Source organism: Ahaetulla prasina, chromosome 8, assembly GCF_028640845.1.
Source record: "Ahaetulla prasina isolate Xishuangbanna chromosome 8, ASM2864084v1, whole genome shotgun sequence".
NCBI lineage: Eukaryota > Metazoa > Chordata > Lepidosauria > Squamata > Colubridae > Ahaetulla > Ahaetulla prasina.
Window position 1 is genome coordinate 37,970,331 of NC_080546.1, and position 144,179 is coordinate 38,114,509.

The 144,179-nt window shown below is 37.0% G+C and overlaps 1 protein-coding gene across 2 annotated transcripts; it reads left to right on the forward strand.

The window, feature by feature from the left end:
• The first annotated feature begins 5,825 nt into the window (after window positions 1-5,825).
• SLC7A11 (solute carrier family 7 member 11) lies at window positions 5,826-78,329 on the forward strand. 2 transcript variants are annotated; one of them, XM_058192981.1, is made up of 12 exons: window positions 5,826-6,401; window positions 9,468-9,594; window positions 12,970-13,085; window positions 25,042-25,167; window positions 27,322-27,421; window positions 34,032-34,076; window positions 67,226-67,349; window positions 67,510-67,613; window positions 68,204-68,300; window positions 70,006-70,155; window positions 73,730-73,907; window positions 77,706-78,329. In XM_058192981.1, the coding sequence occupies exons 1-12, from the start codon at window positions 6,131-6,133 to the stop codon at window positions 77,771-77,773; spliced, it is 1,506 nt and encodes a 501-aa protein (XP_058048964.1). In that variant the 5' UTR covers window positions 5,826-6,130; the 3' UTR covers window positions 77,774-78,329. The 2 variants fall into 2 exon arrangements, with proteins under 2 accessions (XP_058048964.1, XP_058048965.1); XM_058192982.1 differs by having other exon boundaries at window positions 25,045-25,167.
• Window positions 78,330-144,179: the final 65,850 nt, after the last annotated feature.

The window sequence follows — 144,179 nt, forward strand, 5'->3', positions numbered from 1 at the left end:
GTTCCTGAATGTTTGGATATAGTCCAATACTATAGAAGTTTGAAAGCATTTTAATCAGGAGAGAGAGAGAGAGAGAGAGAGAGAGAGAGAGAGAGAGAGAGAGAGATGTGTATTCACAGTGCCATCCTAAACAGGAAAACATATTTTTTTAAAAAAATAATTATTATTTTTAATAAATTTGGTTTCTTTTGTACTTTTGTTACGTTCCTTGTTGGTTTTTATAGTTGTTTGTTTTCTTGTCTTTCTCTTTTTGTTTTCTTCTTCTTTTGTACTCCTTTATGTAAAACTTAAAATAAAAAGTAAAACAATTTTCTCATGTATACATCATGCGAAAGAAATCATAAACTTCTCACATCTAAGTTTCATTTTGGATTCTGTGTTTGAAATGCAGATTTAAATCAGTGTAGTTGTTACCTGAAAGTTTTCTTCCAAACCCTGATTCATCTCGCATAAATAATATGCCATTAGAAAAATTTTGATTATCTGAATAGACTTATATCCCTTGCTCTAAATAGGACAGAGGTATCACTAAAATTGCAAAGTGGTATTGTGCTACCAAGTTCCAAATCTTATTTATGCATAGCTTTCATAAATACAACAAAGAAGAATCTGAGGGTGAAAAGGGTGCATAGAATAGAAACAGATTTTCTGTTAGGAACAAATGTGTAAAATACAGAACAAGTTCAAAGCCCACCTTGGGCATAATGCTAATTCACTGGTTGACTAAGTACTCAGTTACTATTTCTCAATGAAATTTGCCTCTTGAGTTTATTGTCAGAGTAAAATAGGGGATTCTCAAAATGACAAGATGATTTTTAAAAATCTACTCCAATTGTTTGGAACGAAAGCAAAATTTAAAGTTTTGGAAACCAGCAGTACCCTATTTGTTTGCCATGAATTGTTTAGCCACTCTTCTGGCTAACATTTCTGGCTTACTATGCTGGGAAAACTTGGCTACTATTTAAACAATACTGTCATGAAAAGTATTATAAAACAACTTTCAGTCATGAAAAGTATTATAAAACAACTTTCCTTAAATTTTAATTCTCCCCTGAAAATAAAAATGTATTCTCCCTAAAACCTACAGTTCAGCTGCTCTGAATTTTAATTTGTTTTAATTTGAGCTTTTTTACATAATATAAAAGCTGTAGAAATTCTTATAAATCACTAAGAATGATTACATTCTTGTATTGGTACGCCAATTAATTATGAGCTCTTAAATTACCACATTTATAGAATTTGTCTCATTGGACCAAGCGTACTCATTTACTGTAGCTGATTCTGCACACTTCAATCTAGGAAACACCTTATAAGCTTTTAATGAGATAGTTTTTCAGATAGTTGAGTTTTTTTTTAAAGGCCAATATTAAATCTATTGATCCAAGCATGTTAAAATTGGACAGCCACATATTATGTGCCAGTTAAATGTCTGATAATGTATTTCAGGACACATTATTTTGCAAGAAACTCCACCTATTTTTGCTATCACTTATCAGAAGGTTCTATCTCCAGTTTTGAACAATGATGAATATTCTCATAAATTCATATTGAAAGATTAATATTCCCCTTCATATTTTAGTAAAAATGTTTAAGCTAAAATATAAGGAAAATATATTCATTTTTAAAAATACGAATCTGTAAGAATATTTAATATTTGTCATTCATTGGGAGTTAAGCCTTACTGGAAGGATTTTTATAAGTGATATTGTCGCATTTGTATCATTTATTCTCAAGGGGTTTTTATGTTTAATTTTTAAACATAAATAGGTGCATTAAATTTATATTGATATAATATATTGATTATCAATATATTGATTTATATTGATATATTGACCATCAATTGTGTTGTAAATGTCGTACCTTGATGAACGTATCTTTTCTTTTATGTACACTGAGAGCATATGCACCAAGACAAATTCCTTGTGTGTCCAATCACACTTGGCCAATAAAAAAATAAATTCTATTCTAAACTCTATTTCCCCTTTTTTGTTTTTTAGACAACTATTTGAATTTTCATTGACTTTATTTAAATTGTGGTGGTTTTCCTGAGCTACTTTCACTACGTAAAAAATAATTTCACACTTAAAAAAAAAGTAACTGAGAAAGAGAAAAAGGCAAAAAGTGAATATAATTCTGAATCCTTTGAAGAAATCTACTGGGTCTATGAATAGTGGAGATTATTTGAAAAAAAACCCTGAAATATAGTTGATTTATACTTTTTCTATCATAGTTTAATGCTTGTAGTTTTTCTGCAAAGTTACATCATAACTGGAATAACAACTTGCATATCATTCTTTCCACATCAGCTTTTACTTTCCATTGCTTTTTCTCATGTATGAAATACAGGTTTTTGGCTTTCATTCATACCTCTTGATATTTCCCCTTTTTTGTTTTTTAGACAACTATTTGAATTTTCATTGACTTTATTTAAATTGTGGTGGTTTTCCTGAGCTACTTTCACTACGTAAAAAATAATTTCACACTTAAAAAAAAAGTAACTGAGAAAGAGAAAAAGGCAAAAAGTGAATATAATTCTGAATCCTTTGAAGAAATCTACTGGGTCTATGAATAGTGGAGATTATTTGAAAAAAAAACCTGAAATATAGTTGATTTATACTTTTTCTATCATAGTTTAATGCTTGTAGTTTTTCTGCAAAGTTACATCATAACTGGTATAACAACTTGCATATCATTCTTTCCACATCAGCTTTTACTTTCCATTGCTTTTTCTCATGTATGAAATACAGGTTTTTGGCTTTCATTCATACCTCTTGATATTTCCTTTTTGGGGGAAAAAAGTCTCTTACAAATTTTCTTAAACCAAGCTACTCCATAAATTGGATTTTGTTTGGGGTTGGTCACTTTTGCTATTCTGCCAATTCTTATTTGACCTTTCCCAAATGAATAGAATCTAGCCAAATTTTATAGTGGCAGTCATTTCATTTTTCACGGAACCATATATGTAAGACAGCATGGACATAGTCATGATAGTTTTTCAGACAGTGATTTTGACATAAATTAGCTAAATTAAAATTCCTACAAAGAAATCCTAGAACTACTTCTGGTAGGAACAGTTATGGAAGATAGGTGATGAAATCTGACTTCAGTTATATAAGTAGTATTTTGCCAATAACAATAATCACATAATCCCAGAATAAGCATCAAACCCAGGCATATCAGTTTGGCAGATTAAAGAAAAGTGAATTTAACCTTTAATGCAAAAACTCTTTTCCACTAACTCTATCTAACACAGTCCCCAATATATAAAATGCTCATTATGTCCATCCAGTTTCCCCCCTATACCATTCCCTGAGTGGTATAGTCTACCAAAGTAAAAATACATTTCCTTATAGCTGATAACTAAGACTAATTAAACTATTTGCTTAATTAATGAAGTCTTATAATAATCATATCAAGTCTGTCATTTATCCCCCCCCCCCATATTAAGATAGTTTCATAAAAGGAGAAGTACTGAGAAAGAACTTTTGTCAACACTCAGTAGGAAAAGTATTTGCCTTTTCTTTAATTATTAATACATAATGTTCCAGGCTGATCCTGACAGGCAAGTTAAGTATTTAAAAGGAAGAGGCAGTGAATGCTCCTAAACAGGATTAGCATGGGCAGCACCAGTCCAAAGCACAGCATATCTGCAAAATCTCTGATTTTATTTCACAGGTTTTATTCTGATTTAGGATTACTGTGCAAAAGAAATTCTCCTTTGTCCCTCAGAGAACCCCATCATATTCTTTTATGCTCTAGATGAATATTTTATGGGAATGATTGTTTTCAATACAATATCTGTTTAAGGATTCATTTACATAACTTTTCCCTACTTTGTTTATTCTAGGCTAGAAATAGGTAATTGGCAATTTGTGGGGTGGGAAAGAAAACTTGAGTCAGTAGGACTCACTCTAAACTTGGAGGAGGCTGTAAACTTAATAATGTCAATGAAAATTTCATTGCTAATTTAAAGCATTCATATCATTGTGTCATATTGAACTGTGTAACAGACTTTCTCAGTTTGTTACTTTCTGATATGTTGAAATAATTTCCAGGGTCTTTCAACAGAGCTTGTTGTCAGCCCTGAAGCCATTTTGAGCTGAAACCATTTTGAGAGCATCTTCAGGGCTGCCACATCAAGGACGGTTGGAGCTGTGAGAACGTAAGGGGGGAGATAGAGATAGCTGGGGATGTGTAGCCAAAACAACATTCTTTCCCCTGGGAGCCAGGGACGCTTTACCAGGTGTTGGAGAGGAATGGACCAAAGCCTGCCAGGATGGTGACTGCAATCTGGTTGCACCATGTGACGGATGTGTGACCTGGAGGAAAGAACTTTGGGATTTGATTTGGGTGGGGAAAACCTCGCGTCCTTCAGAGTCAGGTTTTCCCCAGATGTGCCAATATGACATGCCTAATAAATCTATACTTTGAGAAATATGCCTGCCTTGGAGTTTTGATTCCGTTGGGTATGTTAACTGGAACACTCACACTTGTCTTACATTACCTGGGAATTTAGTGTTACAGTCAAAACATGGCAGAATGGCATTTTGATGTAGAAGACATCAGGGGCCGGGATAGCTCAGGCAATAGAGAAGCCTGTTATTAGAACACAGAGCCTGCAATTACTGCAGGTTCGAGCCCAGCCCAAGGTTGACTCAGCCTTCCACCCTTTATAAGGTAGGTAAAATGAGGACCCAGGGGCAATAAGTTGACTTTGTAAAAAAAAATATACAAATAGAATGAGACTATTGCCTTATACATTGTAAGCCGCCCTGAGTCTTCGGAGAAGGGCGGGGTATAAATGTAAACAAACAAACAAAAAAAAGACTGCACTGCATCATTCAAAATTAAGTTGTATGAAATCTATGGCATTTTTGATATCAGTGAGTTGCAATTCTCAGCATGGTTGATGGTGACAATTTATATAGTTCGATGACAACTACTGTAGAGGCCATAGCACTCTATCTCTGAAATACTGAATTGGGCAATCATTACAGATTTTTTTCATTTTATCAGACACTCAAACACATTAGACAGAGTTCCTGATCATGTAGAAAAACTTGTAGCATTTCTTTTATAAGATCTACCCCTGTCACAGATATCAGAGTCAGAATTTTCCAGCATGATCTTGCCACCTTTTAATGTACTTAGGATTTATAAGGTGCGTGAAAAACATACAAGGCAGGAAACAAAAGCAAATGTAATTTTTTTAAAAAAAGATTGCAACAACATGACAATGACCTTTGTTGAGTTCTGTAATATATTGGAAGCTTTGGCTTCCAATAAACTTATTGCTTTGGTTGAAGGAATGTTTTCATTGTGGAGTAATAAAGTGAACAGCAACAATCAAACTGTCTGGATTGTCTGAGTTGATAGGCAACCCAAAGAAGAAGAGGTGGGCATGGATTTTCCCCCCTATAAATGTATAAAATCTTTAAGGAAAAAATTCACGATCTATACAAAACAAATAAAAACTTAGAATCTTTTTTATAATGTAGGAAAAGCTAGCTACATTAGTAATAAGATGACACACCTTATAATTGATTTGCTTCTTCCCACTTGTTAGCTTCAGGACTTTGTTCTTGGAAACAGATGTTTTTTCACATTAGGATTGTGTTTAAATATTTGGAAATATGCCAGTAATACAATCTTTTAACTAAGATTTGGTTAGCCCTGGGGCGTGTGTGTTCGTATTTACTGCAAGAGTTTGAGTTGTGCAACATCCTGCTATTCTGAAAAAAAGACTGAAAAAGTGCTGAGTAATGCTTGAACTAGCTTGTATGGCTGATGCAAACCTGTGGAATTTGCATCATCATTCAGCAAAGCTAACTTGGTATGACAAGGAAGCTTAAACACAATACCATACTGAAGTGGAGCTGGCTTCCAATGACAGAACAGCACCAAAGTAGCTGAGAGAAAAAGCAGGTGTTTTTCAGTAGCGGTTTGATATCACTGAAAAGTTAAAAGACACCCGAGGAGCTTTATACCTGTTGGCACAAGCAGGTTTAAAAGCTAGAGACAGTAAGGGAGCATGTGCAATAGCTTTTAGTTAGGAAAAGACAAAGAGAAGAAAAAAGAAAGAGAAGGTTTTTGTTTTAATCTTTGTAAATTGTGTGAGCTGCTCTAAAGCATGTTTAGGAAGTCTCCGGTCTCGTCATGTTCCAATGGAAGATACCCCCAGGGACAATCTAAGTTGTCTTCAACATATGACATCAAGGTAGACCCAGGAGACAAAGTGGTGCTGAAGAAGAAAATAACTTTGCTAAGAGGAATATCCATTATAACTGGCACTATAATTGGAGCTGGAATCTTCATCTCTCCAAAAGGAATTCTCCAGAACACCGGCACAGTGGGAATGTCCTTGATTGTCTGGACTGTCTGTGGCATTCTTTCACTCTTTGGTAAGTTTTGAAAGTTTTTAATTGATCTTTGGGGTGGCAAGCTGTATTGGTGAGTCTCTCTCTCTCTCTCTCTCTCTCTCTCTCTCTCTCTCTCTCTCTCTCTCTCTCTCTCTCTCTCTCATATCTATTTATCTCTTCATCCATCTATCTATCCACACTGATACACACAAAGCCTGAAGATCAAAAGTTTGGTTAATTTGCCATTTGTACTGAATGGATTTAATATTTTGCTTTTAAAATAGACAGGGCTCCCAATAATAGATAAAGAAAGGAATTTCCTAAATCATAAAAGCTGTTATTTGTGTTGTTTCTATACAAACTCTAAAATCAAGTTGCAGCTGGCTTGCAATGTGTTCCAGCTGGAAAGGATCTTCTCAGTCTTGAGAACCTGCACAAATAAGATATACCTAGCTCATTATCTGTTGTATAAAGATAATTATTAATGGAGTAAATTTTAGCTGAATTATTTGCTGTTCTCCAACATATAACAATATAGACTTAAATTACTTTTTAAAAATTAAATGACACTAAAGTTTTGGAATTGTAGATACTGAACTGGAGTTTCTTACTTCTAATCCTAACTGACAGGGAAGATTATTTGGTAAAAGTAAAATACCTAGTGGATGCTCAGAAACAGTCTTGTAATGTGTGCAAACATTATTGTAATGTTGACAACTGCTGTGACTCTTAAAGTTCTAGAGTATTTAAATTTAAACTTTAGTAGTATGCATTTTCATTATTGAGCAATGTAAATTTCTTCTCAGCAGTTCTATATATGAGTGTGATTTTGAGGAGCAGCATTAACAATCTGCCTGACAATTTTTCAATGTACAAAATGGCATTGCTTAAAGATTTGGGATTTCTCTAAATGTTAATAATTATATTGGGAGCACAATATATCATTGATATTAGAATTATATGTCTTTCTTAAACTGTCTAAACAATGCATTCATTGATCGCCTTAATCAGCTAAGAAGGGGATAATCCATATGACTAGAGTAATTATAGTCCATACTACTTTTTTTTAGCATTAGGAACAGTAGATAAACTAGACTGAGTATCAAATATCCAGCCAAGAAGTGGAATGAATGTTGCTCTCTGTCAATATATTTTGCATGTTAAAGAGCAGAGGTGAGGCTTAATACACCCTTGATAAACAAGTTGCTTTACCCAGTATACAAACTGGGTCAGAAGTAAAATGCAGAAACGGCACATCAAGAATAATTGATGGTTGCTTTCTTCAATCCAGTTCTTTCTGGATTTCACACTTTCAGAATTCTTAGATATGGTTATCAAACATTCTAGTAGTTGAGGATATGGAAAGCAGTTAGGCTGAAGAAGCTAATGTTGATTCCCTTGGAGTTCTTATAAATTCCAGATGTCTTAGTCTATAATGGCCAGGTAGTGTGACTGATTCAGGTAGGAACAATATAAACAGTATAGTCCACAATTTTTGCAACACCCATATTGGTTAACTAACATGGATAATCCAAAGATTATCCATAAAATACATACATATTCTGAGCTTCTTACAATGATATTGTTTCACTTGTGCTGCTTGTTTTTATTATGGAATGATTAAAGGAACATAAATAATTCCTATTCCTATTCCTATTCAATGCACAAATATTTTCTGATAAATTCACTGAGAATGATACTCTATGTAAAATGACAAATATTTATCAGAAAAATGTTTTTACATTGTTCCTTCTATGGAAATATTTTGTATCCTCTGTTGAAAAGAAATGAAGGACAATTAAATTATTAAGAATTTTAAAGTAGAGTTTGAAATGTGCAGAGTTTAATAGTTTAGAACATGTAAGTAACATAGTGTAAGCCGCCCTGAGTCTTCGGAGAAGGGCGGGATATAAATGCAAATAAAAATAAAAATAAAAATGTATAACTGGTTGTATGAACAATGTAACTTTTTGCCTTGGGTAACAATGGAGTTTTTACACTGAGGATCAATAATCAGGGATAATTTTATACTGTCTAGAAATAAGTGTCTAATACATCAAATGGGCATTTAAATGTTTGACTACAATTCCACTGGAAAACTCACAGTATTGTATGGTGATATCAAAAGACATGCATAATTTCTAAGTTTTATGATATGGCATAATTATAATAATGAATTGGTCCCATAGCAGAAAATCTTCTATGACACTTAAAAAATCATTGCATTGACAAAATTGACATTTGTAAGTTCAAAAAATACATAATGTATGGCTTGGATTGGCACACATACTATGCAGATGCATTATGACATCCTAGGTTCTTGGGAAGAACCTGATGCCTATGAAGGTCAGTGCTGCTAAGGAACTAGCAGCTATGACTTCACATTGTTGTGAACTGATAACAATAATTTGCTATTTGCAATGATTGATATAACACGTATTGAAAAAGGGAAAATCTTCTGAGAAGGCTTGATAGATGGTCAATGATGTGCAATCCAGTCTAAATATCTAGGTGACTGTGAAACCAACCATAATAATTTTAAAAATCAGTGTGCCTACACCAAGCCATCCTGGGTTCTTTGAAAAATAAGATAATTCTATCTTAAGGCTACCCAACTCTGAAATTCTTGGAGAGAAAGTTCAATTGAAAACTCATGTAGTATATCTCATGTCTTTTCTTCTATTGTAGAAAAGAAAAACAGTAGCTCAACTTCATACTGACTTGTATTTTTATCACTTTGGTATAATCTGCTACAATCATATCCCTACATTTGCTTCCAATATGATCCATGATAAGATCCTATTTTAATCCTTATTTTTCAGACTTTCATTTATAATACTATGGTTTTTCTCAATGGCAGAAGATTAGTTTATTTAAAAAGAAAAATTTCCCTATATGCTTACCTGAACTGACCTTCTGTTAATGATTGATAGGTTTCTGGAGGAAAAGGAAAGGTAAATATTTGTCATTTTATTACATGAGTATTTCAGACACCACTGAAATATAAATCTGCTTATTGATAACAAATGAACATTTATCTTCTGATTATGAACATTTTTGATAAACCTTGCCAAAACAATAGCTTAAAATTAACACTATTTTTTATAGGTGCTCTCTGCTATGCAGAATTAGGCACAAGTATTAAGAAATCTGGTGGGCATTACACATATATCCTTGAAGCTTTTGGTCCACTTCCTGCCTTCGTAAGAGTTTGGGTAGAACTACTCATCATACGGTAAGTAAACATAACTTTTGGTTTGTTGTCATTTTACTCCTTATGTGCTTTGAAAATCAAAGAACAATTATAAATACGATAACAGTTGACACAATCTGTTGGTTTTTCTTTCTTAACTTTTCCTTTGCATGCTTGCTTTCTAAGATTTTATATGAGTATCTGATGTACTTTTATAAACAGATATAAGCTATAGAAAATTTAGTTTATTATGATTAGGTTACCAGATTGTACACACGCATACATGATAAATATTCACATATATAATACTCCCAGCCTAAACTCACAAACATAGTATACTTAAATTAGAAAAGCTGCTTTGTATCTAGAGACAACAATATATTTGTCCTCTGTGGTCTTATAAGCCACATAATATATACAAAAGTTTGTGAGATGTAGGTATAGATATAAATGATGTAGCTTTTCCTGTAGCATGCAGAAAGAAAAAGGATTATATATTGATGATATTGTGAGTGGGGCAATAAAAAATTTGCATTTATAAAATATACAATAATAGGACGAGTGTAAAGATTCAGTCTATCATTCCAAAACAGTGCATGCAATATGGAGTTCCATGTATATTATACTCCAAAAAGAACTATTGAAGACAAAACAGAGCTAAAGTAAAAACCCATCTATACTTTGGCACTGCTGCAGTAGTGGGCTACTGCTGGTGTGGACCAGTTTGGGCGAACCAGTAGTTCTAATCAGGGCTGGCCCCATCCACCTGCCCTGGCGTTATCACATCCTATATAACTGCCAGTTTTTCGATGCCATGCACATGCGTGGAAATAGCGTGCACTCACATTTTCTGTTCCAGGCAAACCAGTTGTTACAACTGGCAGCAGCCCACCCCTGCACTGCTGTATTAAATAAGTAACATGCTGGCAGTCATGTTAAGAACAGTCAATTCTATTCAGAACCTAATGATTTGGAACCAGTAACATATCCAATGAATGATCAGTTCATGTTCTTAATTTGTTGTCTAATTATTGGCTGTGCCACTCTCTAAACCAAAGCCAACAGTGTTCCCATAGCAATTCCATACACTTGGAGCCCAGTTTTCAAAAACTAGGAAGCTGGCAATACAAAGGGGCCCCAAGCCCAAAAGGGTTAAATTCAAGTTTAGCCAATATTCAATGAAAGCAATTCAGAATATTAACTTTACTTTCAGAAGACTTATTTAGACTCACAAAATAACATTGACAACACAATTAGAAATATGAAAGATTGTCTTAGACATTTTAGTTTCAATTGATTTGATTAATTTCAAGTACTATACATTTGGCTGTGGTCCAAGTTAAGCTACATAGCAATTTGTAGTTATTTATATATTTAACATAAGGCCTCTCCACAGGTTTTTATTTTTATATAGTTTACATTAATGTTCTGATTTTTCTGATAAAAATAATTTGGAAAGGTAAGCTATAGACTTCTGGAGATTGAATACGGGTAGTCCATAACCTAGAACCAGGCATTTGGCAAGCATTCAAAATTACAATAGTACCAACAAAAGGGACTTATAATTGGTTCTCACACTTATGACTGTCGCAGCATCCCCATGGTCACATGATCAAAATTTGGGTGCCTGGCAATTTCAGCATTTTTGTCTGAGCTGATCACCATTTACAACCTTCCTAATCAGCTTCTGACAAGCAAAGTAAATGAGGGAAGCTGAATTCACTTACCGATCATGTGATTCACTTGGCAATGAGAACGGTTCGCCTAACAACCCTGGCAAAAAATTAGGCATGACTCGCTCAACAACTGCCTTACTTAACAACAGAAATTCCAGTCCAGTTCAGGACTACCAAAAACCAGTTGATAGAATCTTGTAGGTGGACAAATCAGCATTGGTCTTATTATTGGGAAGAATTATATTGGCAGAAATGAATAGATCATTTTGAGCTGCAGATATTTTAAAATGACTTCTTGTTCTCTGGAAATTACTTATAGCATGGGGGTTTCTTTTGTGTATTGGCATGCAATCTGTCATTCCTGGTGCTTTAGGTGTGGTGGAGACACTAATTTACTACCATTGTTGAAGTAATAAAGTTTCATCTGACATTGCAGATGGTTTTGTTTGTGGAATGGAAAAAGGTATTCTGTTATATTTTTGAGGCAGAAGCAGAAGGTGACTTGACATGTTACCTGAAGAAGAGTTGCTTGTCTGGATCCTTCTTGAATTTATTGAAAAAAATACCTGTAAAGACTTTTTAATTGTAAAATACTTATGGTTTACTGTGTTCTGCTTTTTTTTAATGCAGCATACAAATGTTAAATTGCTAATCAGTTTATGTGTAGAAAGTTCAGTCCCTTGATTCATTTACTTAGTGACAGGTTCACATTCTGAAAGGATTTCATTTCTGTGAAACTAAAATGCTTTCTTACTTCCTCTTTCAAGCTTTACTGTAGAACAGGGGTCTTCAACCTTGGCAACCTTAAGCCTGGAGACTTCAACTCCCAGAATTCCCCAGCCAGCAAAGCTTTGGGGAATTATGGGAGTTGAAGTCCGCCAGATTTAAAGTTACCAAGGTTGGAGAACCCTGCTCGAGATATCTCTTTTCTAGAACCCTCCTTGAGATTTCGCTTATTGCTACAAATACCCAATGTAATTCAGCAAACAACGAAGAATTTAATTTTTAACATGACCACAGTCATTTAAAATGCTAAGTCATCATGAATGTTTTGATATCTTGACTTCCTGGAAAATTTCTGGGAGTACTGAATGAATAAGCACTGATCCAAATCTGGGACTTAAAACAAATAATGGGAAATCATTTTTAAAATATTACAGGTAGTGTGAAGAAAAATGCTTGTTCAAACCAATAACTATCATAGGATAATTTTCTCCTCCGCCAAAAGAACAATATACATAAAATATATTTCTAACTACTGTTGTAAATAAATTAGTACTGTTCATATAAAGTAAGGATAAATTTAATAGCAGGTCTCAGCTTAATTTTCTAAAGATCCAACCAGAATACCTGCTAATCAGTAATAAGACTCAGAGATTGCAAAATCAAAAACATTAACCTTGTTAACTACTAAAAGTAGTAATAATTCTCAATGACAGCAGATAAGACCAGTGTGAGTTAACTTTTAATTGTTCTAACTTGTCTTGCTGTTTTGATATTTCATTTAAAAAAAACTTTAAAAGGAGTACTGTACAAGGTTTAATTTTTCTGTTTTTAAAGTTGCAATTTTACTTGTGGTAATAGTTCTGCTATCAAGTTATTATTTAGGATCCATTATGGATATAAATGCATGCTGGAAATTTGATATCCATATTGTTTGATACATAATTATATTTAATATAGGCACAAGATAGTGGTTTTGGGATTCCTTAGAAAAATAATATATTTCTTTTTCTTCCAGCCCTGCTGCCACAGCAGTAATCTCTCTGGCATTTGGACAATATATATTGGAACCATTTTTTATACAATGTGAAATCCCTGACCTCGCCATTAAACTCATTACAGCTGTAGGAATCAGTAAGTATTGAATTTTGATAAAAAAGGGATTAGGCAGATCATTAAAACCAATTCTTTATTGAATGGTGGGATATGGAAATCAAGTGAGTTGCAGAGAGTCTATCCAACTTGACAATTTGAATTAGGTTGAAAAATTGGTTTGATTTGGGGTATCCAAATTAATTTGGAAAATATCTTTCTGTACATGCTCAGAAGCAACTAAATAATATGATTCAAAGGCATTCAATACAACTATTTGTTTTGATTTTCCAGTTTGATTCATAAAGTTAATTCAATCAGATCACCTTGGAATCAAATAGCTGAAGCAAACTTTATTCAGTGCTAGTCAACTTAATGTTTCATATTATGGAAGTTACCGTAATTGTATTATATTAGAAGCAAATTAAAATTGGAACTCTAATAGAATGGATTGATATGTGGTAACTTCTATTGGATTTTTATAGCTTGAATTGAATGTTGATGTATTAGGCTTGTTTTAAAAATAGAAAACAAGACACAACTATAAAAGGAAGGAATTCAAGTGGATTTATTAGACCAAGTTTACAGAAGATATGTTGTTATTTTTGGTAACCCTCAAGGGACTTTTGCTGATTAGGATGGAGGAAGAGGTTTTAAAAATTTGCTTGTAGAGAATGAAGTGAGATATGGGATGAAGGGATTGTTTGTTGTATTTAAAGATCTGGTAACACATTGTTAAAATTGTTTATACTTGCTAGGACAAAGGACAAAGTTTTCTTTTTTTTCACCTTTACCTTTTCTTTTACCTTTCCTCATTATAGTTTGTACTAGTTTTATATCTACATATAGTTTTTAATAATATTATAAAATGAATATTAATAATATCAGAATAGTCATTGGAGATTATTTAGAACAATAAATAATTTGCTTTATATTAATGAATTGCTTAAAATTAAGCAATATATGAGTAACTCTATGTGCGTTAAATATATATTGCTTAAAATTAAGCAATATATGAGTAACTCTATGTGGGTGCATGTTCAAAGGGAAAGACGGCTGTTATAAGCCAACACCCAAGTACACTCTGCAATAAGGAGAAGTGGGAAAGCCATTCTCCTTTTGAAGTTCAGTTTTTCAACAGTAAACGTACCCATTGGATTAGATATTTCAGTGAGATATCTAATCAGATAACATATTACAAATTAAAGAATTAATTAAAAAATAACGAATTGAAGTTATAATATAAGGAAAAATCTGGAACCTGTAATAGAATTCTCAGAATTTTAAGATGTTGAAAATTGCAAAGTTGTGAAGTATGTAAGTGAAGCTTCAATTGTTAAGTATTGGAATTTAATTTTTAATCGTGTAGTGTTTTAGTACTTGGTTATCAGGTAGCTAGACCATCTCTGCCATTCTGAATACTGTGGTATCTCTGCTTTCAGAGGCACATATATTGGGCATTTGGGAGACAGACTTTTCTTGCTTTGCTCCAGGCTATGAAATGTATTCCTTCAGAGATTGTATTCCCACCTCAGAAGACAGATAAGGTGCATCATTTTGGCAGACCACTAAATGTTAATGATTGAATATTTTACCTTGCCTTGAGTGTTCCTTAAGAAAAAAGTAATTACATGGAAACACATTCAATCATGGAACTGGATAGTCGTCTATAACTGAAATTACAGAAAACAGAAATATTAATGTGTTCAGATCCAATGATGAGATGTTGGCAATGGATTTTTTGCTATTAAAATGGAAAAATACTGATGGCTAGGTATTAAAATAAAACAAAAACATTTCTAGCTAGGGTGTTAGCCCTGCTTTACCTAAATTAACCCTGAAAAGAAAACACAAATGAAACACTTACTCATTAGGTCTCATTAACTTATCCACTTTTTCCTTAAGGCCAGTTTTCTAATTCTAGTCACTCATTTACTCTGTTTTGAAACTACTAAATTTAATTTAATCTTGGCTTCCATCACACAAAAAAAGCAATTGAGAAGATGGCTTTGAGTTCTACAAAAGTTCTTGAAGAGCAGGATCCAGGCTATATACTTTATAGCCATGGTGTATATAGTCTGCACTTAGTAATCTCCCCTTTATCATATTTTATTCATATTTTCCTATAAATTTGAAGGAATGTTAAACATTTTGTAACATTTGTTTTTCGGTGCTTAATTAATTCTAATACTTTCTAGCAAATACATTTATGATTTGAGAATAGAGAACATTTATTATAGACCACACGTTCTTACCTCGATTTAATGCATCTCAGTATTAAAAATCAACTTTTCTGGGTAATGATATCTCTGACCTAAATACCCTATCTTTCTGGTTTAAATCAGAAATATATTCAAAAATATGGATAATTACTGGATGATAGCAGAAGAATATAAAAGATACTAATTCTTTGTGGTCATGTGGAGATTTGTTTTACAGACCAGATATAGTGGCCTAGGGTAGATGCAAGTCGACGGTGCAGGATGGTGAGGGTGGCAGAAAATATTATTTGTAGTTCACTTCCTTCTATCCAGGACATAGCATATAAGTGATGCTTGAATAGGGTCCACAGTATTGTTTGGGACACTACACATCCTCTTCACAACCAGGTTTCCTTTTTACCTTCTGGGAGGAGGCTTCATGGTATCAGAAGCAGAACGTTCAATCACAGTTTTGTTCCTCTTTTTCATCAACTTTGTGAACTTTGTGAACTTTGTGAACTCTCAAGTTTCCTCTTTCTGATATCTATATCTATATCTATATCTATATCTATATCTATATCTATATCTATATCTATATCTATATCTATATCTATATCTATCTATCTATCTATCTATCTATCTATCTATCTATCTATCTATCTATCTATCTATCAATATTGCGCGCACACACACACACACACACACACACATATATATATTGCACATATGTGCTAGTCAATACAAGACCAAACAACTGCAATACAATACAATACAAGACTCAACAACTGCCTTGACCTCATCTTCTGCAACAATTCAAACTCAATTTACGGACTACAAATTAAAGAACCTTTTTCCAACAGTGACCACTGCATGATTGATTTTCATCTCAATATACGTCCATACTTAAATCATCATAACAACAGTACTCCCAACTACAACTTCAAAAAAGCCAATTACGACCTTATAAACAACGATCTTTCATTTGTGGACTGGCAAAATCTGTTTGCAACCTGCATAACCGCTGAAGACCACTATAGAGTCTTCCTACTTGAAATCAATAAGTCATTAAACTATACGTACCACAAATGACTACCATGACCAAGAAAAACAAACTACCCATATCAATAAAAAAGCTTCAATCAAAAAAAAAAATCCCTCTGGAAAAGAAACAAAAAAGGCTATGATACAAATTTCAAAAACCGCTACAGAAACATATGCAACCAAATAAAAACTGAATGCACAAATTACCACACCAAGCAAGAAGAGAACCTTCTGCGCACAAATTCCAATCGTGCCTTTTATAATTTTGTCAACAATAAACTTAAAGACTCAAGATCCATCCCACCACTAAAAGATTCTAACAACAAAGAATGCAATGACGAAACAGTCAAAGCAAACCTCTTCAACATTTTCTTTGGCTCAGTTTTTGTTAATTCCGATAACACATATCCGACATTCCACAAATGAACCAGCAATGACTATGATGATTTAACTCATATAGACTTCACAGAAGACAACGTTGGAAAAGCCCTTCACAACTTAAAACCATCGCTTTCTATTGGACCCGATGGACTATGTGCATACTTCTTAAAAAAACTTTCCATTAATAGAGCAGAACCCCTAAGTATTATCTTTGATAAAGCTTTCACTACCAGTTCTCTTCCCAAACTTTGGTCACTAGCCACAGTCATCCCTATCTTCAAAAAAGGAGACCCCAGCTTAGTCGAAAATTACAGACCGATCTCCCTTTGCTGCGTCACTTGCAAAGTCATGGAATCTATCATCAACCAATCCATTACCTCACACTTAGAAACTAACAACAAACAATTTGGTTTCAGGAAAAAATTATCATGTAACTTACAACTTCTCCACTGCAAAAACATATGGACTTCAAATCTTGATCAAGGCAAATCAATAGATGCAATCTACATAGACTTCTGCAAAGCTTTTGACTCAGTAGTACACGATAAACTTCTCCTAAAACTAACATCCTATGGCATCTCAGGACCCCTCCACAAATGGATATCTGCTTTTCTGTCTAACAGACAACAAGTGGTCAAAATTGGCAATGCTTTATCAAATCCTGTTCCTGTCAAGAGTGGCGTTCCTCAAGGCAGCGTCCTTGGACCAACACTCTTTATACTATACATTAATGATCTTTGTGACCACATCTCAAGTAATTGTGTTCTCTTTGCTGATGATGTCAAACTATTTAACACCACAGACAATACTTCTATCATTCAAAACGACCTTGATCATCTATCCGCTTGGCAGCTAAAATTGGCAGCTCCAAATTTCAACCAGCAAATGCTCAGTCTTACATATAGGAAAAAGAACCCAAAACTAAATACATACTAGATGGACATTACCTTACAGACGACCCCATCCCGTTAAAGACCTTGGAGTTTTCATGTCAAATGATCTAAGTGCCAAAGCCCACTGCAACTACATAGCAAAAAAGCTCTAAGAGTTGTAAACCTAATTTTGTAGCTTCTTTTCCAAAACACCACACTACTAACCAGAGCATATAAAACATTTGCTAGACCAATTCTAGAATACAGCTCACCTGTTTGGAACCCTCACCACATCTCTGACATCAATACAATTGAACGTGTCCAGAAATATTTTACAAGAAGTGTTCTCCATTCCTCTGTAATCAATAAAATACCCTATCCCACCAGACTTGAAATCCTAGGCTTAGATAACTTGGAACTCCATCGCCTTGGACATGACCTAAGCTTAACTCACAGAATCATATATTGTAATGTCCTTCCTGTTAAAGACTACTTCAGCTTTAATTGCAATAATACTAGAGCAACTAATAGATTTAAACTTAATGTCAACCGCTTTAATCTAGATTGCAGAAAATATGACTTCTGTAACAGAATCATCAGTGCTTGGAATACTTTACCTGACTCTGTGGTCTCTTCCCATAATCCTAAAAGTTTTATCCAAAAACTTTCTACTATTGACCTCACCCCATTCCTAAGAGGACCATAAGGGGTGTGCATAAGCGCACAAACGTGCCTACCGTTCCTGTCCTATTGTTTTTTTCCCTTTTCTTCTTCCTATATATATGCTTATACCTCCTTATATTTACTCATATATGTGTTTATATACTATATAATCTTTTGTATGATACCTACATATTGTTGTGACAAATAAATAAATAATAAAATAATAAATAAATAGTCGTTCGCGATTCTAGGGGGTGGTGCTCATCTCCGTTTCAAAGCCAAAGAGCCAGCACTGTCTGAAGATGTCTCCGTGGCCATGTGGCTGGCATGAGTCAATGCCAAAGGAGCATGGAACACTGTTACTTCCCACCAAAGGTGGTCCCTATTTTTCTACTTGCATTTTTTTTATGTGCTTTCGAACTGCTAGGTTGGCAGAAGCTGGGACAAGTAATGGGAGCTCACTAAGCCACCACACACACACACACACACACACACACACACACACACGTGTGTGTGTGTGTGGATGTGTGTCTATATATGTAGCATGTGTATGTATGGGTATGGGTAGATATATACTTTCTTTTGAGAACAGGCAACAGAATTTCATTTTTGATGACAATAAAGGTTGTCTTGTCTTGTCCTGCCCTGCCCTGCCCTCTCTTAGTAAAGCTTTCATCTCAATTCACTTGGGATCTGGACATAAAAGCTACTGGTCTCTATTCTATGACAAATTCCACTTCTTTGTTCCAAGAATATTGTAAAGTGAGTTATTTGGAGACTTGCTTTGATTGAGACAAGAAGAAATAGTGGTTTGATTGTCATTAAACGATCTCCATGGACAGCAGAAATGCAGCTAAGAGCCTTTACTATTGTGAAACATTTAGGTTATTTTGGGGAAAACTTTATGCCTCTTTTAATTAATAAAGAATTTAGCACTCTCTTTTATAAGGATCCTGCAAATGATCATTTTACTAGGGAAAAGGTGGCCTTTTCACTTGCAGAAAGAGATGCAGTCATGAAGCTTTAATAACGGTATGCCACTTTAGGCATATATCATGTGGTTTGTGAGCACAGCTGAGGTTAATGAAGCACTTTAGAACTGCTGCACAGCAAAAACGTATAGGAAAGTGCTATAAAATATTAACCTGTATGTGTTTTATAAATTTTGCAACATATTGAATGACAATAACAACAAAACCTCTGGCCATATATACCATCGAATATTTCTGATTATAACAAAGCTAACGAAAATATGCAAGATACGTTGCATCACTCAGATCAATTTATTTGGGATATACTTTATATAGGATCCATACGTGTGTCCATTGGTCTCTGCCTGATTTTTTTATTCTTAGAGGGCCTAGTGACTAAGAGAATTAGGAATCTGATGTAACAAGAAAACAATAAATGTGTTTTATTTATTTAATTTAGTACTTTATTTATTTAATAAATTTATTTATTTATTTATTTATTTATTTATTTATTTATTTATTTATTTATTTATTTATTTATTTATTTATTTATTTTAGTACCATCCCACTACTAAAAAAATTCTAACGGTAAAGAATGTAATGATGGAACAGTTAAAGCAAACCTTTTTAACACATTTTTTGGCTCAGTCTTTGTTAACAGTAATGGCTCTTACCTGACTTTCCCCAATCGTACCAACAATGAGTACAACAATGAGTACAACAAACTAACACATATAGACTTCACAGAAGATAAAGTTGAAAAAGCTCTTCACAAACTGAAACCATCTCTATCTATTGGGCCTGATGGAATATGTGCACACTTCTTAAAAAAACTTTCCACTAATATAGCAGAACTCCTAAGCATAATCTTTGAAAAAACTTTCACGACCAGTTCCCTTCCTAAACTTTGGTCACTAGCCACAGTCATCCCTGTCTTCAAAAAAGGAGACCCCAGCCTAGTTGAAAATTACAGACCAATCTCTCTATGCGGTGTCACCTGCAAAGTCATGGAATCAACATCAACCAATCCATTACCCTCCACCTAGAAACAAACAACCTACTCTCTAATAAACAATTTGGTTTCAGAAAAAAATTATCATGTAATTTACAACTTCTTCACTGCAGAAACATATGGACTATAAATCTTGATCAAGGCAAAGCAATTGATGCAATCTACATAGACTTCTGTAAAGCTTTTGACTCAGTAGTACACAATAAACTTCTCCTAAAACTAACATCCTATGGCATCTCAGGACCCCTCCACAAATGGATATCTGCTTTTCTGTCTAACAGACAACAAGTGGTCAAAATTGGCAATGCTTTATCAAATCCTGTTCCTGTCAAGAGTGGCGTTCCTCAAGGCAGCGTCCTTGGACCAACACTCTTTATACTATACATTAATGATCTCTGTGACCACATCTCAAGTAATTGTGTTCTCTTTGCTGATGATGTCAAACTATTTAACACCACCAACAACACAACTACCCTTCAAAAAGACCTTGACTTTGTATCCGAATGGTCTAAAACTTGGCAACTCCAAATCTCAACTAGCAAATGTTCAGTCTTACATATTGGAAAAAAGAACCAAAACACTAAGTACAGGCTTGATGGACATTACCTTACAGATGACCCTCACCCTGTTAAAGATCTTGGAGTTTTAATATCAAATGATCTAAGTACCAAAGCCTGCAACTACATCATAAAAAAGGCTCTAAGAGTTGTAAACCTAATCTTACATAGCTTCTTTTCCAAAAACACTACACTACTAACCAGAGCATATAAAACATTTGCTAGACCAATTCTTGAATACAGTTCGCCTGTTTGGAACCCATACCACATCTCTGACATCAATACAATTGAACGTGTCCAGAAATATTTTACAAGAAGAATTTTCCACTCCTCCGAATACAACAAAATACCTTATGCCACCAGACTTGAAATCCTGGGTTTAGAAAATTTAGAACTCCGCCGCCTTTGACAGGACCTGTGTTTAACTCATAGAATCATCTATTGCAATGTTCTTCCTGTTGAAGACTACTTCAGCTTCAATCACAACAATACAAGAGCAAACAATAGATTTGTACTTAATTTTAACCGCTTCAATCTTGATTGCGGAAAATATGACTTCTGCAACGGAGTTGTTAATGCTTGGAACACACTACCTGACTCTGTGGTCTCTTCTCAAAATCCCAAAATCTTTAACCAAAAACTATCTACTATTGACCTCACCCCATTCCTAAGAGGTCTGTAAGGGGCGTGCATAAGAGCACAAATGTGCCTACCGTCCCTGTCCTATTGTTCCTCTTCATTATATCCAATTAATATAGTTATTATATACTTATGCTCATATATATGCTTATATATTATACAGTTATTTCATGTTAATGCTTATATATACTGTTATGACAAAAATAAAAAAATAAAATAATAAATATGTATGTTAAAAGGTACACACACTTTCTACAACTGCTTAACACTCCCTGCCACCTCTCTTCTTCAAGCTATACCATGAAAATTTCCAAATAATTAACTCAATGGTGGGTTTCAAAACTTTTTACTACCAGTTCTGTAGGTGTGGCTTGGTAAGCATGGCATGGCTTGGTGGGCATGGCAGGAGAAGGATACTATAAAATCTCCATTTCCACCCCACTCCGGGGGAAGGTTACTTCAAAATCCCTAATTCCTCCAGATCAGCTGGGACTTGGGAGGCAGAGAATAGATGGGGGTGGGGCCAGTCAGAATTTTTACTACCAGTTCTCCAAACTACTTAAAATTTTCGCTACCAATTTTCCAGAACTGGTCAGAACCTGCTGAAACCCACCTCTATTAACCACTATAGAATAGGGAAGTGGAGCCTTCTTTCAGAGTGAAAGATGGAAATTCCCTGGAATCATTCCAACCACCAATCTAAAGTCATTCTTCCTTGGAGAGATTTATCATTCTTTATCATTACCTATTTGATCAAAAGACAAGATGTATAATTTGGTATCATCAGCCTATTAATGATAACACTCCTTCCCCGCCAGCAATGCCCTTCTTCAACAGCTTCATGACAATGTGAAACAGGAGTAGATGGAAAAAAGATTACTGAGGGACTCCACAGATTAGAGGGATCCAGATATAGTAGAGATCTCCTCTTTCTCTACCACTGATTGGAATCAATCTTTCAGGAATAAGAACTGAAGAAAAATAATAATGTTCCTGATATCAGCCTTTTAGAGGTAGTTTTGAAGGATGCTGTGTTCCATGTCAAAACCCTCTGAGATGCTAAAGAAGACCATGAGGATTGCACTCTGCCAATTCTGATCCCTCAAAAGGTCATTAACAAGCATCACCAATGTAGTTTCCATACTACAGGTAGTCCTCAACTTACAACAGTTCACTTAGTGACCATTCAAAGTTACAATGGCACTGAAACAGTGACTTATGACTGTTTTTCACACTTCTGACCATTGCAGCATTCCCATGGTCACGTGATCAAAATCCAGATGCTTGGCAACTGACTTGTATTTATGATGGTTGCAATGTATCGGGGTCACGTGATCACTTTTGCAAACTTCTGATAAGCAAAGTTAATGGGAAAGCCAGGTTCACTTGACAACTATGTTACTAATTTAACAACTGCAGTGATTCACTTAACAATTGTGGCAAGCGAGATCATAAACTCACTTAACAAATTTCTTGCTTAACAACATAAATTTTGGGCTCACTTGTGGTCGTAAGTTGAGGACAGATGTATAGCCCAGGTTTAATCCTGTCTTCCAAAGACCCAGCCTGTTTCTTCTAGAGTTCTTATAAAATTACCACTTTCTGTGCAACCTTTCCAAAATAATTATCAAGGCAATTGGATCAAGCAAAAGTTTCTTGAGCTGGAGCACAGCTTTCTGCAAAAGAAATATTGTGGACCAGGGGTAAAATGCTACACCGGTTTGCACCAGTTTGGGTGAACCGGTAGTAATAAAAACTACCAGTTCAGGTGAAACGGTAGTAAAAAAAAGCTACTGGTTCCTCTGAAATAGTATTTCCAATGATCAGCTGTGCTGCTTGAAATCCTGCTTTCTAGTGAATATAAATCACGTGGAACAGCTGTTCTCCCCTTCACTGTTCTACTTACCTTCAAAAGGCTCTTTTTTCTGCATGAAGCGTGCGTTTGTGCGCACTGTGCATGCGTGGGCAGTGCACCGGTAGCAAACCGGAGAGGATTTCACCACTGCTCTGGACTCAAACCCAAGTCAATTTATTGCTTGGATCTATTTCCTTCTACCCTATGAGAGACTTTAATCAAACATAAAGAGCAGGGGTCCAATTCAGAAATGACAGGTCTAACAATGCAGAGAGTTTTATCCACTTCTTCGAGACTCACAAATGATACTAGATTATTTAATAAATTGAAATAAGTGGATTGAGACAGAAGAATAGAGGACTGGACAGAGAGTGTCCATAGCTTAGAGAAGCATTTTGCTTGACACCATCAACTGATACAGAGACAAAGTAATCAAGTGGCAAATGTGAGCCTTACTTACTACTTATTAAGCCTATGTAGTGTACATTGAAATCTTTGTAATGATAATAAAAGACAAACTGCAATTGTTTTTTCATTTGGTTATTTACCGTTAGGAATTATTTTGAGGCACCTTCTTTCATTGATTCCAGCAAATTTGATAAGAAAATAACACCTTAAAGTTATTCAAGGAAATAACTTTGTATAAACATACTCAATAAAGTTGTATTCTTCTCATTGTATTTTAAGCACTCCTCGAACTCCACAACATGATTTGGGAATTAAAAAGTGAGCATTGCTCAAACAAAAAGTTATTGCATAAAATGCGTGCATATTTGAATAAATGATATTTGATTATATGTTTAAGGGCTTAGGATGTTGACTATTGTTATTTATATCTATTACTGATTTTATTTGTTTTTTGTCTGTGAGGAATCCTAATAAGGAATTCTTGGTATACTCAATATTCTTGGTTTTATTTTTTTGAGAAATTGGTATAAAACTTTGTAGCTATTCCTCTTTCATGTGATTGCTTACAGAGAGGCCAGACACGCGACTGTACTATTGTAATAGTATAATTCAAATAACTGGTTCTCCTTGAAAGAGTTAGGAGAGCTTTTATATTATCCATTTTCCATTTCTTCACAAAAAACAGACAAACCTTCAGACAGTTGTTTAGGAGTGTGTAGAGATGTAGCATGAATTTATAATTTTGTAAAGTCCACAGCTGAAGAACTATTGTATATAGTAATCCTAAACATTACATACCAAAGTTTAATTAAACCAAATAGGAAATGAATCTGAACGGGAATGTAAAACCAAGGGGGATTCTTGGTGCTCTCTGAACCTGCTTCTTTTCTTGCAGATGTTTCATTACCCAAAGTAGGTAACATCATCAGTTGTAGTCATTGCTTAGTTTGGGTAATGAAATGTCTGCAAAAAAATAAGCACGCTAAGAGAGCACCAAGGACTTCTCATCTGAGCTACAAATATTTTTCTTTATAAGTAAAGAAAGTCAAGTCAAGTCTGGTTTAAATTTTGAGTTACAGCAACCCATCTATTATCAAAACTAGTTCTACAATGAGGACCAAGCTTAATTATGTTTACTGGAAGGCTAACAGAACACCATGGTTGATACTTTGGAAGATGGAGGAGATTTTTAGTTGATGATACTTAAAGTTTTTTTAAAAGTGTTTTTTTAATAAGCTATAAGAAGGCTGCTCATTAAAGGTTAGCAAGGGTAATGTGAGTTGTTCTGCTAATGCCCGGGATGTATGGTGGGAGGGATTCTGCCTAAAGGAGCTTTTATGGTGCTTTTGGATGGATGAGAAATACTTCCTTTTAACTTTTCTTTTTCTTTTTCTCCAGCAGTTGTAATGGTCCTGAATAGTATGAGTGTCAGCTGGAGTGCCCGCCTTCAGATTTTCCTAACCTTTTGCAAGCTTGTAGCAATTCTGATAATTATAGTCCCTGGAGTTATGCAGCTAATTAGAGGTATGAACTGAAAAGTAAATGCTATTTTATGTGCTTTCATCTCCCTCCTTCCCATTCTTGCCCCTACCAAAGATTGCTTATGCCAGCAAAAATCTTTTAATTAGTCTCTGCTTGTTCAATTTAAGTTCCATACTGTCAGGTAAATAACTGGAAGTAAAACTTACATTGCAGCATCTGGCTATGAGATCATACTAAGTCTCCATCTATCATTTTTAAATGTTGGGCCAAAATATTGTTTCTTGCAGCAAAATCAAAAACAAGCAAATAGGGTCTCAAAAATTCTTGTAATGATAGAAGATCCAAGCTTCTGTACTATCTATTTTATATAGAACAGTGTAGTGTATTTGTAATACAACTTTATAGCTTTTCTCTTTACTGGAAACATCTTGTATAAAGCACCACTCCCACTAATTGGTGTTCACTCTTAAAATGTTTCTTAGGTAGAGTGTTTAAAGTTCTTTAAGCAGATAAGTGAGTTCTATTCCTTTGGACTGCTGTTGGCTACTGTAATATTATGCTTGTAGCAGATGCTGGTCATAATGTAAAATCTCTAATGGTGTGGATTTACTACAAAAATAATATTTTATTACCATTATTCCAAAACTGTTTCTTCATTATGAAAACATTTTTCATCATGATCTAATTTAGCTATATGATAAGGATTTTGGTTCCTGACTTCCCCTTTCTCTTTCTGTATGTGTGAAGGGGAATCAAGTACAGTTTGGAATAAGTCACAGTTTCTGTTAGATTCCAACATAAGAATTGTAATTTGTCTAAGCTATAGCCAATTAATGAACCAGGATCTGAAATTAGGTGATGACTAAATGTTCAAACCATATTTTTTCATAGTCAGATGTTTAGACACAAGAACAGTTCCCCCACTCCCCAACGCCACCACTCTGCTAAACTAATAATTCCCTCAACACTGTTAAACTATTCACATTAAGCTGCATTACTATTACTATTAGTCTTCTCATTATTCCTGTTACCCATCTCCTCCCACTTACGACTGCATGACTGTAACTTTGTTGCTTGCATCTTTATGATTTATATTGATATTGTTTCCTAGTATGATTTGATTGCTTATTGTATCCTATGACAATCACTAAGTGTTGTACCTTATGATTCTTGACGAATGTATCTTGTCTTTTTATGTACACTGAGAGCATATGCACCAAAGACAAATTCCTTGTGTGTCCAATCACACTTGGCCAGTAAAGAATTCTATTCTATTCTATTCTATTCTATTCTATTCTATTCTATTGTATTCTATTCTATTCTATTCTATTCTATTCTATTCTATTCTATTCTATTCTATTCTATTCTATTCTATTCCACTCCACTCCACTCTACTCATAGTGGAAAGCTGACTAGGAATAAAATATTTAAATTTACTTGCTCCAGATTTTAAAAAAAACCCACAGAAAAGCAAAGAAATAAGTGCCAAAATATTATAGCATGGTTTGTACATTATGTCTATATGTGCACACACCCCTACACTTTAAAATAGACAGTGATGAGTTGCGTGCCTGTGTTCTTGAATTTTAAAAAATGGCATTTTCAAGGATGGCCCCACAGTAAAATTGGAAAATCTTAAAGGGATACAATTAAGAGTAACTTCCTAACTGGTAAGTTTATCAGAAGTAAAAAAAAGTTAATGTTTTATTTTCAGCAGCAACTGTTGCATTGTTCAAGAACTTCTCAAGATGTTGATACAAAAATTGGGCTGCAATTCGTAAACCACACATTGCAATAAATTCTCCAAAATGTTACAAAAATGGCATGGGGAAATTTATTTTCATATATATATATATATATATATATATATATATATATATATATATATATACACACACATACATATACATATATATATATATATAGGCTATTGTTTCAGTTTTTTCTGAAATTTAAATTAATCTAAAAATGCAGATTGTGCTCTGTATGCATTCATAATGGAAAATGTTATCAGTGATATTACACCTGGCATGTAGGAACAAATATTTTTGGATTTATATAAAGGATTGGGGTAGATAAAACCGAACTGGAAAAAATTACTGTATATGGATTTATCTCTGGGTTGTTGATGTTGGTAACATTTTAACCTTAATAAAATTGAAATCAACTTTGGTATGTTTTTTTTTTCTTTCCCAGGAGAAACTGAGCACTTTAAAGATGCATTTTTTGGAAATGCAGCCAGTGTCAAAGGATTGCCTCTAGCTTTTTATTCTGGAATGTATGCTTACTCTGGTTGGTAAGTTATACTGCTGATTTACTGAATGGCTTTTGATTAAGAACCTTCTTGCCAAATAAATTCTAACCCACAGAGACATTGCCTGAAGTTCTCCTTTAGTGCCTCTTTGAAGCTAAACATGGGGTGGAAAGAGATCCTGTTCTAGTGAAACTTTTCATATGTGAACTCCAAAACAGGGAGTTTCAGAGGCAGATTCCAGAGTTATCTGCAATTTCAGGGTGCCCAAGAAAAGGTCCAGGACAACTGTCACTATATATGACAGTGTGTAATTTCCTTGATTCCATAGGAGGAACCAAGGGAAAAAGTGCTATCAGGGTTTCAGTACAATAGATAAGATTATACTGGTTTCATTTGAGTAGTTTTGCTACTCTGAATTCTCAATTCTACCAGGTCATAAGGTGGCTTCTTTGGTTTGAGTTTATAGAGTGCTATGAGAATCCTTTCAATAGTAAATGCCTTTGTTTATTTTTAATAATAATAATAACAGAGTTGGAAGGGACCTTGGAGTTCTTCTATTCCAACCCCCTGCCCAGGCAGGAAACCCTACACCACTTCAGACAAATGGTTATCCAAAATCTTCTTAAAAATTTCCAGTGTTGGAGCATTCACAACTTCTCAATCAAGTTCTTTTGATTTAGGCAAGACATCATATATAGCTTACTTTAATATATAAGTCCATCCAAACTTCAACATGGTATGCAATAGAATTCCTGTGACATAGCAGATTAGAGGGGTGTTTGGTGGTCTCTGAGCTTGCTTGTTTTCTAGCAGATGTTTCATTACCCTAACTAGGTAATATCATCAGTGCTAGTAAGGAGTGCTGTTTGTCATCAGTTTATATTCTGGTGACTTACCTATCTGTGTGAAGATGTGTGTGTGAGAGAGATTTAGGGATTGTTTGGTTGTGCTGTTTACAAATGGCTCTTTGGCAGTTTCTTGATTGGGATATTGCTTACTTGATTGTTGGTCTGAAGTTGACCAACTTCAGACCAACAATCAAGTAAGCAATACCCCAGTCAAGAAACTGCCGAAGAGCCATTTGTAAACAGCACAACCAAACAATCCCTAAGAATCCCCCCATCCCATTCTCACACCAACAGGCAAGTCACCAAAATATAAACTGATGTCTGCAAGAGAATAAGCAAAGTCAGAGAGCACCAAGGACTCCTCATTTCAACCCTGAGCTACAAATATTCTCCTTTATTGATAGCAGACTAGAGTTTAGTAATTCTTGCTATTTCAAGAATACTTGCAGCTTTTGGTTTGTTTGCTAGAATTATATTCTGTCTTTTGTTCAGGAGCTTAAGATAGCACATAGAAAACTACCTCCTCCTATTTTTCATCACAGAATTTTGTGAGGTATTTGGGACTATCTGCCTTGGTAAACCTACCCAAAGTCCCCAATGGGCTTCCACTTATATTGTGAGATGATATTTTGATGTAATATAAAACAGGTCCACATTGGAGCTTTACTTCCAATTTTGTAGTTGGTCCTATACCATAAATCTGGTTATGCTTCTCCTCCTATATCACGTTTATTCCAAGCACATATTAAGACAAACTATTCAAGTAATATGAGGCCTTTGAACTATGGTGCTGGAGAAGACTCCTGAGAGTCCCTTGGATTGCAAGGCGAACAAACAAGTCAGTCCTAGAGAAGATCAACCCTGACTGCTCCTTAGAAGGTCAGATCCTGAAGATGAAACTTGTTAAGTTCGGGAAGTAACGAGGCTGGAGACCAGGGTAGTGACAACAGCTCTTTAATATATGGTGAACCCAGCAACCTGGCTGGGGAAAAACAACCCTTTATATACTGTTTAACCGGCGGCTTCAACCAATCAGCAACGTGCTTGTTTCCCGCCTAAATATTTAAAGATACATAACACTCCTCCCCTCCCAGAAAACACTTTACCACTATTTACATATTATTTACATGTTATTTTTCGACGTAGTCACGCAAATAACCTGGGCGTCTCCTAATTCTTTCGGACCTGCGCGGTTCAGTCCTGGGTGGTGTTTTGAGCTGGTCGGAGGGGCTTTTTTCTCCTCCCAGCTCTTTCTCTAGGCCATCGGGCCCTGGATTACTGGCAGTTCCCTTTTCTTGGCCCTCCGGCCATGGATTACTTTTGGAGTTTTCCCTGTTGTCTCCTTCGGGAACTTGATGGCGTCGCTGGACCTCCGGGACCTCAGCTAAGTCTTGCGCCTCCCCCGGGTTATGGTCAGCTGTGGGTTCAAATAAGGAATTGTCATGATCTGTCTCATTTAGCTCGGGTTGTTCAGCTATTCGTTTCCTTATCTGATCTATGTGGCGCCTCCATACTCGGTTGTCTTGTAGCTCGACCAAGTATGACTTTGGACCGGTTGCTTTTATGATTTGCCCTGCGAGCCAACTTGGGCCGTCCCCATAGTTGCGGGCCCACACTCGGTCACCTATGCCCATTTCCCTCGTTTTTTCTAGTTCCCCCTTGTAACTCTCTGGTGTGTAATGGGGATTCAAACGGTCCAGTGGCACCGGAGTTTCCGTCCCATCAATAATTCGGCTGGGCTTCTGCCTGTCGCAGTGCTTGGGGTTCTGTGCTGAACGGCCAGAAAGAAATCTATCTTTGTTTGCCAGTCACCTGGCTTGAGCCTGGACAATGCCTCCTTAGCGCTCCGTACGGAACGCTCTGCAAGGCCATTCGACGCAGGGTGAAAAGGCGCAGAGAGGGCATGTCGGATGCCCTCCTCTGCCAAGTATTCCTCAAACTGGGCTGCCGTGAATTGCGGGCCGTTGTCGGACACCAGAGTGTCAGGCAACCCGTGGGTTGCGAATAGGTGGCGCAGGGCTGCGATTACTGCCTCGGCCGTGGTGGATTTCATGAGTATGATCTCCAGCCATTTAGAGAATGCATCGACAACCACGAGGAAGGTTTGGCCGTGGAAAGGGCCAGCAAAATCAATGTGGATTCTTGACCAGGGCCCTTGGGGCTTTTCCCATTCCCTGACTGGGGCCGTTGGGGGTAGAGGTCTGGACTCTTGGCAAGCCTGACATTTCCCTACCCTCTCAGCAATCTCTGAGTCCATGAGTGGCCACCACACATAGCTTCTTGCTAGCCCCTTCATCCTTACGATCCCTGGATGACCCTCGTGGAGGAGGTCTAATACCTTTCCCCTCAATTTATCCGGAATTACCACACGATCACCCCATAACAGGCACCCCCCTTGAGCCGAGAGCTCATCATGTTTTTTTACAAATTCCTTAAACCGTTCGCCCGGCGCAGCGGGCCACCCTCTTTGTACCCAACCGAGTACAGTCCTTAACATAATGTCCCGGTATGATGCCCGAGCCACTTCCTTAGATGTGACTGGGCCAGAGTCCAAAGAGTCAATAAGGAGGATGGGCGTCCCCGGAGTGGGGTCTTCGATCGCCCCTGGTAGTGGGCATCTGCTTAACGCGTCCGCATGCCCCACTTCTTTTCCTGGTCGATGCTGCAGCTTGTAAGAGTAAGCGGCTAAGAAAATAGTCCATCGAGTCAAATGTGGCGAAAGTGCCACAGGCGTTGGGCGGTCGCCAGCCAGTATTCCTAATAGCGGTCTGTGGTCAGTCACAATTTCAAAGTCTCGCCCAAACAGATATTCGTGAAACTTTTTTACCCCTGACACAATTGCTAGCGCTTCCTTATCTAACTGGCTATAGTTCCTCTCTGTGGAGGACATCGTTCTGGAGTAGAATGCTATAGGGGCTTCTGTGCCGTTTGGGAGTCTGTGGCTGAGCACTGCCCCCACCCCGTAGGGAGATGCATCGCAAACCAGCACTAAGGGCAATGCGCTATGGTACTGGATGAGCAGGCTATCGCTCGAGAGCAGGTTTTTTACCGCTTCGAAAGCCCTACTTTCCGACTTTCCCCAAGACCAAACAGTATTTTTCCCTAGAAGTTTATGCAGCGGTTCAGCAACGGTCGCTTTGTTTTTTAAAAAAACCGCGTAAAAATTCACTAGCCCCAGGAATGCCTGTAGCTCAGTTTTGTTTTTGGGCGCTGGGGCCTTTCTGATTGCCTTGACCTTGCTCTCAGTGGGGTGAATTCCTTTCTTGTCTATTCGGTAGCCCAAGAATTCGACAGACTCTACCCCTATCTGGCATTTGTTCACTTTAACCTTCAGTCCGGCTGACCGGAAAATGCCCAGAACTTTTCTTAAACGCTCCCCCAATTCCTCTACGTTTTCTGCTGATATTAAGACATCATCGAAGTAGGGAACTACCCCTGGGAGCCCTTGCAGAAGTCGTTCCATTAAGTTTTGGAACAGCCCCGGTGCCACACTCACCCCAAATTGTAATCTGGTACACTTGAATGCACCCCTGTGGGTTACAATCGTTTGGGCTTCAGCTGTGTTGGCGTCTACGGGCAGTTGTTGGTAGGCTTGGGCCAAGTCTAACTTTGCAAAGACCTGCCCTTGCCCCAAAGAGTGCAGCAGGTGTTGCACCACGGGAACTGGGTAAGCGCTTTTCTGTAAGGCTTTGTTTAGCGTCGCCTTGTAGTCAGCGCATATTCTAATGGACCCATCTGGTTTTATTGGGGTGACGATTGGCGTCTCCCACTTTGCGTGGTCGACTGGCACCAAAATCCCCTGATTTATGAGCTTATCTAGCTCCTTGTCAATTTTCGGTTTCAGGGCAAAAGGGACTCTCCTTGCCTTTAACCTAATGGGGGCTACCTGGGGGTCTAAGTTGAAGGAAATAGGGGTCCCCTTGTACTTGCCCAGGCAGTCCTTGAAGACATCTTCGAACTCAGTCATGAGTATGTCTTTCAGGTTACAGTCACTTCTGTAGATGCCAGTTACTCCCATGCCCAGTGCACGAAACCAGTCTAGTCCTAGCAAACTAGGCAGGGTCCCTTCGACGATCGTGATGGGTAGGGTCTTCTTGTGTGGTCCGTACTCGACTCGGACGGAGGTGGTCCCTCGAACAGGGATGCGATTCCCTTGGTAGTCGTGGACTCGTAGCCGTTGTGTTTGCAGGTGGCGCTTCGCGACTGACGGCAGTGACTTCGCCAAAGTGTCCCAGGACATGATGGTGATCGCTGACCCGGTGTCCACTTCGAGTCGGCACCGGACTCCTTCTATTTTGGGTTTGGTGAAGATCTTCTTCTCCACTCGGGTTGAGGCGCGGCCTATGACCACCGTTGTTTGGTTTGAATCCGCGCCTTTTTTGTTTGAGCCAATCGCGGGTCGCCTTGCCGATCCCGCGCTCTGATTGGCCGATTTGAATTTTCAGCGGGAAGGTTGGGGAGCTCGACAGACTTGAGCTAGGTGCCCTTTCTTCTCGCACCGCCGACATATTGCGTCCTTAAACTTGCAGCGTTGGCGCTGGTGTCGACCCCCGCAACTTCCGCATTCGTCCGGGTTCTCTTGGCCCCGTTTCTCAGTTCGGCAGACCCCTTCCTCATCCTCACCGTCAGATTCGGTTTGAATCTCTTCTTGGTGCACCGGGGTTGACTTTGTGCTCGCCTTTGGTGTGATAGGCTTTTGCAGTGTCTCCGCCGCTTGGGTGGACATTTCATGCGCTCTGGCTTCGTCCAGGGCGTTTGCCAGCGTCAGATTGCTCTTTGATAGCAGCCGCCTCCGCAAACGCATGTCTCGGACCCCCCTGATGAGTTGCTCCAGCAGCACCTCGTCCAGGTCTCGGTACCCGCAGTCTTTGGAGGCTTTCCGTAGGGCGGCCATGTAGTCGCCGATGGATTCGCCCTCTAACTGTCGGCGCTCTCCAAATTCAAAACGCCGCACGTATTTGGACGGCGTTGGCGCGAAATGGTTTTTTAGGAGGGTTTGCAGAGTTTGCCACGATACCGATTGTAACGGCGTTGGCTCTGCCAGGGCTTCCGCGATGTCGATGACCTCGGGACCGCAGTGGCTCAAGAAGTATGCCCTTTTGCGGTTGTCTGGAACTCCTTGCAGTTCGTTAGCTTCTAGAAAGCTTTCGAAACGGGTCATATACGTTCCCCATTTCTCTTTAGCCGGGTCAAACGGTGCGGGCGGAGTGTAACTGGCCATCTCCGCTTTTCTGCCCTGTGTTTGCTGGGTTCGGTTCTTTCGTGCTTCAGCTCGGTTCTGGTGCTCTTTAGCCTCGAGATCCCACCCTCGTCGCCAGTGTTAAGTTCGGGAAGTAACGAGGCTGGAGACCAGGGTAGTGACAACAGCTCTTTAATATATGGTGAACCCAGCAACCTGGCTGGGGAAAAACAACCCTTTATATACTGTTTAACCGGCGGCTTCAACCAATCAGCAACGTGCTTGTTTCCCGCCTAAATATTTAAAGATACATAACAAAACTGGAGTACTTTGGCCACTTAATGAGAAGGAAGGACTCACTGGAGAAGTGCCTAATGCTGGGAAAGATTGAAGGAAAAAGAAGAGGACAACAGAGAATGAAGTGGCTGGATGGAGTCACTGAAGCAGTAGGTGTGAGCTTAAATGGACTCCAGAGGATGATAGAGAACAGAAGGCCTGGAGGAACATTGTCCATGGGGTTGCGATGGGTTGTACATGACTTTGCAACTAACAACAATAACAATTCAAGTAATATATAGAAATAGTTCTAAAAATGATGGTGTTAACAGCAATTTTGTTTTTATAGGTTTTACCTCAATTTTGTTACTGAAGAAGTAGAAAATCCTGAAAGGTATGTACCCACTCTTCTTAACTTTTAGCAAAATTCTTAAACTTTTTAAATTTATATTGCTAGTTAAAAAGTAGGAAAATATTGTGTTTAAGATTATCTTTCATGATGGTCAGATTGTTTTTGTTTTGCAGAGTCCAAACATGTTGCTTCAAACTTTGCTATTTTTGATTTGACTTGTCCTGAGTTAATAAGCAAGTAGATCTGTAATCTTCCTTTCAGTAATACGAGATCATTTCAGTGCCAAGGCCCTAAGGGAGCGTTAACATTCTTAATGAAGATTTTATAACAGATGTTATATTGGATATAAGTCAGCCAAGTTGTTTTGTGATTTCATCCTACTAAGACCCAATTTAAATAAGGAAGGACCCTGTGGACAACATTCATGTAAACCGTTGATGCTTTAAATGGCAGCATACAATTAAACTATTTATGTGCAGGTTTAATATGTTAACAATCTGAGTCCTATGAGGATGTTTTGCTAGACTTTTAGCATTGTTTGTAAATTTTCCATTGGATACATAAGAATTTTTTTCAGTAAGGACTCCCTTTTTATGACTCTATAATCCTTTAATTTGGGGTAGAGTTGGGATATAGCGAATATATATATGCCTCCATCTACCATGGATGTCTGGTATTTAAATCTAATTGGGATTATCTAAAGATTCTAGAATTGTGATGGAACTTTACTACCAGTGCAATGTAATAATGTTGTTATGTATTCTGGAATAGATATACAGTAAATTCAAGTTTGGCAACTTGCAATTGCAGAGCTACAGCCTGTCCTCTCTCCCCCCTTCTTGCAACCCCTGAAGTTCAACACATTTGGTATAATGGTTGAAAATCAGCAAAATGTTTTCATATAACTTTTAAGTGGGCCAACATGAATATTTAAGATCCCTAAATGTATTTTACCTGGTTCAAAACTGTAGGAAAATCCTTCTCCCATTACCTCAAAATTGGAAAAGAAACAGAAAAAGATAATCCCACCCATGTATCAATTTTAATTATTGTCTCATCCTTCAGAAATATTAACTGATCCCAGAAAGTTGAAGTCTTTTGATGTAGGCTGAAATATTATATAGTTGAATGGAGATCTAAGAGCAGCAGGGGATACTTTTGTCGGGAAAACTTAAGATTTACAAAAGACTACAAAATAATACACAGCATAGCTTTGAAAACTAAATGATAGAAAGTTCTAAAACTCTTCATTTTCCAAGATAATGAAAAAAGTCTGAAACAAGGAGAAAGATGGAAAATATGCCCAGTATGTTTAAGTGCAATCTGTATAAACTAGCACACTGAAATGAACCATGGAGGAAATCTGTACACAGGCAAATTTGTCTTATTAGACACAGAAAAGATAGCAGATTGCATTTTGCTTATTTTCTTTGGGAATGTTGTTGCCATCTGTTTTGCACAGATATGTAATTTTCAAGCTCATTTGAATTGGTTCCAAAGAATGTTTCAAACTGTGGTTATTCAGTCCTAAACAGTAGACTACTTGTATAGTGTCCACTACCACTTCCAGATTTTATCTATTCTGTCATAAGTGCATGGTGACTCAATACAGATATAGACGTCTATGTAGAAAGTGGGGAAGCCCCGTCTTTCTCTGAAATCCTTTTGTTTGGAAAAATGAATACTTGCAAAAATCTGACCAAAGGATTCAGAGAAAAGGACAAAGAAAAGGACAGAGAAAGGGAAGATAATTAGAAACTGTTTTTTCTTGCCACAGAAAGTGAGGCCAAAATTAACAGATAAAACTTGCAGCTAATTTTATTTCATTTAAAGAAAAAGAAAAATCCTTTGACAGTAAGATCTTATAACAGTAGAATAATTTACATACAGAATTTATGGTTGTTCCATCACTAAAGGCTTTGAAACCAAACTATCATTTCCGAGAGTGATTAAATTGATTTTTTTGCACAATGCAGAGAATTGGACTGGATGATGCTTACATTGCCCAACAACTTCACAATTGTATAATTCTATGAATTATGTATACATATCAAATAAAAAGTGCATGCTATGCATTTCTTGGAAGAAAGGTGAAAAAATGTATTCATCTTTTGGACTTTTTAGCCCGATATTTTAGACTTTGGAGCCCAAGTTTGCAAATTGTTTGGAAATAAATTAAAACAAAGATGAAGTGTGGAAAATAAGAAACTTAACAACATTAACATATTTTACACATCATTAACATCTGTACTGATATAGCGTGGCCTATTGGTGAAGACCTCACCCTTCACCTGGAAGGTTGAGAGTTCAATCTTAGGTAGCGGCAGATATTTTTTTCCTAGGGCACAAAGAAAAAATATCTGCTGTGAACTCTGTGTGGTGTCAGGAAGGGCATCTGATCAGTAAATTCTCAGCTGCTAGCTGCTTTGGCATCCAAGAAGTAGACATTGTTTCAGAGGCAAGAAAGGTTGAAGTGTTTGGAAAAAACTTTCACCTTAAAGCACCGTAAGATCAAATAATATCTTTTTATAGACTTTACAATTTTGGGGATCATGCTTATCATTTTGAATAGCTACATAACCTCACTGTGAAGAGATATATAAATTAACCAACTAAGCAGTCAAAGAAGACTTTGGGCCAGATGATTAGTTTATTGTATTATTGTACTCTAGCTTGCTTTGCTGTGGGCCTTTTATTTAAAAATGCCAGAGTTGATGTTCAAGTTCAAAATTACTGCAGAGTTTCTTTCACAATGGATTTTCCACCTAGAATCATTACAATTGCCATGAATGACATCAGTTCTGTAATTGTTCGAGATGTAAAATTGGTAATACATTGTGACAAACTATACAGCATATGCTAAACACTGCTAAACATAGAAGTAAATAAAGATTTTGTCTGTCTATGTTTTGCCAAAATGAATGCTTGCTCCAAAATTAGTCATGTACTTCATGATCCAGAAGAATGGCAGTTCGTATTCCTGTTACTAGTTCATGCCCAAACAGTAATAATTACCTTTAATAAGGTAAATTATACCTTATACGTCTTGTTGAGCACATTTGGGATGAGTTTGACCCTGTGGCTCCCGAGGACGTGGACAGGCTGTTGGGGAGGCTTCACGGCACGACATGTTTACTGGACCCGTGTCCTTCCTGGCTGGTACTGGCCACTCAGGCGGTGACACGAGGCTGGCTCCAGAGGATTATCAACGCTTCTTTGTTGGATGGGGTTTTCCCTGCCGCCTTGAAAGAGGCGGTGGTGAGACCCCTCCTTAAGAAGCCCTCTTTGGACCCAGCTATTTTGGGTAATTATCGTCCAGTCTCCAACCTTCGCTTTGTTGCGAAGGTTGTAGAGAGTGCTGTGGCACGACAGCTGCCCCAACACCTGGATGAAGATGTCTATCTAGACCCGTTCCAGTCCGGCTTCCGACCCGGATACAGCACGGAGACAGCTTTGGTCGCATTGGTGGATGATCTCTGGAGGGCCAGGGACAGGGGATATTCCTCTGCCCTGGTCCTATTAGACCTCTCAGCGGCGTTCGATACCATCGATCATGGTATCCTGCTGCGCGGTTGGGGATTGGGAGTGGGACGCCCCTTATATCGGTGTTTCCCCTCCTCTCTCTCTGACCGGCCCCAGACGGTGTTGACAGGGGGGCAGAGGTCGACCGCGAGGGGCCTCACTTGTGGGGTCCCGCAGGGGTCGATTCTCTCGCCCCTGCTGTTCAACATCTACATGGAACCGTTGGGTGAGATCATCAGTGGTTTCGCGGTGAGATACCAGCAGTGCGCTGGCGACACCCAGCTGTACTTTTCCACCCCAGACCACCCCAATGAAGTTGGCAAAGTGCAGTCCCGGTGTTTGGAAGCTTTAGGGGTTTGGATGGGGAAAAACAGGCACAAGCTTAATCCCTCCAAGACGGAGTGGCTGTGGATGCCGGCACCCCGATTCAGTCAGCTGCAGTCGCGGCTGGCTGTTGGAGGCGAGTTACTGGCCCCAAAGGATAGGGTGCGCAACTTGGGTGTCCTCCTGGATGATCGGCTGTCGTTTGAAGACCATTTGACGGCCGTCTCCAGGAGGCCTTCCACCAGGTTCGCCTGGTTCGGCAGTTCGCCTTCCTTGATCGGGATGCCTTATGCACAGTCACTCATGCGCTCGTTACCTCGCTTGGATTACTGTAATGCTCTCTACATGGGGTTCCCTTGAAGTGCGCCGGAGGCTTCAGTTAGTCAGAATGCAGCTGCGGGTTATAGAGGGAGCTACGTAGCTCCCATGTAACACCGCTCCTGCGCAGACTGCACTGGCTGCCTGTGGCCTTCCGGTGCACTTTAAGGTGTTGGTTATGACCTTTAAATCGCTCCATGGCTTGGGACCTGGGTACTTACGGGACCGCCTGCTGTTACCACACGCCTCCCACCGACCCGTCGCTCCCATAGAGGGACTTCTCAGGGTGCCGTCCGCCAAACAATGTCGGCTGGCGGCCCCAGGAAGGGCCTTCTCTGTGGGGGCTCCCACACTCTGGAACGAACTTCCCCCGGGTTTACGCCAAATACCCGACCTTCGGACATTTCGCCGCGAACTCAAGACTCATCTTTTTATCCGCGCAGGGCTGGCTTAAATTGGGATTTTAATATTTAAATTTATTAATTTTAAACGGGGTTTTCTTAGTATGGTAAATTTTAATCATTGGGCTAATTTAAAATAAGTTTTTTAAATCGTATTTTAAACTTGTATATTGTATTGTCGGTTTTATTATGCCTGTACACCGCCCTGAGTCCTTCGGGAGAAGGGCGGTATAAAAATCAAATAAAATAAATAAATAAATAAATAAAATAAATAATAATATTACAATGACTATGCTGGAAAATAATTATATGGCCAAGACTAATAATTGCACCTGAATAAATAAATCTCTGTAACAGAAGGCATATATTGAATTAGAGTTAAGTCATTCAGCTAAGCTGAATCCTTTAAAGATTGATTTATGTAACATCTTTTCAAGCCCCTACCCCCATCCCAGACTACAATAGTCTTTTTTCCCTCCTTTGGTTTGGAGCAAACACTGATATTATTGCTCATCTGGTAAAGGATAATTAAGCAACCATTTAATTAGAAACAAGATGATGGAAAAGAATAAGGTAGTATAAGAACAATTTAATTAAATAAACTGTAGAACAATAATTGATAGCCAGTTTGATCTAGCAGTTAAAGGCATCAGGCTAGAGACTTTGAGATTATGGGTTCTGGTCAGTGGTGGGTTTCAAATTTTTTTTACTACTGGTTTTGTGGGTGTGGCTTGGTGGGCGTGGCATGGCTTGGTGGGCATGGCTTGGTGGGTGTGGCAGGGGAAGGATACTGTAAAATCCTTTTACAGTATCCTTTAGGGTTTTTTTTTAGGATTTTAGTTTGAGTTTAGTTTTTTTTAGGATTTTAGTTTGAGGAGAACTTTGTCGTGGTACATGACAAACTTCTCCTCAAACTAAAATCCTACAGCATCTCTGGACCCCTCCACAATTGGATAACAGCGTTCCTGTCAAACAGACAACAAGTGGTCAAAATAGGCAGTGCCCTATCAAATCCTGTTCCTGTCAATAGCAGCGTTCCCCAAGGCAGTGTTCTTGGACCAACACTCTTCATATTATACATTAATGATCTCTGCGACCATATTAAAAATAATTGTGTTCTCTTCGCTGACGATGTCAAACTATTTAACACTACCAACAATACAGCTATCCTTCAAAAAGACCTTGACTTTGTGTCAGAATGGTCTAAAACCTGGCAACTCCAAATCTCAACCTGCAAATGCTCTGTCTTACACATTGGAAAAAAAGGATCTAAACACTAAATACAAACTCGGTGGACATTATCTTACAGATGACCCCCACCCTGTCAAAGACCTTGGAGTCTTCATATCCAATGACCTAAGTGCCAAAGCCCACTGAAACTACATCGCAAAAAAGGCATTAAGAGTTGTTAACCTAATCTTCCGTAGCTTCTTCTCCAGAAACACTACACTACTAACCAGAGCTTACAAAACATTTGCTAGACCAATTCTTGAATGCAGCTCGCCTGTCTGGAACCCATACCACATTTCAGACATCAATACAATTGAACGTGTCCAGAAATATTTTACAAGAAGAGTTCTCCACTCCTCTGAATGCAACAAAATACCTTATGCCACCAGATTTGAAATCCTGGTTTAGAAAACTTAGAACTCTGCCGCCTCCGACAGGACCTGTGTTTAACTCATAGAATCATCTATTGCAATGTCCTTCCTGTTGAAGACTATTACTTCAATCACAACAATACAAGAGCAAACAATAGATTTAAACTTAATGTTAACCGCTTCAATCTTGATTGCAGAAAATATGACTTCAGTAACAGAGTTGTTAATGCTTGGAATACACTACCTGACTCTGTGGTCTCTTCCCAAAATCCCCAAAACTTCAATCAAAAACTGTCTACTATTGACCTCACCCCATTCCTAAGAGGTCTATAAGGGGCATGCATAAGAGCACAAATGTGCCTACCGTTCCTGTCCTACTGTTTCCTTCATTATATCCAGTTTATATAGTTATTACATGCTTATACTCAGATATATGCTTATATGTTATATAGTTGCTTCATGCTTATACTTATGCATGCTGTTATGACAAATAAAAAAAATAAAAAATAAAATCTCCATTCCCACCCGACTCTAGGAGAAGGATACTTTAAAATCTCCATTCCCTCCCCAATCCAGGGAAGGTTACTGGAAAATTCCCATTCCTTTCCGATCAACTGGAACTCGGGAGGTAGAAAATAGAGGCCAGGTAAGGCCAGTCACATGTGGTAATTTACCGGTTCTTTGAACTACTCAAAATTTCCACTATCAGTTCGCCAGAACTGGTAAGAACCTGCTGAAACCCACCTCTGGTTCTGGTCCAGCCTTAGGCAGGAAGAAGATACTGGCTGACTTTGAGTCAGTCATTCTCTCTTAACCCTCATTTCTCATTAGTCAAGACCTCACCTGGAAAAACAACACGTCCAAACCAACACATCCCTGAGTAAAACAACTCAGTTGTGATTGTACTACCTATATATAAATTATCAAGCGATATAATTAGGACATGAAATCCCAACCCAGTAAAACATCTATCTTCTATATATTTTAAAGCATTTTTTAAAAAAGATCTAGGTAAATTAAAATGTGATGTTAGGCTATAAATAGGAACATCTGAACAAATTGATTTAGATATTTGGTATCAGGAATGGCTTCTAAAGTTTTTGGCTCCAAATAAAAAACATGCAAATGAATGAAAACAACAACACTTTGAGGGCAACATTGTTTAACAGTCAGAATGACCAGAAACATAGATTTTGCTATGCTAGGAGCTCTGTTAAAGAAATATAGAGCAGAATTCTTTATTTACATATGAAATGGACCCTTCAGAAGTTTGGAAATGGTCTGTATCTGCTTGTTAAATAAGTTTGAGGCCGTTCTATCAATTTATCATTGTTTAAAAAGTTACAGTGTGAAAGTAATGTATTATTGAGATGTATAGTATTTGTAAGCCTGCTCTTGGGTTGATAAATCATGTCTAGTGCCTGTAGAAATCCAAAGAATGAATTGCTTTGTTATAACCTTGAGGGGTCTTAGATTAGTCAGTTTGTCTATTAGACTTACTGCAGTGTACTTCTCACTCCATTTATTCCTTCTGTTCTTGAAAGCCGGGATGCTGCAGATTTGTTGCCAGGGTTTCATGTCATTAGTCATTTCAGAAAAGCAAAATATCAGACTAGCCCCCCTAATCTTCTGCATTTTTTTAAAAAAAAAGGTTTAAATAATCTGACTGTCATATTTAATTAATATACTGCCTGCTTCCTATTTATATTAATTAATGCCCAAAAGTCTTAACATCTGAAGTCAATGAGAAATGGAAACACAAAGCAAAATAATGAATATATTTCCGGTTTTAAGAATATTGAAAAATATATTAATTTAATTCATATATTAACTTAACACATAGCAAATTCCAACTCTTTCAAAAAAATTTGAATGCCAAAATTTGCTGGCTGAGGGACTCTGGGAGTTGAAGTCCACAATTCTTTAAGGGGCCAAGGTTGGAGACCCCTGCTCTAATGCATCTAGTTAAACCACTAGCTCTCATGATGCTTTAAAGAGTAATCCAAATATACCTAATTTTATTAATTAATTAGTTATCAAATTTATATGGCTGCGCATCTCACACTAGGTGACTCTGGGTAGCACACAATAAAGAAACAATTAAAACAATATAAAAACCAGATAAATCAGTTAAGTGACATGAATAAAAACAAGATTGCAAAAGGGTTAAATTAAGAAATTAGGTTTGCCTCCTGGGTCCCATCAGATGAAACATTTTAGCAGATGGCACCTAGAGCATGATTCTCCTGCTGAACCTGAGATGGATAGATTTAATTGGACAGTGGTGATCCCTCAGAAAATTCATACCGTAAGGCTTTAAAAACCAAAAAAAGCGCAGGAACAAACTGATAACCAATACAGCTCAGGAGCAGAGGTGGAATGTGTGTCATTCTAGAAGTGCATATAATTTCCAGTGCTGCTGCGTTTTGCACCAACTGAAGCTGGTCCAGAAAGATACGGCTGATGATATATATATATATATTTGTTTACATTTATACCCCGCCCTTCTCCGAAGACTCAGGGCGGCTTACAGTGTATAAGGCAATAGTCTCATTCTATTTGTATATTTTTACAAAGTCAACTTATTGCCCCCCCAACAATCTGGGTCCTCATTTTACCTACCTTATAAAGGATGGAAGGCTGAGTCAACCTTGGGCCGGGCTTGAACCTGCAGTAATTGCAGGCTTTGTGTTCTTAATAACAGGCTTTACCAGCCTGAGCTATTCCGGCCCCTATTGAAAGCTGTCAAGATGTGACCAATGCTTTTCTGTACCAGTCCTGAATCTTGATAGAAAGGGGTATAGATCAGTGGTCCCCAATCCCAGACCACAGTCCATACTTGAGCCCAGAGGTACTATTCAGCCAGTTTGGACCGGTTCACCCAAACCGGTAGCGGAAATCGTGGGTGCCCACCCACCTGCCCCAGCTCTATGCTATCCTATTTAGGTACTTTTTTGAGGCCAGGCGCATGTGTAGAAGGTATGCGTGCCAGCAAAGGACATGCATGGAAAGTCAGGTGCATGAGTTGATGGGGCACGTGTGAGCGAAGTGAGCGCGCCCGCACACATGCTCACGTTTGTGAACTGATAATGAAAGGAAATGAATATCATCCCTGCTTGAGCCCTTTGCATGAGCAGCGGGAAGCATGCACACTCCATTTGTGCAAGCAGTAAGTGCGCCTGCCCACCACAAATGGAGCTGTGGGGCATGTGTGCTTGCCCGCTGCTCTCATGGAACTATCCCCTCTTCTTCCTGGCTAATCTGCAAAGGTTGGGAAATATGCTTTATCCAGGGTCTCTGAAACTGCAGCATGTCCACATTTTTCACCGTCTTCCTTAAAAAAGTGAAATTGGACACCGGACAAAAATTGTCAAGTATGGTGGTATCCAGTGATGGCTTCTTGAGGAGTGGGTGAAACAATACCTTCCAAAGATGTAATGAGATAACCTCCTTTCTCAAGGATTTAACATTGCTAGAACCTATTCATATTTCATCCCTTAGACAGCCTTAGCCCAAGCCTTAGTCAACTAGAAGGTGCATGGGTCTAAAGAGCAAGTGGTCAAGCTCACAATCATGTCCACTTTCCCAGGTTCAACAAGTTCAAACCATTCCCCCAGATAATAGGGCAAGAGTATTCCAGGCATATCAATAGGACTTGGACCAAGGAGGCATGAAATTCGGAATGAATTTCAGCAACTTTGTTTAATAGATATTCTGAAAATTCCTTTGTGCAGGCCAAAAGGGCATGGATCACTTGGAACAAGATCATGAGATGGCAGCCCATGCATGTAATAAAGGCAAAAAAATATTGATGGTTTTGTTCTAACTTTCTTCACTTGTATTGAATAGTCTTGATATATATTTGTACTTACAAAAGAGAACATGTTGGCGTGTTCAGTGCTTTATGTAACAACATTTACATGACAGTATAAATTATAACAATAGGCCTTGAGAAAGTTGGTTCACTTTTATTATTGTTATTTTTTAATTTGTTTGTTTTGGAATATGAGTTGTGCGACTGTGGCTTCTTTGGAAGGTAATGCCTGCTGTGAAGAAACATTCCTTCACAGAGATAGAGTGTCAACCTTGCTTTAGACAAGATAAAATGTTTTGCTTTTGGCAACATCATGAGGAGAAATAAGTGATGTTTTTAATAGTCCAATAAGGTTTTTGAAAAATCAGGACTATGGGTTATTAGTAGTGAGGACGAAAATATTTCAGATGGCAAAATATATAGTACTAACATTATTGTAAATAAATTGTTTATAAATGTATAATATTAATACATGATTAGTCAAGACAATGCTTAGCACACACATTTGTGCACACATACAAAACCCCACAGAATAACAGTTCTGAGATACGATCTGATCTATACTTTGGTTTTGGTAATTAAAGTTTTAAGTTTGTGTTAAGTAAATGTACAAGAAAATTTGTACTTCTTTGTCATTGTCCACGGTCATTCATTAAAGCTAATTGCTTGGAGCAATAAAACCTTCTTCAACCTAAAAGATAGTTAACCTGTTTTTTAAAATTATAAAATCCATAAAAACAGCAACAAAACTAACATACAAACACAAAAATTGAACAAGAAAAAGAAACCAACAAAGATATATAAAGGCAAACTTCTTTCAACTTTGATCACACAAAATTACTATTTAAGAAGCAGGATTATATATTATTTTCAAACACATAATAGTTTTATTAAAAGGACAAATTTGATAAAAGGCCATTTCCTTGCTTGGTGTCATATGCTATCCATGAATTACTGGTATAGGCTTTCAAAGCCGGTATTTGATGAGCCAGTGTTAAGCTTCAGAATGTAATGACTGTGATCTAGAAAACAGATTTCCTGGTATTTTGCCAGTAACTGTGGCTGGCATTTTTAGAGGCAGTTTGAAAATGCAAGCCACAGTTTCTGGTAAAACATCAGGAAATGTACTACACAAACCATAGTCACTAAACCCTGAAGCTCAACGCTGTCTGTCTATCCATGAATTGTCATAAAACCATATTTTTGTCATTTTATTCCTTAGCAAGACAGAAGTGTCCTACATTAAGAAACACTTTGACTATGTTGGATTTTCTTTTTGTATTATTCAGCTTCATTTAAAAAAACACATTAAGCCACTGTACAAAATAAGTGGTGCAGATATAATAGGCTTTTATTGTGATTTTTTTTATCTTGATGTAATCAACAGTGGCATATCTTAATCCTAGAAATGCACTCTAAAGCTCTCATGTTCATGTAAATGTAAAAGGTGCCTATTTACCTTATTATCACTTTGAAAGGCATGACTTTCATTTTTCCTTTTCACTTCTATTTCATATAAACTATGATTTTGAAATAATGAGTTCAAATTCCATATGACTAGATTTTTTTAATGATGGAGAGAGAGAGAGAGAAAGAGAGAGAGAGAGAGAGAGAGAACAATCACCACTATTTTTGCATTCATTTCTTTGTTTGATATTCATCACAGTACATCCTGCCAATATTAAACATCTTAGTTTATGTATTATAATCCAATACAAGTTACTGTAGCCTTATAAGGAGTAGATGGCATAGTAACATTTTCATGCTAGAATTGAAATGTAATTGAAAAGTTAGTATACATGAAACTAAACACAATATCAGGATAATGATGATTTAATAACTGACCAGCTGCTGTAATGTTGTAATGCTGTAAGGCTGTAATACTGAAATGATGATGCAATGAGAATGAGTCAGCAGCGTTATTTAACTTGTCACTTTAAGAAGCTGTATATATAAAAGAGGCCCTGTCAAGGCATTCTCTGTGTGTGTGTGTGCTTCTGTGCTGTAGTTGATGATTGATTGCCTGACTTTGCCTAGTATGTGTATCTATATATTCCTTGTATATAAACCACTATTTGAAAGACAAACCTGTTTACTGTATTTTGCTCCTGGATCAGGGGTGGGTTCTATTAACTTTACTTCACAACGGGGCCACACACGCGGCACTTGCTTTGCTCGCACATATGCTTGCAGTTCTGCTCATGCGCAGAAGCTTCCTGATGATGTCTGGGACAGTGGGCAGAGCCTCCTGCTGGTTTTACTACCGGTTCTTGCAAACCAGTCCGAACCGGGGGAAACCCACCACTGTCCTGGATTGTCTCAAAATAGTCACACTGTGCACATTCTGACACACAATGATTCTGGTGACATGAAATACAAAGATTTGGCTCCAGATTAAGCTGTTTTTTATTTCCAGTAAAATAATTATATTGTAATTTCAGTACAATATAAGTGTGACTAAACATGAGGGAAATTTTCATGAAATTTCATCATTAGTTTCTTCATGAACCCATATATATTACAGAAATTTTCTTTGTCCTGTTTAATAGTCAAAGCAGATTATAGTAATCTATACTAATTATCTGCTTCGGTATTAGTTAGAAAGCTTTATCTTTAGAATAGTATCATCTATGATACTATTCCATCTGCAGGCTAGCATCTAAATTTTAATCTCTTAGAATTTGAGATAATTATTTTAAAATTGACTACAGTATTATTTTCAGAATTACCTGAAGTAGGTTTTTTATATATATTTTTATAAAATATTTTATATTTTATTTTTCAACATCATTTAACATAACATTTAGAATAGGCAATCTTATCTCAAATATATATCTGTTTAGGATTAATTACATCATTTTTTAAATAAAAGAAAAGCATGGTATAATTTTTAGCTCAGTATTCCTTCACGTAATCAGCCAAATATAATTTGTGGGATAGGCATAAGTATGATCCAAACAGATTTATTTGAATCAAGGAATTGTTCTATAAAAGGAGTAAGCAGGTGGTTTTAAGGATGATGCTGTCAATTGAAAAACTGTTGGGAAAACAACAAAATTAGATGGTCAGGAAATCTGTCTAGGGTATGGAGAAGACATTGGGCAATAAACAGGAAAGAAATTCCATAGATATTATCTTTATTTTCTTTGGGAAAACAGAAGATAAGAGGAAGAAGGAAATGTCAGCCAAAATGTCAGAGTTGTATAGCTCTGGGGCAACAGAAGCTAATCATTAATGCTAGCCTTACTATTTAAGCAAATTGAGGTGCTTATTTCAGGCAGCAAATATGAAACTGGCTTCTAAGTGCTAGAGAGCAGATTGAGAGCCACAAAACCTATGGGTGCTCCTTATCTTAGTATACAGGTTCCCTAGCTGACACAACATTACAGTTGTACAGTACATCACTATTGTAGTTGATATCATATTACTGTCAAAGGAAGATTCAGATGCAACACCAGAAGAAAACATAACCTTGTTCTTCCCTGCAGGTATCAAAATATCTTGAGGCAGACTTGTTAACCACAAGTTTCAGAGAGTCTACCTCTCAGAGTACCATTCTGTATAAACCATAGGATGTGTAAGACAGCACAGCAATTCAATGTTGCAATGCTTTTATGCAACCGCTCTGGAAACAATCATTGCACTTGTTTAGGGTTTTGGTATGTCGTAATGTTGACATTATACTGGACATGGCTAGTTATGGCTGTGCAGGCTGCAGATTTTCAAGATTACTGATTTTTGAGACAGAAACATAGGCTGCAAATGAGAGTCTAAAGTTAATTCAACCATTATGATTAAGTTAATTAAGGTTAAGCCTGATGTGATTTGGGACAGGAATTTTTCACAACTTTTACAATGGGACCTGTTATTTAAGCCTGTGATATGGTAATCTCATAGATATAATCAAGCAATATCATGTCTATAACCTGTTACAGGTGTTCTAGTTATGGACTGTCTAGGATTGGACTAAATTACTTGCAATATCTCTTCCAAATGTACTAGAATGATTCCATCTCTGCCTTACTTAGCGCAATGCAAGATGTGCACTTATGCTTGCACATGAAAGCAATTTGCACTAGAGTGCACTGTTAAGGGCAGAGTAGATCCTGAGTGACAAAAGTTTATATATCTTCAGCACATGGTCTGACATCAGGCAATCCAAGACAAATAGCTTTATTCAAGTAACCTCCTATCTTTTTTTCCCAATAAGGGAAAAGTAAGTAAGTTCCTGCTAAGGACTTCTAGAAAAGGTGTAGTCTCAGTAAGGGCTGTACAAATCTTTTGATGAACACAATGTGTCATAACCAGACAAACAGCTACAGGGTATCTTTGAGTGCCAATGCTATTGCATCTGTGATTGCAAAAATCAAATTAAAGCCCAGAGAATGTTGCTTCATAAATGACAACATATTGCTGGCTTCAAGGAATTATCTGTACTCCTGTCATTACACAGTAAGAATTAACCCAATTATGCTGGCTTGGAATTATTGCCAAATTGCTGGCATGCCAGGGTTACAAGATGCAGGGATGGGAAAGGTAAGGAAGCTTTGCTGCCAAGATGACTGAGTTTCAGTGTATGTATTAATTATTTTAAGAATTGCCCTCTTCTTATATCACTTCAAACTGTGAACAACAGTGTTTGAAAAACACTGGACAAACTTTGACTATTTAAAATATAAGGCCCTGTGAGTTGGGAAGGGAAGAGAAAAGAAGGGAAGGGAAAAGAAGGAATCTTAAAAATTCATGGTGAAACTTAAGCAGACATGCAAGATACTAATGAAATTTGACCAGCTTGAGGGCACAGCAAGGAAACACTGATTGGTTGTCATTTCCCTATGCTTACTTGTAAGTCAGAAAGAACAATAGCTGATGGCAGGCAATTCTCTGAGCTGTAAACCTATAAACGTGTAGATAATATCTTGATGGCATAACAGATCTGCAGGCTAGTCAACACAGTGTAAATTAATCCTAGATCAAAGCAAAGAGCCTGGTCATCTGGAACAGGTCTCTGTTATGCTAACATGATTCTGTTCAGACTGATATATTTAGAGGCATTTAATTTCCATAGTTTTGAAATGAAGGATCACAGTTCTTTCCAACAATCTATGATCAGGTCATTACAGTGATTACACAAATACAACTGTATTGAAATAAGAACTTTTATTGGGTATGCAAAGCATCAAGAGCAGACAGATCTGTTGGCAACTCTTTCAATTTGCTTCTAAGTGAGTATTTATTTATACAGCTATTTGTAGGCTGCTATAATTTGGGCTCAAGGCAATACATGATGGTAAAAATGCAGTAATAATCAATTAAGCAGAGAAAAATATTTCAGAAACCTATTATACTGCTGTCTACCTAATTGGGCTCTCTTCATCAAATATTCTAGAATAGAATAGAATAGAATAGAATAGAATAGAACAGAACAGAACAGAACAGAACAGAACAGAATAGAATAGAATAGAATATATTTTTTTATTGTTCAAGTGTGTTTGGATACATAAGGAATTTGTCTTGGAGCATATCCTTTTAGTGTACATAAAAGAAAAGATATGTTCATCAAGAATTCTACGGTACAACACTTAATGATAGTCATAGAGTACAAATAAGCAATCAGGAAACAATATCAATATAAATCGTAAGGGTACAAGCAACAAAATTACAGTCACAAGTGGAAGGAGATGGGTGATGGAAACAATGAGAAGATTAATAGTAGTGCAGATTTAGTAAATAATTTGACAATGTTGAGGGAATTATTTGTTTAGAAGCATGATGGCATTCGGGAAGAAACTGTTCTTAGGTCTGGTTGTTCTGGTGTGCAGTCCTCTTTAGCGTCGTTTTGAGGGTAGGAGTTGAAACAGTTTATGTCCAGGATGTGAGGGGTCTGTAAATATCTGATTTGTGCAGTATATAGGCCCCCTTTTTGATTCGTGCAGTATACAGGCCCTCAATGGAAGGCAGGTTAGTAGCAACTGTTTTTTCTGCAGTTCTAATTATCTTCTAAATTCTGTGTTTGTTTTTTTGGGTTGCAGAACCAAATCAGACAGTTATAGAGGTGCAGATGACAGACTCAATAATTCCTCTATAGAACTGTATCAGCATCTCCTTGGGCAGTTTGAACTTTCTGAGTTGGTGCAGAAAGAACATTCTTTGTTGTGCTTTTTTGATGATGTTTTTGATGTTAGGTGTCCATTTTAGATCTTGTGATGTGGTAGAACCTAGACATTTAAAGGTCTCTACTATTGATACTGTGTCATCTAGTATTGTAAGAGGTGGAAGTATGGAAGGGTTTCTCCTAAAGCCTACCACCATTACTACGGTTTTGAGTGTGTTCAGTTCCAGATTGTTCTGGTCACACCCCAAGGCTAGTTGTTCAACCTCCCATCTGTATGCAGATTCATCATTGTCTCGAATGAGGCCGATCACTGTTGTGTCATCTGCGAACTTCAGTATCTTAACAGATTGATCATTAGAGATGCAGTCATTGGTATACAGAGAGAAGAGAAGTGGGGAGAGCACACAGCCTTGGGAGAGCACACAGCCTTGGAGGCCCCCTGTGCTAATTGTACAGGTATCTGATGTGATTCTGCTTAGCTTCACCTGCTGCTTCCTGTTTGTTAGGAAGCTTGTGATCCACTTACAAGTCTGTTCCGGTACCTGTAGCTGGTTTAGCTTAGTTGGAAGAGTGTCTGGAATGATGGTATTGAATGCTGAATTAAAGTCTACAAAGAGGACCCTTGCGTAGGTCTTTGGAGATTCAAGATGTTGTAGGATGTAGTGCAGAGCCATATTAACAGCATCATCAGTTGATCTACTTGCTCGGTATGTAAATTGCAAGGAGTCTAACAATGGATCTGTGATGGTTTTCAAGTGGGACAGCACTAGCCTTTCAAAGGTTTTCATGACTACAGATGTTAGAGCAACTGGAAAGAGCACAGAGCCTTCCTGAACATTAATAGGGTGGGGGCCACTCTAACTTGAGGACATAAGCTGTTCCAGACTGAGAAGCTTGCTGCAAAAGAAGCCATATCCTAAGCAGGCCTGTCTGCCAGGGAATGGGGATTAGCATAGTTCCATGCTGTTTAACATATAATGGATGGTAGATTCTCTTTGGAATGGATTGTACTATGAATGTAGCAAAGAGTCAAGATAGTATAATACACTTTAAAGGTAAAGTGCCTCTTGCACTGAGTGCAGAAGTCTATTGGCAGCAAGTGCCATTCCTACAATTTACAGTAGGAGTTACTTTGCTTCATTCATAGTACAATCAGTAGGTGGACAATTACATTCCATGACATCTGTAGCTTCCAGAGTATCTTCAAGAGTAGTCCTATACATAGTGTAGTGCAACTAAGAGATGACAAAAGCATGAGCCATTGTTTACATCAAAAATTTATCTACAAGGAATAGATCTCAATGGGTTCCAAAAATTACTGACAGGCTAGCTTGTTTCAAAGTGAGATTATCCTCTATTTGATATATATAGCTTTTTTATATGATACCAAAATTTCTTATGCTATGAAATTTATATTTTCTTTTATTTCCCCTATATATTCCCACAAGAGTGACTGTAAATTCACTATTTAGTTCTAATTATAAGAGGCTTGCAATATGATATTAAACTTCATGCTTCGATTTCTGCAATACATTGCTAATAACATCAGAACATTGTTAATTCTTGCTCATAAATTAGATCGTTATAATTTAATCATCTAAATTCATATGAGAATTTAAATCCTTTTACTATTCCCTCCATTTTTTTTTTTTGACTGTAGCAGTTCAGGTTTATTTATTTTTAGGTCTTGGAATATGGTTGCTTGAAAACATATCTTGCAATATTTATTGTATAAAAACTAGAAGTGATAATTATTATTTTTCATACCTCTTTAACAAATCTTGGAAAGTTATCATATTTCCCCCCTCAATATGAATTTATTTTAATTTCCTGTGATCATGCAGATACTGAAGTTAAAATCTTGATTTTGTAAGTTCATAACTAGGGAAAAATACCATGCAAATACTATTGTGCCATAAGGAAGGCTGAACGCCAAAGAATTGAGGCCTTTGAACTATGGTGCTGGAGAAGACTCCTGCGAGTCCCTTGGACTGCAAGGCGATCAAACTGGTCAGTCCTAGAGGAGATCAACCCTGGGTGTGCTTTAGAAGGCCAGATCCTGAAGATGAGACTCAAATACTTTGGTCACCTAATAAGAAGGAAGGACTCACTGGAGAAGAGCCTAATGGTGGGAACGATTGAGGGCAAAAGAAGAAGGGGATGACAGAGAACGAGCTGGCTGGCTAGAGTCACTGAAGCAGTCGGTGTGAGCTTAAATGGACTCCAGGGGATGGTAGAGGATAGGAAGGCCTGGAGGAACATAGTCCATGGGGTCGCAATGGGTTGAACGTGACTTCGCGACTAACAACAACAAAAGGCTATTGTTATATTGAAACAACAACATTTTATTCTAATGTCATCTATTTTAATGTTCCCTTATCTTGCTATGCAAAGTACTATAATTCAAATAAATTCAGGCTACTCCAATCTTGACTATGTATCTATACTTCATATCATTAAGATAAGTGTCACAATATTTAAAGATTTTGAGGGTCATCTTACTTTGAAATTTGCTTTTAATTATGATACGATATAATTAAAAAAGTTCTAGCTGCATAATGCAGCCATAGCATTATAATTGGTTTTCTTAAGCATATATTACCTTAGAAACTGATACCAAAATGTTTGTTTTATATTGTAAACTTGAAGCCAGATGATGTGCTTTTAGGGGTTTTGATATTAGACAAATGATAATATATTCCCTTAGGACATGTTGCCTAAAGATGTATGTGCAGAGATATTTTTTTTTTACTAATACAGAATTCCAGGAACCTTGGCAATTGAATCAGCAATTGGTAGAAATGTTTTGGATCAAACTATAATTTTATAATCCTGACTTGGCCATCTACTTTTATTTTCCCCCATCTTGTTTTCTGGAAGATTGTTAGACTGCAGAACGAAGCCAAGAGGAAAATGTTTGATTCTTCTAGAAGGCAGAATTAATGATTAAAAATTAATAACACTGGATTTCAGTCATTATAAATCTTAAGTCTTGTTTAATAACTAGAAAAAGTGGATTTAAATTTTTCCTTTTGGCTCCATTTTTAATGAAGAAAAGCCAATATTGCTTTTTTTGACTGTCACCTTCAAAAGTTAAAACTATCTTATTAAACACCCTGTTTTCCCCAGAATAAGACATCCCGTGATAATAAGCCCAATTGGGCTTTTGAACGCATGGCAGTAAGGCCAAGCGCTTATTTCAGGGTTCAAAAAAATATAAGATAGGGTCTTATTTTTGGGGAAACACAGTATTTTTTTAACCAGGTGCAAAATTAATCTTGCAAGAATCATGCAGGCTTCTTCCAAAAGAAACAAAAGGAATTAATTTATGTCTTCCTATTTCACACTGTTCCAAGACATGCATGAGATTTGGTGAAAAGAGAGTGTCTCTTGAAATGAATGGAATAATAGTATGAAAAGGCAATAAACATCTATCATTGATGCTAAAGAAGATGAGAAATATTATTCCTTTTCATAAAGCTGTTATATAAAGCTTAATAATAACTCAATATTAACATTTCTAAAATGAAAGCTGCAGGATTTTCTTTTCTATTCATTGGAATTTCAAATATGCACAAAAATGGTCAGAAGCATCAGAAAATAATTTAAGAAGTGCACAATAAGTGAAAGATGGCAGCATGCATAGTTTCTATATAAAAGATGAAATATAAATCTAATAAATAAATACATATTAGTATTCCATTTAATTTGGTTTGGAAAAGGTGAAAGGAGAAGGACACTATTTAATGCTAAATATAATATTATTTAGTCTGGAACCATCTGAATGGTTCCAGACTAAAATATTTTTTGTAGGAAAGCTAGCAGATATTAAAAAGGTTTTTCTTATACATATATTCATTTCATAAATACATTCTTAGCTACCGTGATACAACAGCAGTTTAAGAGCAAATGTTCTTTGCATGTACTCAAAAAGTCCATTACACATTTAATTATTTAATTGAATAATCAAGTGACAGCTATAATCTAAAAATTGCAGATGGCAGCTGTTGGACCTTGAATGCAAGTGCAAAAATGCAATGTTTCTTTTAAGATTATACTTATAACAGTGTATGTGCATATTTAAAGCTTTAATTGAATCAGAGATATTTTAATCAAATGCAAATTTAACTGAATGAACAATTAATCAGGTAAATTACAATGATCATCTGAGTTGGCAACTCCAGTAAAAGTATAATTTGGATGAATTTAGATAATATCCAGATAGGAACACACTGGTGCCTCTGAAACAAGCTTCAAACAAACAAGATAAAGACTGATTTCAATAAAGGAGAATATTTATAGCTCAGAATTGAAATGAGGAATCCTTGGTGCTCTCTGAGCTTGCTTGTTTTCTTGCTGACACTTCATTACCCTAACCAGGTAACATCATCAGTGCTAGTAAGGAGTGTTATTTGCTGTCAGATTATATTCTGGTGGCTTGCCTGTCTGTGTGGGTGGAGGTTGTTTTAGGGATTCTTTGGTTAGGCTGTTTACTGATGGCTCTTTGACAGTTTCTTAATTGGGGTATTGCTTACTTGATTGTTGGTCTGAAGTTAGCCTTGGAGTTAATCTATGCTGATATGAGTGCTTATTACTGGTGGAGAGGTGCTGGAGTATTTTTCTCTTTTGGGTTGGTTGAGTGTCTCTTTTGCATAGTTTATAGATGTTGTTAATGTCAATGTGTCTATTGATAGCTGATTTGTCAGAGTATCAGGCTTCTAGAAATTCCCTTGCATTTTTGGACTTGGCATGGTCTAGGATTGTCACATTTTCCCAATTGAAACTATGGTTAAATCTGTCTATATGTTGTGAAATTAAAGAATTTTCATCATGCTTTCTGACTGCCAGTTGGTGTTCATGGATGTGTTCTGCCAGTCTTCTGCCTATTTGTCCTACATAGTAGTTGTTGCAAGTCTTACATTGTATGTTATAGATGACTCCTGTTTTTAATTCTGGGGTTGCTGGGTCTTTTGGTTTGCTTAAGCCAGGGTTGTCAAACTTGCAGTCTGTGGAATGATGCGTCACATGCTGGATACGCCCGGTTTAGCGAAGGGGAAAAAGTTGTGATACGACATGGGATGCCGCTGTGATGATGCATGTTTGACACTTAGCTAGATGCTAAGATTGATGATGGTACTAATTTGGGTAACAAAATGTCTGTAAAAAAACAACCAAGCTCAGAGAGCACCAAGGACCTTTCATACAACATATGAGTCATACATAGCTTTAAGTGAAAATTCCTTTTCACATTATTTTTTTAATTATTTGGATGTCCTGTTTAAATTGTAACAAAAAAAAAAAAAGACATGGATTTGCTTTTTCTTAGTTGTGCTTATGAAAATGATTGCTTGAGTCTTTAAAAGGATGATAAAAATTTCATGTAATTTCTTGGAGGACAATATAGAGATGCAACTTGAAATTCCTCTGGTGATAGTTTTTTGCTGTGTGGAAGCATAGCATAATGGAAACGTGATTTGTCTTTTTGTCATTGTATTGTAATTGTATGACAAGAGCACTAGAAATTTACCAGCTGATAAAATTGGATCAGCAATATTAACTTCTGGCCATTGCTGGAAAATTTAAATAATATTGATTCAGTTTATTCTGGATTTGTTTTATTTCGATTTGAGAGAATGTTTTAATTATTTTTAATGGGTAATCAGATAAAACTTAAAATTAAAATTAGGGAATAAAAACATTGTATTTAATGGTTAAAAAGCTACTACTTTTTTTGTTAGCATTTGGAGGTAAGAATATGCAGTAACAACAGTTAATATTGTGATAATTAGCAATATGTGTGGTTCTCAGTGGGTTGACTTTGGGTTGGCTTCCCCAAATTCTCATTCTATTTGTGGATAGAGAATTTGGGGGAGAGAAACACTCAATGTTGTTATTTCCTTCCCTGAAAGAGAACATCTTCTCAAATGTTGAATGTTATCTTTTTCTATAAAAGGCAATAAAGACAGTTACATTGGCAACTCCCCATCTATTTGTATCCTGTGCAATGTCTGAGGTTGCATATCATTCAGGCACTTTATATTTTATACAGCAGCTGCTACACAATAATACAAACAGATAACTGGAAGCTAATGAGATCTAACTTAATGAACAGCCACATTGAGGAATTGTTTGATCCTCTCAATTACGAAGAGTTCCAGAACATATTTAAAATATGTTAATCTCTTCTTAAACTAACATTAACATTTATTACAATATTCATTTTTTCCTAAACAAATAAAAAAGATCTTCAACACCAACGGAAAGTTTTACAATGATTATACAAGATGAAGGAAAAAGTAGCTATATAATTGTGATTAATATAAACTAAAAATTAGGAGGAAAAAACCCCTAATTAATAAAAAAGATTCATATAATAAATATAGAGAACAACATAGTACTAACTGAAGCCTAACATTAAATCTAGGAAACATACTGCAGCATCATTTCATTTATAGGCATAGGGACTTTTCAAAAAGAAACAAATTCATATCCTAGATCCATTACTTAAAATAAATTCATTTCTAGTTACTTACATTTATCCTGTTTGTCATATTAAGGAATATGGGTTTGATGCAGCAAAGTTCTTTATGAAATGAAAAATTGCATGTTTAGCAATATCATCCAAAATCACAAGATTCGTAACTATAATATTTCCTCCCAGAATTCTATTGATTTATGTAGTATTTTGAAATCCAAATAAGGCTATTAATGGACAACATTATTAAAACATTATATGCCATCCTAAAAAAGAACTTAATTTTTATCAATGTGTAAATGCTCTCTGAAAGGATTTGATAAACTCAGAATAATATTATTGGATGAATTACTTCCATGTCTGTTTTATATTCCTTAATACCTGGATCCACTGATTTCCAAAACTAGATATTCCAATTCTTCATTCCACAATTCAATGTATAGTTAATACTGTGATTTTACTTTTTACTTATAAAATTGGACTGTGGATTTCTATTTAAGAATGACATTTGATAAAAATCCTAAAATTGAAGGCATGCTGGACGTTTGTTTATTTATTTGTTAAATTTATATGCCATCCATCTTACCCATCTAGGAGCTTCTAGGCAGCTTAATTGATTAAGACAATAATATGAAGTACTAAAACAATAAATAGTAACATTAAAAGTGGTTTAAAATTGACAAAGATGGGAAGGGAGTTAGTGAGATGCACGCATGGAAGAGAGCATCTTAGTTTAGTTTGTAAACTATTTCAAGAATGACTCAGAATTACATTTCCAAAATGATTGGTTGCTATCTCTGGGCCATATTGCATGTTTCAATTATATATATTCAAAGCTGATATTGCAAATAAGTCAGATTTGAGATACAGTCCCCCAAAAACTTAATTAAAACTTAATTGATTTGGAATGTTTATGCCTTGTGTAATCCAAGCATTCCAATGAAATGTCTTCACTGTTTTTACATTTGTGTATTTGTGTTATGCTTCAGTATCAATTTATCAGGTGATATGGCATTAAAAGATAATTGCTAATCTATTAATAACCAAACGTGCTTTGCAACTTTCAAAGCTGGAAATGAAAATCTCTTATTAGTACACCTGGGTCCTCACATTTTTCAAGACTTAGACATGTTACACACTTGTTTCAACAAATGGGCCCAAAAGGAGGAATAATAATAAGGAATCTAATAAAAATGTTAAAATAAAAATCTAGTGATACAGCTGAAAATTTGTAGACTGAAGTTATCATCATTGTAAAGTAACCTCAATTTGGCCAAAGTTATTCTAGAGGCTTTAGCCAGCTATAAAAATTTTCTCATTAACATACCTATGTGTGTAAAGCATCTAATTGGAATTTACATTGGATTTCCTCTTATAATATGGTATTAATCTTGAGGAAATGTTCATTTTGATAATTTTAATTGTGCCCCAAATACTTAATGGAAGGTATAGACATACACATATATCTACTGAAATTTCACCTGTGTGTTTAAACATATTTAATTCAACATACTTGGTATATTCTAGAAAAGGATAAACCTAGGTACTTTATAAAGTCCTTGTCAACTTTGAATCAAACCTGGCAGAAGCCATTTTTCTATTCCTCAGTTGCCACACAGAGGAGGGAGGGGGAAGGAGGATGAAATACGTTGCTAAACAAAACACATAACTTTCTCGTGGGAACCAAAGTCATCTCTACAGGTGGTGGATAGAGATGGGGAGGAGTGCCTGGATTAAGCTAATTGGCAAATGTGACCTGTGACTTTTGGGGAGGGAGTTATTTTCTATTTTAATTATACCGAACCACAGGAAACATTTAGAGTTGATTTTCCATTTGACCGAGCTGATATGATGTACCTAATAAAGAAGTTCTTAGAGGAAGAACACCAAACCTCATGCATGAAGAAAAATATTTGAGTCAAGGCAGAAATGTAACGTTAGCAAACATCTCAGACTTGACCTTCCCTAGTTTTCTTCAAGGTAAAAGAAGGGAGAGGGAGACACATTCAAACCTGCAAGATTACTTGTTACTGTAATCTTTTAATAAAAAAGTATGCTAGCATTTATAAACTTGGCTTCCCAGCCTGGATCTAACTCAAAAGCCTGATAATGCTTTGTTTCTGTTAATTTTCATTTTGGTGTTTCTGTCATTGGTTTCTTTCTTAGATTTTGTCAAGATATTAAAGGAACTTAACAATGAAAATAAACACTTTTATATGCTGATGATATTGTGGCTAATATTGATTGCATAATTATGCAATGTCATTATTAAAATTTATTGAGGTTATATGGTTTATACAGTATTAATATTAGCTGGAATGGGCCTAATTTGTTACCTTTGAGATCGATTACATCTATAGATAACTCTAAGATAGTAGGATTTACAATATGCACAGACTGTCATGATCCCAATTAACGAACCCAAACAAATCAGAACTCAGAGGTTATTGTTTTCCTTCAATTCTTAATCTTCTTGTTGACTTTAGGGTTTCTGCAGTTAGTTGTTTACAGTATTGATGACAGTGCAAAATAGTACATATTGTTTGTATATTTTTCCATGTTTCAATTATCTTAAAATGCAGGATATTTTGCAAACACTGGTGAGAGGTGATTCTTGATGAGTCTTAAAGTATTATCTCCTAATGACAAGTGGCAGATGTTTATGCTATATAACAGACTTGGAAAATTTATTATTAATGTATTGGTTGTTTCCCTGATTTTATCTTGCAATGCTTTGAAACAATACTAGTGGGTTTGTGTTTGTTTCAGTTACAGTTACAGTTGAGTCATCATATATGAATCGCAAACTCAGGAGAAGAAGTTCAACTTGCAACTAATCTTAAAAAACCCACGCTAATTCTGTCTTTAATACTTTATAGCAACTCCTACACATGAGCACGCGGTGACTCAGTGGCAAAGATGCTGAGCTGGTCGATTGAAAGGTTGGCAGTTCAGTGGTTCAAATCCCTAGTGCCAAGTAATGGGGTGAGCTCCCGTTACTTGTCCCAGCTTCTGCCAACCTAGCAGTTCGAAAGTACATAAAAAATGCAAGTAGAAAAATAGGGACCGCCTTTAGTGGGAAGGTAACAGTGCTCCGTGCGCCTTTGGCATTTAGTCATGCTGGCCACATGACCATGGAGACGTCTTCGTACAGCACTGGCTCTTCGGCTTTGAAACGGAGATGAGCATTGCCCTCTAGAGTCTGGAACGACTAGCACATATGTGCAAAGGAAACCTTTACCTTTACACATGAGCAACAGCTCTTGTGTATCTCTGTAAGAGAAGCAACTACGCAAATAAGTTTCTAAATTGTGCAGTCCTTATCTATTAACATTTGTTGAGCTGCAGGGGATCCCTGGCAGATATTTAGCATGGATATCAGGGAACATTCTATGGAGGTAGTCCTCGACTTGCAACAGTTTATTTAGTGACCGTTAAAAGTTACAATGGCACTGAAAAAAGTGATTTATGACTGTTTTTCACACTTATGACCATTGCGGCATCCTCATGGTCACATGATCAAAATCCAGACCCTTGGCAACTGACTCATATTTATGATAGTTGCAATGTCCCAAAATCATGTGATCCAACCTTCTGACCAGCAAAGTCAATGGGAAAACCAGATTCACTTAGCAACCGTATTAGTCACTTAACAACTGCAGTGATTCACTTAACAACTGTAGCAAGCAAGGTCATAAAATGGAGCAAAGCTCAACAAATATTTCACTTAACAACAGAAATTTTGGGCTCAAGTCAAGGACTCCTTGTATATGACACAAAGGGTGAGGCTAGAGGTTCTGTCCATGAAAATGTATTATATAGGGCCATGATGATTTCTCAATATATTTCTCATATGAAAAATATATATGTAATGCTTATACGAACATAATTGTGGCATATACAACAGTGGCCAAAATTGTGGAAACCTTTGGGAAAAGTGTATTTTCTAAAACTAGCTAATAATACCACTTTTTTTGGAGTAGTACCATTAAAATTATATATAAATGGAAAGATAATTTAATCAAGAATGTAATGCAATAACTTTTATGAAGGATTTGCTACAGTGTTTCCCCAAAAATAAGACTCTGTCTTATATTTTTTTGAACCCTGAAATAAGCGCTTGGCCTTACTGCCATGAGCTCAAAAGCCCGATTGGGCTTATTATCAGGGGATGTCTTATTTGTGAGAAACAGGGTATTAGAATAGCAGTTAAAGTATAAAGAAGAAAAGTGAAACACATAGAAAAAACGAGATATACAAAAATTATCACCATGTCAGTTAGTAGTTGGGTAACCTTTAGCATGAATTACAGCCTTACAACGTCTTCCCATGGAGTGAACCAAATCTTTTAGTTCTGCAGCTGTAACAATGTGAAGCCAAGATTGAATGATTGCTTCTATTAACTGGGGTTTATTGCTGGGTCGCTTCTGACTAACAAGTTTCTTTAATCAGCTCCATAGATTTTCAATTGGTTAAGGTCTGTGCTATTCCCAGGCCATTCCAGCAGCGGAGTATGATTAACTTGAAACTCCAAAGAAAAATGGTGTTATTAGCCATCAAATCTTAAAAATACACTTTTTCCAAAAGGTTTCCACGATTTTGGCCACTACTGTATATCTAAATAATAAGAAAAAAATGTGCAAATGAGGAAATTATTACAGAAAAGAGACCTACATTAAGTAGAAAATAATTGCAAATCACATTGAAAGCAGTGGACTAAATAACAGTTAACTTTTCTTGACTTGGAGTTTCAGTTTGATAATCCTAACTTTTCAGTCTTTCCACCTTTTATAAAGAGAATTCCATATATCTTTCTTCAACTTTAGAATTTTTTTTATTTCTCACCTTTCTTCTCATCAGCTTTTTTTTTACAGTTTAGAAAATCTGTCCAATTTTTAATATTAATAAAATACAGGTCTCTTTCTTACTATATATTTTTGAGTTTTTCCATTTTCAAGCATGACTTTATGAATAATTAATTTAGGAGTCATTCAATAGAAAAGGGTTTCTCAGTTTCAATAGCCATATCAATACATGAACTTTTATATGTGCCAATTAATGTATAGCAAAAAATCTAATTTACTGCCTAAGAGAATGAAATTGTGTTTCTGTTTCAAAGTGTTAGATGGCAAAAGCAAAAGGAATGAACTGTGGGCTTACGTGCTGCACAGTGATAGCAGAAAACCTAACTTTTCGGTTAAAAATGGATATGGATTGAATAGCTTATTGCTGGAATCATTAAACCAGATATTTCATATGGTGTTTTTTTCCCCTCTATGTGAACTCTTGGCACTGCAAGCCATCAACTAACAACTAACACTTGCTGGTGTTACATGCTAATGGATTTCAGTTCCCTAAGGGGCCAATTGTACTGGGGGGATGACAGAAAAAGCTCTTATTCTGCTGCAGGCTTCTAGGATCATGGAGAGTTCTAAGCTTTCAGCAACGTAATGAATGGTATCTGCTAGTTTTTATTATTATGATTACTATTATAGTCTGTCACATAGGCAGCCAGATGTTCAGACCGGAGTTAGCATTTTTATCCACCTATCAAGTCCTTCCAAACGACCTGGAATAGGCAGATATGGATATTTGATGATATTAAAGGTATTGTCTTAGGTGTTTAGAGTAAAGCTGCCTTTTGCAATTGACTGGTGCTGTTTTTGTCAATGCCTGTGTACAAGTGATGCTGCAGTTGTTTTGGAATTGCACCCAAGATGCTTATTGCTATTGTTACTACCTTTGCTTTCTATTGTCACACTTCTATTTCTATTTGCAGGTCCCAAAGATGCTTTTACAAGAGGCAATGGACTGTCTTGTTTTCCTTTGAAGACATTTCGCTTCTCATGAAAGAAGCTTCTTCAGCTCTGAATGGATTCATACTCCTTGCAGACAGATGGCATTTGCATTCTTTTAGAGACTTGTTGAGGCCACCTGGAGGTTTATCTGTGTCTTGAGGGTTACTTGAATTAGTGCAAATGGCTGTGGAGCTTTCTCCAAACAGTTGAAAGGACTGTGTTGTAGACTGAAGATAGATAATGTCCTTAATGACTTGCTAAAAGATTGCAGATGACTAGCTGTCTGCAAGGAGTATACATCCTTCCATTCCCCACCATCCAGTCAGAGCTGAAGAAGCTTCTTGGATGAGAAGCAAAATGTCTTCAAAGAAAAACAAGAAAGACCAGTTGCCTCTTGAAAAAGCAACTTTGGGACAACCATGTCCTGGATGACTGAGAATCTCTATAGACATCTATTTGCAGATCTCTGTATTTTGTCTTCCAGCACTTTCTTTTCTATTCTGCCATCTCCAAGTACTGTCACCTCTACTATCCAGACTTCTTTTGTCTTTCATATCGATAATTGTTAAATCTGAGGTATTATGTGGCAGATACCTGTCAGTTTGAATTCTAAAGTCTCAGAGTAATTTAGCTTATTTATTTTCTATATTTTATGGTCCCACCAATTCTTGCTTGCAGGCAAATGGTATTTCTTGCATTGTTACTACTTAGTTGTGCTGTGGTTTGTAGTCGGTCTGTGCAGTGTTTTTGCAGCAGCTAACCAGGCAGTGGTCCACTGTTTCTTCAGCATCTTTGCAGAGGCAGCACTTGCTGCCTATCACTGTCTCCTCAATTCTGGCTTTCTTTGAATTTGTTCTTAAGGCTTGGCCTCATGTAGCTTTGTATGTGTTTGAATATACACCTCTGTTTCTTTCTACAGTTTTCCTGCTCTTAGCCATTGCCAGACCTTATTATTTTCTGCTTTGCCTGTTTTTTTTAAATTTAATGTACTGGCCAAATAATACTTTGTCTTTCCTTTGTCTGTTTTCTATTCTCTGTTTTTCATGTAGGCCAGTATTCAGTAAACCTTCCTGGTATATTAGCTTCAGTGCATTGCCTTTACTACCCATCAGATATTCTTCCAATTCCCTTGTTACTTTTGCATCTCTCTGATATACTTGCAATATTCTATGCCCACCCATGGTATTTTCCTTGGCAAGTAGAGTCTGTCAACTTTACTATGCAGATGAAGGCATGATCCATTGTCATTTTTTTTCTGGTTTTAATTCTGCTTTCTATCCTAGTAGTGTATCTAATGACAGGAATTGCCCAAGTATTAATTGCCTTGATCATATTTCCTGCGCTGAGTTTGAACTTTTAGATCGTCTTTACTGTCTTGATGATGCATTCATTTCTAACCTTTTTCTTGACTTCAACATGCTTGATATTGTCAGCTTAAAGGATACCTATATATTTGTAGCGATCTTCATCTAGACTCTCAAAGTTATTTCCAAAGGGCATTTTGATTCCTACAGTTTTTCACTATTTTTCCTGTTTGATAGTGACACATTTGTCCAGTCCAAATTTCATTTATGATATCTTCGCTGTACATATGACAGTGTAGAGCAACAATTTATTTTTATCATCATTATTTTTATTGTCCTCAAAGGGACATGCAGCTTAACATAGTATGACAGTATTCACATATAGGCTTAAGCCTATACATATAGGCTTAAGCATGTTTTCTCACTGGTTGACTTATATATTCACATTTGGTTTTTTAAAAGAGTACATTAATTTATATACAAGAGATGCCTTGGATTTTTTAAAATACTATCAAGGGAGAGCACAGGGCCTGTGATAATGAAGCTAAAAGGATAGCCTTAGTAAACTTTAGGTGGCTATTGCTATCAAGTGATCAGTAGACATGTGTCTTGAAGATGGACAAATTTAGTGATAGCATATGGTCAGAAAAAGTATTTACATAACTGTGAAAACTAAACCCCCATTTTCCTTTAAATGTCTTTGGGCTCTATCTCAGTGTAGCATTTATCTGCAGTGTTACTTTGGAAATAGGATATCTGATGACCAGCTTGATGTCTGTTAATATCTGGGTTGTGTTAGGCCTTTTAAAGTGGAAATGGTGCCACTCATTTCCAAAGCCTTAGTAAATTTACTGGATGAGAGTGATGATAAATAGCAATCCCAAAGGTGCTTTTTCAAGAGGCAACTGGAGTTTCTGGTTTTTCTTTGAAAACGTTTCACTTCTCATCCAAGAAGCTTCTTCAGCTGAAGAAGAGAGCTGTAGAAGCTTCTTGGATGAGAAGCGAAACGTCTTCAAAGAAAAACCAGAAACTGCAGTTGCCTCTTGAAAAAAGCACCGTTGGGACAACAATGACCCTCATGACTGAGACTCTCCATAGATAAATAGCAATGTTATTAAGTACTAAACTGGAAGAATTTTGGTCATGGGATTGATTTAGAGGTATGGCAAAAATTGTGGACACAAAATTATAAAATGACAATGTCTACTGCATATAAAGAAAATTTGTATAAGATGTTTTACAGATGGCACCTACCCCGACAAGAATTGCTAGAATGTTTAAGGACAAATCCAAAAAACGCTGGAAGTGGCATCAGATACCTGGTTCATATTGCCATATGTGGTGAACATGCATGGAAGCTAAGAGATACTGGACTAAAATACCACATGGTTGGAAAAAATGATCAAAAAACACATAGACTTTAAACCATAAATTTTTCTACTGGGGATTATACCTGAAACATATAGCAGAGAAGTGAAATATTTGATTGTGAATGTTGTAACAACAGCTAGGATTGTGTTTGCTAAAAATTGGAAAAGTGAGAAATTACCTATGCAAGATGAAATTATTCGAAAAATAGTGGAATGTGCAGAAATGAGTAAATTGACATTTGAAATTAGAGAACAGGAAAATAAACAATACTATAAGATATGGGATTTATTTTATCAATGGTTAGAAGGGAAGATACAATAAAAAAGATTTGAGAAAGGTTGTTATAAGGGAAATTTGGAATTAAATTGATTTAAGAGAATGCATGAATAATGTAATAAGAAAAGATTGGCATAATGTAAGATTAGATAAATTTATGACATGTATATGTTGAAATTGCACAAAAGATTTGTAATCTGTCCACCAACACACTGTATTTGGATTGAAGATGTTTTTATGTTTGTTTGTTGTAAAAAAAAAAGTACTAAACTGGCAGCATATTCTTTTTTCTTTGTTCTTGCTACTGCTTCCCAATATCCAGGAAAAAGGTGATTCTTGAATCTGAACTGTCTTGAATTTTAACTAATGGAGTAAAAAGATATTCTATGGCCATTTTTCTCTTGTCTTTTTTCAACTGAAATATTTCAAGATATTGTATTGGATTTGTTGTCATATCTCCAAAGAGTATTTTCCCGGCAAGTGAATATTTGCTACTCATCCAAAAAGCCTACACCTGAAAATGATTGAATAATCTTGTTATGATTGTTCAAATCTCTGAGGAAACCCTATCTACCCTTTCCACTCTCACTACCTCATTCTATCTACCCATGCTATATAGGGTACAAAAGCTATGCTATGTATCATATCTTTAGCTGTTTATCCTTATTCACCTGCTGCTGGATTTAGCTAAAATTTTATTATGGCAAGTTAGATGAAGAAGGGAAAAATTACCAGTTAGGGCAAATAAGGAGGTCTAACATTTGCTTTTTCTGTTCTCTCAATCAGATTGTAATTTAACAATTCTAATCGGTGTAATTATGCCATTATTAAAGGATAGTCCTGTGGTGTGAATTGTAATAATTAAGTTTTAATTACAGGATTTGGTAGGGTGACTCTCTACAACCAGGTGTGTGCGAAATATAAAACCCAACATGTATTATGAAGCAAGACAACACTGACTGAGAATTTGGTGAATTGCAAGATCAGACTAAAGAAATGATCTAATAGTTGATTGATATCACCTGGTTTTTAAAATGTCATTGTCACTTTTCTGAGCCATTAAAACTGGGCATGTTATGTCTAAAAATGTTTCTTTAAATATATCATTTAGCCTTTTTTCAAAAATTTCATATATGAAATTAATTTATTGATTTCAAAAATAAGAGGCTAGGATTCCATTTGTTTGGAAACATTCCCAGTTACATTCCCGTTTATTTCTTAATAGGTAACCTGTGAAATACTGATGGTCACAAAAGAACGTGTCAAATTGTAATATCTTATTTGAATAGGTTATATTCAGATTTGTGGTGACAATCTATCTTGGATTATTTAGATTTCCACCCATCACTATTTTGCCTAAGAAAAACCAGTGGTCCACTTTGACCTCAAAATATATGTTAAGTTACAATTTGATGATCATTTTCCAGAATGGCTCAGAATATAGTGTATCCCACTGACTCAAACAAATTCTATGCAACTGTAAATTAGAAAGTAGTGGGGATAAATTCAGCTTTCAGCATTTCTGTTTGAACGGTAAATGCCTTGGCTAATAAAGCTTGCTTCCAATGTTGGCCTAAAATAGTTCTTTTTTTTAGTGTAAGCAATGGATGCATCATTATTCAGATTTTGCAAACAGGGATGGGACAGAACTTGCCTACTGTTTGCAATCTACCCTGGTTAGCAAGAGATAAGTTACTCTGACCTGAGGTATAATATTGTAAGCAATCAGGTTTCATGTAACAAGATTTATGTTATGTATAAAATTAGTAGTCACAATGAAAACAATATAGCATGAATCAAATATATTTCCTAACCAAGTAGATTTAATTTTATGTACAGATGGATAATGCTCAATTTCTTTCTGTTTTTCAGAAATGTGCCACTCGCCATTTGCTCATCAATGGTTATTGTCACACTTGGCTACGTCTTAACTAATGTGGCCTATTTTACAACTCTCAGCCCTGAGGATATGCTAATCTCCAAGGCAGTGGCAGTGGTAAGTCGTGGTAAAAATGCATATAGGACATTAGGGAGCATTATAATACATTGAAAATAAATCCTTTGACTATAAGGGAAGAACTGAATTTATAGGATCTATATTTTAATATTAAAGAATATATATATTAGTAATTTCTGGTTTTGTTTTTTTTTGTTAGACTTTTTCCGAACGTCTACTGGGAAATTTTTCCTTAGCTGTTCCTATTTTTGTTGCACTTTCTTGCTTTGGATCTATGAATGGTGGTATATTTGCAGTTTCAAGGTAAGTTATTCTTTTGCTAATCAAAGTAAAATAAAAGTGAATGGAACATAGAAGTATACTGTGTATCCATATATGCACATGCATACTAGAATTATTTCTTCATATGTAAATATCACTGATAGTCTAATAATTGAATAAATACAGAGAGAATATTGTACTTTTCCTTTAGGTTTAGCTGGCACTGAACAGCCGAATAGTAAAATGAGTGAAAGCAATAGAAAAATGTACATTATTGCACAAAATCTATTTTAAATAGATTTATTATTATTATTGTTCTCATTACCTGGTACAATTTCACTGATATATGTATAAATTATCTGCAAAAGTAAAATAAAGCAGTGCTCAACTATTCCTGTTTTTGAATGCTGACAAAGATGTAGGTTCAAAATAGGTTTTAGAAGTTTTTTTCCATGAGCTTCTAAATGTGCTTTCTAAAATTCTTTAATTCAGCTTCTGATGCTTGCATTGCATAGAAACAAATAGTACTATTGAGGATAACTTTGAATGTATTCTGCATCTCTGGTGAACTGCTTCAATTAATCTTGGTAATGAGCATCTTTAAAAGCTGTCCAAATTTATTTTCCCATCAGGATGTTCTACGTTGCATCCCGTGAGGGTCACCTTCCAGAAATTCTCTCCATGATTCATGTTCGCAAGCACACTCCTCTACCAGCTGTCATTGTTTTGGTAAATCATATAAACAAATGGCTTTTTATCAACACTGTATAACATGGTCCTGCTCGGAAGCATTCAAATGTAACTTAAACACTACTTGAAATGTGGTTATTTATTTCTGTTTCACTATGTTTGGAGGGGTGGAACATAAATAATGAGATGATGTATTCAAGAACTTTCTGCTAGTTGCCCTTAACTCTCATAGGCTAGCACTTAAATCAAGTGCTGTATTTTATTTGAAGGTTGAATGAGAGTGATTAATTAAACTCTCAATGGAATGATTCTTCCTAGATCTGAGGAAGACCAGTGAAATTCTAAAGACAGGCTATATGCTAATGTGCTGCTTTGAAGATCTGAAGTTACATTCTAAATATTTAGAAGAAAAATGTAAACAGCAGTGATAGATAAACAGCATTATCCCTCCTCTCATGGTGCTAATTCTAGGTAATTTATATACAGATGTATATAACTGCCTTTTTTATATCACTAATCTGCAATGATGAAATGAGGTGGCACGTTGGATAAAGGACCATAATTTTATTGATGACAATGAAAATGTATTACAGAGCCTGCAATTGGATAAAGTGGAGGAATACACACTGCTTTCTCACTGTCACAGCTATCAAATCCAATGAACAATACAAAAATCCTGTCAAGCTGGATAGCTTTAACCTTTAACTAATACAATAGTTTTGGTCAATTTAATAAGCACTTATAAGTATAAGTTAATCAGGTTGCAGCACAAATATCTTCTTTCATGACTGTATATAGAGAGAGTGAATTGACTGAAGAGAATAGGGTTGGATGCTCTTATACCCAGTGTATGGCATCTCATTGCAGAAACAGCATAATATTAGAAAATTAATTATTCATTGCTAGGCAGTGGAGAGAGATCAGAAATGGACATGGGTACAAGCTCACATCCAGGTGTATATTGTGGTGGGGTGATTAGGCCAGTAAACATTACTGCTCTTTACATCAGTAGTCTGTGCCTCACCAGTCATTTTAGTCTGATTTACTCCCTATTAGAAAGTGGCAAACAAGACCTATCTACTGAATAATTTGGCAACTTTTCACTAATAACATCGGTCAAATTTACTGAGGTTTGGACACTGAGGTTTGGGCAGGAGATGAGACATGACAAACATAGAATCTTGCAATCTTAATCTGGCATCAATTTTATTTTGTGAATTCTGAGTACTTGGATTGGGTGCTGGACAGTATGAGCTTCAACATGTATGGGCTGCATTCATACTCAGCCAGTCTCCTTTGGGATGATAGGATCAAGTTCAGTGAGATTGCTAATGCTCTTCTCTTCGCAAAGCCATCTCTGGATCCTGTCATTTCGGATACCAATCTTCTAGTGCAGGGGTCTCCAACCTTGGTCCCTTTAAGACTTGTGGACTTCAACTCTCAGAGTTTCTCAGCCAGCTTTGCTGGCTGAGGGACTCTGGGAGTTGAAGTCCACAAGTCTTAAAGGGACCAAGGTTGGAGATCCCTGGTCTAGTGTACAATATTCTTCTGTGGAAAAGATTTTGGAGACAATGTTAGAACTCCAATTACAAGTGTCTCAAAGAAGTGTATTAACTGATTATTTTTTCCAGTAAAAGGCGGGAGGGGGAGAAAATTCAATGTGGTTTATGGTGTATCCACTGCAATGTAATAAGCAACAATTTGTGCACCAATGAAGCTTTTTTATTTTTAAATTATTTTTCAGCATCCTCTCACTATGATCATGCTCTTTACCAGTGATCTCTACAGCCTCTTGAACTTCCTCAGTTTTGCAAGATGGCTTTTTATAGGATTGGCAGTTGCCGGGATGATCTATCTCAGATATAAACGTCCTGATATGCCTCGTCCTTTCAAGGTAACCATGGTTGTTATTATTATTATTATTATTATTATTATTATTATTATTATTATTATTATTATTATTATTATTATTATTATTATTAATTCGATTTTTATACCGCCCTTCTCCCGAAGGACTCAGGGCGGTGTACAGCCAAGGTAAAACAAGAAGTACAATATACAATAAAAATACAGATTAAAAAACTTATTATATAGTGGCCTAAAAACTTTAAAATATATAAAACTAAAAAACCCCTTAAAATTAATAATAGAAATTTAAAACCAATAAAATTTAAGCCAGCCCCGCGCGAATAAATAGATGTGTTTTCAGTTCGCGGCGGAAGGTCCTAAGGTCAGGTATTTGGCGTAAACCCGGGGGAAGTTCGTTCCAGAGGGTGGGAGCCCCCACAGAGAAGGATCTTCCCCTGGGGGCCGCCAGCTGACATTGCTTGGCGGATGGCACCCTGAGAAGTCCCTCTCTGTGAGAGCGTACGGGTCAGTGGGAGGCATGAGGTAACAGCAGGCGGTCCCGTAAGTACCCAGGCCCTAAGCCATGGAGCGCTTTAAAGGTAGTAACCAAAACCTTAAAGTGGACCCGAAAGGCCACAGGTAGCCAGTGCAGTCTGCGCAGGAGCGGTGTTACACGGGAGCTACGCGAAGCTCCCTCTATCACCTGCGCAGCTGCATTCTGGACTAACTGAAGCCTCCGGGTGCACCTCAAGGGGAGCCCCATGTAGAGAGCATTACAATAATCCAAGCGAGAGGTAACGAGTGCATGAGTGACTGTGCACAAGGCATCCCGATCAAGGAAGGGGCGCAACTGCCGAACCAGGCGAACCTGGTGGAAGGCCCTCCTGGAGACGGCCGTCAAATGATCTTCAAATGACAGCCGTTCATCCAGGAGAACACCTAAATTGCGCACCCTATCCTTTGGGGCCAATAACTGGTTACATGACTGTTTTCCATAAACAGGTTTTGTTCAAACCAAGCCGTGTATTTAAAAAGAGATCACCTAATGAAAATATCCTCTTTTTTGGTTGCTCATACATTCATATGAATTTATCTGTTCTCTGAAAATATATACTGAGGCCTTGCTTAGGAAGAGCCCCAAACAAGATGGTATTATGTCACCAATCCAACAGCACGGTATTTTCTTATCTTCAACAGTGTCCAACACAATTATGTTAGTAATCCAGCTTGGGAGCCCAACAGGTTTGGTGGCAAATGTAGCCACATTCTTCAGCATCAAACTGAGGAACTCATGAGGAATTGTTAAAAAATATTGACAGTTCTTCAGTCATTATGTCATATGGCAGTTGCCTGAATTGGTTCTGCTTCTTTTAGGGATTATGTATCATAGTTACACGTTAAATGATTTCAGTGTTAGTTAAAGAACACAGCTTGCAGTCCTTCCAATCATAGAACATATTTTGCTCAATATTACTTGATACAGTAATCTTGATCATTGTTTTATATTGCTCCATGATACAAAAATTATTTCCCCCTTAATTTAATTTTAGTTTTATTTTCAATAGTTCATTGGGATTTTATTGTTAATGGTCTAGTGGTTACAGCACCAGATTGGAAGTTAAAAGAATATAAATCCTGCCATAGGCATGAAAGCCAGCTAGATTACTTTGGGCCACTCAGTCTCTGTCAGTCCAACTCATCTTAGAGGTGGTTGTTGTAAAGAAAATAGGAGGAAGAAATATTAGGTATGTTTTCGGTCTTGAGTTATTTATAAACAATAAAACTAAATACAAAAATAAAAAATAAGCTAAAAAAAATAAAAAAGCTAAAATAAAATCTAAAAAAAAATGGTTTTGTTTTGCCAATAAAGAGCATTATATCATTCTTGAAAACTGAAGTGTTTAATTACATATTGTATGTTTTCCTTTATTTTAAAATAGATTCCAGGTTTTTTAAAATTTTAAAATATTTTTGATTTCTGTGAATAAAGAAGTATGGAGTATTATAAGCACACCTTGCTATCAGAACTTGTTATTCATTTCTAAAATGCCATTTAACCTGGCAGTCTTTAGCCTGATTATTTATTGATTTGGGGGAGCTGGGAAGTTAATCAATATATAGTGAGGAGTTTTAAATCATAGACCATAACCTGAAAATTTCGTTTCATTGTAAAACTGATTCAAATAGACAATTCTAAAATATTACATTCTGATTGTCATTGCTTGTGCATTATCATTTAAAATGATGGTAAACTAGCAAAGCAAAAAAAAAAAAATGCTGGGGAAAACATTATACAAGCCTTTCAAGGTACAGTTTGCACAGATTTGTGAGAATATCTGATTGGCCTTACTGTATGGGACTAAGCATTTTGTTTTTCACAGTGCAGATGCCTTTGTGGTGTTTGCGAGCAAGACACAGATGCAACCGCTCTTCCACTGTTGTTTTTATCATACTGTTGAACTTGTGGGTTCAGGTGTAGAGATAACACAGAGTCTCAAAACTAATAGCCATTGACAGAACTGGTCTTCATAAATTAATGCAATTTTCTATTTTTTTTATTTATTTAACCAATTTCTAAGGCTGCTCACTCATAAATGACTGTGAGTGACTTACATTCATTCAAAACAACATTAAAAGAGAACTGCACCATGAAGAAAAAACCAAAATATAAAATACATAAAAATTGTTACAATTACATAGCAATCAGTGATGCCACACGTTGCCTACCCCAGTTTAGACACCTTGGTCTGAAATGCCTTTCAGAAAGCAAGGTCAAAGGCACATGGATTTCAGGGCAAATACTGTTTCAAAAGGCAGGTGCAACTACAAAGAATACTTTCAGTCACATGAGATGACATTGCTTTAATCAATGGGATTCAGAACATACCAACTCAGACAGGTCTTAAATAGACAATTGAAAAGAGAAGGTCTTGCAAATACCCAGATCTTATATCATGGAAGGCTGTATGGATGACTACCAGTACCTTGAATTGTATTCAGCGGTTGATGGCCAGCATAACTTTGAAAATATTTGTTTACATAGACACACCATTTACTGGTTTAAAGATATCCTTCCAATTTTTAACCACATCAACCATTTTATTCCACTGAGAAAAGTGACAATGGTATAGAACTTGTTATTAATTAAACCACCGCTGGGATGCATGTTGAATAAAAATGCGTTTAGTTTCCTTTTCTTTTAATAGTCACTTGCATTTTTTTAAATTTACATTTATATCCCGCCCTTTTCCGAAGACTCAGGGCGGCTTACAGTGTATAAGGCAATAGTCTCATTCTATTTGTATATTTACAAAGTCAACTTATTGCCCCCCCAACAATCTGGGTCCTCATTTTACCTACCTTATAAAGGATGGAAGGCTGAGTCAACCTTGGGCCGGGCTTGAACCTGCAGTAATTGCAGGCTACTGTGTTCTAATAACAGGCTCCTTACAGCCTGAGCTATCCACGGCCCTTTGCATTGCATTGGTCTTCCTGAATATCCACGTTTTTTCAAAGTTATAGAGTGTCACTATATTTTAATTGTCATGGAATGTTGAATACTATTGATATTTAATAGCTAAATTTAGATTATAATAGTAATTGTTTGGAATGTTTTCCAGGTGCCGCTGTTTATTCCTGCTCTGTTTTCCTTCACTTGTCTCTTCATGGTTGCACTGTCACTTTATGCTGATCCGGTTAATACTGGCATTGGTTTTGCAATTACAATGACAGGAGTCCCCGCCTACTACCTCTTTATTATATGGGACAAGAAGCCAACATGGTTTAGGCGATTTTTAGGTGAGTGAATTTTGAGCAAAACTGATTTTTTTGTATTTTTATTTATGTATTTATTTATTTATAACATTTATAAGCCACCTATCTTACCTTTTATAAAAAGAATAACTTTACAGCAGAGAATTTAATTTTTTCCTACTTTAGTATTCTCATATCACACAAGTCATCATCTTTTTTAATCTAATGTACTGGATAAGTTGTTGCACTGGTTTAATTAGAGAGTAGGTTTTATTAATAGATCTCATCACACAATTTATAATTTGGAACACAACTGCATTTCCCTTTCGAATTCTCTTTCCATAAAAAAAAGTGGCTCTCTAGTTGTCTGTCCTGTGCTCATAAAACCATCTTCATCTGTGTCTATCAAATGAAATATGCTGGCTGGTAATTCCTAAAATTTGTTGAGAAAGGAGACAATTCATTTGGTAGGTATATGTTCCTGTAAGCATGCAATGGATTTTTTTCTTCTGTACTTTCTCAACGATAGTGCCTTTTTCCAAGTATATTAGAGATTATAATATGACAACTGAATAATTGTATGGAAATGTCTTTGAGTGTATAGCAGTGCATTATTTTTATATGAATTGTAGAAAAGAAACCAGACATTTCCTCACATTTATGACTTTATCTCATCAAACTCACAATTCCTTTTCTGCTGTTAATAATATAATTGATTTTTGAATGAATATCAGTGGTTTTTATTATTGGCCACTAGGAATAAATCTAAAAATAACTTCAGTCTTACTGGAATTCATCAGGTACAGATTATAGTTAATATTATATCTTATACAGCTCAAAACTCACTATTGGGAGTTAGTCCAATGTGATTTTATGCAGTGCACCAGATTGACCTTGGTTGCCAAAGAGTGATAGGAAGGAGGGGTGTCAAACTCAGGGGTGTCAAACTCAAGGCCCACAGGCCACAACCAGTGTGCGGGGTACTTAAATCCGGCCCATGAAGCCTGGAAATATCAAAGGTGAGGCCTCTTCACAGCTCATTTTTGTCTGGCAGAGTGATGCTGGAGGCCAGGGAGACTGAAAATGGGCCACACAGAGATCTTTTAGGGCTTCCATGCAGCCCATTTTTGGTCAGCAGAGTGCTGCAGGAGGCCATGGAGGGCGAAAGTGCCCCCTGTGCCCCCTTTTGGCCAGTAAAGTGCTGCAGGAGGCCAATCATGCCGAAAATAGCAACCCCACTTCCCATTTTAGCCAGCAGAGTGCAGCAGGAGCCATCTGTCCCAACTCTCCCCCCACCCCCCGCTTCCTGCCTGGCCCCCAGAGTACTACAGTGCTGATCCAGCACTCGAAGAAATCCAGTTTGACATCCCTGATAAAGACAATCTATAAGTATGTACTCATTTTTCTGAACTCTTAGTTCCATGATAATACTACCAAGATAGAAGACTAGTTTAGTATATATTTCTGTGGTTTATATATCTTACTGACCCCAGAAATCAGTGCAGGACACTTTGGCCATAATTGAGACTTAGCCAATACATTTTAATTAGTTCAAAACTCACTCTCTACTCTTATGTTAAGGCCACTTTGGTGCAGGATATGGCATTATGTTTAAGTTGATGAGCACAGATACTAGTTAAGCATTAGAAAGAAATTTTTAGGAGCAGAGTGTCAGCTCTATACAGCCAGTTTCCAAGAAAGATAAATTCCTTTTACCTGGGCTGAGACAGAAGCCAGGTAGTCTTCTGTCAGGGATCCTTTAATTTGCACTCCTGCACAGAAGAGGATGTTGGCCTTGAAGGGCTCTTTCAATAGAAATTCCTATGAACATCTCAGCCTCTAGCTTTTCAATTAATTTTTTGAAACATTTTCAGCTGAGACCATTAGGAATCTTTTATACCACAAAGCTAATTTTGGCCTGGGGGACAATGTCAGAGTTATAATGGGTAGGAATGTATAATCCATAAAATTTCTTCCTATGTATTGCAGTCCTAATGAAAACCCTAGTACCTGTGATTCTTCTAAAAAGAAACCCCTTAATGTAGCTGCAATTAATTTTAATTAGCTATGCTTTAACACATACGGTTGTTGCTACTCCTGCAGAAAGAAAAATCTCCAGTCTGTGTAATGGTGTTTTTGCATGTGTGTATATGTGTGTGTGTGTGTGTGTGTGTGTGTGTGTGTGTGTGAGTGAGTGAGAGGTATACAGGCTAACAAGCTATTTTTCAAGAATGTGAAATTTTGGACCATATATCCAAAAATGGTAATTAAAAGATGGTTACTAAATTATATCAATGTATAAAGTTATTATATATAAATATATGTCTAAAGTTGCATCTTTTTAAAATTTTCAATACCTACAATTAAAAAATCACTGTATGATCGTCAAAATATCTTCATAGCTTTATTTATTTACTTACTGTATATATATTCATAAGTATTGTTTTCTTCAAATAATTTATATAAACATAAGAAATATTTATTTTATTTATTTATTTATTTATTTTAAGAATTTGTTTCATAAGAAATAAAACAAAACTTGTGTGTTGGGAATCACTGTTACTTATCTAACCTTATGTCTGTAGGATTCTGTAGTTATTTCTCTCTGCCTAAGAAGAGTCTTTGTATTTTATTCTTTCATCAGGTATTTACAATTTCACAAGCTGTTGAGTTGTAGTTTCATAAATCAGTTTGGCCACAGGATGCCAGTGTTGAACCATTAAATTTAAGTAAAAAGCATAATACTTTTGAGATTTCTGCTCGATAACAATGCAGTGATTTTTTGAGCATTGTGACTGTTATTGTTTTTCTGGCAGGAGAAAATATAAATACCATAAATGAAACACACAGATTCTAAAAACCCAGTTTAAATTCAGAATACAAAATAGTTTGTAATTAGAATGGTATACTTCCATCTCATGGATATCATCTTTGGCAATCTAATAGTTAAGGAGACAAATATATATATATATATATATATGATTTTTCTAAAAATAGTTTTCAGGAATAATTAAATGGTTTTAAGTAAGAAAGAGAACACATGAACTAGTTGAGTGGGACATTCACAGATGCAAAATTGCAATATAAATCAATTTATTTCAACTTTAAAACCATTCACAGATGCAAAATTGCAATATACGGTAAATACATTTATTTCAACTTTAAAAGCAAATGAACATGATGGAACCAAAATATATTGAAACATCTTGGCATACTTTAATGTTGTTGTTTTTTTGCATGTAAAAATCTGATTTTAAGGAACAGAAGGCGCTATTAGACAGGTAGAATAGGAAATTCTGCCCTAAATTCCAATAATAGCTTAAAAAATTTTTTTTTACATTTATATCTTACTTTTCCCATAAGGAATGGCAAATAGTATGTAGGGACAATACTACTTTTTATTCTAAGAACAATCCTATGTAGTAGTTGTTTAGAATGAGAGAAAACAACTGTCTCAAAGACACTATAGATGAAATAAATCTAACAGAAACAGGTAATTATAATTGCAATACATCTAATGTGCTATTGAGAGTAAGCATTTGCCAGGTTATTTTTTAATTAATTTAATTTATTTTTCTATTAATTTGTAAATGCTATCTTCTTAAAATTTTAATAAGATTCAAATTCTAAAAAAAATGAATCACCAGACTGATTTTATCTACATTTTATGCAACACATATTTTGGATTTGAATCAAACTGTCAATTGCTTTGTTTGAATTCTATGTCTGTATTATCTCTTTCTCTGTCTATAGTCCTATTCCAAATGTTCTGGGGAAAAAAAACCTATTTGAACTTACATCTGAATAAACAGTAACAGACTCTCATATATTGTTCTTTCACAGACAAAATGACATCAGTGTTGCAAATAATCTTAGAAGTTGTTCCAACAGAAGATAATCCAGATTTGTGATCTTCAGCTAGAAGAATCTGCATTGCTAGACAACCATCCAAGTTCTTCATTGATTGAATGAACATTTTTGTTTTTTGCCAAAATGGCTTTTAAAAAAGTTTTACTGGAAAAGTTATATTGGGGCATCAGTTTTAACCTGATACTTGATGAAAACTTTAAATGGAATTATTATGGATGTATGTATATACATACATAAAAAAAGTTATCTGATACTGTATCAACAGTTTTGTAAGCAACTGTTCTAAAACTGTTTTAAATAATGTTTATCTTCTCTGCAAATGGAGTTGATATGATATTTTCTATATTTTAAATGTATAAGATGTCCAATTTTTCTTACTGATATTTACTAAGAACATTTGTTTTAAAAATGTTCATCATAGCTGGAAATATTAGAATGGATGATATGTGAATTCTCCATGCTGGACCTAATGTAGGACAACAGTAAAAGAACTGTATTAATACAAAATTATTCCATTATTTATTCTTTTTTAAAAGAAACACTTTATGGTTTATTGGTCACATTACTGCATTAAAAACAATTCTAATTTCCCCTTAATCAGTTGTGGTTAAGACTCCTGAATTGTTCTGACACCCAAAAAACATACCAAATGATGGACAGAAGAACATTCTAAGTGATTTAGGCAGATTTGCTCCATTTTACTGTCTCTTTATTGCAAATCAACACAAATTCACTATTTATTTGAGGTTCTCAATTTTACTGTCTTGTTATTGAAAATCAGCATAAATACACCATTCGTTTGAAGAGCTTTGAACCAACTTTAAAAACCACTACAAAAATATATGCCACTAAATAAAGATTGAATGCACTAATTACCACATCAAACAAGAAGAAGACCTTCTGCACACAAAATCGCGCTTTCTATAATTTTGTAAACAACAAACTTAAAGACTCGAGATCCATCCCACCCCTTAATGGATCTAACGGTAAAGAATGTAATGATGGAACAGTTAAAGCAAACCTCTTTAACACATTCTTCAGCTCAGTCTTTGTTAACAGTAATGACTCATACCCAACATTCCCCAGTCGTACCAACAATGCTTACAACGATCTTATACAAATAGATTTCACAGAAGATAATGTTGAAAAGGCCCTTCACAGACTGAAACTATCTCTATCTATTGGACCTGACGGTCTATGTGCATACTTCTTAAAAAAGCTTTCCACAAATATAGCAGAACCCCTAAGCATAATCTTTGAAAAATCTTTCAGGACCAGCTCCCTTCCCAAACTATGGTCACTAGCCACGGTCATCCCTGTCTTCAAAAAAGGAGACCCCAGCCTAGTTGAAAATTACAGACCAATTTCTTTATGCTGCGTCACCTGCAAAGTAATGGAATCAATCATCAACCAATCCATTACCCTCCACCTAGAAACAAACAACCTACTCTCTAATAAACAATTTGGTTTCAGAAAAAAATTATCCTGTAATTTACAACTTCTTCACTGCAAAAACATCTGGACTACAAATCTTGATCAGGGCAAAGCAACAGATGCAATTTACATAGACTTCTGTAAAGCTTTTGACTCAGTGGTACATGACAAACTTCTCCTAAAACTAAAATCCTACGGCATCTCCGGACCCCTCCACAATTGGATATCAGCGTTCCTGTCAAACAGACAACAAGTGGTCAAAATAGGCAGGGCCCTATCAAATCCAGCTCCTGTCAATAGCGGTGTCCCCCAAGGCGGTGTTCTAGGACCAACACTCTTCATATTATACATTAATGATGTCTGTGACCATATTATAAGTAATTGTGTTCTCTTCGCCGATGATGTTAAACAATTTAACACTACCAACAATGCGGCTACCCTTCAAAAAGACCTTGATTTTGTGTCGGAATGGTCAAAAATTTGGCAACTCCAAATCTCAACCAGAAAATGTGTATTTAAGGGGCGTGCCTAAGAGCACAAAAGTGCCTACCGTTCCTGTCCTATTGTTCCCTTCATTATATCAAATTAATATAGTTGATGCATATTTTTTTTACTTATATATATATATATATATTTTCTTCAAGATATGTCGTTTTATTTATGACAATGTTTGTGTATACTGTTGTGACAAAAAGAAATTTTAAAAAATGCTGTCTTACACATTGGAAAAAAGAATCAGAACACTGAACACAAGCTTGATGGACATTATCTTGTTGATGACCCTCACCCCGTCAAAGACCTTGGAGTTTTCATATCAAATAATCTAAGTGCCAAAGCCCACTGCAACTAGGCTTTAAATCCTGATAACATCAAATGAACAAACAAATGAGTTTGCCTACAGTGCAGCAGCTATAGTAATGGAAGAACTGGGGATTCAACAGCCGCAGCCCCCTAGAAAATTGACTGGGAAACTGCAGTGGAAAATCAGGTTGGAGTTGAAAATCAAGAGCCTGCAAGCAGATGCAAGCAATTTGAAGAATTGGCAGGAGAAAAAGCTGAAGAATAGTAAGATCAAGAAACATCTGATAAAAAAATACAGGCTCGGCATAAGAAAAATTGACGAAGCATTGAAAATTGTGAAGCAGCAGATAACAGCAACAGCAAGAAAAATCGAAAGATACGAAGCCAGAATCATCCAGTAGAAACAAAATCAATTGTTCCAATCAGACCAAAGTCGGTTCTATCAGAGTCTGAACCAGATGGGGGATATGAAAATTGAAAAACCTGAGAAAACGGCAACAAGCCAGTTTTGGAAAGACCTGTGGGAGACTGAGAAAGGTTATAACAAAAATGCTGGGTGGATCAGAGACTTTGAGATGAAATTCTCCAAGAACAAAATGGACCAACTGAAAATAACTACTGAAATGATAAGCAACAGAGTGAAGAAAATCAAGAACTGGACATCACCTGGCAAAGATCAGTTGCATGGCTTTTGGCTCAAATACCTGACCAGCCTACATGGAAAAATGGCCGAACAGTTCAATGAGATGCTGCAGACAGAAACATCAGTGAATGGTTAGCAGCCGGGAAAACTTATTTGATAAAGAAGGATCCAGCAAAAGGGGCAACACCTGCAAATTACAGGCCAATAACGTGTCTGCCAACCATGTTCAAGCTGTTGACCAGCATCATAGCTGATAGGATCCAAGACTACCTAGAAGCAAATAATATCTTGCCAGTAGAGCAGAAAGGAAACAAACAAGGAAGCAGAGGAACAAAAGATCAGCTCCTGATTGACAAAATGATTCTAGAAAACTGCAAAAGCCGAAAAACAAATCTGCATACAATTTGGATTGACTACAAGAAAGCATTTGATTCACTACCGCACAGTTGGATCATCAAGTGCCTGGACATCATCGGAATATGCAAGTGCATTGTAATTTCATTGAAAATGTGATGAAGCACTGGAAAACGGAACTGTTTATTGGAAGTGAAAACTACAGACTGGTCAACATCAAAAGAGGGATATTCCAGGGTGATTCTTTGTCACCTCTGCTGTTCATCATTGCTATGATCCCCCGTCAACAATTTTACAGAAAACTAACCTGGGTTATCAAACTGCTAAAACTTCACAGAAAATCTCTCACCTGCTGTACATGGATGACCTGAAGCTATACGGAAAATCAGAAATTGAAATCCAGTCACTGACCAATACAGTTCAAGTTTTCAGCACTGACATCAGCATGGAGTTCGGCCTGGACAAATGCGCCACAGTGGCACTGAAGAAAGGAAAGATAGTAGAAAGTGATGAAATTGAAATGCCCAATGGACAAACCATCAAGAGTAACAAATCCGAAGCCTACAAATACCTGGGCATAATGCAGCTGAAAAATATCAAGCATGGGCAAGTGAAAAATGTGGTCAGCAAAGAATACATGCAAAGGGTCAGGAAACTTCTAAAAAGTAAATGAATGGTGGTAACACCATCATAAACAGCTGGGCCATACCCGTTATCAGATACACTGCTGGAATTGTAAACTGGACACAGGCAGAGCTGGACAGCGTGGATAGGAAAACAAGAAAACTGATGACCATACACTATGCGCTGCATCCATGTAGTGACATTGACAGGCTATATTTGCCCAGAAAGGTAGGTGGCAGAGGACTTTTGCAAGTGAAGCAGACAGTTGTAGAAGAGAAACATGCTCTGGCAGATTATGTGAAAGACAGTGTTGAACCAGCTTTGATGGAGGTCAACAAGAGGAAGCTGCTAAAAGTACAGCAAACCAAGTATCAATATAGGAAAACAGCGATGCAAGCTCGAGCTGACAGCTGGTGTATCAAAGCACTGCATGGACAGTTCCTTGAAAAGATCCAAGGAAAAGTAGATAAGGAAAAGACCTGGTTATGGCTGACAAATGGAACATTGAAGAAAGAAACAGAGGGTCTGATTCTTGCGGTCCAAGAACAAGCCATTAGAACAAATGTAATCAAAGCCAGAATAGAAAAATCTGCTGATGATCCCAAATACAGACTCTGGAAAGAAGCGGATGAAACCATTGATCACATACTGAGCTTTTGTAAGAAAATAGCTCAGACTGACTACAAACAATGTCACAACACAGTTGCTCAGATGGTCCACTGGAACTTGTGTCATAACTACCATCTGCCTGTAGCAAAGAACTGGTAGGTTCAATCAAAGTGATTGAAAATGAGCATGCAAAACTACTGTGGGATTTCCGAATACAGACTGATAAAGTTTTGGAACACAATAACCCAGATATCACGATTGTGGAAAAGAAAAAAGTGTGGATAGTCGACATTGCTATACCTGGTGACAGCCAAATCGATGAGAAACAACTTGAAAAAGTCACCAGATATCAAGCTTTGAGAACTGAATTGCAGAGACTCTGGCATAAACCAGTGCAGTTGGTTCCAGTGGTACTTGGCACACTGGGAGCTGTGCCTAAAAACCTAGGCAAGCACTTAAAAGCAATTGGCACTGACAAGATCACCATTGGTCAGCTGCAGAAGGCCACCACCTTACTGGGATCTGCTCGTATAATTCGCCAATACATCATGCAGTCCTAAACGCTTGGGAAGTGTTCAACTAGTGATCTGTGATATGAAATCCAGCATAGTTATCTCGTTTGCTGTGTATACTGTCATTTTGTGTAAATAAAATAATACAATCTTAGTAAATAGTTTGACAGTGTTGTGGGAATTAGTTGTTTAGCAGAGTAGGGCATTTGAGAAAAAAGTGACCTTGTGTCTAATTCTTCTGGTGTGCAGTGCTCTATAGCATCATTTTGAGGGTAGAAGTTGAAACAATTTATGTGCAGGATGTGAGAGGTCTGTAGATACTTTCTCAGTCCTCTTTTTGACTCATGCAGTATACAGGTCCTCAATGGAAGGCAGGTTGGTAGCAATAGTTTTTTCTGCAGTTCTAATTATCCTGTGTCTGTCTTGTTGGGTTGCAGAGCCAAACCAGACAGTTATAGAATGCAGATGACAGATTCAATCATTCCTCTGTAGAACTGAATCAGCAGCTCTTTGGGCAGTTTGAGCTTTCTGAGTTGGTGCAGAAAGAACATTCTTTGTTGTGCTTTTTTGATGTCGTTTTTGATGTTAGGTGTCCTTTTTAAGTCTTGAGATATGATAGAACCTAGAAACTTGAAGGCCTCTACCGACCTTTTTACTGACCTTGGAAGAATGGAAGGCTGAGTCAACTTCAGGATTGAACTCCAGACTGTGGGCAGAGTTTGCCTGCAATATTACAGTTTAACCATTGTGCTACTAGGGCTTCTTCTAGCCCAGAGGTTCCCAATCTTTTTCGCCCGCGGCTCCCCCGGAAATCCGACCTGCAACTGCGCATGCGCACCAGACGCGCCCACGGCTCCCCCGGAAATCCGACCTGCAACTGCGCATGCGCACCAGACGCGCCAGAAATGGCGCATCAGCGCCGGACCCAGCGGGCGCAGATATTCCGCGGCGCCCCCATGACGATAGCGCGGCTCCCTGGGGAGCCGCGGCTCACAGTTTGGGAATCACTGTTCTAGCCTATAAACTTATACATTGGCTTACAGCTTTGTGTTTTTGTGAACCCATTAATTTTGTCTATTGAACAAATCATGATTAAGAAAGCAAGGGCTTGACACCATGTGCAAATCTGATCACTTTTCACTTGATTTTGCTGCAAAATTTTTATTTATTCAAAATTTTCTAAAGCTGCACATATCAACAATTCTGGCTGGCTCTTTTGTCTTTTCCTTTCTTTGCTTTAATATTTGAAACAGGCAGTTGTTCAAGGCAACTTTATTGATGTTGACTGCATTCTGTTCAATATCTTTCTGGTTTTTTGTTTTTTTGTTTTTTTGCATTTAGCAACACTGCATTAAGAAAAATAGTTTCAGGCATCACTTTTTTTTTGTAAGATTAGTGGCCCCAAAACAGGTTCTATATCCTTAGAGAGGTTGCCTTCTTCATTAATTATGCACTTTTATATTCTGCACACATTGAATTATTTGTAAAGTAATAGTGTGACTTTTAGAAAGGCACACAAGAGGCTTATTATTCTAATTAATAATTCCATCACATGAAAATTTACAATCATTATAATAATACAAAATTATATTAATGAGGTACCGAAGGAGAATAGTTTGCAAAGATATGTATAGCTAAATGAAACCCAAGAGATAAATAACACTGACTGGTAAATAAATGGATAGCGACGACCACTGACTGAAGGCAAAAGGTCCAAATCTCTAACTATTGCAGCACAATACCGCATGGATTACTCTGGTACTGCCATGAAGATTGAAGATGCAAAAGATGTGATTTAAGAAGGAAGGATGGTATGTGAGGTGCAGTGTATACAACACTTACAATGCCCTTCTTGGTTCTTTATACCTGATCAGTCTTGGTTAGAAGAAATTCATTCAATGGCATTGCTGTCTTTTTTACTGTGCTGAGGCAGGAGGTGAATAACCAATTAGTTGCATCTGTTGTTCCTCATTTTATGTCACATTTTACTTAGGATTAAGTAAATAGAGATATAATCCTTTTAAGGCAAGAAGAAGCTACAATTTGTATTGACAAGGCCTCAGAGTCCAATCTGCTAGAAATTGTTTTCTGAATAAGGGTGGTAAGAACTGACACTGCTATCTACTAATGATTCTTTTCTATGTACTTTGTGTTACACAGTGTGCCTATATATGTGTGCGCGCGCGCACACACACACACACACTTTATTGAGTCAAATCACCACTGGAATTATTTGCCGCTACCAAGATGAAGTCTCAGCAACTTCTTTGACTAATTCTCTTCAGGTATATATTTGCTTTTTTTCAAAAACAATTTGCATTGGCGCGAAAGTAACACTGGGATTACAGATTTATAAATGTTAGACTGTGAATATTAGCTACAGGTGTTAATGGATAAATGGCTATTATCGAGTTTTAAAAGAAACCTAGGGCAGATCTAAATCCTGCACACTTTTCTCCCACGGAAAATATGTATTGGATTTTAATTATAGGACAATTATAATGTATAAGGTTCTTACAGTGTACAGACCTTATACAGAATGGATAAACTATTAATTAGTTTATGTATTGATTTAAAAGAAATTTGCTGAAAAATCAATCCCCCTTAATATAAAGTCTGTGTTCACATATATATGCATATACTGTATATTCAGCATGAACTAATTGACTGCAGGAGGAAGGCATGCCTGAAGTTATGGACCAATGTGGTTTGGTAGATATAAGGTTTTTTTAACTTCCTCCCTAGAGTTAAGAGTGACTGGTGCAAGATCAGTCTCCATGAATAAGGAAAGTTTAAATCTGTTTCTTCTTATTCCTTACTTCTAGTCTAGCTCTTTAAATATTAAACCATACCAGCTGTCATATATTGTACTTTGAAAATTACTTAGAAGATGCATAAATAGCCAGCCTCTACTACTCATTTTTTCAGGTTGTGAGATAGCATGGATGGGTGGTAGATACTTTCAGTCTCAATTAATCAAAGATAATATGACTCTTAAAACTATACCAGGATGATAAAGAAGCATGAAAAAGAAGGGTTTGCTCTAATGAAGATAGAGAAATAATATGCTTTTCTATGATCAAAAGCAATTCTTCCTAACTTTAAAGTATATTACATTTGTACATTAGATAAAGTACATTTGGTGCATTACAAATTAAAAATTATGTATTTTGTATATGTTCTCTGTGTAGTTATATATATTATATACTCATGATAAAATACATAGAATAAAATACAATTTTATATTTCTTTAGGTCTGTAGAGTTCAATGATATCAACTATATAATTTAAAAATCAAATGGAATTATTGAAAGAACTGTGTGTTTTATACATATGATAAAATACTATACATATTATATCATTACAATTTTATATTTGTGTTGATCTGTACAGGTCAATGAAATCAATTATGTAATTTTATAATAATTTTATAATAATGTATAAAATTTATAAATTGTAAAATCATTGCAAAAAACTGCATTTCTCAAGATACTTGCATTTCAACAAGTAGTTTTCGATTCTGTCAGTTTCAACTGAAACTGTTCTGAAGTAATGCATTGCCTTAGGCTGAAACAAAAAATGCTGACCAGAGTAAATCATGAAATTTGCGTAGTCCTTAAAATGGAATGGAGGAAGATCATATGCTTCAGTAGATTATATGCTGCATTATTCCTGTCATGTGGCTACTCAGGAAGAATTAGCTTGGGTGAAAGAAAAGAATCGAAAAGTCAATTATTAGGCTGTTAAGAAATGTTGATGTTTTACACACACACACACACACACACACACACACACACACACACACACACACACACACTGTATATATAGGAAATAAAATAATATTGTTTCTTATCTTACAAATAAAATTGAACTTTGTGCAGATGACAGGTATTGACAACTGTATTTATATGGTCCTATTAAACAAGGTCCCTCATCCAATCATCTTCATTACTACGGTTCCAGCAGAGTTTTCTCTATTAGTCTTTCTGACACACAACTCTTAATGGTATACTGGGATATTTGCTGTCATTTTTCTTTCATTATAAACCTTTGGGATTGCTTGCTTGATTTTCTACATTTTTAAAGAAAATGATTAAGAAAAAAAAATTAGAAAATACTGCAAAGCAGGAAAAAAATGGAGATACCACTTCACTGTGTTATCCTTTGTAGGGGGTCATCCCTGTATTTAGTGGAGTGTAATCAATTTTGACACCAACATTCTTAGGTTATTCATTACCCAAGGTCCACCACTTTTAATCTTTTTTGAGGGGTTTTTTCTTGTCAGAAAAATACATTAAGGAGAAAATGATGGAATATCTTCAAAGTTCTATTTGAATAGTAGTTTTGGAGTCTGAAACACCTTCAGGGTTTTGTGGAACTGTTAGGGCTAACTCATTTATTATAACATACACTTTCACAGGTTACATCCATTTAACTAGATACATGAAATGTCATATTAAATAGGAATATATTTACACCTCTTTTCAGAAAGCTTAGTAAATAATGACATCAGAACAAGTAAATGTAAATAGAGGTGATAATTATTTTATTAAAAGTAGCTTCTATATCATCTTAAATCATCTCTGATCATATTATAAAAATCAAACTATTTTGAAAACTATGCTTACTTTACAACAGTGTGACATTTATTTTCTGCCCATTGAAATTAGAACATATTATTTTTAAGGATTTAACCATATTGGAGAACAAATTATTGAATCTGATTTCAAAATCTACAATCTAGCAATATCTTCAGTGGGACTAATCAGTATACACAATGGTGTGGCCAAATATTTATGACCATTTAGCTTTTCTTATAATGCAAGATACTACAAAAAGCAAAGCGAGGGAAAAATTAAGAAGAAATAAGTCTGCAGTAGTCAACTGTTGCAGTCAAGAACTAAAGACTTTTTTAAACAACACATCTAGGAGATAGATGGATAAGGAAGTGTTGCACAAAAGTTAAACTTTTCATGTCAGTGATGTAACACTCTGCACATTTTAAAAATTATAAACTTGATAATGAATTCTGAAGCTTCTTAAAGAAATATAAACTTCTATTGATGGAATAATTCCTTACTCATTATCACAATTGATTGCAGTTGTTTGTTTTCTACTAATGAAAGTTGTTCACTTGAGCAATAAGTACCCTGCATCACTTTTAGAAACTTCTCGTGATAATTATATTATACAAGTAATCATTCACCCCATTTCTTTTTTTTTTTTAACCCTAAGTTAAATAAGAACTTGGTAAAGATCAAGCATGAGAATTAGAGTAAAGTAAATATATAAAATGTAATGAAATATTCAAGTAAATATTCAGGAATTTCTAATTTAACGAAAGAACAGCCTAATTCAGTGGTTCAACAGATGGATGAAACATTCTTCCTAATTCTGATGGGATCAATTTTTCTGCCTGTAACTGTGCAATAAATATGCAATTAGGTTTTATTATATTGCTGTTTGATTGCTAGCATTGATGCCTTCTCCAGAATTAAGCACTTAAAAGATTGAGCAGCATTTTGCTCTCTACTGGAATGGCTAGAAGAAGAATTATAGTTTCAAATATTTTCTCTATCTTAATTTTTGATGATTTGTTCAATTATAGCAAGTGCTTCACAGCTGTACTGAAATAAATAAATGAATGCTTAAGCACAAAAGAAAAGCCAGTCCAATATACAATAAACAAACATAGGTTATGATTCTTTTATTTTAAAAAAAAGGCCACATGTGCCAAACAGTCCTTATGCAGGGATTATCCATTAAATTGGATGTGCAATTGAAAGAAGGGATTACCATGGCTGTAAAAATGCATTGATTAAAATGTAGTAGAAAGGATAAAAAAAGCTTTTGTGAGAATAACTTTGTAAAAAATTTCTTCAAAAGGGCTATTGATGTATTTCCTAAAAAGATAGTGCCTTTGCTTTTACTCTAAATACATATTTACTGTATATAAAATTTATTTTTAATTATTCACCCTTAATGTTATTAGTATGCTGTTTTACCTCCTAACTGTTGATGCAGGCAACAGCATGTTGACTTGCAAGGCAGTTCTTAGAGTAGTGGCCCCCAACCTTTTGGGAACTAGGGACTGGTTCCATGGAAAGACATTTTTCCATGGACCAGAGAAGGCATGGTTTTGCATGCTGCCTGCATCCTGTGGATGGGTTTTCGCTTGTTTGCATGGCCCAGTTTCTGGCATGTTACGTCCCAGTACTGGTACACCATATTAAAAGTAATTGTGTTCCCTTCGCTGATGATGTCAAACTAGTTAACACTACCAACAATACAGCTACTCTTCAAAAAAAGACCTTGACTTTGTGTCAGAATGGTCTAAAACCTGGCAACTCCAAATCTCAACCAGCAAATGCTCTGTCTTACACATTGGAAAAAAGAATCCAAACACTAAATACAAACTCGATGGACACTATCTTACAGATGACCCCCACCCTGTCAAAGACCTTGGAGTCTTCATATCCAATGACCTAAGTGCCAAAGCCCACTGCAGCTACATCACAAAAAAGGCATTAAGAGTTGTTAACCTAATCTTACGTAGCTTCTTCTCCAGAAACACTACACTACTAACCAGAGCTTATAAAACATTTGCTAGACCAATTCTTGAATACAGCTTGCCTGTCTGGAACCCATACCACATTTCAGACATCAATACAATTGAACGTATCCAGAAATATTTTACAAGAAGAGTCCTCCATTCCTCTGAATATAACAAAATACCTTATGCCACCAGACTTGAAATCTTGGATTTAGAAAACTTAAAACTCCGCTGCCTTCGACAGGACCTATGTTTAACTCATAGAATCATCTGCTGCAATGTCCTTCCTGCTGAGGATTATTTCAGTTTCAATCACAACAATACAAGAGCAAACAATAGATTTAAACTTAATGTTAACCGCTTCAATCTTGATTGCAGAAAATATGACTTCAGTAACAGAGTTGTTAATACCTGGAATGCACTACCAGTCATAGACCAGTCTATGGTCTCTTCCCAAAATCCCCAAAGCTTTAACCAAAAACTGTCTACTGTTGACCTCACCCCATTCCTAAGAGGTCTTTAAGGAGCATGCATAAGAGCACAAACGTGCCTACCGTTTCTGTCCTACTGTTTCCTTTCATTATATCCAATTTATATAGTTATTACATACTTATACTCATATATATGATTATATATTATATAGTTACTTCATGCTTATGCTTATATGTGCTGTTGTGACAAAATAAATAAAAAAAATTACACGGGGGATTGGCAACCCTGCCATAGAGTACTGATGCTAGTAGTGTGAAAAAGCTTGAGTAGTGTGAGAAAGCTTGAGTAGCGTGAGAAAGCTTGAGTAAAATTGATTCTGATTTGAATACCCAGAGTTTATTTGTTTATTTATTTATTTCCCATTTTTATTATTTTGATAAATAACTCAAGGAGGCAAACATATCCAACACATCTTCCCCCACTTTTCCCCCCACAATAACAACCTTGTGAGGTGAGTTGGGCTGAGAGACAATGACCAGCCTAAAGTCACCCAGCCAGCTTTTGCGGCTAAGGTGGGACTTGAACATATGGTTTCCTGCTTTCTAGCCTGGTGCCTTAAACACTAGAATCTGATCCAGGAGTATCTTATTTCTCCAAAAAGTGCCATCAATGGCTGGCTGGCTTATCTAAGTGTGAAGCAGTGAGATAACCCTGACCTCAAGTGATATCCTGGATACTAATGTCCAGTTCATTGGTGATCTTGGTCTCTGGTTATTGCCAGGTCTGCTTGTAATAAAAACTTGCTAGTATCTAAATTGGTGGTTGATGACCATAGAGATTTGGCTTACTTCAGTCTGGTACTACCAAAACGTTTCTAAAAATGGTAAATAGTGTCTTTTGCAGATATGCTTTTTTGGGGGGTTCTGCTCTCTGAAACAGGATCTTCCCAGAGATTTGCTTGAGTTCCACCCTACCCAAAACATAGCTCTTCTCTCACACTTGTCTCCTCTTGGTTAGGATGATGTGTTTCTTCTTTATTATTTTCTTAAGGTAATTGCGATTTTTAATTGTTTGTTTTTAACGTTTTTAATTTTGGGAGTTGTGTGGTCTGGAAATTGAATGGATAAATAAATAAATAATCTCAGGGTGGTATTAAAATTATTCTTCAATTGTCACTAGGGAATTTGAATCTCCTAATCCCTGAGAGCCTGGAACCGCTCAGGAATACATGGCATAACACAGTCAATCAGTCATACATTACACCTTGGATTTTGCCCAAAGTTATTATTTTATGATAGCCATATGGAGGCTTATTGCACAAGGCCCTTTCTGTGATAAGACAATAATACTGACTATTGCTTGTCCCTTCTGTGGGTGACTAGGCCACCATGGTACTCTTCCTTAAGCATCTTATGGATCAGGTGGGATTCTGGTGGCAATTTGGGGAATTTCTCAATGATCACTAGTTAGTTCTGTTGTTGGACTAATGTTCCACTGGCAATAGGAAGTAACCTGAGCTTTTGAAGTGATTGTTGCTTAATGACATTTCTTTGTTTGCTGGTCTCACTTGATTCCTTGGTTTAGGAAATATGGAATAGAAGCTATGAATACAGCAACAATGGAAGACAACCAAAACTGAAATCTGATGGAACACAAAAAGTCTGAGGTTATACTGTAGTAGAAAGATCCTGACTTGTATTATATATATTATACCATGTTATTCATTTATGACATAACAATATTGAAGAAGCAAAGTGAAAAAGGTGATTTATAAGGAACAAATATTATTTCCCATTACCAAGGATAAATCCAGTTTCTAGCAAATTGAAATTCCCTCATACTTCACTGAGAGTCTTGTAGCAGAATTTTTTTTCAGTAATACATATAAAAATAAGATGCATGTCAGAAATAATGAATTGCTGTGATTTAGGTTGGTGTGGCTGGTATAAATAGGAATTCATAGGTTGGTGATAATTGTATGTCACATGCCAGTGAATGGTGATTAAAAAGACCAGATGTGCATTTTTGGGAAAAATGTACAACATTTTCAATGAATCTGATTAAGAAAAGTCAAAATAGGGGCTACAACCAGTTTGGGCTCTTTCTCTGCAGACATGCCTGTATGCAAGTATATCTTATAAAAACTCTTTGGAGTTCTTGAAGTATGTCAGGTTGGGTTGATATTCAGAATCAGGGTCCTTGTCATCTGATTTTTCTTGCACCTGCTCCAGTTGTCAGCCTCAGGTGCTTGACCAAATCCCAAGGCTGACAATCTGCTGAAGCAGATTCTTCAACCTCTGACTTCTCTGAATGAAAAAAGACATAAGAATTAAGGAAGTTTATCAAGAGAAACATGTTATGTATTTGCATGTTTATGTATAAACTTGCAATGCAGATCACCAGATCTTCAACTGCCAAGAATATCAGTATATATATATATATATATATATACTGATATATATAATTATGGCTAAAAGTCCCTGATATTATATGCATTAAGAATGTTGAAAATCTGCACTGAATACTATTCATACATTTCCTCAGTACCAGTAACTGTTTGAAGCTTCAATTCGGTAAGTGATAGTTTAATGGTAATCAGCAATATGCCTTCACTTTATAACAAATGAAAAATTTAAACCAATGAGGATTATTTGTTTCATTCATTTCATGAATAAGTTCTGAAAATCTTATATCCATCTATGGCTCATTCATTACTCAGTCAGGGACATTTTCCATTAGCAACCAGAAGAGGTCAGATGGAGGTTAAAGGAATAAAATGATAACAGTATGGGAAGAAAGATGGGCAGTTTAGACTGTAATTGTCACTCAAATACCTATGCATAGTTTTATTGGAAGGCCACATGCCAGTTATAAACATTCAAAGTGGCTTGTATTTTTTACATGATTTTTTTTTCTTTTGGAAATTCAGTGTGTGAAGGTTGTATTGTTAATATGTTCGTCATACTAACAGTATGAAAACAGTTAACTACTCACTTCTCTAATATTTCCCTTAAACATTTTCAGTTTAATCTACACTATTTTTCTGCCCTTTTCCTATGTGTGTATTTATTAATTTATTAGTAGCTAATATGAAAGATAATTTGATTTCTATGTGACTATGAGTGGCTCTACACAACAACCTAGGATGAGAATTGAATTGGCTACCTTGTTTTGTGAATCCAGTTGGCTAATTTAAGGTCAAAAATGATGTGTGAATTCAGGCAATTGAATTAATTCAGTGAACCATGGTTCAATTTAAGCTTATGTTGAAATAATCCTATATTTAATTCCTATTACATAGAGTTGTGTGAATGTGAAAGCTTTTTCCCTGTGGATTCACCTCATGAAGAGGGAGAAAACTTCACATCTATCATTCAAGTTTTGTGTGGTTATTTTGAAGCTTAGGTTTTTGTATATGCGTATATCTGTGTGCATTGGGAACACATTTCTGCCATAGCTGTCTAGACTGAAAGTGACTTCTGCTTATCATGCAGAGTCTCAGGAGTGCCTTGGAGCAACCACCCAAAATCTCCATGCAGCTGCTTTGAAGCTTTATGATGTGGATCCAGAAGGGTGCTTCATCTTGCTGAAGAATATGCACAAGTTTACTATTAAATACTGTTTCTTCATCTGTGAAATTTTGACAGTTCAGATATTTATTTTTAGATTTATATCCAGCCTTCCCTTCAGGAGCTCTGCTTCATCCCCTACCTCATTTTATCATCGGAACTCATAAACAAGGTATGCTAGGCTGAAAAATAATGATTGGCATTCATCATTATTTTCACCTATATCTGAGCATTAATTATTAGATCTTTGTTTTTTTTATTTCCATTCTGTACACAAAGCTATATTTAATATTAAATCTGTTTTGGTCCAGGATACATCATCACGAAGCATTAAAAAAGCCATGAAGAATTGACTTGATAAAAGCATTTACTGACTTGTGTATCATAAAAATTGATATGAAAGTTTTTGTGAAAGAGAATAAGTTATAGTTTGCAGTTCCCATATAGATGATTTCCTGCCTATCACTCCTGGCCATTCTGCTTAAGAACTAAGTTAGAGGCGATGCATCCTTAAAAATATTGGTATGTTTTGCCACTAAAGAAATAATTTTGTTGGGACAATGTTTTTCACTGGAAAGATTATGTGGGGGGTTGAGTACTTCAGTACTGCCATCATCCCAGTCAGAACGATCAAAATAGCCTTTCTCCTGCTATACAAATCTATATATCCTAGGCATTGGCAAAGAGTGAGTGAGACCAGGATAGGACAAGCATTAGAGAAGAGTGGCTGTTTGCAAGGTTTTTCCTATTTCTAGTACTGTTGTTGATTTTATACTGTTTTATACTATTTTATGCTGTTTTATTAGTTGTAGGTTGCCCAAAGTTGGTTTTAAGGTGGACAGCTGTATAAATTTTATAAGTAATTGAATAATTAAATTAAATTAAATTAAAGTATTTGTTTATAGATTTATATTTGCATCACACTTTTCATTCTGGAATTCAAAGTGGAATAGATACATTTTCCTTCACCTGTTATGTCTCATAGCCAATCTGTGGGGTAATTTGGGTTAAGAAAGAATAAGTGCCATATTTTTCTGTCTATAAGATGCCTCCATGTTTTATGTACCCTGTTTCCCTGAAAATAAGACATACCCTGATAATAAGTTGAGTTTTTGAGCGCATGTCCTAAAATAAGCCCCCCTGAAAATAAGCCTTTCCCAAAAATATTTAAATGCATGCGCAGCTGATCTCTGCCATTTCCTCTGGTTAGGGTTAGGGAAACAGAGCTGGAAATCAGGTAAGATGGCAAGAGGATCCCTGTCTTGCTCAACACGCCCCATAATAATAAGACCTCCCTGACAATAAGGCCAAGTGCTTATTTCAGGGTTAAAAAAAAATATAAGACAGGGTCTTATTTTTAGGAAAACACGGGTAGTTTCTTGTAGTAAGCACATTACAAGCCATCACTGTACAAAAGTCATCTTTTTAGAGTGAGTAATACAACAAGAACAGAAAATGCACCACAGGAACAATAGAGATGAAACCTAGAATGGCAATGTGATACAGGAAACAACTACAATAAAGAAGAACGGTAGAGCTGCATATAAGATAGAGGCTCATCCGGTATGAGTGGCCTTTTCCTCTCTGCCTTTGCCACCTGTGTATAAGACCCCCCTCCATTTTCAAGTAAATATTTTAAAGAAAAATTAGCATCTTATATATGGAAAAATACAGTAATCCAAGTCATCTGTAAGCTTCCTTGGCCAAGAATAGACTTGAACCTGAGTCATCTCAGTGGCAGTCAAGACTAAACATTAAAATAATACTAATACTAATACTAATACTAATACTAATACTAATACTAATACTAATACTAATACTAATACTACTACTACTAATAATAATAATAATAATAATAATAATAATTGTTGTAGAATGAGGAGACACAAGCCAGCTCTTCTGGGAAGGAAAGGTTTATTATATGCACAGTTTCAGGATACAGAACAAAGCTGAGGGTCTGAACAAAGTTAGGGACTTTCCAACACGGATATATATACTTTTTGGTTACGTATAAGCAGCGTATACATTGTTTAGCATGTTACATTCCATATATGGTTATAATTCCAAGAATTAGACATTGGGGAACTGATACCAGACATAAGGGAGGAAACACAATATGTTCATCATGATATCAGGATGCAGTTAGTACTTGACAAGAGGATATGGCTATCTAAGTTCAGCCTAATATAATAATAATATAATTAAACTAAGTGAAAGTGCTGTTGATTTGTTGTCTACATCTTATCTAGTTTGACTATAAGGTTTGTTGAATAGGAACGTTCTGTTCTGGGACAATTAGTGACAGTACAAATCTTGGCTGTGGCTTCACTGAAGAATTTAGCTTTCATGTTTAATAGACTCATACAATGGGTAGAGAATAGTCTCACTCTTCCTCTGGGCAGATCCAACAAATGGAAGAATATTTCATACACATTACAACTCACATTGTCTTGACTCTATTTATTCATTTTATTAATTAAACAAATATATATGCCCATTCAACTCACATAAGGTGATTCTGGATGGCTCACAAAACTAAATATTCACATTACAGCCCTCCATAGTGGCAACAAACACCATCCCACCAACCACTTGATTGGCTTCACATCAACCTGGGGTGGATGCTGACAGAACTATATCTTCAGACCTTCCGCAAAAGTATCAAGGTGGGAGGGGGGCATTCTTATCTCTGGGGAAGAATATTCCATAAGGAAGGAGCCACCACAAAGAAGAACCTTTTTCTTGGTCTTAATAGATCTACTTCTGTAAGAGATGGGAGCTGCTTTTCATAAAAGATTGATTAAAGTCCTTCAGGGACAATGTAAGTCTGTTGTTTATCCTAACCCTGAATGCACAAAAGAGTTGTCTGAATGAGAATTCTGCGTATACCACAGCACACATAAAATTGTTCAGGGGATTTTATTTTTATATGAAACAAACATTCATAATCCTGGCTATCTTCCTTTTATTTTTCCTGGGATGATTGAAGTTATTGAAGAAGACCATATTCATTGTCAAAACAGTGTTTGGAGGATTTTTCCTCTTACCAGACTATAAAAGAAAAGATAGAGGAGACGTATTTGGAGAATGGACAGCATTGGGAATTATTACTTTGTCCTGCCTGCCCTAAATATGTTATGTACTTAAGTGCAGGCCTTTAGTCCTCTCAAGTAGCTGTTTGGCCTCTTTTTATGAATACTAAGCTCACTGAGATTCAGAATCAATAAAAACAATTTCTGCAGAGAAAGGAGAAATGTTATTTGGGAAGCTGAAATATGCTTTTGCATTAAAATGTCTCTTTTTCTAGATTATATGGATATTTTAGAAGCAGGACTGCCAACATTCAAAAATAAAATAGAATTCTCCAATGAGTTATAAAACATCTTTCTCTAGCAGAATAGAATATATAGACAGGAGAAAATAGTTCCCTAGTGAGGTAAATGTACAATGAATAACACTGCATACACTAATTCTAGGCTGAAAGCTATTCTCTAAAGGGAATGAATAATGGCATTCCGCTAGAGAACTGCATCATCTAGCTTTCATCTGAAAGGTCTATTATCAATGAATTTGCTTCCAAGGTTCTTCTGTGGCTTCTGAGATGGCACTGCTGTAGTCAGTTATTCTTTTTGGTGGGAAAATTAACACATGACCTCTTGAACTGTTGGGTGAAACTAGATCTGCACACTAAGAAAAGGTTATAGAGAAGTTGGCAAGCTTCAGAGTTCATCAATATACTTCGTCAGGATTGAAAGTAAGCAAAAATGAAAACGAATAAAGAATAAATGAAATGTTGGATAAGATGAAGAAGTCAGAATATTGTGTTTATTTTGAACTGGAATTGTTTTATTTAATGTATTTTAGTAAGTAAAACCATGTTACTTTTAATTTATGTCTGCCTAATGGACAAATACTGCTTTCTCAAAACTTCTATATATAGTCAGCCTGCATATATTAGATAGGAACTGCTAACAGTTTTTGACAAAAAAGGAAAAAAGAAAAAGAGGAAGGTTATATCATTTTCCATATGCAAAATTCAGTAACAGCAGATACGATGGATCATTTTTTCCCAGTGTGTGTTAGTTTTTCATATGTTGATAAGTTTGTTTTATCTCATTTCTTCCATAATGTGCAATAAATATGTACAATTTTCTATTTATTTTATGTATACCTACTTAAAAGTAATTCACATTAGGTTCATTGGAATTTATCACCAGGTATCTTTGTATATAATCCAGTATTAATATCTTTTTTTTCACAGAACATGCATATGTAAACATAGTTTATCTAACTGCACATATTAATATTTGTGCATTCTTTTTAAGGTGAAAACTGCTTCCCAACATGTAGGTAAGTACATAGTTAAAATAATAATAACAATAACAACAAAATCAATATATTTACATTCAAACACACACACACACACACACACACACACACACACACACACACACACACCATATTTCTATGGAAGGATCCTATTCTTGAAACATCTGAAAATATCCTCAGTACACTGATTTTGTATAGGTTTCCTTATTTCTTCACCAGTGATTTATGCTTTTAGCATTATCCAATTATCATTGTGCTGATATGACAGTAATGAGAACTGGTTGTATGTTGCTTTAATAATTAGGACTTGATGTTATAAAGGTGCTGCAAGTTCCTGGTGAGACGTTTTTGATTCAATTTTCATAATTAATGGCTATTTTTTAATTCTTTTATACTTTTGACTGCATAATTTCTTTACGTGTCCAGATCCAACATATGTGAAAGCACTTTGGCATGTAATATTTTCTTGCATATCTAATTTCATATGTTTACTAAGGGAGGAATAGAGAAAAAAACACACAGAAGAACAGCATTTTAACAATTTTTTACTTTTATCTTTAAAATACTTGTATAAAATTACTTAAACTTTTAATCAAAAGTTCCACATAGAAAACTAATTAAAATTGTGAAAGACAAAGAAAAATGTATTATTCTGAAAGCATATACAAGCTTTCTTATAGATGAAAAAATGATAGCCTATTTATATATATATATATATATATATTATAAATTAGATAATAATATTATGAAGTAGTGTTTGAGCCAACTCAAAAATCTTGCAAGGTTCTTTTCATTCCTTTCATGATCATTTTTTATAATTCAATTTAGCTGGTTGGATGGATGGAATCAGGTAAGAGAATTTGGTATTATGTTCATGAGTCTGGCAAAGTGGCCAAGAATCCACCTCTTTCTATGGGATTTGGTGATCCACATCAGTGGGTGAATGGCAGACAAGATAATCTGCCTGATTAGAATCTTATACCCTGTCAGATGTTATTGCTAATGGCTTTGGCTGATGAAAATTATAGCAAATATGTTCTAAAATCTTCCTTTACTAACTATACATAATACTGATTGTGATAATAAGGAACAAAATACTAAAGCAATAACTATAATCAGCTAGCAGTGTTTTCAGTAACAGATTTTAGTGTAAAGATAAGTTGCATTTTCCACTTTTCCTGCACATTAAATATATCCACAGATTCTATTCCTGTAATAGCGGTTTGTGAAGTAAGTTTGTTATGGATTTTACATTAACATTCTATATTGTAGAAACGTCATTCTCTTCATTAACAAAACATAGCCTTGATTTGCTGCTGTTTTGATTTATGAGACTGTTATTGTAGGTATTGATTACAGCAACTCTATTGCAGCTGATTTTGCTATAAATAATCAAGTGTCATATTAGTAGGTTTTCAAAAGGAATTCATGTTCATCTGATACGGGTCAGAAAACCTGGTAATATCTATTCATGTTCTCCCCTTGTTTTCAATATATCCATATTTACTGGCATAAATTCTTGAGAATAATTTTCAGGATTTCTTTTCCCTGCTAAATAATCTCAATACTACTTTAATTTTTACTTGCTAAAGAGTCCTTGCAGTTTTCTTCAGAAGATTTCAGAAGGGATTTGCCATTGCCTTCTTCCCAGGGCTGAGAAAGAATGACTGGCTCAAGATCAACCAGCTGAGTTGTGCTTAAAGTGGCCTAGAACACGTGGCTTCCTGGTCTCTAACCTGGTGCCTTAACCATTATATTGAACGTGATCTTAAGTATTTCACTTTCACTTCATGGAAGCAGAAACAGTTGTTAGGAATTTGGGGATTTTTAGGTCCTTTGTATCTAAGCAATCCTGTCAGTAAACAAAACTTAACAGAATGTACTCTAAATAAGCTATAAGTTGCATACACGAAAAAAGAAACTGGTGTGAAAGTAGAGTTCTTTAGGTACTAAGGCAAATCTCTCAGATGGGCAAGCAAATGAAAGAAAAAGGACGGCTAAACACAGGCCTGCATCTTGCAAAACTCCCTGAAGTTCCTCAGTCACCTAAAGCAGGGGTCTCCAACTTTGGCAACTTTAAAACTTGTGGACTCCAACTTCCAGAATTCTGGGAGTTGAAGTCCACAAGTCTTAAAAGTTGCCACGGTTGGAGACCCTGACCTAAAGCACGTTGTCCTTCACCATTTCACTCCATCAAAACATAGCTGCACATGCAAGCATCATATTCTGACCTAGGCTCCCTTAAAAAGCAGGAAGCAGGGTTACTTTCATTCACAGTCAGCAAAGCTTGTCCAAAAAGTTTTTCAAAGGAATATTTATCAACACACCTTATCTCGCTTGGCAAGCTGCCACATTATTTGTTTCCAAATGCAGAGTAAAGCAAAACTTGGCAGAGTCTCTTAGAGTAACAAACAGAATTTTCCACCCTTGAAACGACTGACCAACTGAATTGTTTCTTGCAAAAGCTCTTTTGTTTCCTATGGGAGAGGCCAATTACCTCCAAGATGTGGCCTTACTCCCAAGTTGACTCTACTTTCTGACTTGTTCTTGTCTTCTGGAAGCTCAGACATTCCCACACTGGGAACAGGTTCCAACTGTTCCTCTGCCTTACTGCTGTCTATCTCCCTCTCTGACTCTGATGCAGAGCCCTCATCCGAGCTTTCCCCAGCCCCCAGGACTGGCGCATGTTCCTCCCCAACCTCTTTACTGTCTGACTCTGCTGGCAGCTCTGCTGGCCACTGGCGGGCCACAACACATCATTCATGCCCACTCTTCTCTGAAAATCCCAGTTTCAGGCACTTGAAAGCTGGATAACCAATGGATGGTAATGTAGAATTTTATATCTCATTGCTGCTTTCTCTAATCATTGCCTAATTTTCCTGATCAGTTAAGATAGCGATGGCTTAGATAAGAACCAAAGAGATTCAGCAGATTTCCGATTCTGCTGTCTTTTTGAAATGGATGCTATGCTTTAAAAGCATTGCAATTCTGCAGTTCTTACAACTGGTCTCTTTTTCCATTGGTGTCCTGCCTCTAGGCTCATATTAGCTATTACTCATTTTCCCTCAGCATCTTGTTCTTATACCTCCTTGCAAATCCATATTCCATAGTAACACATAACAGACATGTTATTGGGAAATACGCATGGGTGCAAAATTGATTATATGCTATCATTTTAATTTTAAGAACCCCTAGAGCTTTAAAGAAAATTTCTGGAGATTTCAGTGCTTTTCTTTATATTTTGAAAACAATAATATGAGTATTTTTTCAAGATTATATATGTATATAAATATGTATATAAACAACATGGAAGAGTTGTGATCAACTTGTTGAATTGTATTTTGTAGAATGAAGGTAGGAGAACTTTTTTTGATAACTTGAGTGAGATGGCATTTGAATGAAAATGAACTCTTTTGTTCGTCAACAGGTCAGAGAAAAAGTATTCTCTGTATTTTTAAATCAAGTTGTCTACAAATAATGTTGATGTTGTTGGTGTGTTGGCAGTAGTGGGTTTCAATTTTTTTTACTACCTGTTCTATGGTGGCATGGCAGGGGAAGGATACTGTAAAATCCCCATTCCCTCCCCATTCCAGGGGAAAGTTACGGCAAAATCCCTATTCCCTCCCCATTCCAGAGGAAGGGTACTGCAAAATCTCCATTCCCACCCCACTCCAGGGGAAGGTTACTGAAAAATCCCCATTTCCTCCCAATCAGCTGGGACTCGGGAGGCAGAGAATAGATGGGGCAGGGCCAGTCAGAATTTTTACTACCGGTTCTCCGAACTACTCAAAATTTCCGCTACCGGTTCTGCAGAACTGGTCAGAACCGGCTGAAACCCACTTCTGTGTGTTGGCTTTAAGTAGTTTTGTAAGCCTGGGAGATGAAAATGCTACTTGAATAGAAGTTGTAATGTACTCAAATGATATATTTGTCAAATGAAATCCTAATTAAATTAATGCTTTTTAAAGGGGGCTGCAGTACTCCAAAATGATCTGAAGTATAGATTGGGTTCTTTTGGATCTGGTACTATTATTGGAGCCTCAAATGACTTGGAGGCTTATATCAACTTAGGACAGGATACTGTTCTCAATTTAGGTTGTCATATGATTTTTATTCTTTCTAATTCTAACATCCCAGAAGAAAATTTTCACTCTGTTTCCAAGAAAAATGCATAGAACTATTCAAAATGAATCTATCTGGATAAATGAGTCTTATCATATGACACTGACAAATATTGTTTTTTTACAGTTGTATTATTTTTTATATTTTAACTAATTAATGCCCAAAATTTATTTGTTACTAAATGATACAAACAAAAAGTGATCATCCTCATCACAGTCTTCTAATTTGTGCTAGCATTATAAACAGAAATGAATTGTCTTACAACTATAAAAAATATTCCTAGTAGTAGAGATGCCAATTCCTACCTGCCAATTCCAATATACCAGTGCCAGCATTCTTGACCAAGTCATTAAATAGCAATAGCTTCCCATTATGCTATTTCTAGAATAAAACTAGGTTCTTGGTTGACTAGTCAATTGCCAGCTATTCCACAATTTGAATATATTTAATTTGGAGTCCAACACCTGCAGAATGGCCTCTTGCACAACATACAGTTTAATGATTGACACATCTACTTTTATGAAAACTGGTGAGACCTTTTCTTTTGCTTTGATTATAAATATATAGTCTTACTTCTAAGACAGTGTGGAGCTTGATGATGTTTCTTTTCTGTTATGATTAATGTTACTAATTGTTATTCATGCTTTTTATTAGTAACATAGAATTGGAAACATTTTTGCTAATAAAATTGGTTGTGGCTAGCTTGACTTGATTTTATGCAGATTAAATTTCAATTCTCTAGAAGAGTTTCCTCAATTTTATAACTGGCCAGGATAAGATACTCTAGAGACATAGTCTTAATCTGGCTCTCATTATAGCTGAACTCAAAAAATGATTGAAGCTCCAAGCTAATGAAGCAAGCTATTAAAACAAGAGTCCTCAACCCCTGGGCCATGGCCATTACCGGACTGTGGACTATCCACAACAGACTGTGTGAGTAGTGGGCTGGCATGCACGCATGTGAATGGCAGCTCAACTTGCAAATCAAACTGTGTGTGTATGCACCTGCACAGTGGCCCACTGTTCATGCAAATTGAGCTGTGTGCACATGTGTGCCAGCCCACCACTCACATGGCCCTGTTTCCCTCTTCCCCTACCAGACCACCAAGCTGCAAAGGTTGGGGACCACTGTATTAACATGAACAAAATATTGAACATTAGTCTTTCCTGTAGCACGGCAAAATAAAGCTGTAGAAATGACCTTAATGAAGATGACATACTCTTCTTTCATGAATAACAGGAATAGTCTTCTTCCCACAGTACAAGCACAGTTTGCTGATTCAGCACAGGGAGCAATATTTATTCCACTGCCACAAATTTTAAGTAGGCAAAGACAAACATAAAGTCAAGGTTAATGTTGATTTTAAAACTCAACCTTTTGTTGTCATACTGAGTGTCTTTTTCAATGACTGTTGCAGAGAAGATGCTTAATTGGTCATGTGTCATGCTGTTGCAGTTCAAGATATTATCCAATAAATGGCTAAAATTGCTAAATTTCTAGTGAAACTTGTCTTTGTGCAAACTGCATGCTGAGCTGTCAGAGTTAAAAGCGGTGATGGAGGTATATTGCCTTGATCCACAAAATACATTTGTTTGAGGAATAACAAGAAGAGTGAAGCATGAAAGCTGCCTTGGCTGAAAATTGTATTTTTCCCACAGTGAATGGGCTGATGGAGATAGAAGCTTTAAATCTATAATTTCTTCCTACAATGGGAATATGTGGCTGGTACACCTGTTTCAATTGATTTTTCCCTTTTTATTAGCCATTGCTGTAAGAGATCATGGTTTCAGATGCACAGCTTACCTCTTTGTTTACTTTTACAATGGCACGCTTACTATGATGTGTCCTTCAGTTCTGTATGTTTCAGATAGAAGAGTTTTCAAAAGATTTAAATTCCAATGACAGATACTTCAGTTTGAGTTGTTCTACTGTGACGTGTTTATTTAGTATATTGTGCCTTATGACTATCACTAAGTTTTGTACCTTATAATTCTTAGCTATTTAGATTCTTAATCAAACTTGGCCAATGAAAAATTCTATTCTATTCTATTCTATTCTATTCTATTCTATTCTATTCTATTCTATTCTATTCTATTCTATTCTATTCTATTCTAAAACAGAGTTCAGATATTTATGTGTTATTTGTATATGCTTAGAATAGACTTGATGTAATGGTTAATATGTTGGACTAGGTCTTAGAAATCCAACACTTATTCCAAAGAAACTAATAGAAGCTCTTTGGCCTGAAGACATTTTCTCAGTCCAATCTACTTCTCAGGTCTGTTCTTACAATAAAGTAAAAGTAGGTGCCACCTGGCTCACCTGGAGCAAAGGCAAGATATAAATATAACAGATATTCATAATTATAACCATCACTATCATCATCTGAGTATTGATGAATAATGGGTACTTTAATGGATTCCATTCATATTAAGTAAGCATGTTGCATCATTCAGAATGGTAATCTGATTTCTCTAAAGCAGTGGTAGTCAACCTGGTCCCTACTGCCCACTAGTGGGCATTCCAGCTTGCATGGTGGGAGGTAGGGGTTTTGTCCAATACTGAAGCACTTTCCTTTTTTTAAATTTAATTGACTTTTTAAAAAAATTTCATAGTATTATTTAAAAACATTTTCATTAGGTTTTTATAAAATTCCCCGTGACAATTTAAATTTCTGAAAATATACTATTTTAGTTCACGTTACGTAAGTGAAACTAAATGGCACTATAGTGCGACCGCAAACAAAAGAGCCTCATCCCAGAATAGCTCATGCATCTCCCCACAAACCGGTGAGCGGTTAGAAAATTTTACTACTAACAGAGATACAAAAGGTATAAAAAGGTTGACTACCCCTGCTCTAAAGTATCACTTTTGTAATGAGGAAACATTCCTCATAGCATAGCAATGAGGAAGGCTATTAATCTACCTTGTTATAGTCCTTTTATTTTTTTTCATTTATCATGTACAAATTATTTGAGTCTGAACCATTTTCAACTTCTTGTTGAAGACTAGTTTCAGTTTAGAGTTTTATTTCAATTGCTGCTGATAATTGGTTGTGTTTGTAGCCTGAATTTGCAGTTTGAAGCTTGCTTTTACAGTGGCTTTGGATGAATAAAGTTGTATGCTGCAGTATGAGTTTGAAGAGAAAATTCTTAAAGTCTTAAAAGGAAGTGGAAAATATGTTTATAACTGAAAATGTTTCCTAAAGTGAAGTCTCTTCAGCCTTTATAATTCTATCTTCAAAGCACCTGTTGTGTCTTTCATTTCTTTTTTTTTAAATCTGAATTTACCCCAGGTCTACTATTAAAAGTACGTTATTGAAGCCTGTGTAATTCTTTCTTCCTTAATCTGTCTAGCCTTATAGGTCATTGGAAACTGCAAGAAGAATTTCCAACTCTCATTTATAATGAGCTCATTAAGGAGGAGTCTCTTTGAATTATATAAAATGTATCATACCAGATTTCTTGCCATCTGAGTTGAGTGTTTATATATAAGATAACCTACCAATGGACTGTTCTATCTTTTCTTTGTTTATGTCTAATGACCTATTCACATCCTGCCTACAATCCTTCACAGTACCAGAGTACTGATCATTTTGGACCTGACAGAAATATTTAATATACTTGATTGCCATATACTGCTATGTAGATTATATTTTTTTGATCTTCTTGGTGTACAGGTTACAGGTTCAAGGTTTTTTTGTTTTGTTACCATTATTCTGCAGGATGATATGATGGGTATGGTGGGAATTTCCTACTATAGTAATCAGAATTAGTTATTGATCCCAAAATTAGTGGGATCTATTTTATTTACTTTTTGTAATCTTTTTGGTGAATGACCTCATTCATGATTAAGCATTTTAATATCACTGCTATGCTAATATTAATATCTATTGGTTTCTTGTGATCTTTGATGACAATGCATAGTCAACTGTGTCAGCATGTCTTATTAGTGTTTCATCACAAATGCCTTATAATCTAAAGCTGAATACGAGTATAATGAAGTTTGCCTTTCCACTTTTTTGTTTTGTTTTCATTCTGTTTTTGTCCAGAATTCCAAATTGTCCTTTTCAATTTCCAACTTGAGTCTTGGGATTTTGAATAGAATAGAATAGAATAGAATAGAATAGAATAGAATAGAATAGAATTCTTTATTGGCCAAGTGTGATTGGACACACAAGGAATTTGTCTTTGGTGCATATGCTCTCAGTGTACATAAAAAGACAAGATACATTCATCAAGAATCATAAGGTACAACACTTAATGATAGTCATAGAGTACAACTAACCAATCAAATCATACTAGGAACAATCAATATCTAATGATAAACTGATTTATACTAGCTACTTTTATTAATGTTGTTTTATTTTTCATTTTACCAAAATTTGTAGGACTTAATACTTTTGATAGAAGGCTCTGAGGCTTCATCAATCTTTACTTTGGTGGTTCTAAGGCATAATTTTCTAGCATGTATTCCTGACTGTTTCCTACACTTTTTAGTGTAGTCCATTAACTGATCCATTTGGCCTGTTTTATACCTTCTATGATATTCTTATGTTGTATTATATTGCAGCTTCTTCTTGGTTTCTTACTCAAATTGGAGCCCAGTTTATATTACTAGGGCTTGTATTTAAAGCCTTGCAGTAACAATTCTCTCAGTATATTTCTGTTCTTTTTTCTCCCTACATATTCAAGTCTTCTTTCTTTTCTTTATACTAGGGTCATCTCCAGGACCTGACCTTGCAACTTTGGAATAGGTTTCCACATTCTCTTTATATCTGTGCAAGTTTGATAGCCTTTTAAAAGAGTTTTCAATGTTATTTGACTAGTAGTTGTATGGCTTACTTATTTCATCTTATTCTGATGATTTTCTAGTGTAATACTAGTTTCTATAAATTAAGTACATTCTTACATATTGTTGCTAGAGAGAAGTTCCCTGAAGATGGGTTGAAAAACTCAGAAGACAAAACCTCTGGTCCCAGTGACCGAACCAGATTGAATCCTGGAACTTTATCCTGGACACATATATTCACCTTCATTCTTGTTGTGTTTTTGTCTAGGTATGTCCCAAGTCATTGAGCTTGGTTGTATTTTAACTGTAAATTTTGGTTTTATTGGTTTGGTGAATTAATTGTCATGACATAGACACTTGTAGTTATTTGAGAGAAAGCATACAGATCTCTAAACATTAGAGATCTTTAAGATAATCTAAGGGGAAAATCACTGTAATTGTTTTCAAATTTATGTATGACCAAAACACTTTTGTCTGACTATTTGTTATCTCCATAGGGATAGAGCAGTAATTGATGAACCAAGGCAACTCAAATGCTAAATTACAAAATAATGGACCCATGAATTTTGTGAGAATGAAATTTGGGAAACTTGTGGTTGCTTCAGCTGCAGTCAATCACAATCATATGATCCTCATTTCCAGCTCTTCTAATAGCTTCCCAGAAGTCAATGGTGAAGCCTGCAGGAATTGTAAAACGATCATGATTGCTGATGCTCTTTGCAACCATCCCAATAGTAAAATATTTACTTATGGGAAGCTTCCAAGAGTAAGTCAATGGCAAAACTGGCAGGGAAGGTTATAAGTTGCTTAAATAAGTTTATCTCACCCTTGCACCCTACCTAATTTCTCTGTGCTCACCATATACTGGCCCTTGTACAATTTTTTTTTTCAGTTCCATCTGGCAGTAGCCACTTACTTGCCTGCTGGTTTTGAATTTTCAGCTTCCTATTAGCTTTGCAATCCTTGTTTAAGTCAACGAAAAGCTGGCAGGCAATCTAAACTTAATGTGGCTAGAAGGAAGAGAGAAGGAAAGAGAGGGAGAGCAGTCATTCTGTTTTTCTGTTTAGGTAAAGAAATATATTTGAACTAATGACTCAACTAATGACTAGCTACACATAATGCTATATTCATTGAACATTACCCAGTAATTTCATAGTAGGCATAATGTCTAGCAATGTAATCAGATCTTATTTATTTTTAACCAGGATAGCTAACATTGTATTCTATGAATCTTAATCCTTAGTCATGATCTGCACTATAAACTAGATTTAATGAACATCTAATTCACCATTTGAGTACTTTGTAACTTGATGTAGTTTTCTACATATCAATCTTTATGTTCCCCTACACGAATCTAATTGCTCATATTCCTTCCTTTAGTTTCTTTTAGATTCTTGCTTTTTATAACTTTAGTTTTTAATTAAACTTTTATATCTTCTAGGTTTTTACATATTTTTTATTTTTATTTTTAATATATCCTTCAGGCATTTTAATCAGTATACTCCGCCTTTCTTATGCTGGTCTATAACCATAATAGTTTTGATTTAATTTAAGTTAATTTATAATTAAGTCTAATATGTATAAAATTTATAGAACTTCATCTTCCAAAATGTATACTGTGTTTGCCTGAAAATAAGACCCAGTTTTATATTTTTTTTGCTTCCAAAGAGGCACTAGGTCTTATTTTCAGGGGATGTCTTCTACTGTCTCACCTCGCTGCGGCGGCATTGCAAGGCCCCTTCTAGCCAGAGCCCATGTGGCTGCTGCCAGCCCATGTCTTTTGCTTGCTGCCGCTCGTGTGTGATGCCCCTAGCCTTCATTTTGTTGTCAGAGGAAATTGGTGGGAATAAGGGATTGGAAAGGGAAAGGAGGAGAGAGAGGGAAAGAAGGAAGTAGGATGGAAAGAAGAGAGAAAGAAAGAAGAGAGAAAGAAAGAAGAGGGGGAAATGAAGAGGAAGGGGAAAGAAAGAGGGTTAGAAAGGGAGGAAGAAGAGAGGAGTGGGGAAGGAGGAGAGGAAGTAGAAAAGGGAAGGAGAGTGGGGATGGGTAAGTAGAAGAAGGTAGAGAAGGGTAGAGGAGAAGGGAAGGTTAAGTTAAGGAAGGAAGTGATAAACGAGCAGGCCGGAATAGGTAACAAAGAAAAGTTAAAAGGTGATGGATAAATGACTGTACATTAAATATGATGATAGAAAATGAAAATAAACACTTCTGGGAAAAAAAAAGAAAGGCCTCCGCAGCTGAGAAACAAGCTCCGGATTGACATGTGGGGGTCCGCAAGGTGAGGCAGGTGTCAGAGTATGTGAGACTTGGCTGCAACTGTAAACTGTGCTTCACCCCACACCATGCAACCAGGTGCAATGGAGTGGGTGGGGTCTTAACTAGGGCTTATTTTGGGGATAGGGCTTATATTAGGTGCATGTGTAGACATCAATCTGGGCTTATTTTAGGGTAGGTTGTATTTTCAGGGAAACACGGTAGTCAACATGCCAAATCAGCTCAACAGAAACTCTATACATAAACTGCTACACATATGTATGGAATCAATTTAAGGAACCCAAGCCTAGATTTTTTAAGGATTTAATTCATAAAAGGAATATATTCTATATGAAATTTCAAGAAAAAACTTTGAAGAAGAGGTGTAACCAAAATGGAAAAGAGGACTTTCATTTTGGATAATGTATCTTTTAAAGGAAGAAGCATGGCATCCTTTTCTGTAAAAGAAAAATAGCAGAAGGCTGATTAGATTCTTTTGTTACTCCACAATGTTATATTGAATTGATTGTATGATTTTTGTTTTGAAGCAGCATATAAGTGATACAAAAGGAAGAATGGCTTATATTCTGCCGTAGAACTGGCATGTAGATCTACCACTTGCTAAGTAATCCCTCACGAATCTAACACTACACAGCATGTCCTTAAAATAACAAGGGTGATGCAAATACAAAAGGGGAAAATAATAAAGCAACAACAGTAGCTGAAAGGGATATTTAGTGTATTTTTCTTATTGTTAATCTCCTGTATTATAATAATATAAGAGCTATATTAAAGATTTGTTTAAACTAGGAATTTGGCAATAGGCAGAAAAATATGCCTGCATTTTTTTCTACAAGGTCTCATTTCATTTGGTGAGAAGTTAATGCTTTAGAAATCAATTAACATAAAATTTCACAGACATTTCCAAGGACAATACTCTTACTCAAAGTTTGTGTGAATTCCTATCTTAGTCCTTAGTCCTAGGATGCATCAATAGAGGGATAGCATCAAGACCACGAGAAGTGATAGAAAAAAGATGCTGTCATCTTAGAAAGAATGCAGATGATGATAAGTGGTCTGCCACTTGTTTTACAATAGCTAACTATGACACTTATGACAACTAAGATGATAAGGGATCTGCAGGATAAATTGTAAGAGGAATGGTTAAGGGAAATAGGTATGTCTAGCCCAACAAAAAGAGGAATTAGGGCTGACATGATAGCTGTCTTCTGGTACATGAGGAGTTTCTACAGAGAAATGGGGGTTAACTTATTCTCCAAGGGTCCTGAGAGTAGGACAAGCAGCAATGAGTGGAAGCTCATTAAAGAAAGATCAAATCTGGAGTAAGGAGAAGCTTCCTAACAGCAAGGGCAATTAACCAATGGAGTGGAGTGCATCCCGGAATTGTGGGTGCATCATCATTCGAGGTTTTCAAGAAAAGATTAGGCAACCATTTGTCCTGGATATATACAAGGTCTCCTGTCATGGACAGAGATAGAAGGCCTCCAATGTTCCTTTCAGCCCTATGATTCTATATTTCAGTATCAACTATTTTTTTATTGAATAAGTTTTTAAAAATATAGCCAGTCATAAAAAGCCAAAAATGAAGACATGGATACAATAGAATTCTCCATCATTTGTTTATAGTAACCTCATGGAATTGCCTTTTGGCCCTTGCAATTATTGGATCTACCAGAAATGAGGATGCATTAATATTGATAGTTCACCTAAGGAATCTATGCATACATACAGTATATATCTCCATGTATGAATGTTTAGGCTGACAACAAGGACATAATGCTCTCTTTATTCATTATGTCATGGATATGATAAATAAAGCAAAGTTTTTTGGCACTTTGTGTACCACTTTCATGAATAAAATGAGATCAGCTGACTTTGGTTCAAGGCAGATAATTAGTTATTTTGAATCTTGTCTCACTCTATTGGCGATTTCTTAAACTAGAATTTTTCTGCCCAGAATTGCTTTATTTTCATTTTGTTATACTGTATACCATATAAGTAGAAAGACATTTCTCCTTCCAAATAACCACCTATTTATTTAGAGAATCGTCTTACTACTTCTAGTATGAACAGAAGTTTTTGAAGTAAATAAATGGGCAGGATGTATAAATGATTGCAGAAATCACTGGCTAAGAAACCTGGAAGCTTTTCAAAATTAATTTGAAAAGTGTCAGTGTTTGGAGGGGCAGTTGCCAAGTTAATTTTATTCTTTTTGAAACATCAAAGTAGGGTCTCTCCATTTTTTCTTTCTTTCTCTGTAAAGTTATCTGAATGCATCTTATCATTCTCCATCAAGTTCTATTCTACCCTTTCTTTTTCCTTCCCAACTATTCTTTTCTTTTAGTTTATTTTACCTTCTTTCTGATCATAGAGCTTTCTGCTGGAGGAATGGAATGTGTCCATGTGTTTTTGCATGGTTATCAGTGTGAGAAATAGAATAGTTGACAAAGTGCATAATCAATTGATTTGATAAATCAGCTTTTATTTTACCCATAATTAATGAATCAGTAATGATTAATTTAGTGTTTGTTCTCATAGCCATCTGTTCTTTTTGGGAGTGAAACTTCTGATAGGTGTATGTCTATTTGTACATAAAAATTTGGATCTAGAAGCACATATCTATTGTGAAATAGTATTGAGAAAAGTGAAAGTGGACTGGTAGCACTTTTAAAGGTACGGAAGCCAAATATTGCATTTGCCCATGTTTACAATTCTTATTTAATCTCTTGTTCTTTTTTAGAGAATGGAGAGGAGGATACTCCTATTAATTTCAGAGCCATCTTTCTCCAGATAAATGTATTATTATTTATCTGTATTATTATTAATACAGATAATAATACAGATATTATTATTATTTGTATTATTTAGAGCATGAATAGTGCCATTGAACATTCAATGGGCAATAGCCATGATCTTTGAATAAGGCACATTATGGTACCCTTTGCAAACACTGCCCACTGCCTAGTGGGCTTCAAAAATAATGACAATTATTTGATGACAACAAAATTTAGAGCTCTCTATATTTCTTTGCTATCATCTATTGATAGTGATTCTGTGGGTGCATTCTGGATATGGTAAGCCTAGTTTTGCCTTCCGCAAGCTGGTATTGTCTGGCATCCATAGTTGCACTTATCTGGCAGAACAGCTTCCCTTCTAAGATGTGGAAGGTATCTATCTTCCTGACCTTCCTGTTAAGATGTGCTTTTCGCTCAGAAAATGAGTATTTTTGATTTTATGCTGAGACTGTTCTAACACTTGATGACATGACTTTTTTGTCTGTTGCTATCTATTTGTTGTTAGCTGCTCAGAGTTTATTTATTTATTTATTTATTTGTCATAACAGTATACATAAGCATAAGCATGAAGTATCTATACAACATATAAGTATATATATGAGTACAAGCATGTAATAACTATATAAATTGTATATAATGAAGGAAATAGTAGGACAGGAACGGTAGGCACGTTTGTGCTCTTATGCACGCCCCTTATAGATCTCTTAGGAAAGGGGTGAGGTCAATAGTAGACAGTTTTTGGTTAAAGCTTTGGGGACTTTGAGAAGAGACCACAGAGTCAGGTAGTGTATTCCAAGCATTAACAACTCTGTTACTGAAGTCATATTTTCTGCAATCAAGTTTGGAGCAGTTAATATTAAGTTTAAATCTATTGTTTGCTCTTGTATTGTTGTGATTGAAGCTGAAGTAGTCTTCAAGAGGAAGGACATTGCAATAGATGATTCTGTGAGTTAAACACAGGTCCTGTCAGAGGCGGCGGAGTTCTAAACCCAGGATTTCATGTATATGTATATGTATATGTATATGTATATGTATATGTATATGTATATGTATATGAATATGTATATTCATGTATTTTCATGTATATTCAGGATTTAATACAGTTATTTTATATAATGTGGACAGAGATACAAAACTTTAAAATAAATGAATGGGACTACTTAATCCTCAATCTTCCAGCTGTGTAGAGGACATCTAGCCACTGGAGGCTAGATTAGCATTAAGACTGCATAATGCTGACTGCATATTTCAAATATGCTGGAGACAACACATTGTACAGATAGAGATAGTAGTTTCATCCTCCTAAATTTGGCATGTTTTTAAAAAAAACTTAGAAATTTCTTAGTGATCTTTTAATATCAGAATATAAAACTGTAATATAATGGAAAATAATACAAAACACAACAAGCAACAGAATGGTGTCCATTGTTGCTGCCATAGGACACATTTGGTTACCTGAGGGGGGGGGGTTTATAAGACTCAGATTTCATCCCTACTATTCACTTCCTAGATTACAGTTCTCCTCATATTAATGTAGGAAGAAATTCTGAGAATAGATTCATATGCAGAATGATTATATGGTGAATTATGATAAACCGGCATGGTACTCTCAGTTCATTATCTTCATTATCAAAAATAACTGAAAGAAGAGTTACAGTAAATATTGGAATTTAGGTTTGATACAAACTTAGTATGATATCATAATCTAAATTGATTGTGGTAATTTCCAAGTGAATAGATTGAAATATTTAAAGACTGATGTATAATATACACAAACATGTGTTTTGTTTATTGTGCTAAAGTTTATAAATATGAAGTGCATAATTTTTCATTTGGAAAAAATACTGCTTATATCTATAGGGCAGCAAATAATCTGGCAAAAGGTATATGCTAGTTGTTCCCGACTCTAGGGGGCGGTGCTCATCTCCGTTTCAAAGCCAAAGAGCCAGCGCTGTCTGAAGACATCTCCATGGTCATGTGGCTGGCATGACTAAATGCCAAAGGTGCACAGAACGCTGTTATCTTCCCACCAAAGGTGGTCTCTTGTTTTTCTACTTGCATTTTTTACATGCTTTCAAACTGCTAGTCTGGCAGAAGCTGGGACAAGTAACAGGAGCTCATCCGTTATGTGGCACGCTAGGGATTTGAACCGCTGAACTGCTGACCTTTCAATTGCATTTTTAATCTGGCATAGTATTTAGCTAATTTGTTTTAAAGACTAAGTATGAGCAGGTAGCAGTCATCTCTTCTCCCACCTTCTCAAATAATCTTTCTCTATAATTCTCTATAAGAATAATGTTTTAATCTTGAAGTCTCAGAAGGAAAAAAAAGAAAGAGAACAAAATATTTCTGTAGATTATTTTTAACATAATTAATAATTTCATAATGTTTATACTTTTATTTTTGACTGTATATTGTGGCAGAATGTGAATGAAAATATGAATTATTTATTACTGCACTTGGAATAATTAAAGCTGCATTTGAATTAGTGATACTAAAGTCTTACTTTTTTATTATATACTCATTATAAGCATGCTTTGATATTTCATATCCCCTGTAGACCAATATTTTCAGAAACTAGGCATATGGAAAAAACTTCAATAATCCTTTATTTTGCATTCTTAGATAATAGCTAAAATTTTACACTGAATGTTTTATCTTCATATATTATTTCTTTATGAAACAAACATTTTTCTCCGCTAAATGCTTTATGGTACTGTTAACCACAAGGTGGCATCATTGGTACAGCTGTAACTTCTAAGTCTTAGAAAAACAAATTTAAAGAGTAATACTGCTTTTCCCAGAATAATTGAAAGAGATTTTATGTATTCTCTTCTGGTCAGAAAGTTGTTGTAGGTGATAATTATTGAAAATTGATATTTCATGGAGTATCCAATGTTCAATGAATATTTTGAACTCTTTTTGGTTTCTTCTTTTGAAATCTTAACTGGAATGTTATATGAACATCGACACCTATGAATAGAGATTTTCTAGTTGTCTCAAAAATACAGAGATTACACTTTTAAATAGAAGTAATATTTAGAACACTTCCAGTATATAGAAGAAACATAATATATCCCTTATGACATTGTTAACCAGTTTACTCTAAGAATATTAGACTATACTTTATTGTTTCTAGCATCTGTATATGCTTGTGACCTGGCATATGAATCTTGTTCAAAGAAAGAATGGGAAGCTGAGGTACCAAGTATTCTGTTCTTAGCACCAGTAACAAGATATAATCATATAACCTGAATCCAAACCCCAATCTGTGTATTTTTTTCAGATTGACTGTCTCTACTTTTAAGGGAGTGAGTAGAGCACAAATAAAAAATGTTCTTTCCTAAAAAAAGTCATAGCCTCATTCCAACCTTAGCCCTAACCCTCTCCTGATTTTATTGGTTTGGACTTAAAACTTGAACTAGTTCAACATTTCTGAAGTACAGCTACTCCTTGCTTAGTAACTATCAGTGACCATTGGCAAATAAGATAGTAAACAGAATATATGTTCCTCTTGGCTTCTAGGTGCTCACTAAGAAAGAATTTTTTGAAATGACCATCAGACCATTAATATTTTTATATTATTATTAACACACTCTGATGCTAATTAGTTAGAGGTTCTACTACCCCTCCCAACTTGAAAATAACTCTGGAGAGAATAGGATAGCATAGGACAGGCTTCTGTAGAGCAAGCCTGAGGAGAGAAGGGGCTAGAAAGCAGGAGGGAGAGAAGGGGATAGGATGGGAGATGTTTTTGTGGGGCAAGGCTGAGGGAGAGAAGGGGATAAGATGGGGAACATCGTAACTACACATTAATTTTCAAGCTTTAAGTGTCAGTTTATCAAGCCCCATCACATAGTTTCGTAGTGAAGCACGGGATCCAGCTGTGTGTGTGTGTGTGTGTATAGATAGATAAATAGAGATAGAGATAGATAGACACAGACACAGACATAGATATGATATATTCCAATTAGTGTGCATATTTATAATCAAATTTCATGACTGTGAGAGCAAAACTATAAAACTGATTTAAGGTTATCTTGTCAGTTTCAAGCAGCAACAAAAGCTGGCTGGAGGCTTATAATCAACAAGTTAAGGTCACAGAGCTAGGCTTGTTAACTTGCAGTTAGCCCTTAACTTAAAGCTTTACATTGCTCAGTAAGAGACAGCTTGTTTAAGCAATTTCTCTACCCTGTGAGGGAGGGGGAAAGAAAAAAGGTGGGGTGTGCGTGTCAGGCACAGAACATGGTAGGAGAGAACTTTATTTGAATGAGATAGCAGTAACCAATGAAAACAGATGTCTTTCATTTCTCAGTTACAAGCTCATTTAATGACTACTTTGCTTAACAACCAAGACATTAAAATACAATGCGGTTATTAAATAAGGAGTTTCATTTATAGCAACACTCCATATCCTGTTGATTATATAATAATAATAATAATAATAATAATAATAATAATAATAATAATAATAATAATAATAATAATAATAATAATAATAATAATAATAATAATGTTTTAATTTGTATACCGCCCTTCTTCCAAAGGACTCAGGGCGGTGAACAGGCAAATAAAATACAAACAGAAACATACACCATAATTAAAACAACCCTTAAAAAACTGATTCAAATTAGCCAAAAAATTTAAAATAACCTTACACCCCATAAAAATTACAGAATTTAAAACCCACAATTAAAATTTAAAATTTAGAATTTAAAATCAAGCCAGTCCAGCCAAACGGAATAAATAAGTTTTAAGTTCGCGGCGAAAGGTCCCGAGGTCAGGTAGTTGTCGAGCCGGGGAAGCTCGTTCCACAGGTAGAGCCCCCCCAGAGAAGGCCCTCCCCCTGGGGGCCGCCAGTCGACATTGTTTGGCTGACGGCACCCTGAGGAGTCCCTCTCTGTGGGAACGCACCGGACGCTGGGAGATAGAGGCCCGCAGTAGACGGTCCTGTAAGTAGCCCGGTCCTAAGCCATGGAGCGCTTTAAAAATGGTAACCAATACCTTGAAGCGCACCCGGAAAACAACAGGTAGCCAGTGCAGTCTGCGCAGGATAGGTGTTACGTGGGAGCTTCGAACCGCTCCCTCAATAACCCGCGCAGCCGCGTTCTGGACTAACTGAAGTCTCCGGGTGCTCTTCAAGGGGAGCCCCATGTAGAGAGCATTGCAGTAGTCCAGACGAGAGGTAACGAGAGCATGAGTGACCGTGCATAGGGCATCCCAGTCCAGGAAGGGACGCAAATGGCGGATCAGGCGAACCTGATAAAAAGCTCTCCTGGAGACGGTCGTCAAATGATCTTCAAAGGACAACCGACCATCCAGGAGCACGCCCAAGTTGCATACCTTCTCCATCGGGGCCAACGACTCGCCCCCGATAGACAGCCGCATCTGCAGCTGACTGTACCGAGGTGCCGGCATCCACAGCCACTCCGTCTTGGAGGGATTAAGTTTGAGCCTGTTCCTCCCCATCCAGACCCGTACGGCTTCCAAACACCGGGACAGCACTTCGACAGCTTCGCTGGGGTGGCCCGGGGTGGAAAAGTACAGCTGAGTATCATCAGCGTACAGTTGGTATCTCACCCCAAAGCCACTGATGATCTCACCCAGCGGCTTCATATAGATGTTGAACAGGAGGGGTGAGAGAATCGATCCCTGCGGCACCCCACACTTGAGGCACCTCGGAGTCGATCTCTGCCCCCTGTCAACACCGTCTGTGTCTGGTCAGAGAGGTAGGAGGAGAACCACCGATAAACGGTGCCTCCCACTCCCAACCCCTCCAACCGGCACAGCAGGATACCATGGTCGATGGTATCAAAAGCTGCTGAGAGGTCTAATAGGACAGAGGAATAACCCCTATCCCTGGCCCTCCAGAGATCATCCACCAGCGCGACCAAAGCTGTCTCCGTACTGTATCCGGGCCGGAAGCCGGACTGGAACGGGTCTAGATAAACAACTTCATCCAGGTACTGGGGTAGCTGACATGCCACCACACTCTCTACAACCTTCGCCGTAAAGCGAAGATTGGAGACTGGTCGATAATTCCCTAAAAAATCTGGGTCCAGGGAAGGCTTCTTGAGGAGAGGTCTCACCACCGCCTCTTTCAAGGCAGCGGGAAAGACCCCCTCCCGCAAAGAAGCATTTGTAATCCCCCGGAGCCAGCCTCGTGTCACCTCCTGTGTAGCCAGTACCAACCAGGAGGGGCACGGATCCAGTAAACATGGGGTGGCATTCAGCCTACCCAGCAACCTGTCCATGTCCTCGGGAGTCACAGGGTCAAAATCATCCCAAACCACCTCAACAAGACGGGTCTCGGACCTCTCATCTGGATCTACCCAATTTTGATCCAATCCGTCCCAAAGCTGAACGATTTTATCGTATAGATAACCGTTAAACTCCTCGGCACGCCCTTGTAGGGGGTCCTCCCGCCCCTGCTGTTGAAGGAGAGAACGGGTCACCCGAAACAGGGTGGCCGGGCGGTTAGAATAGAATAGAATAGAATAGAATTTTTATTGGCCAAGTGTGATTGGACACACAAGGAATTTGTCTTGGTGCATATGCTCTCAGTGTACATAAAAGAAAAGATACGTTCATCAAGGTACAACATTTACAACACAATTGATGATCAATATAGCAATATAAATCATAAGGATTGCCAGCAACAAGTTATAGTCATACAGTCATAAGTGGAAAGAGATTGGTGATGGGAACTATGAAACGATTAATAGTAGTGCAGATTCAGTAAATAGTCTGACAGTGTTGAGGGAATTATTTGTTTAGCAGAGTGATGGCCTTCGGGAAAAAACTGTTCTTGTGTCTAGTTGTTCTGGTGTGCAGTGCTCTATAGCGTCGTTTTGAGGGTAGGAGTTGAAACAGTTTATGTCCAGGATGCGAGGGATCTGCAAATATTTTCACGGCCCTCTTCTTGATTCGTGCAGTATACAGGTCCTCAATGGAAGGCAAGTTGGTAGCAATTATTTTTTCTGCAGTTCTAATTATCCTCTGAAGTCTGTGTTTTTCTTGTTGGGTTGCAGAACCGAACCAGACAGTTATAGAGGTGCAAATGACAGACTCAATAATTCCTCTGTAGAATTGGATCAGCAGCTCCTTGGGCAGTTTGAGCTTACTGAGTTGGCGCAGAAAGAACATTCTTTGTTGTCCTTTTTTAATGAAGTTTTTGATGTTAGCTGTCCATTTGAGATCTTGCGATATGATAGAACCCAGAAATTTGAAGGTTTCTACTGTTGATACTGTGTTGTCAAGTATTGTGAGAGGTATAGATCCGTCCCAAAGCTGAACGATTTTATCGTATAGATAACCGTTAAACTCCTCGGCACGCCCTTGTAGGGGGTCCTCCCGCCCCTGCTGTTGAAGGAGAGAACGGGTCACCCGAAACAGGGTGGCCGGGCGGTTATCTGCCAACGCAATGAGGGAGGAAATGTAGGAACGTTTCGCATCCCTCAGTGCCACTAGGTAGGTCCTGCTATAGGACCTAACTAGTGTCCGGTCAGCCTCAGAACGGCTGGATCTCCAGACACTCTCTAGGTGTCTTCTCCGGCGTTTCATCTCCCTCAGCTCCTCGGAGAACCAAGGAGCTGGTTGAGACCGACGCCGGGTCAGAGGCCGCAAAGGCACGACATGGTCCAAAGCTCCAGCCGCGGCCTGTTCCCAGGCCGCGACTAGCTCTTCAGTCGTGCCGTGGGCCAGGTTCTCGGGAAACGGCCCAAGCTCTGTCAGGAACCTCTCAGGGTCCATCAGGCACCTGGGATGGAACCAATGCATTGGTTCCGTCTCCCTGCGGCGGTGGGTAGCGGTCTGAAAGTCCAGACGAAGGAGAAAATAATCTGACCATGACAAAGGGTCGATAACTAAATCATTTAAAATCAGATCATTCAACCACTGGCCAGAGATAAAAACCAAGTCTAGGGTGCCTCCCCCAATGTGAGTAGGGCCATCAATTAATTGAGTCAGGTCCATGGCCGTCATGGAAGTCAGGTCCATGGCCGTCATGGAAGCCATGAACTCCCGAGCGGTCGAGGATGCCGTGCCAGTTGATGGCAAGTTGAAATCCCCCATGACCAACAGTCTAGGGGTTTCAACTGCCAACCCAGCTAGCAACTCCAACAGCTCGGGCAGGGCTGTTGTCATGCAGCAAGGAGCCAGGTACATGATCAACAAGCCTACCTGAGTCCTACGACCCCACTTCACATAGAGGGATTCACAACCAGCTATCTGAGGCACAGTGGTCTCCCTCGGTTCCAGACCTTCCTTAATAATAACTGCCACCCCGCCACCCCTACCTTGGGCTCTCGGCTGATGGAATGCTCGGAAACCTGGTGGGCACATCTCCACTAGGGGAACCCCCCCTTCCGTGCCCAGCCAGGTCTCCGTAATGCCCATAACATCCGTGGTCCCCTCCTGAATTAGATCTGAGATCAGGGGGGCTTTGTTAACCATGGTTAACATCAGCCGGAGGCCCAAGTCCCGAGTACTCTGGCCACCCGGGGAACGGGAAGAAGCAGGGGGGCCGGAGCATGCGATTGCTCTTAAATAGCGAGGGCGTACTCCCAAAGCCTGATGTGCCCCCCCTTCCGTCATATCTGCCTCTCCCGCTTACCGTGTCAATAGCACAACCCTGATAAGCTGGAACGAAACCCTCCCCCACCTCCCTCGGACCTAACTTAATGCCGCGAACACACACTGGACTTGGCTCCCTCCCCAACGGGTTTCCCTCTCCACCCATTCCTCCCCCTCCCCCCCCAACCCAACCCCGTCAATTTCCACCCTCCCCGTAAAATTCCCATTAAAACTCCCCTTAAAAAATCGGTTAAAATAGTTAATTAAAAATCCCCTAAGTCTCCTATTCTTGGCATGCCATCTCTCGGGGTTCCAAAACCCGTCCTCAAGATGGGCCCTCGATAACGTAGAGGACCAAACCCACGAGAGAGGGGAATCTCGTAGGGCAAGAAGGTCAGCCGCTGAAAATGTCCGCATGATGAAAAAACACGGCAAGCAGACCCATCTTGGACGGTCAGGATATCTCCGGGTGGGAAAAGTCGATGGAAATCCATCTCAGTCTCAGTCTCAGTCTCGGGCGGTAGATGAAATAGTCACCGCCTTATTCAATCACTCAGCACCGCAACGGATCACCCCCGTCCCCATCGAGCCTCGAAAATTGCAGCCTAATTTGGCTGCCGATGGCAACAAACTGAGGCTCGATGATGTTCTATGGACAATCCAAGGGGGGGGGGGAGGAAAGGGCGAGTCCTCCAATTTCACGGACTCCATGGGCTCCATCTCGGCTCCACCTGGGGGGAACTCTGCTGCCAACGTCCGAGCGTCATCTTCCATCAACGACCGATGTCAGGGCCGCCAACACCGGTGCCACCCAACCAAGCCAGGGCACCGCCGGAAAAGAAATGCTCTACTTGGCCCCCTGACGAGGCCGTCCAGAGCCCTCCTTACCCCCCAGGCTGGGGGGGGCGCTCTCACCCAAGGTGGGGGGGGGACCCAAGATCTCCACAGGGTCCCCACCCCCGGCTCAAGCTGCCGACGCTGACACCGGCCACCGAACCAGGCCGGGTCAGGTCAGGCCGCTGCCAGGCAAGGCCAGGCCACTGCCAGGCCAGGCTGCTACCGCCGCCGGAGAGAAGCGCCGCCAGAGAAAACGCCACCAGAGAAACACTCTGGTCATGCTCCCCGAGGCCCAGGCGGAGGACCCAACATCTCCAAAGGGTCCCCCGAGCCGGCCTAAAGAGGCCTGCTGCCTGCCGCTGCCGCCGCCGCTGGCCACAACGCCGCCGGTGCCAGCATCACTCCTCCGACTGCTCCCCCGACTGCCAAGCTGCTGGACCAGGCCGGGCCAGGCCGGACCAGGCCGCATCAGGCTGACCAGGCTGGACCAGGCCGGACCAGGCTGCCGCCGCTGAAAATGGAACACCGCCGCCGCTGCCGCTGTGGGAGATCGCCCCGGGCCGCCCAAAACCCACCTCAACGCCCCCGGGCTGAGGAGATGCTCATCCACCCGGGCGGGGGGACCCAAGATCTCAAAAGGGTCCCCCCTTGTCCAAAACATCCAGGAAGGCTCGCTGCCGCATTTCTCAATCAGCGGCGCGACGCCATCTTGGACATGCGCAGATAGATAGATTAGCTGTGTTCATGGTTCCCCCCCCCAGTACATTTTACTCATTTTTGCATCAGCAAGCATCTTTCATGGTTTGCAATTCTGCATCTTTCATGGTTTGCAATTCTGTCTTTCAACCACTTCGTTTATAACTGGCGAGTATGGATTCATATGTCTATGCCTTTTGCCTAAACTCCTTCATCATCTTTGTAAATTATCAGACATGAATTCTGTTCCACTGTCTGTTTGTAACTGGCATACTTAACAAACATACCTTCGGTCTAAAAGTTTTACCAATTGCTTGAATTGTTGCAATACCTCTGTCTTACTTTATAGCAGATAACAAAACCCATGTCTCATGTAGTCATCCACTATGTTATTAACACAGCTTCTTGCAATTACTGCAAGTTCAAGTCCCACCAGGCTCAAGGTTGACTCAGCCTTCCATCCTTTATAAACCCAAATTGTTGGGGGCAATAAAAGTTGACTTTGTATATTATATACAAATGGATGAAGACTATTGCTTAACACATTGTAAGCCACCCTGAGTCTTTGGAGAAGGGTGGGATATAAATTCAAATAAAAAAAAAATTGTTGCTGCGAGAGAGAAAGATGACGATAAAGAACCGCTCCTCATGTATTGAGTAGCCCTACTCCTTTGTCTCACTGCTCCTCTGTTTCTCCTCTCAGGGCAGTGTCTCTGGAGATGCTCTGTAGAACATGAAGCAACATTTCACTGTGTAAACAGTCTCAGCTGTTCTGCTAGCATCTTGAGATGTTGCAGATGTTGGTCTGTGCTGAGCATTATCTCCTTCCTTTCCTAGTTGCCTTTCAAGCCATTTCTGTTCTTCCTCCAACAATTGGCCAGTCAAATATGCCATGGTTAAGTCCCTCTCTTGCATAGACTCTAGGCTAGTCACAAGAACATCCCATGAAGAGTCTAACGAACTGAGCACTACATATATTTTGTGTGCCTCAGTAAATGTCATACCTCTTTCCTCTAACTCCTGGAATAACTTTCTCATAGCCTGCAGATGTTTAGATATGCTCTCCCCTGGCTTCAGTCGTGCTTTATACAGTCTCCTTGTCAGCAACACTTTAGTGCCCACAGTCTCTCTCACATACACACTGCGTAATGCGTCCCAGCACTCTTTAGCAGACTGGAGACCCCTCATGTGTATCAGCTGACTGTCCTCTAAAGCCAGAATTATGCTGGCTAATGCCTTTTCATTTCTTCTCCAGTCCCCATCATCCAGGACTGCTGATGGATCAGTATCTATCAGTAACTATCATCCACAATCCCTCCATTCGCAAATACATCTCCATCTTTACACTCTAGGAGAGGTAGTTTGTCTTATTCAGCAGAGACACCATGAAACCTCCTCCCATTATGCTGATGAAATCCATGTTGCCTGCTTCCATTACAAGCACTAGCCACTAACAAACTATAATACATCCCTCTGGTGCAAGCTCTCACTGGGTTTCTCTTCTCTCTCATTTCTCTAGTCACTCTGGCCTTCTCTCTGGACTGGGCCCATAACCTGTCAAAATGTGCACAGTATGACTATGTGAGACAACCCAGGAGCAATAACATCCAACAGAGGTTTGTAATAATAAATAGTGGTTTATCTCTACAAAAGAATATACATACTCGTACTAGGCAAAGGTCAAACAATCAATCAGCAGCTACAGCAGGGAAGAACACACAGAGAGATATGCCACAACAGGGCCTCTCTTATAAAACAGATTCTTAAAGTGGTAACAGTTAAATAACCCTGCTGACTCATTCCTACCATTGCATCATCATTACAACATAACAGTAATACAGCTTTACAGCAGCTGGTCAGCTATTAAATTGTCATTAACCTGACATATTTTGTTCCATACTGTGGAATTCCAGCCCACACCTCACTAACTCTGCTATGAAGACTCCCTGAAAAGTTTTTTTTCAAAGGACATGTCATAACAACACAGTGCCCACCTAATCCCAGGTCTCTATCCTCAGCCTCTATCTTATCCCCAGTTCATTGTGAAGATGGCTCAGACCTGTCTTTAGCCATTCTAGTTTTTAAAATTGTTCTTTCCTCCCTTTACACCAAGTATGCTATATGAATATTCCATAATTTAGCATGGTAAATTCTAGTGATAACATAAGTGCTGGATTATAGAATAGAATAGAATAGAATAGAATTTTATTGGCCAAGTGTGATTGGACACACAAGGAATTTGTCTTGGTGCATATGCTCTCAGTGTACATAAAAGAAAAGATACGTTCATCAAGGTACAACATTTACAATTATCTACTTCTTTTGGCCTTAATGAACAAAGTATTTTTCAAGTACTGTATCAACTCCTTACAAAGATTGTTTTAGTGTTGTTTGGGAACCACTAAAGCTTTTTTAAACTTCTCTTTTTTAAGCTTCCCAAAAAGTGGTAATCCCATTAAAAAAACAACAAGTTGAGTAATCTTTGTAGTAGATTATTTAACACAGGAAAGAGAGCTGAGCTTTATTAGCTCGTCTTCCTAATTTTGTTCCAAGACAAAACCGTTTCCCACTGCTTCTGTCAATTATGTGTTTTATTTTGTGTGACTATGCTTTCTATTGTTGCTATTATTAATCTGGGGATGAGTGCACCATTTGTCTATGGGTATCCTATGGGGTATTTCTGGACATTGCTATGACTTTTTTGACTTTTGATCACAGCACTTCCATAATTTCTCAAAACCATGAGTCGAATTTGTCAGGCCTACTCTGCTAATCCATGGTCTCTTTTGGGTGGATCCCTGAAATTCCAGTTCCTAGTCCTTTTAGATGAATGATATAATAATCAATTGTACTGAATATCCCCAAAAGATCTAATAATAATGTAAGGACACACTCCTTCTATCCAGATCCAATGAAAGGAATCTTTTAGAAGTGATTAATATTGTTTCTATCCATGACCAGGTATGAACACTAACTTACACCCTAACTATATTATTCAGACATGCCTCTGATGTGCCAGTTTACTGAATCATTTACATCACTTTACCTATCATTCATCTTCTCAAAACACAGAACAGCACAGATCTATTCATCCTCACCTAGCTGACAGAAAATAGCAACAACAAAAATGTCTTACCAGCTGAAAGACTATAGTTGCTAGGCTGGGTGCTATCTCCTCTAGTCCCAAAGAAGTTTCTTGGATGAGAAACGAACTGTCTTCAAAGAAAAACAAGAAAGTCCAGTTGCCTCTTGAAAAAGCACTTTGGGACAACTATGATATGGATGACTGAGAATTTCCATAGACATTTAGCCCCCGCCTCCTATCCTGCCATAATAGTTCCATTTATTGTGTGGTAAAACACCAGAACTTTAAATTGAAAAGTTGTTTTTTGGTGGAAGTGTTGTAAAACACACATACACTTTAAATTATGAGTTTTTTAGATATTGTAATCGAATGTCCTGCAGAATAAAACACAAGTAAAACCTTGTGTTGAATTGCTGCAGTGCCACAGATTTGGCCCTGACTCAGACAAAAGCAATTTTGTAAATTTTCATTCTTTCATATCTTTATTTTTTAGATTTCTTGATTTTCACAGTGACTTATGGTTCAAATTAATCAGTTCTGATAATATAGGTTATAGTTTCACAATATCATTAGCCCATACCCACACGGTATATATAATTAATATGATATATTGTCTTGGTCAAATAGAACATTTCCCAAATAAGGATATGCATGAATGTAATTCTAGCATCACAACAGCACTAAAGAAATCTTCAGAGGATCAGCTTAACCTAATTAGAACTAGTATGAAGAAGCTTATTTACTTATTTACACTCCAAAACAGAGCTCCCTGACTATCTATTAAGTGCCAAGCAGGTAGCAAATCAGAAGACTGATAAAAATCTCTTTGAACTCAGCCCATATATAGCTGGTTGACAGCAATTGCTTTGGGGATTGTATAGCCCTACCTTTTCCATTTCCAGCCTTGATAAGTAAAAGCTAAAATATGCCTGGCAACAGACACTGCAGTTCTGGAATTCATTAATGAATCCGAATCTATGCTATGGTTTCAGCAGAATTTATCGGTATTTTAATTTAATTCATTCATTTAATATATTGATCACTTGTCTTTAAAAAACAGCTTCCTCAGGCAACTTATAATCTGATAGTGGCATGAGGCAGTGGTTGCCACACGTGGCACTTTCTAGTTCTATCAGGGAAATTGGAACTTGTAAAGGATGATGGAGTTAGTGGTTCATGTGATGGGCTTTCAGATTTCACTTCTGTGGGAAGAAATATCTATCTGGTTCAGTTCCAAGCCAGGAGAAAGACACTGGAAACATGGAGGCTGATGGCAAGAAGGTTTAATGATAAACAGAACCACAAAGCACATGGTTCTGGTGCAGTTGATAAAATGGAGTGGAGAGTGGAGGGTTTTTATACCTTCTTTGAACTTTGCACTTGAGCTTGCTGTTCTGCGCAAGAATATGTATTCTATTGGCTTTTGTCAAATTCCCATGGGTTCGTGTAGGGGTTAGGTAGGGGTCATAGCTGATTCTATAGGCATAATACAAATCAGAAATGGATTTCAGGAGGTTCTGACCAGTTCTGGAGAACCGATAGTGGAAATTTTGAATAGTTCAGAGAACCAATAGTAAAAATTCTGACTGGCCCCGCCCCCATCTATTCTCTGCCTCCTGAGTCCCAGCTGATTGGGAGGAAATGGGGATTTTGCAGTAACCTTCCCCTGGAGTGGGGAGAGAATGGAGATTTTACAGTATCCTTGCCATGCCATGCCACACCCACCAAACCACTCCCACCAAGCCATGCCACACCCACCAAGCCACACCCACCGAACTGTAGTAGTAAAAAAATTTGAATCCCACCACTGGTACAAATCCTCGGTGTTTGTCTGAACTAAGTTTGGTTGAAGTTTGGACTGCTCTGAGGATGATGCAATAATTCCCATTGTGGCTTAATAGCTTTGTCCTGTGTTGGACCTTGACTGAGGGCTAATTCTGCCATTCTGCCATTCTGCCTTTGTTTCAAACTATCCTGTCTGCATCCTCAGTTTGGTTTCTGAATAGGCTGGTCCAATCTTTCTTAATAGCACCTAAATGTCTGCTGGGGTATTAAGAAAGACTTGAGAGCTGCTTTCTGTCTCTAAGAGCATGTTTCTCCTTTTCTCCCTTTGGGGAAATATAATACTCTGTCTTTTTTAATATTTCACAAAATATATCATTCTTCTAGGAGAGGAGAGGGTGCTAACTTTCTACACTTCCATCAGCTTTATTCATCTACCCAGCTTCCAATGTTTGTCAGTGTTGTGCTTCCACCACTCCCACTGCTACTAACTCCAATATTATTGACGAAGCAATTTTCAGGCACCTCCTGCTTTCTCCAATAACCAAATATTCTTTTTTTTATCTCTGCACATAAACTCATGTGCCTGTTGCTGACTTTTCTTTATCTTCTTAGTTTCAGAGGTTCTCTATGTAGCACAGACTTCCAAATGGATGAATAAATAAATGAATCAATGAACAAAAGACTGGACAGCATTGTCTGGATGCGTAGCAACAATGTTGTCAAAAAACGCATGAATACACATATAAGCCAAGGGCTTGTTATTCAATGGCCATGATCCAAGAAGGTATCTCCAAGCAAATCTGTAAGCAAAGGTGTTTTTTTTACCACTTGAGATGGAAATTTGCCTAATCAGGGTTCCAATTTGTTTAGAAAGTCTTATGAAGAGTAGTTAGCACACCTTGGCTTTCTCCTGCACAAAAATATACTTTTTACTGGGCTTAGCAAAGCTGGACCTTTAACTTTTTTTAATCCATGTATTTAATATGGAAAAACTTAACATTGGCAAATATAATCCAGCTGCATATTTTTCTCATTAAAAAAGCATCTTTTATTTCTGTTTCAGCATCAGGTGAGAAATGACTTATTTAATAAGAGATATTATTATAGCTAAAACAGGGGTCACCAACCTTTCAGACCTCAGGGACCACTAAATTCCTAATTTTAAATCCCGCGGACCTCTAATATGAATTTTTTAAAAAGATAAATAATATTTAGTGCAATATAAAAAATGCAAATAATTTTTCTGCGGACCACCAAAATTTTCTCACAGATCATCAATGGTCCATGGACCACTGGTTGGTGACCACTGGCCTAAAAGGTATGTGATTAGCTACAATTTAAAAACAAACAGGTTCTAAATTATCGAAAACTTTGTACTGCAAAACTTTCATTGCAGGTGTCTTGACTACACTGCTCCACTAGGGGGTAGCATGATACAAAAATATACATTCCATGGTTGCAGTGAGATTTTCCATTAGCAAAACCTTGAATTTGCAGGGAGGCTTGCCATTTGCCTCCTATATCTAAGTAACACCATGTTTTGTGTCTCTTTTGCTGGACTTCAACTTTTGTTTCTGCAGCTTCCTGCAGTATAATTAAAAAACGCATCAACGTGATGGAAACTGGCACAGTGCCTTATCTTATTTGGCACATTGGCACATGGATGATTGTAACTATTTTCATTTGGCACACAGCTCACCATGTAGTGTCATGATGTTTATTTATTTATTTGTGTTGGAAATGCAGAAGATTCAATTAAACAGGTTAATATGGCCACAGCCGTTTGCCCCCTGCTATCTCCCACAATTATAGTAAATCTGCCACCTGTTTATTTCCATAAAAATTCAATTACTGCACTACTAGTTTATTCTTCTTATGTGAGCAATTAACAGCAGGATGTTCTTAGCTCAGAAATATTTCCCAGGCTAGGTTGTTTTGTTGTTTATATTTTGCAGATGTTGTAGATCAACCATTCCAAAATGGAAGGGCATGTTATACAGAATTTTAGGTCTTTGACCAGACAGAATGTTTGGATCAAAGGATAGGCACACTTCATTCAATCTTATTTTGAAGTAACTCTTGGAATCTTATTGTTCATTACTAGAATTTGAATTTAGCAGAGCGTACACATGTGGATACAATAAAGCTCACTAAGGATATCTAAAGACAGATGTTTAAGTTTGAAATGGATAAGTAAAAGTTTATTACACAAGTTGCATGTTCCAATAGAAAGTGTGCATCTCTGAATTTTTTGTCATTAGTGCAGGGAAGGAAAAAAATGATGGAAGAATTTCCTGTCGGAAGCTAGTTAAAGTTAAACTTCCTGTAGAAAGCTAATTAAAGTTAAAGAAAACAATCTAAGAATATAGTCTTCTGACTGGGGGGGGAACAGAAGAGAGACAAAGAAAAGAACAAAGCTATCTCAGCTCCTAATGCATCACATAATTAAAAGGATAATGGATATACAGTATCAATCTTTTTGGACCAACATTCCCAAAAAGGATGACCAGTTCAGTATTCTGATTATGACTGGTCTTCTTGAAACAATCTATCTAAGTCACAATGAGATGCCAGGACAGCGTCCTTCCCCTACTAGTGTACTTTCCTGTTGGAAGAGTCTGGTCAACTCTAAGACTGATAAGCAAAGACTGTGGAAAGGTTAGGATCAGCACAAGTTGTAGGTTTTGGAAAGCTGAATATAGTTTATGAAGCATTCTTAATGCGGGTAAGATTATCAACCTTGCTGTCAAGCAAAAGCAGGCATTTAATAGTGAGTGTCATACCATATGCACTAATCAAACAGGGGGCAAGAAAGTAGGGGCAGTCAGTCATAACACAGGTTATGTAGACAGTAAACATAGGGTCAGTCAAAATGAACTCAAATGTCTATACACCAATGCAGAGTATGAGGAATAAATAGGGAGAATTAGAAATTCAAGTAAATGAGATATGATATTGTTGCCATTATGGAAACTTGGTGGGATGAAACCCACAAATGGAACATACAGCTGGAGGGATTTAAATTATTTAAAAGAAATAGACCAAATAAAAGAGGAGGTGGATTTGTACTATATATAAGAAATAACTACATCTCTACAGAAATAGAGCACAACAATACGAAAATTATATTGAATGAATTTGTATCAATATTAAAGGGGGGGAAATGACATTGCCATAGGTGTATACTATAGGCCACCTAACCAAACAGAGGAAATAAATGAACTTTTTGCTAGGCAGCTAACTAAAGTATGTAGGAAGCACACCACAATAGTAATGGGGGATTTTAACTACCCTGACATCAACCAGGAGACAAAGTGGAAGATCCAACAGGTTCCTAACAAACCTAGCACACAGCTTTGTTTCCGAAAAAGTAGGAAAGGGATCTCAGAACCACTGAACTATATCTGTCAAAGATCCTGGAGCACAGGGGAACTGCCAGAGGACTGGAAAAGAGCTGATGTAGTTACTATCTTCAAAAAAGGGGAAAAAAATAGATCCAGGAAACTATAGACCTATCAGCCAGACTTCAATACCAGGGAAGATTCTGGAAAAGATAATCAAGCAATGAATCAGTGAACATCTAGAAGCAAACAAAGTAATAACCAAAAGCCAACATGGGTTTATCAAAAACAGACTATGCCAGACTAATCTTATTGCATTTTTTGACAAAATGACAAAATTAGTGGACCGGAAGAATGCTGTTGATATAATTTACTTGGATTTCAGTAAGGCATTTGATAAAGTAGACCATAATGTAGTACTAGATAAAATAGAAAAATGTGGGTTAGACAGCATCACCAGTAGATGGATTTGTAACTGGCTGACCAACCGCCCTCAATGTGTAGAACTCAATGGACTTGCAGCTACATGGAGGGAAGTATGCAGTGGGTTACACCAAGACTCTGTTTTAGCCCAGTACTCTTCAACATCTTCATCAATGATTTGCACGAGGGGATAGATGGGGAACTCATCAAATTTGCAGACAACACCAAGCTAGCAGGAATAGCCAACACTCCGGAAGACAGGCTTAAGATACAGAAGGATCTTGACAGACTTGAACATTGGGTGCTATCTAACAAAATGAAATTCAATGGTGAAAAAAGTAAGGTTCTGCATTTAGGCAAATTTAAAGCCACACAGGACAGAACAGAACATGGTGAAATAACCATTTCTTAGTTGGCAAAGAAGTAAAACAAAGCTATGTGCACTTTCCTTATTTATTCAGCGTTTATGGTGTATGTATATATGTATGTATGTATGTATGTATGTATGTAAGTATGTATGTATGTAGATAGATAGATAGAGATAGAGATAGAGATAGAGAAGGGGGGAAAGATTAAAAAAAGATGAAGGGGGTTTTAAAATTAAAGAAAAACCCCTCAGTAACCTGTGTATATTGATGACACTACTCTCATAGATGAAAATGGAAACAAACCATAAGCTCTGCTAACAGAAAAAGGGAGCACAATGAAAAAAGGGGACCAAAATTAAATGTAAAGGCAACCAACTATAGCAACTATAACAAAAAAAAAAAAGTTTGTCACTCTGTGGAAATGAAAGTTGGACTTTGAGAAGAAGAATATTTGCTGCTTCATAATATGAAGACCAAGCAAGCTATGCTCCAATCTTATAAGGTTGCTAGCTGGTACCAACAACTTCAAGAAATTTGTTACTCTTTTTTTACCTTTAATATATTTTTCTGGCATAAAATGAAAAGGATATTCAAACAAATTCTTTCAGTAGAGTACTATACGGTGTAAAATAAAACAGTTGGCAATCTCTATGCAGTAACTAGGGGAAGGTGTTTAAAACCTCTGTTAATTTTTGGACAAGGTAGTGCATTAATCACCATAGGAACATTAACTGATAGTCCTGATGCCTAGAAATAACATAAATCCAATCAGTTCTACTCAGTTCACTTTTGAATGGTGCATCAAACTACCAGGAAGACAATTGGGGACATACCTAAGCACTACATATTAAATGTCTGCACATTCACAACTCATCTTGTTGGAAACAGTGTGGTAATTAAGTAAGCATTTCTTAAAAATAAACATTGCCAAACTAACTTCATCTCATTTTCATTAATTAGGCAACCTCATTACATATGAGAACAATTTAAGCCTAATATTTCATAACTTTAGCTTGAGTTTAAAAGTATTTGACATAATATTCCATGATAAACTTATTGATTGATTTATTATGTGTCATCAAGTCAGTACTGATGCATGGTGACCATTATCATTATGATAAGATTGCTGCAGTTTTCTTCCCAACATCTATGTTGAAAGTTATGTTTCCACATGCTAGATGTCTCCCCCCCATTATTTGTTTCCTTGGAAAGTAGCCATTCCTCTCCCATAGTTTTTCACAAAACAAGGAACAGCAATGGGTAGATACATGGGGTTTCCTTATATATTTTATAACTGCCTCGTTCAGCAGGCTCTTCTTCAGCCACTGAACCAGTGAGATCCTGAAATTAAAAATTAATCTCTGCCTTTGGCAAGGCTCCACTGACTTTCCTTTGATCCTTCTTGAAATCCTCAGATCTCAAATCTCTGCTTGATCACTCTGCTCAGCTAAGCTGGGAAGGACTACACAATTTTCATAAACAAAAGTTACAGTTGCATATTTATATGAAAGATAACTGCATGAAAGGATGTAAGGTAAGGCATGGAGCATTTGGGTTGAAAAAGCTTAGCTGGTAGTATCTACAGTGACAGCTTCAAGTGTCACTAAAGAGATGGATGTACTTCTTGCACAAAATACCTGATTTGCAGTGTCTTCTTTGGCTTTGTGAGTGGCAAGTTATTTCAGCTCAGGATCATGGGGAGAAGTGAAAGGGAGAGGCCGAAATAGGATCTTTTCCAAAAGCCATGTTCTAACTTAGCTGTTTTATCACAAGACCAAATTGCATTATTGTATTTGTTAAAAGACTGAACAGCTTCCTGATTTATTTTCTTTTTCTTTTAAAATTTGATTTTAGTATGCCTTCCGATGCAATAATTTGCCAATTTTTCATGTGGACGCTATTTCACTACAACAGCTCCCCAGATGAAAGTGAAGAGGTAAAGACATTTTATAGTTTTAAAAATGAAGTGAACGGACTCATAGGTCCTATAAATTTGTTGATGTGTTAGGCATGGGTGGTGGGGTTGATTAAATTAGAGAGTTAATAGTATATCCAACAGCAGAACATGGCTAGAAAATGCAACAAAACTCCCTAGTTGCACAAATACTGTGATTTACTGAGTTGGAAAATGTAAGGTATTTGTCCCATACGGTGTTACAAATGAAGAGTCAGATCTACTTGTAGAATAACTGCTCTGCACCCCCACTTTAAGGCAGTAACACCAGATTGTGGTAAAGGTTTTTCTAAACAGGAAAAACAGTAAGGTTTTTGTAAACATACAAGCAATAAGTCTCACTGCAAATTAAATGTGTTTTGTTTTCATCACAGTAACCAGCCAATATTAAAACTCTGATTGACTGACACACCTCTGTTCATCTATTGTTCAAATACAAAACAATCTGAATGGCTGTTTGTACTTTTCAAATACAATACATTCATAGCATAGAAATCATTACAGCATCCTGGTATTTGTAATACTTAGAACAGGCCTTTCAAATGTGAAATTATAAAACTTAAACAATATAGGGTATCATCTTTGACACTCCTTAATTTAACAAATGGCCCTATAGGAAGTACTCTTTTTCTATGATGTATATATGATATGATTCTTATTCATGCATACATGTATGTTGTGTATGTATGCAATAAATACTTGTTTTGAGCCTCTAAGAAACATAGATTCCTAACAGAATGGAAATTTAATCAATCCAATGAATTATTTATATAACTTTATTTCTTTTTTAAAAAAATACAAAATTAAAAGATAAATGGGAAAAAATGAAAAAGGGAAAGTGCAAGAAAGAAAAAAGGGAAACAAGAAATAAAACTAGACAAAAATGACTTCTAATTTTTTTTGGTACAGTTGCAAATAAAAATACACCAAACTCTTATTCACGACTAATAGTTTTTCACATTATTTCCATAAACCCATCCCAGAAAGAAAGGATCCCAGTAATCCTTTTCATTTCTTTCAGCTTCTTGCAAAAATGCCAAAAATTTGTTTCCAAGTAGAGGACAAAATTGTCTTTTTGTTCATCATGGCTGTCAATTTTTCCATGCTCACCAATTCCAACAGTTTCACTTTATTTTATCTATGAAAACAATCCATTTTTTTACCAAATGGATTATACATTATTATGGACTATTAAATGATATCTTTATCTTTATCATTATCACTAATGACACTGAAATCCTTATTGCATGATCATGATGGGGTTTTCCCTGCCGCCTTGAAAGAGGCGGTGGTGAGACCTCTCATCAAGAAGCCCTCTTTGGACCCAGCTATTTTGGGTAATTACCGTCCAGTCTCCAACCTTCGCTTTGTTGCGAAGGTTGTAGAGAGTGCTGTGGCGCGACAGCTACCCCAGTACCTGGATGAATCCGTCTATCTAGACCCGTTCCAGTCCAGCTTCCGACCCGGATACAGCACGGAGACAGCTTTGGTCGCATTGGTGGATGATCTCTGGAGGGCCAGGGACAGGGGTTATTCCTCTGCCCTGGTCCTATTAGATCTCTCAGCGGCTTTTGATACCATCGACCATGGTATCTTGCTGCGCCGGTTGGGGGGATTGGGAGTGGGAGGCACCGTGTATCGGTGGTTCTCCTCCTATCTCTCTGACCAGTCGCAGACGGTGTTGACAGGGGGGCAGAGGTCGACCGCGAGGTGCCTCACTTGTGGGGTGCCGCAGGGTCGATTCTCTCGCCTTCTGTTCAACATCTATATGAAGCCGTTGGGTGAGATCATCAGTGGCTTCGGGTGAGTTACCAGCTGTACGCTGATGACACTCAGCTGTACTTTTCCACCCCGGCCACCCCAATGAAGTTGTTGAAGTGCTGTCCCGGTGTTTGGAAGCCGACGGGTCTGGATGGGGAGAAACAGGCTCAAGCTTAATCCTCCAAGACGGAGTGGCTGTGGATGCCGGCATCCCGATTCAGTCAGCTGCAGCCGCAGCTGACTGTTGGAGGCAGTTATTGGCCCCAAAGGATAGGGTGCGCAACTTAGGTGTCCTCCTGGATGAACGGCTGTCGCTGAAGACCATTTGACGGCCGTCGCCAGGAGGGCCTTCCACCAGGTTCGCCTGGAACCCATCCCAGAAAGAAAGGATCCCAGTAATCCTTTTCATTTCTTTCAGCTTCTTGCAAAAATGCCAAAAATTTGTTTCCAAGTAGAGGACAAAATTGTCTTTTTGTTCATCATGGCTGTCAATTTTTCCATGCTCACCAATTCCAACAGTTTCACTTTATTTTATCTATGAAAACTATCCATTTTTTTACCAAATGGATTATACATTATTATGGACTATTAAATGATATCTTTATCATTATCACTAATGACACTGAAATCCTTATTGCATGATCATCTGCCTACAGCATCTTCCTATGACTACTATTCAATGTAGGTGTTTGCTTGCTTTAGTAGGTAGCTAGGATGATATTCATATATTGGGTAATACTACTGAGAATGTACAATCTTTGCATGTACATCTAGAAATCTGTGCTCAGCCCTCCCAGGAATACCTCCTCTCTACTATGACAAAGCAGTGCAGCAGGATTTGAAGGGGCATAATGCTAGCTTACCTATATTTGGAAAATGATTTGCTCATAAGATAAAATTGGTCTGGCTTTCCCATTTCTTTTTCTATATGTATGAGTTTGTTTCTCAAAATAAAGTTGGCAATAATTCATTTCAATGATATTGTTCAAAGAACTGAACTGGTCTCTCTACACATCATCCTTAGTGAAGCATGCAAACCAGTGTTTGCATTTCCTGCGTTGGATAAAGACAGCACATCATTTGCCTTCTGTCCTGGCCACTTTTTACAGAGGCACAATTGAGAACATTTTAACAAACTACATCACTGAGGTGTTTTTTTTTCATGTTTATGTAGCGTATATTGGAGATGGTGAATTTTTGAGACCTGTCTGCAATGAAATTTCATTTTAATATATGCTGATAAATATACATTCAAATTGACAATAAAGTTATTCTATTCTATTCTATTCTATTCTATTCTATTCTATTCTATTCTATTCTAATTTCCAAATTTCAATTTAAAATTTAAAATCTATATTGTCAATGCCCAACATATATACAATGAGATTGGTTGAGCTCCCTCAGTGCACCCCCCCCAACACAATACAACTCACAGTGAAGACAGAAAATCCCTAACCCAATAAATCATATTAACAAAATACCACACACCTATTCTTTTCTATTCTTTTCTATTCTACTCTATTCTATTCTATTCTATTCTGTTCTGTTCTGTTCTGTTCTGTTCTGTTCTGTTCTGTCCTGTCCTGTCCTGTCCTGTCCTGTCCTGTCCTGTCCTATCCTATCCTATCCTATCCTATCCTATCCTATCCTATCCTATCCTATCCTATCCTATCCTATCCTATCCTATCCTATCCTTCCTTTAGAGCTAGAGTTGGGAACCTGTAACTCTCTAAATATTGTATTCCTCATGATTGCCCATGCTGACTAGGGATGATATGACAGCAATGTTCAATGTCTAAGGGGCTGCTATAAAGAAGAGGGGGATCAACCTATTCTCCAAAGCACCTGGCAGGACAAGAAGCAATGGGCTGCGATGTGGCTCAGGCTGTAAGAAGCCTGTTCTTAAACACAGCTGCTTGCAATTACTGCAGGTTCTAGTCCCACCAGGCCCAAAGTTGACTCAGCCTTCCATCCTTTATAAGGTAGGTAAAATGAGGACCCAGATTGTTGGGGGGGGCAATAAGTTGACTTTATATATAAATATACAAATAGGATGAGACTATTGCCTTACACAATGTAAGCCGCCCTGAGTCTTCGGAGAAAGGTGGGATATAAATGTAAAAAAAAAAAAAAATGGGTGGAAACTAATGAAGGAGAGAAGTAATCTAGAACTAAGGAGAAATTTCCTGACAGTTAGAATAATTGATCAGTGGAATGACTTACCTTCAGAGGTTGTGGGTGCTCTAACACTGGAGGTTTTAAAGAAGAGATTGGACAACCATTTGTCTGAAATGGTACAGGCTTTTCTGCTTGAATAATGGTTTGGACTAGAAGACTTCCAAGGTACCTTCCAACTCTGTTATTGTTATTTTGACTTGGGCTTCTGTAAACTTGTGGTGAAAAAAAAATAGCTGGAGGGCTACTGCTTTTCTATCTTTGTAATAGAAAAAAATCAATTATCATAAGTATCTTATTTATGTCCTTTTCAACAACATGAAAAAAATCTTATCCTTCTGTATTTTGTATATTTTTTACAATATGGCAAGTTTTTCAGAATTTGAAGGTGTTGTGTTAAAAATAGGAAAACTGGAAAGGTTATTTTCAGTATCTGCCACTTTAGAAGATATGCACTACTCTGTACTGCATATTTAATAATAGAGAACATTCCAGTAACATTGTATGACAACTTTCCCCCCCTGGGATCTTCACAAAACCTCCTGTAGTTGTTTACGTCTTGTGATGTTATCCCATTGGAAAAACTCTTTAAAATAAACTCAGTGTGGCTTATGTAGTTATATGTGAGATTCTGCCGGTGGCAATATTGATGTAAACTCCTCTGTGTCTAAACGATGATGGCTTAAGAATTTTGAATTTTACATCTCCATAAGAAAATGTCAGACACAATCATGCTTACTTTTTTAGTTAATACCATATATGTTGAAAATCCTGTTGCAGGCCTTTTGATTTGCAGCTTAATAAAGGTGTTGAAAATACTGACAGCGTCATTAATATGTTTGCTGTTGAAGGTGGATTACAAATAACAACTCAAATTTTCTTTGTCGGTATGGTTTGTGTTTATGTGGGAGAGAAAAAGAAAAAGAGAGAAAGAGGGAAGGGGAGAGAGGAAAAACATTGAACTGATTTAAAGAAAAATTTCCAATCCTCCAAAGGGATGAGTGAACCTTATCTAATCTAGATTGGACTCATTTATATAGGATCATTTTCCAATCAAAAATACCTTTCAGTCCTTCAGGATATACCAGATCAGGAACAGACTTCAGAGAAAACTAGAACTACAGTTTTAGAGATAAGCTGTAACAACAGAATCTTGTGATTCTGATTGTGCTTTATTTCACCTTTCTCTTATATCTCAATGGGTCTGCCTGAGTTTTTTCCAAATATTATCTTAACAGAATAACAGAATATAGAGTTGGAAGGGATCTTGGAGATATTCTGGTCCAAACCCTCGACTCAAGCAGAAAACCTAAACCATTTCATACAAATGTCTCAGACATCCAGGCCATAGTTGCCTCAAAGGTGCTTTTTCAAGAGTCAATTGGACTTTCTTGTTTTTCTTTGAAGACATTTCGCTTCTTTTCTAAGAAGCTTCTTCAGCTGAAGAAGAGAGCTGAAGAAGCGTCTTGAATGAGAAGAAAAGCAAGAAATCCCAGTTGCCTCTTGAAAAAGCACTTTTGGGATTTTTCCCTTTTTTTGAAGATGGGAAACACATCAGCTCTTTTCCAAGCATCAAGTAGTTCCATGGTGTTCTAGGATTTTTGAAAGATATGTTACAATGATTGTGTACAATGACATCATATATACAATAGATACTATATAAAAATAATCTGCCTTTTTCTGACTTCACACGTTCTCCCTTATCTTCCCACGTTGCTACTACTTTTCTGTCCAATGAATTGAAAGAAGGAGTATACTTTTATGTGTGCAGAACTTATTTTCTGTTTTAATAAATTCAGTAAGACCATACTTGGAATACAGCATCCATCACATTACAAAAAAGATATTGAGACTTTTGAAAAAGTGCAGAGCAAAGCAACTAGAATGATTATAGGCCTGGAAACTGTAACGTATGAAGAATAGTTGCTGGAACTGGGTATGGCTAGTCTAGAGAAAAGAAGGACTAGGGGTGACATGATAGCAGTATTCCAATATTTGAGAGGCTACCACAAAGAGGAGGGGGTCAACTTATTTTCTAAAGCACCAGAAGACAAGACAAGAAACAATGGATGGGAACTAATCAAGGACAGAAGCAACCTGGAATTAAGGAGGAGCTTTCCAACAGTGAGAACAATAACCAATAGAACAGCTTGTCTTCAGAAGTTGTGGGTGCTTCATCACTGAAGGTGTTTCAGAAGAGAGCTACTTGTCTGATATGGTATGAAGCAGGGAGTTGGACTAGAAAACATCCAAGGTCCCTTCCAGCTCTATTCTAATCAATCAATTTATTTCCTGATCTTTATTTAATTCTTTAAATTAAAGAATTAAGTCTATCATGATTTCGCATCATGTTTTCATTACATTAACATTTCATTTCAATATGTTCAGTACGTTAATGGTGGGCCTTATTTGAACAGATATATTTTTTGAATTATATTAACTACTAATTTGCAGGTTATTGTAAATGTTATGAAATGCATATACATTTTGTATATGTAGATATATTATTGCTTCTGCCTTTGCATTGAGGTAATAGAAATTTCAGATAGAAACATGGAACTTTGGTTAATTAATATTTACTGGCATATGCAAATAAATATATTTATGCAAGGAGAGTTAAAGATGAATAAATTTTATGATCACTAAGTTGAATTTCCTTTAAAGAGTTTGAAATTAAAATATTGTGAATCTGGTGAAAAACTGATAATTATTTAAAGCAGGAGTGTCAAACTCAAGGCCCAGGGGTTGGATACAGCCCAGGGTCCTTAGATCTGGCTGTGGGGCTGCCCTGGAAACAGCGAAGGACAAGCCCACTGTGTCTGCCAGCAAAAATGGAGCTTGGCAGGTGTATGAGACCCTCTGAAGCTCCATTTTCACTTGCAGAGGGTTGCAGGAGGGCCATTGCAGCTGAAAACAGAGCTCAGGAGCTTGTTTTTGCTGGCACTCAGGCCTCCACAGGTGTCCCAACACAAGTGATGTCAAGCTGGCCATGCCCCCATCTGCCCCCTCAAGGTCAAACACAACCCTGATGCGGCCCTCAATGAAATCGAGTTTGTCACCCCTGATTTAAAACAAGTGTAACAAGATATTACCTCTGAAACTTTAAAAATGGTAGGCTGAGATTCACTGATAATATATCTAATTTTTATAATTCTTTTATTTATACTATTTATATACCAGCAGCAAATTGCTAATGTTTTGTCTGATATTCAGCCATTATTTCAGGACTGTGTGGGAGGCCATCTTGGGAACCATCTGTGAAGCTTCAAAAGATATTAGAAACAATTCAATTGATAAAAACTAGGAAAGCTCCTAGACAACTTTCTGATGTAAAAGTGTAAGTATTTATAAATTTATTGAAATTTAATCAATATCTATGGATGGCCATCTCAAATACATGAGTTTATATTATCAGATAAATTTGCAGATTTATAAATTTGTTTGCCCCAATATCATTAGGAGTCTGCAATATATAATTTAAACCTGGTAAACTGTTTTTATCTTTTTATGAGGCTTCTATAACATTGATTTCAAAATTGGATAAAGATTTAACATTCTGTGTAATTTATAAACCTGTTTCATTAATTAATATAGACACTAAGTTATTAACTGCTTTGTTGAATAGACAGTTGCAGAGTGATGTTATACATAATTCATCAATCTCAGTCTGGATTTATTAAAAATAGAAACGCTTGGGCTAATTTATGTTTATTAATAGATATTTTGTATGTACTTCAAGATAGATGGGATTCTGCTGTATTAATATCTTTAGATGTTGATTTCTTTTGATATGCTTCATATAAAGTTTATAAAGCAAATTAGAGATAAAAATAAAATCTTTCATTCTTTTATTTATTTATTTAATTTACTATTTATTAACTTCATTGGCCATCCATTTTACCACAGGGCAACTCTGGGCAGCTTTTATTGGGTGGGCTGCAATTTATTATTTGCAACCAAGAACAAGATAAACAACAAATTGGTTAATCTGGGTTATTGTATGGCATCTGTCAGTGTTGTCCACTTTCTCAGTTCATTTTTTACTTGCTTTTAATTCTTGAAGTATTAACATTTTGTATTAAGTAATTTTGGATATTATTGCACTGGTGGATTTGGAGTGGCAGTATCAGATAATTGCAATTTCTAGTTCAACATTCCGAAGAACACCATTGCAAATAATGATAAAGCTTAAAATAATGGTGTTTGCTAGAAGGCCAAAACTATTCCTGGAATATCAAAAAGGTTTTCATTGATGTGTTATGTTTTAAATACCTACTTTATGCCTCAGCTAGTCAAAGGGCACGTTATGTTATCTTAATTGGTCAAAAGAACTTAGCAGTTGCTTGCTATTTTGCAAGACAAGTTAGGGAGGACTACCTCCCAGCTTCTCTTAAATGGTGTTGTGGCTCCAGCGCCCCCCGGGCCTGGCCCCTTGCCAGAAAGTGACTCAGAGAGTGAGGGCAAAGGGCCGTTGAGGCTCTCCTCTGCAGGCTGGCCTCTCTGGCTCAGCTCCAGGAGCCAGAGGCAAGCCAGGTGGAGGAGGTGACGAGGCCTCTGTCTCCTGTATCTCCCCCCGCCCAGGCAATGCTTCCAGACCCAGCTGTGGACAATCAGTCCTGGATAGATCCCAGGTTTTGTAGACAAGAGAGGTGGGAACAACAAAAGAAGAGGTGGGGCAGGCCTAGATAGTGCTGAGTCACGGAGCCACACCCCACAGGGTATAAAAGCAGGAGGGGCTGCTCTACTACTTCGTGACGGACAAAGCAAACTGACTGGAGAAAACTTGAGCTGAACTATTTGACTGAGCATCTGGCCTGGATTGCTGTTTGTTCCTGACTTCCTGGTTGTTCCGGTAACATCAGGGAAGATAAAGAAAACCTTGGCAGACGTTCGCTGGTCTGCTGTCAGAACTGATAGCTGCCGTGGACTAAATTGCTGGCTAATTGAGTCAGTTCACGTGTCTCCTGGACTGAGGTAGGGGGAGACAGAACAAACTGTTTGAAGCTCAGTTCATGTTTAGCTCAGCTCATGTATGGCTTGGACCATTATTCTAGCTTTGCCCTTTTGGAAAATGTTCAATCCAAATCACCTAGAGAGATATTTCATGGCCTGTTGCACTTCTAACATTCTTTGAATTAGGTTTGATGCAGTAGTAGGATTCAAATCCCATTGCTACCGGGTTGCTCATGGGCATGCTTGCGCTCGCGACGCTTCTGTGCATGTGCAGAGACATTTGGGCAGGTGGGCAGAGCTTCCTGCTGCCGCTGCTGCTACTGGTTCACTTGATCCAGAATGAACTGGTAGCAACCCACCACTGGTTTGATGAAGATAAAAACCAGATTGTTATCTACAGGCTGGAACGTGTCTTCCTGCCTGAGGATCTTGCTCCCAGTTATCCTTTCATATAGCAATGAATCTTTTTGTATGTCCTCTCTTGAAAACAAATTACAGAAATATGGTTTTTCCATGCAGGAACTGCTAAGAATGGTTATGATTAGCTAAGAGTGATCTACCAAATAAAATGTTATGGATGAAAAACATCAAACTGATTTAAGCAGAGTTCCCAAATCCCCTGTGGAAGAGCAGATAAGGTCTTGTGCTAAACCTTAAACTGGTTTATGTGGGCCATAGAAAAGCCATTACTCTGGTAAAGTATGGTGTTTTTGCTTCAGCGCCCTTAGTGATGCTAGATATACAGTACTGCTGTTACATTTCACGCTGTTATTTTGTAGCTCATTTTCCCAAATGATTTTTAAATTTGTTTTTATATTCTAGGATATTAATTATCTCACCCAATTTTGTTTCACTTGGTATTATTTATGTCTTTCCTTTTCTGCCATGACAATTTTTTTCCAACAGCCATGGAATTTCTGGACTCACTTGAGAATCTCTAACACTGTTTTTTAATCCTTTAAAACAATTCTCTAAACAGTCAGCTCAGTTATGCTTTGAAATTGGCATTTATTCTAATATATATTGTGTCTGTTTGTGTTTATAATATATGCTTCATATATACTATACACACTTTATACATGGTGGCTCAGTGGTTAGAATGCAGTACTGCATGCTATCGCTGTTGACTGCTGGCTGCCAGCAGTTTGGCGGTTTGAGTCTCACTGGCTGAAAGTTGACTCAGCCTTCCATCCTTCCAAGGTTGGTAAAATGAGGACCCAGATGGTTGGGGGCATTATGCTGACTCTGTAATCCGTTGAGAGAGGGCTGTAAAGTACTGTGAAGTGCTCTATAAGTCTAAATGCTATTGCTATCCATAACTAAGCCTATATGTTCACTTCTTTTTATACATGAATTCCACAATTTCACACAGATATGTTGCATATGTTTTCTTTTTGTTAGATCACATACATACAACATAGCTTGGGTGTTATGTTCTTTGACTTGTGTCCAACAGGTTTCCAGAAGCCTCTTGTTTTAGCACTGCACTTATCTAGTTCCTATAGTGAAACTATCAGTGAATGCTGTGACAGGGTTTTGTTTATCAGGTGGTTGTCAGAAACTGAAAGGAAGTAACTTACTCAAGGAAGGATGAAAACCTGGATCTCCTGCTCTTAAATACCTCCTTAACCAATATACCATAATGGTTCTTACATACACCGTTTTCTTTTCCTCTTCCTGTTATTCATTATATCATGCTCTTTACCATGGACCCTTATACTGTACATGTAAGAATGTTCTAAGCACCATTTGTTGTTGTTGTCAGTCACAAAGTCGTGCCCAACCCATCACGACCCCATGGACAACATTCCTCCAGGCCTTCCTGTCCTCTACCATACCCTTGAGTCCATTTAATCTCATGCCAACTGCTTCAGTGACTCCATCCAGCCACCTCATTCTCTGCTGCCCCCTTCTTCTTTTGCCCTCAATTGTTTTCCATTAGGCTCTTCTCCAGTGAGTCCTTCCTTCTCATTAGGTGGCCAAAGTATCTGAGTTTCATTTTCAGGATCTGGCCTTCTAAAGAGCAGTCAGGGTTGATCTCCTCTAGTTTGATTATCTTGCAGTCCAAAGGACTCGCAGGAATCTTCTCCAGCACCCTAGTTCAAAGGCCTCAATTCTTGGCACTCAGTCTTCCTTATGGTCCAACTTTCACAGTCATACATTGCAACTGAGAAAGCTATAGCCTTGACTATATGCATTTTTGTTGGCAAGGTGATGTTTCTGCTGTCTAGGTTTGCCATAGCTTTCCTCCCAGGAGCATCATCATCACCATCATCATCACCATCATCATCACCATGGACATCATCAAATCAGCCCATAGATTTTAACTACTGCAACACATCATAATTTATATTCTTTTAAAGTTTTCACATAACTTTTTTTAGTAAGAACGAGAAGAAATAGCCATGTTACCAACCTTAGTCATACTTATGTCACATGAATCATTCCCTGTTAATCGTAAGTATAGAACTGATCAGTTTTGACACATTATGCCGCATATGCACAACCAAAGCTCAGTGTTCCCTAAGCATATGCTATTCTATTCAAGCTAGATCTCTAATCTTGAGATTATTTTGAAATTTATTTATTTATTTTATTTATTTATTTATTTTATTTGATTTTTATACCGCCCTTCTCCCGAAGGACTCAGGC

What these genes read in the sequence shown, in the direction of transcription:
- SLC7A11 (XM_058192981.1), top strand. Translation starts at nt 6,131, where the DNA reads ATGTTTAGGAAGTCTCCGGTCTCGTCATGTTCCAATGGAAGATACCCC. An exon ending in ATGTATGCTTACTCTGGTTG is followed by an intron (nt 27,422 to 34,031) that starts GTAAGTTATACT and finishes TTGTTTTTATAG; the next exon opens with GTTTTACCTCAATTTTGTTA. An exon ending in ATGGTTTAGGCGATTTTTAG is followed by an intron (nt 73,908 to 77,705) that starts GTGAGTGAATTT and finishes GTTCTTTCACAG; the next exon opens with ACAAAATGACATCAGTGTTG.